The sequence below is a fragment of the Aquarana catesbeiana genome, linkage group LG11, assembly GCF_042186555.1.
Source record: "Aquarana catesbeiana isolate 2022-GZ linkage group LG11, ASM4218655v1, whole genome shotgun sequence".
Taxonomy (NCBI): Eukaryota; Metazoa; Chordata; class Amphibia; order Anura; family Ranidae; genus Aquarana; species Aquarana catesbeiana.
In genome coordinates this window covers 28299115-28401614 of record NC_133334.1, presented here as the reverse complement: position 1 = coordinate 28401614, position 102500 = coordinate 28299115, and the positions used below count along the sequence as shown (strand labels likewise).

Here is a 102500-nt window from a genome sequence, read left to right as displayed (position 1 = left end):
AAATTTATTCCAGCACACGTTAACCATTACAGGAAAAAAAAAGTCAATATTGCAGAATGAAAAAATGTTTCCAACTAACGTCAAGTCTGAAAGAAATCAAAAACATGCTAAATGAATACAGAGCGGTCCGGGCGTCTGGGCGCAGTCATCGGAGGAGGGGCGGCCGGAATCATGAATCAACTAACGCTAAACACACAGAATGCATACGCTGAAAGAATCAGAACTGAATAAATACTATAAAAAAAAAAAACACATTAAAACAAGGTGAATCCTGTTCATGTTAAACTGAAAAAAATGAAAGTTGTAACAGACTCAGTCTGGCCATGATAGACATTTTGTCAGGAGCTGTAAAGGGTCTCCAGTCAAAACAAACGTTTCTGTTTAGTGTGGATTATTAGTGTACAGAATCACCCACCCGTTTCCTATGTCTCTTGGGGCCTCTGATGTGAAGCATCCGGGTCCTCGGGTCTGCACCAACCTACCATGGTCATCCTGGGGGGGGGGGGGGGGGGTGGATTAAAGCTGGCCAAGGATGGATCGAATCTTAGCCGGTTCAGTAGGGACCAGCAGAGATTCAATCCATCTATGGGCAGGCTGGTTGTACTGAAGTCGATCCATCGATTGCCTTTAGCACAACCAGCTTGTCTGATTTTTACATGCAATTTTTATAGCCGCCAGCAGTAATCGTGTTCTGCCAGCAGGGAAATCTCCCTGCCGGCAGAACACAATAGCGCAGTGGGAGGGATTCCCCCCCCCCCCACATCGACACTGTGTTGATAGGTGAATCGAGCGATTTTCTTTCCTGCAACCCATGGTTGCAGGGAAGAAAATCGCATCATCTATAGCTTGCCTAGGACTCAGCGATTATTTTATGCAGTAGAGAATGCAGCCAAGACACTAACAATTTCTCTTAGTGCAACAGCAATGAATGTATCCTTAGGATTGAGGGGGGGGTTGTGTGTTTAGGAACCTTATGTGGAACACACACCTACGAAATACCCTAAACATACAAGTACACTGATTGTGATTAAGCCCCGATTCACAGAGAGTCGCACCCCATTAACTGCAATAGGACCATTGTAGTCGGTACGACTCAAGTCGCTCAGACTTAGAAAAAAGGTGCCTGCACTACTTTTGGTGCGACTTTGGCACGACATGCATTGACTTCTGTTTAAGTCGCCGTATGCAAGCTGAGGTGAAGTTGCGCTGGGATGTCGGATTCAGAGTCAGGCGACTTTGAAGCCGCAGCAGTGTGAACCAGAGCTAAACCGTCCTTGTCCTTTTAAGCCAATGAAGCTGCCACCATCTTTGATCTGCAACTTCCTTGATGCTGCACATGTGATCAGTTAGGACTCCAGCTATTTGTAGGTTTGACAGTCTGGTTGAGAACACAAAAAAAAAAATAAAAATGTGACAGCATTCCCAGCATGCCAGGAACTGTTTTCTGAAACTGTTAAAATCGATAGGTTTAGTTCTGCTTTACACACCAAATCAGACTTTAGAATAGTGCGACTTTACTTGAAATCGCACAATTTCAAAAGCCACGTCAGCGTGACTTGACCGACATCTGTGTGATTTCTACGCAAGTCGCACCTGCAAATCGGTAAAAAAATAGCGCAGTAGCTTCTTTTTCAAATCAGTACGGCACTGCAAAGTCGGAGTCACACCTATTTGAACAGTTCCATTGCGGACAATAGGGTGCGACTTGGACCTGTCAAATTGCATGACAAGTCGCACCAGTGTGACCGGGGGCTTAAAGCCCCTTTCTGGGAATGTCAGACACCGGAGACCCCCCCGGCCATGTGCTCTGGTTGCATCCTCCAGCCCTTACATCACACTATGGTGCCCTGAGGCAACGTAGGGGTCAGTAGACACAACCACGGTATTTCTGGGGGATGCAGGTATCAGACACCCCAGGAAGTGTTAAATACTCAAAAAAGGCCAAACAGAGAGAGAGGACAGAAGAAAAAGACTGCCAGAGAGGCAAGTATAAAATACCTCTTCTATTAGGCCTGTGTCACACGGGCTTCAGCTTGTATAAGTAGTGTGACCAGTAAACGTTGACAAAGCATCTGCAGAGCTTTCAGAAAGCTTTGTTGAAGCTTTTAAAGTACTATTCACCTCCAGTTTGTAAGTGTTGAACGCAGACCCCGACGGGGAGTGCTGATTGCCACTTTGAGCAAGCTGCTAGCAGGCTTCAGCACTTCTTGAAGCTTGTTCGAAGCCTGCTAGCAGCTTGCTTAAAAAGTCGTCCAGCCTGAGCTCATTTGGCTGGGCTTCTCCTGTGGATCACAGGAGTGCACTTGGTTTTGCACTCCCGTGACCCGATTTCAGCAGAGCGCGGACTGAATTCCACTCTCTGCCGACGTCACAGGTATCAGTCCAGGCACCGCGTCACCCCGACGATAAAGTCCGGATCCACCTGGTGCCTGGACCGATACCCGTCCCAGCCTATCAGCGAGCCGCTCAGAGCCTGAGACGGTCCGCTCCGCCCCCTCCACAGCTCAGCCCTCCAATGAGAGCGCTGGAGGGAGATGAGCAGAGAGCTGGGACCAACAGTCTGCAGCTCTCTGCTCACGGAGAGCTCTAAGCCCAGGCTCACACACATGCGATCTCAGACATTGCATGTGAACTGCACCCGCACAGCAGGTGCTGATTCAATGCGACGCCTGTGCAATGCGGTTGTATGGCTAAACTCGCATTAGATTCGCAGAAAAAGAAAAAGTGCAGGGACTTTTTTTTCCCCCCGCACTGAAATCAAATTGCATGTGTTCTCATCTATGAGATACAATTCCTGTGCAAGTCTACACTGATCTGTGAAACAATCTGGGGGTGTCATTAACAATGTATTGACACCCCCAGCGGTTTGCAGAGGGCAGTGTGAATTGCCTGCGGGAGGGTTGCGATGCGGGAACCAGTGCTGTAATCGCGTTGTTACCCGCATCGCACAAGTGTGAGCCTAGGCTGAAAACCGAGTAATCGGCGATGGGGGACTGATGCTGCATCTACCTAGGCAAGTTTAAATATGGAAGAAAAAAAAAAAAGAAACCCATACTTCTCTTTTAAAGTGGCAATCAGCACTCCATTATCATTTGTGTTCAACATTTACAAACTGGAGCTGAACGGTACTTTAAAAGCTTCAACAAAGCTTGCTGGTCACACTGCTCTTATACAGGCTGAAGTCCATGTAAAAACAGGCCTAAACCGGGACCTGCATTGGAAACTTTTTTTAAAACGCAAACAATCGCCCGTCTAAAAAACTGAAAGATAATTTTGATTGGCAGCTGCCCCAGCTTATGTCGAGCTAGTGCGAGAGGTCTGCTGACAACTAAATCTCTGTATTACCCAGCCAATCAAACTGAAAGAAAAAGGAAAAATGATGATGTCAGCTATTCCACAAGACATTAATGACAGATGATTTTTTTTGTACCCCATTATGGTTATTGTACCTTATAGCCGTCTTGATTACCATCGGATGCAAATGAGGACAGGCAGACCCTCCATCACCACCCTAACCAAAAAAAAAAAAAAAAAAAAAAGTACAAAAAAAAAAAAAAAGTACAAAAAAAAAAAAAAAAAGTACAAAAAAAAAAAAAAAAAAGTACAAAAAACATTTGCCTTTTTTGATTACAATTTCTGGTGTAAGGTTTGCTCAAAGCTTCCATAACTTTTCAAATCCATTGGGCAGGGTCGGCCAAAAAGTAACAACCCCCCCCCTCCCCCATTTGGCATGAAAGGTTCACATGTACTGCGCTTTGTGCATGCAACAAGTTCATGTCCGCCCTCCCCCCCAGAGAAAGTCAAATCCCTTCAGTGAAAGTCACATGACATGACCAGAAAAGAAAGGTTGATCAATCACTTCATATAAAAAAAAAAAAAAAAAAAAAAATCTCAGCCATCTAAACTTTCACATCAGCAGAATAATCAATATAGGGGTAACATTTTTTTTTTTTTCTCAGGTCCACCCAGAAAACAGCTGGGAAGGTTGATGTAAACCAAGTCCCCAAGATGGCTAAAGAAAAATAGAAGTGTGCATTGGGACCATGACATGGCAACATCCTCTGACCCACAGCCAGGTTCATTTCAGTATGCCCCAACTTAAAGTGATTGTAAGGGATTCCATTTTAAACACATGGTATATTTACATGCTATGTGTAATCGTTTTGCACAAAGCAGCCCCGATCCTCCTCCTCTGGGGTCCGCTGCTGGCGCTCCTGGCTCACCCCTCGCCGCTTGCTATGGGGGCGGGCTCTGTGTGTCCATAAACAGAACTCGGCTCCACCCCCTCCTCACTGGCTGTAATTGACAGCAGCCGATGGCTACTGCTGTTGTCTCTGAGCCAATGAGGGAGAGAGCCAAGAGAGTCTCTGTTCTTGTGCACAGTGCTGGATTGAGATCAGGCTCTGGTAAGTATAAGGGGTTTTTTTACCTTAATGCATAAAAGGTAAAAAACAAAACCTCAGAACCCCTTTAAAATTTTGTGGGCATGTTAAAAGGGTAAGTGCACTTCATGATTGCTCCCTTCTCCTGACCTAAACTAACCCCCCCCCCATTGACTCTGCTTACCTAGTCCAAATGGCCATGGCCTCCACTGTTTGCTTACATTCAACACTGAAACTTTCCATGTCCCAGCTGCGCCTGCACAATACAGCCCCATAAGACTTCTGTTAGATCATCCTCAGCACCTCTGGAATCCGCAGGAACGAACCGCGCCCCTGGGATCCGCAGGAACGAACCGCGCCCCTGGGATCCTGCAGGAACAAACCGCGCCCCTGGGATCCTGCAGGAACGAACCGCGCCCCTGGGATCCTGCAGGAACGAACCGCGCCCCTGGGATCCTGCAGGAACGAACTGCGCCCCTGGGATCCTGCAGGAACGAACTGCGCCCCTGGGATCCTGCAGGAACGAACTGCGCCCCTGGGATCCTGCAGGAACGAACTGCGCCCCTGGGATCCACGCTTAAGGAAAACAAAAATGTATCCCTCCTCCTTTGTCCTGACTTAAAGGAGAAGTACAGCCAAAGCTTGTTTGGCTGTACTTCTGTGGATCACAGGAGTGAAGTTTGTTCCTGCGATCACAAGAGTGAAGTTCGTTCCTGGGATCGCAGGGACGAACAACACTCCTGTGATCCACAGAAGTACAGCTAAACAAGCTTTGGCTGTACTTCTCCTTTAAGTCAGGACAAAGGAGGAGGAATACATTTTCGTTGTCCTTAAGCGCACTTATCCTTTAAAATCAGCGATGGCAAATTTACAACATCTATGATTGGCTGGAAAATAAAGACTCATTCTCCCAAAAAAGTTTTATATATACTTTTTTTTTTTTTTTCTTCTTTAAACAGCAAACGGCAGTTTGGTATTTGTCCACAACAAAAGATTTCCATCTGTCTTGCATCCGTCAGGCAGATTTACATTTGGTCAAAGAACCAAACGGTCTAAAAGTAAAAACTTAAAATTGGTGGCTATAATTGCAAAATAATAAATAACGAGACAATAAAACATTTGCTTTCACAGCAAAGGAAAACTTGGAAACGTAGCTGTAATTTTATCACCTGCACACATGCCGAAAACAGAGGAAAGTTAATTTGGCAATGACAACCGAACCACAACTGTCAGCTGAGGGTTGAAATATTCAAACCGTGGCGCCAACGTGGCCTGAAAGCAATGTCCTATGTTCACTGTAATTAACGAGGTTACTGTATCTGCACATTCCTTTCACTTAATTCCTAGAGAGAAATGTATTTGCTACAGTTCTGGATTTTAAATTTTCAGGCGGGATATGTGTGTCGTTTTGAGCAGATCCCTACATGAAACATGGAAGCGGCTCAGAATCCGGTGTGTGATGCTGAAAACTACGGTAGGTGTACGAGACTGAAGAACGTCTGGATACAAAACGTACGTACAAAGGTAGAAAGAATGCTTCATGTTAAAAGTCCGTTGCCGGTGGCAATTGTAAGGAGGCATCGAGCAGTCCGTCAGTCAGCTGAGTCTCCATGCCGGTCTCTCCTCTTCTAGTACATTCTTCCTCGACTGCGGTTCCCACGAGTGCCCCCCCAACCTCTTCCTCTGCCGCCGCGGAATCCTCCTCTCTGTTCTGTAAGATCCAAACATTTTTTAATTAAATGTCAGTGGGCAAGACAAGTTATTCCATTACAAGTACAACAGATCGCTACACAGTTCAAATATGTGAACTGCCGAAAATAAATCCTGTTCAGATTTACCCCCCTAGTTACATTTGCACAAGCTGCAGCAATGTAACTATACTATATTACCAAAAGTATTGGGACACCTGCACATATTTTTTATATATACACACACACATTATATATATATATATATATATATATATATATATATATATATATATATATATATATATATATATATATATATATATATATTATATATAGATATATCTATATCTATATATATATATATATATATATATATATATATAGAGAGAGAGAGAGAGAGCTATAGAAAGAGAGATATGTGTGTATATATATATATATTTTTAGAGAGATATCTATAAAGAGAGAGATAGATATATATCTATCTCTCTCTTTATAGATATCTCTCTAAAAATATATATATACATATACACACACACACATATCTCTCTTTCTATAGCTCTCTCTCTCTATATATATATATATATATATATATATATATATATATATCTATATCTTTCTTTATATCTCTCTCTCTCTATATATATATATATATATATATATATATATATATATATATATATATATATATATATATATATATATATATATATATATATATATATATATATATCTCTCTTTCTATATCTCTCTCTATATATCTATTCCCTCTCTCTCTCTATATCTATATCTATATCTATATATATATATATATATCTATACATATATCTATCTATCTATCTCTATACACACACACACATATCTCTAGCTATATCTATATACATAAACTTTTTTTTTTTTTCAAATGATGTCCTTTGATCTGTACAAGCACTTATATTTAACACCTAGGAGATTTTTTTTTCCCATCAAGAGGTGTGGAAACATTGTTACAGCTTACACAGTTTCAGAAATTGGTTGGCATTATATTTGGGGGGTTGGGAGTTACACACAACATCCTAACCTGTACTAATGATATTCACACTTTTAGTCATGTAGGAGTATTATACTACCACTCAGCCTGTTCTTAAAGGCTGTCAGCCCTGATAACTCCTTTGGTCTATATTGCATTTGTAAAAGTACATGTGCCCTATAGGAAAAGAGCACATGATGTGGAGCCGAAACAACCAATCGATTAATCGGTCAATCAATTATGAAAATAGTTCTCAACTATTCTCATAATCGATTAATCGGCCAGCCGATCAGTTGGGCTGCATACAGAATGCATCACACACACACACACACTTTAATAACATCCCAGTCTTAGTCCGTAGGGTTCAATATTGAGTTGGCCCACCCTTTCCAGCTATAACAGCTTCAACTCTTCTGGGAAGGCCGTCCACAAGGTTTAGGAGGGTGTCTATGGGAAGACACTGATGTTGGACTCATACCCAAAAAGACTGAGTGCTGTAATAGAATCAAAAGGTGCTTCACCAAAGTATTAGTGTAAGGGGTGTGCACACTTATGCAACCAGATTATTTTAGGTTTTTTATTTGTACTTCCCTCCACCTTGTTGTGGATTCATGAAGAAATCCATTTTATATTTACTGGCAGAAATATGAGAGTTGTTTAGGCCTCAAAAAGTAGATGAACTGTGATTTTGCAATAATTGAACTGTTCCCCTCTTGGAACCATTTCATGCATAATAGGTGAACTCATACGCTTTACAAAGCTTAATGCATCAACCATCTTTTAAAGTTTTACAAACCTGCATTGAGACGGAACCTCGATGGAACAATAGTGTATCTTGTCACAAAACAAGGAAATATTTACATGGTTTTATTGGATAAACAAAAGCTACACATACAGCCATAGGAAAAAAGGTTATACAGACTTATCACATAGAATACACTTGTGTCCACCAAAACCTATTGTGTTCGAGTGAAGAACTGTTTAAATAGCTAACAACTCATTGTGTAGATTTTAGGAATTGTGGACACAGCTAAACTATCTAAACATCCATTGAAACTAAGTTCAATTCTACACATGGTGGGAAAGATTTGAAGTTTGTGCAAATCAAAAATATTTTAAAAGTACCTATATGGTTATTATAAGTCATTTCAAATTATGTATGATAATGTAGGTCACAGAGATGATTATAATTTTAGTATCTGCGGACCCAACAACTTTGGTATAAAGAAAATATATATGGCAATGTGATTTTATAAGTAGAAGTGTTTTAAGAAACTAATTAGTATTATGAAATACATATAAATGATGATTAAAACTATATAAGACTACTGTATATCTGCTGTATTCATTTTTCACTTCCTCCTCCCTGGCCGCTGTCCATCGCATCATTTCCTGTTTGCAATGCCTTCTGCGAAGGGGCGGCAACTTCCTCTGACACTGCCGTTGCTATGGAAACCTGACCTGAAACCTATTACACAGCCTGTGCTGCACTGAGCATGTGCGAGATCTGCAAGGATGAGATCCAGGAAGAAATACAGTCTGGCTTCAGATGCCCACACTTAAGATGGCCACAGCCTGCTGTAAGTTTATAAAATAACAAACTACTGCTATAAACTAATAAAACAGACCTTAGTTTACAGACTAACTTTACTAGAATACATTAAGCTTGTGTATTATAGGGGTATTTTTATTTAAAAAGTATAATTTCAGCTGGAACACCACTTTAACCAATAGAAAAGAAGCCATACCTTTTGGGCAGAGCTATTATAAATTTTTATGGTCTCATTGTCCGAGATGGTATTTAGAGGCAAGTAAGATGCCATGAAGGGGAGCTCAGGGGACCCACCCTGACACACACTCTGAGGGGGACCACTGGGAAATGGCCATACTTCCAGACAGACTGATGCCCCGTACACACGGTCGGATTTTCCAATGGAAAATGTGTGATAGGACCTTGTTGTCGGAAATTCCGACCGTGTGTGGGCTCCATCACACATTTTCCATAGGAATTTCCGACACACAAAGTTTGAGAGCAGGATATAAAATTTTCCAACAAAATCCGTTGTCGGAAATTCCGATCGTGTGTACACAAATCTGACGCACAAAGTGCCACGCACACCCAGAATAAATTAAGAGAGGAAAGCAATTGGCCACTGCCCCGTTTATAGTCCCAACGTACGTGTTTTACGTCACCGCGTTCAGAACGATCAGATTTTCCGACAACTTTGTGTGACCGTGTGTATGCAAGACAAGTTTGAGCCAACATCCGTCGGAAAAAATCCATGGATTTTGTTGTCGGAATGTCCGATCAATGTCCGACCGTGTGTACAGGGCATGACACTTATGCACCATGCGTGAATACATATTTTGACATTCATGAAGATTCCTGAACCCTGATCCTTGGAACTCGGAGGTCACAAGAAGTAAATCCTCTATAAGAGTATCCACTTTTGAAAGCTATGGCAGCCACCTTAACTCTGGTAACCAGCAATCCAGACTAGTAGCCATCTTGGAATGGGTAATTATGTCATGTTGATTTTATCTTGTATGTTCTCTCAAATATTGATGTATTGAATTATACTATTGATAATCGTTCTCCTGAATCAATAACCGCCTTGTAGATTTTTCCCTAAAGATTCAATTTTTCATTATATTTTTCTTTTTGCATAGTTGCCACTTTTATTGACAAAACAAACGTCTAATTTATTTCACATTGTTAACCACTTACTTACCTGCAGTATAGTAACGGTTGGACGTTTGAAATACAGACGTTCTGTTTCATTGTCATTCTCACAAGGTTATTGATTCTACCGAGAAGTTATCATGGTGGTATTATGTTAAAGGGACGGTACGCTCATTTTGCAAGTGTTTTTATTGATTTTCAAGTAACGCAATCGATATTTTAATTTCATGTAAAGATTTGTTTTTTGTCAACCAATAAATGTAACCATTTCGTATGATCACATGTTTCCGTGAAGAAGTTTCATATGCATAGACTGTGTCATATGGATTTTTCTTAAAAATATCCTCGTTAAAAATGACTCAATAATAACTGTGCGGAAAACCTGTCCTTAAAAAGCACGACAACCTAAACTAATTCAGTTTGTTGTTCAATTGAGTTATACAGTTTATAGGTCACATTAAAAGTTGCAAAAAGTTCTGAAATTCTTTATCCTTGTCTCATTTTTTTTCACATCACAAAAACCTGACATTTTATCAGGGGTGTGTATACTTTTTATAACCATAGTACATGTGTGGTCTTGTGCACCATGTAAAAATGCAGTGTAACACACATTACCGCATGTCAACTCCATGTGGTTAAAGCGGTAGCAAACCGCACTTTTTTATTTTAGACCCAGCAAGACAATGGCATTATGTGCTTGTAGCACGTTATGAAATACGCGCAGAAGTCACAGAACTAAGAACAAAACTGTGGAGGGAGGGCACGGGTATGCCATCCCTCCAGAGCGCATGCGCCGGTGACATCACTGACTGCATGCAGTGTGAATATCTCAAACTTTGTAGGAGACTTTCACTGTACCTACAGGTAAGCCTTATTAAAGGCTTACTTGGAGCTACAAGAAAAAGGGTTGACTTCCACTTTAAGTTGCATAAAGTGTCATTTCAATAAAGTTTTAAAAAAGGATACATAATCACCACCACCCCTTACACAACGCACAGCAGCGGGCGTGCTTTATAACATATTGTGCATCTGTTGGTGTGAGCGGGCCCTAAAGTTCCTCTGCACTCAATGAAAAAAAAAAAAAATTCAGCCTGACATCACTGTCCCGATAAATCTTTTTTTTTTTTTTTTTTTTTTAGCAAAATGCCCGACTAGACCAAAAGGTTTTCCGTTTTTATATATTTCGTTTTATTTTATGGCTGCCACATTTTTCCACTTACAGATCCAACTATAGATTTCCCTGGACTTACCATAAGAGAAATTCCCAAGACTTGCGCTGTATTTCCCGCTGGGTGGGTTGTAGATTTGTCTGGAGTCTCTTTTTGGTCCCATAATAGGCTTTTTTGGCGGTGAGGAGGAGGAAGAAGAGGAGGAGGAGGATGTAGTGCTGTCTTCACTTGTTCTCTTTTGTCTGGAAAAAAAAAAAAAAGATTATTCAAAAAAGTAACATACTGTACACAGGTCAGTCGTCCTCCATTCTGGGCATGCTGCTGCCAGAGGACTGATGTCAATCAGAGGAACAGATTTCACTCTGGCTGTTATGCAATTAAAACCAACAAACGACCACACAAACACTAAGACCCCTTTCACACTGGGGCCGCGTTAGCGCTAAAGCGACTCAGTGTGAAAGGGGTCTTACAATAAGGATACTTGATGAGCAGAAAGCGTTGGACATATGATCAGATTTCAACTATGTGCTGTGTCTATATAGTGCAGGGATGGGACCGGCAGGGTAGTGTCAGAGATGAAGAGGGGGGTGGGGGGGCACAACTGAAATCTTGGAGGGAAAGCCCTCCCAGGCACCTCCCTAGATCCAGCCATGCACCACTTACTTGGCTGGCGCTAGCTAGTGGGAGTCCCTGCATGTGCCGCCGATGCTATTGCAAGCACTACATCCCTAGAGATGTCCCTGCTTGTCTGCATTGGCCACCACCACAGGCGCTTTGCAAAACACATCATCCCTCCAGACGTGCCTTGGCCACATTCATAACTCCAAGTTTACAATTTTGTGGTTTGAGCGCATGCATAGACCTATTGGGCCGCATGCGGCTCGTGAATTGGACACCCTCGCTCTACAGCTTTTGTCGCTTTCAGCACTAGATCTCTCCACTCCAATGTCAGACTCACCCAATATCTGCTCTCTGGACTGGCTTCCAGGACAGGGTCACTGTGCTTTTGTAGGATGGAGGATTATGGAACAAATCCTAAAATTAAAAAAAAAAAAACACATTATTGTAACCTGCTAAACTATAAAGCCAAGGAGGTGAGAAAATGAATAGTATCAAGTTCCCCCTAAATAGTAACAGTACCTTGCCCCCCTCAATCAAAATACAAGGAAAAAAAAAACATTTAAAGTGGATGTAAACTTTCTCCTATACCCAGTGAAGTGCACAGCCTCAGATGATGCACAGAGATGAAACAAATCTCCCTACATAAGTTTTGCATGTATATCTGCTGTCTTCAGCTTTATGTATTCTTTGGAAAGCGCAAATTGTGTTAGATTTTCTCTTCATGTTCAGCATTGGGAATGGATTCTTAGCATACAGCCAAGACAGCTGATTGAAGGAAAGGTGTGCACCACACACACACACACACACACACACACACACACAGACAGACAGACAGAGACTTGCAGAGCTGTGCTGTGACTAGGGATCAACCAATATCGTTTTTTTGGTGCCGATATTTCAGCCACCTCTCAGGCCGATATTCTCTGCCAATATTCTGTACATTAAAAAAAAAAAAAATTATACTGTCCTTTTACTTTTTTTTTTTATCACTGTTATTGCTGTCACAAGGATAGTAAACATCCCTTGTGACAGTAATAGGCAGTGACAGGTACTCTTTATGGAGGGATCGGGGAGTCTACAAGACCCCAAAACCCCTCTCCTCTGCACTTGAAAGTATTCAAAACGTCAAGATCAGTGTTTTTGAATACTTTCTAGTTTTTAAAACTGGCGCCTTTAAGTTGACAGTAACCTGGGAAGTGATATCATGACCTCGCTTGCGGATTACTAGATCTGAGACCCGAACGAAGCATGGGCTTTGTTCGGGCCTTCGGCTGGCCAGCGGACGTTCCGGCTGGTTGCTCGGGCCTCCCCGTGGGACGCGAGAGCCCAGGCAAGCGACAGAAGGAGGGGGAGGAACGTCCACTGCTTGTAATAACAGCAGAGCGGCTCAGCCGCATTGGTTGCTATTAAAATAAAGCCGACCGTCCGCTCTAAAGAACGGTATCGGGGTGATGCCTGCAGCTGCACGCATTCCCCCGGTAAAACCCCTTGAAGCAATAATTGGTATTATCGTGTACGTTTGTGACCAATACTTCCAAAAAAGTGAATACCGGCCGCTGATAAATCGGTCGATCCGTAGCTGTGACAAGTCAAGCTCTATGTTTATTTATAGCAACCTCTATAGAACTTGTCAGAAGATATCAGAGCAAAGAAACTGCAGAAACACACGGGACTCAGGGCTTTGGAGAGAGATAAGAAAACACTACAGATATATGTGCCCAGCTCAAATTTAATAAATCGGGTTTACATCCTCTTTAAGCATGGTCCAACTGGTCTTTTCTCCATATTGTATGGTGGAGTTTGGTGGTAGGGGGCCAGGAGGCTTCTGTAAATGTCACAGCACCTTGCCTAGAACAGTATATGAAAGAATACTACAGTCATCCCCTTTAGATGTGTATGCTCCTCCATGATGACCATTGAGTGCTTCAGATGTAAATCTGTACTAAAGCTCCCCTGTCACAAAGTGCAAGCAGGCAGTCATGCAATGGGGAAGAGTTACTCAAACTGGAGCACTCAATCTGGTGCAGCTGTGCATGGCAGCCAATCAACTTCTAACTTCAGCTTCTTCAATTAAAGTAGTGATTGTAACTACTTTGGGTTCACTCTGGTTCTTCTTTTGTATATTTTGGTGGAACATCTCAGGTTACTTGGTTGGGAGACTCTAGTGACCATTAGTGGAGCACTGGTGGACATACTGGTCCTTCTACAGATGGTATATTAATCTATATAGCCTTCATGACTCTGTGCAAAGGGCCCACATGTTTTGGTAAAATCCTTTTTTATCCAAAAGGTGGAGGTACATCCAGGTGGCGTGAATTTCGGATTGGAAAGATCTGGTTTCTTCACAGACTTGGACTTATTTGGGACCATTTTTTATTTATTACGATACACTTGTTTTGATTAACAACGGTCACTTTAAGCTTGGCAAGATTGTACATATAAAACCGTCACTTACCTTGATTAAAACATTTATATTGTTGGTTATTTTCAAGGCCACCACTTTGATTTTGTTCTGTACAAAAAAATAAAATAGACATATTACTTGGAGCTGGTGATGGATGCTGTATCGCTGCCAGATAAAAAAAAAAAAAAAAAAACACAAAAAACCCCCTGAACTACTAGGTTTTTTAAAAAGGTTAAGAAGACCTTTCACACGGCCAGCGAAGGTGCATCGGCGGTAAAGTGCCGCTAGTATTAGAGGCGCTTTTCGTCCGTTAGCGGGTCGCTTTTAACCCCCGCTAGCAGAAGTCATCCAACGTTAGTCGAGTGGGGGCAATCATTCCATCACTCAGCACAGTGCCTATGTCGAGTGAGGGAATGATGGCCCCCCCCCCCCCCCCCCCCGACGACCAGAGGGGGCACCTCTCCCGCTGCTGATAAAAGTGATCTTGCGGAAAATCCGCCGCAGAGACCACTTTTATCATAAAGTGGACCACCCGCCGTTTAAGAAAATACCAGGGTTATGGCAGCTATCTGCTGCCATAACAACAGTATTCAATGCCAAAGTCCGATGTATAACGACGGAGGGTGGTCCAGAAGCGGTTAATCAACTAATGCACTTGCACTTGAGGAAAGTTGCAGTGTCCCATCCCTGTAGCAGAAATGATCGCTTAAGGAGCATCTCGCCAAAAATGAAATGCAGAGGATGCCTAAAATCTGACTTGTGCCTTAGGGCAGACTTCTGGGAAAGTCACACAAGCGTGAAATAACATTTTTGCAGAAGATCTGTACACCAGCTGTATACAGAAGGTCTCCAGATTACCATATTGCATTGAATTTTGATTACAGAGCAAGTCTTTTAGCCGAAATTTAGTGAGCAGATAAAACTTCATGTATAAAAAGGCAGACAAGGGCTAACATCAAGGTATCTGCAATAGATATTCACCTCTTCTGTTTTTAAAGCCTCCCCGGATTTCCCCTGCAAGGCCAGGCGAAGCTGTCTAATGTACACCTGTAATCCTCGGGCAAAGTACTGTAACCTAGAGAAAGTAAATGAAAACATTTAGTGATACGCCATTATACAGATAGTTCAAGTAAAGTAAACCTGAAGAACAACCCCCTTCCCCATCACAATCATCCAGATCTAAAAATAATCGTAAAAAATGTGGCTTTTTTTGTTTTTTGTGGTCATCATATTCACCTTATTTTGAAGTCTTTAAGCTTCTCAGCATTTACTTTCTCGCCGGTGAGAAAATCTGGATTCTTGCGTCCAAGCTGGTGGAAACTGAACAGTAAACATTCCACGTAGCTGAACTGGAGTTTTGGCTCCTCGTTCGATGAATTCTCCCCGTTTTCTACTTCCTCTGGAGGAAGCGGCATGTATTCCTGGTAATGCAGAGGACAAGAATAAGAAATAGGCAGAGCTTGTAATCTGATGGGTGGTAGAGAATCTCCATAAATACGCCCTTCAAAATTGAAATGTGGCATTACACAACACAGGAGAGCATGTGAGCGCAAAAAAAAAAAAAAAAAAAAAAAAAAAAAAAAAAAGCATATGTAGCACATCTGCAATATATGCCCGTTAAACCATTTTTTTTAAAACTCTTTAACCACTTAAAGCGGATCTTCACCCATCTAACGTTTTTTTTTTTTTTTTTTTTTTTTTAGGAGTTCATTCAGAAACTTTTCTAATCATGATAATTTACTCACATGTTCTGTGAAGTAAGTCCGATTGTGGGCGATTTCGTTTCAAAGAATAACTTTTAAAAATCACAGACGGCGGTTCCCATCTTCGTTGTGGGCATTTGAAACCCACAAGCATGAATTTCCGGGATGCGGTGAATGCTGTCCTCCCAGCATTCACCGCTCGTTCCTGCGCATGCCCAGTGTCATCGCCGTCTGATTCTGGGTTGCCATGACAACGGGCGGCGGCGTCGGAAGTTCCCGCCCCGTTGTGATGGCAACCAAAAAGTCTCACGAGATTTGGCGGAGGTTACTTGCAATGTCTCCTGGGATGAAAGACAATGAGATCCCAGGAGACATTGCGGGGAACGAAGGATATGACGACAATACCCGCAAAAGTCCACGCCCACAGCCGCAGGGACAGAAGAAAGCAAAAACATATAACGTAAGGTAGGTAAAAAAAAAAAAAAAAAAAAAAAAAAAAAAGCTCCATATGGCACTCGGTGCTGCTTTTAGAAGCCACCGAGATGCTGATTAAAAAATGGGTGAAGATCCGCTTTAAAGATCAGCCTTGTTTTGGATTTTAGGTGTTTACATGTTTAAAACAGGTTTTTTTTGCTAGAAAATGACTTAGAACCTCCAAACATTATATATTGTTTTTTTTTCTAACACCCTAGAGAATAAAATGGCGGTCATTGCAATACTTTTTTTCACACGTATTTGCGCAGCAGTCTTACAAGCGCACTTTTTTTTGGGAAAAAAAAAATCACTTTTTTGAATTAAAAAAAAAAAAAAAAAAAAACAGTAAAGTTAGCCCAATGTTTTTTTTTATATTGTGAAAGATAATGTTACGCTGAGTAAACTGATACCCAACATGTCACGCTTCAAAATTGCACCCGCTCGTGGAATGGCGTCAAACTTTTACCCTCAAAAATCTCCATAGGTGACGTTTAAAAAATTCTACAGGTTGCATGTTTTGAGTTACAGAAGAGGGCCAGAAATCTTGCTCTCGCTCTACCGATCGCGGCGATACCTCACATGTGTGGTTTGACCACCGTTTTTATATGCGGGCGCTACTGACGTATGCGGTCGCTTCTGCGCGCGAGCTCGGCGGGACGGGGCGTTTTAAAAAAAAATAAATTTTTTTTTTCTTATTGATTTAATTTTTACACTTTTTAAAAAAAAAATATTTGGGTCACTTTTATTCCTATTACAAGGAATGTAAACATGACAGGACCTCTTAAATATGAGATCTGGGGTAAAAAGTCCTCACATCTCATATTATATATAATATATATATAATGAAAATAAAAAAAAAAAAAAAAAAAAAGGAATTTGAAAAAATGACATTGAAAAAACGTGCCTTTAAGAGGTATTGATGGAAGTGACGTTTTGACGTCGCTTCTGCCCTGCATTGTTATGGAGACGGGTGGGGGCCATCTTCTCCTCACTCGTCTCCATGCCCAGCTAGGGAAAGGACGCGATCGCCTCCGGTGCTGCCAACGGCTCCGGTAAGCGGCGGGAGGGGCCCCCTGTCCCGCCACCGTTAAAAGTGATCTTGCGGCGAATCCACCGCAGAGACCACTTTTATCTTGTAGCCGAAAACGGGGATACCGGGGTTATGGCAGCTAGCTGTTGCCATAACAACAATATCCGTCCCCAAAAAAGGGACGTACATCGGCGTTTTTTACCTTCATGCATTCAAGGATCACCCCGCAGAGGTGATCAAATACCACCAGTAGAAAGCTCTATTTGTGGGAAAAAAAGGACGTCAATTTTGTTTGGGTATATCGTCACACGACCGCGCATTCGTCAGTTAAAAAAGTGGCCCGGTCATGGAGTAAATCCTTCCGGTCTTTAAGTGGTTATAAACCTCAGACACGAAATATAAAACAAAGCATATCCCTCTATAGTGTGTACTTGTCTCAATCCAGAGCACCAAGTGTCATTTCTGTCTGCTGCTTCATTCCTCTGCTATCAGAATGAGTCACTTCTGACAAATGTTCCTGACACCAAGAGAAAAATGGTGACAGGGGAGGGAGCTCCAGCTGATTGACAGCCTCAGCTCTGTTCCTATGTGGAGGGGTGGGCGTCTTCCCTCCAATCAGCTCTCAGCCCTCTCCTCACTGAGCTCTCTGCAGAGTGTAACATCAGCTCACCGCCCTCTTTTTTTTCTGGCAGCTCAGACAAGCTGTATAAGATTTTGGACTTTCAAGAGGAAAGAAGACTGCAGATACAAATTATGTAGGAGGATTTGTTTCACCTCTGTGTATCACCTGAGGCCAGTCACTTCATTGGGTACATGAGAGGGTTTTTGAACACTTTAAGGAAGGAGGTTTAGTTTTAAAACTTTCAGAATTATTAAACCTGCACCAAAGTCCCATCAAATACTTTAGCAGAATACATTTTAAAATCTTAATTCCTATTAATATCAAAAACAATCCGAAAAATGACTTACCAAAAGCTTCTCAAAGAGTTTGTTTAAATTTGATTCAAGTTTGTCCATGTCTCCGCAGAAGGCGCTCATCTCAGCCAGAAGCTTCAATACCTGAAAAAAAAAAAAAGTTAACGAGTTAGAGCCAATTATAATCTAAAAATGATAATATGTTTTATCACTTAAAAGGGGTTGTAAACTTTCGTGTTTTTTCACCTTAATACATCACATGCATTAAGGTGAAAAAAATTCTGACAGTGACCGGCCCCCCAGACCCCCCCCCCCCCCCCCGTTTTACTCACCTGAGCCCTCGGCGGGACGCACTGTCCCTCTCTGCCCGGCTCTTGATTGGATAGATTGATAGCAGCGCAGCCATTGGCTCCCGCTGCTGTCAATCAAATCCAATGACGCAGGGGTCGAGTACGCATAGACGCCGAATGCTGGACTCGGCAAGGTAACCTCCCAGGAGAACACTTCTCCTAGGGGGTTATCTGATGTGGGGAGGAGCCGTGAGAGCCGCGGAGGGACCCCAGAAGTCGAGAATCGGGGCCACTCTGTGTAAAACGAGCTGCACAGTGGGAGGCAAGTATGATTTTTTTTTTTTTTTAAACAAGGGTTTTCAATCACTTTAAATCTGTGTTTTCAAACATTTGGGCCAATCTATAGAATGTGGACAGAACAAATGGGATACAATAGGTGTCAGACACCAGGTTTCAGCAGCAGAGGCAGTGCGGTCAATAGGTGCGGCCTATTACCAAACTACAGGCCATGTCACACCCCCTGCAGCATCTTCTCCTCCCACTGTAGCGGCAACTCTGCTCTGAAATCAGGAGCATTGCAGCAGCGTTGCCACACCATCCCAAGAAGATGCATTAGCTGGACATCTTTGGCGGAATCATCAAGTATTTGTGAGACTTTGCAGGGAAACTAAAAAAACAAAAACTAAGACCTCATGCACACAGGGCGCTTTTCTGCTTTTTTTGCTTCAAATCGCCTCCTCATGTACACATAGTCTTTTAGGAGCTTTAAGTGGCATATGTGTTTTCAAGCTGTAAAAAAAAGAGAAAACCCAGGGCCAGCGCGTTCTGGAGGAGCAGCGTTACAGCTGTAAGAAAGCCTGATATGGCTAAACGAACGCGTGTTAACTACGTATACTACATCAAGCATTTTTAAGCTGTAGTAATTGGATTTGAGAGTGGAAAATAAAAGAGGGTAGAGAAACGCGGCTAAACGCGCATTATCGCCATTGCAAAATGCTTTTAAGAGCGCGATATTACAGCTTCTTTTTCCTGGCGTCAGTATTGGCTTTGCAGCTCTTGTTTTTAATGCCCAGTGTACATGAGGTCTTAAGCGGAGGTAACCCGCACTTGATCACTTGTACCTACAGGCAAGTTTTAAATAAAATTTACCTATAGGTATAATAAAACATGTACCGTTTAGAAGATATTGACAATTTCTTCAGACGGTGACATCACCAGCGCATGCGCACTGTGCTCTGAAGTGAGTGCACACTGAATGTGCCATCAATCCAGAGTGCTGTGTTGCAATCGCGACTCTCATGCACAGAACTGAAGTCATTGCAGCTCAGCCGTTCAAATGGCTGGAGCCTGCGAACCTGGAAGGAAGACCATGTGGAGATGGAAGACCGGTTAGTGGTGACAGCGCACATCTGGAGGGATACCCATTTAGGCGATATTCATTTTGCCTACAGGTAAGCCTTATACCTGTAGGTTTAAAAAAAAAAAATAAATAAATAAAAATCACAAAGCGGACTTTACTACCCCTTTAAGTCTGTCAGAATGTGCCAGTATATCATGGTGGATAAAAATCAATGATTTTTTTTCTTGTTTTTTAAATCAAATAAATAAAAAGTTTTGTTTTGTTTTGTTTTTTTATTTAAAATCGCATTTTTTTGATTTTTTATCAAATAAATTTATTTAAAATGCTTTTGGAGCAAAAATATATCTCTAGATAGTTTTCTATTTAAGATACATTATTAATTTAGTTTATTCCGCATGAAATGGAGCTTAGTTATGTAGCATGAGGCTGTATATTTTGCAATATTTAAAATATAATTTTTTTTTGGTAAACTCATTCAATGAATCCAAGCTCTGCAAGCTGAGATAACGTGCTCTGCATTGATGCATTCACACAATTTCACAGTAACCATGAGATAGAACAACAAAGTAATATTCCTTTATCCCATTGTTTTGCAAATCTACGTACACTACAAACTGTATGATTGAATCAGTTCTGATATCGCTGTTTTACTGACCTGGCAGCTTATTATTCTAATTAGGAAACCTTCATTTTGTTTGCAAATATTAAAGATTCTAACTACCAGCAATAAGTCTTTACATTTAAAGAGCACAAGTCATTTCAGATCCATCATGGCAGCGCCTGTTAGTGGGCGTCCACTCACCTGCTGCCGCCACCTTGTTGTGTCACTGCCACATCACCAGCCGTCCCATTAAAGTGAATGAGACTGTCGGGGAGTCAACAGCGGGTCAGAGGAGGAGCCTCAACGGGACAGAGATGACAGTTGCTCTTTGAAAATGATTTACCGTATTTATCGGCGTATAACACGCACTTTTTTCCCCTTAAAATCAGGGGAAAGTCGCAGGTGCGTGTTATACGCCGATACCCTGCGATCCTGAGCTGTCAAAATTTCAAAATCGCCGACCGCGATTTGAAAATGGCGCCGAAATACACAGAGCCGGTCCTCGGCTCTTTCCGGCGGCTCTCGTTTACTTTCGGCTCCACTCGTAGTCCCGAGCGGAGCTATCCGAACCTACTCGGATAGCTCCGCTCGGGACTACGAGTGGAGCCGAAAGTAAACGAGAGCCGCCGGAAAGAGCCGAGGACCGGCTCTGTGTATTTCGGCGCCGGCGGCGCCATTTTCAAATCGCGGTCGGCGATTTTGAAGCACAGGGAGCAGGGACCGTTGATCGAAGGCTGCACTGGGGCAAGGCTGCACTGGGGCAAGGCTGCACTGGGGCAAGGCTGCACTGGGGCAAGGCTGCACTGGGGCAAGGCTGCACTGGGGCAAGGCTGCACTGGGGCAAGGCTGCACTGGGGGAAGGCTGCACTGGGGGAAGGCTGCACTGGGGGAAGGCTGCACTGGGGGAAGGCTGCACTGGGGGAAGGCTGCACTGGGGGAAGGCTGCACTGGGGAAGGCTGCACTGGGGAAGGCTGCACTGACATGGCTGCACTGACATGGCTGCACTGACATGGCTGCACTGACATGGCTGCACTGACATGGCTGCACTGACAAGGCTGCACTGACAAGGCTGCACTGACAAGGCTGCACTGACAAGGCTGCACTGACAAGGCTGCACTGACAAGGCTGCACTGACAAGGCTGCACTGGGGAAGGCTGCACTGGGGAAGGCTGCACTGACATGGCTGCACTGACATGGCTGCACTGACATGGCTGCACTGGGGCAAGGCTGCACTGAGAAGGCTGCAATGATGGGCATTTAAATGTAAGTTTTTTTCCCTTCAACTTCCCTCCTAAAAGTTTTTTTTTCATTAAAATTCCCTCCTAAATTGGGGTGCGTGTTATACGCCGGTGCGTGTTAAACCTTGATAAATACGGTAATTCAAGTTGACAAATCAAGCCTTTTTACGCGTGATTTAAATCAAATCCACCCTGTAGTATATTGTGCATACTAGCACATTATGCCATTTACTTGCAGGGAGACTTTTATTTATTTTTTTTTTAAGGCTCCCCTACCGCTTTAAGTGCAGATGCACTTACAATTAAAGTTTTACTACAATCTTCCTATACGGCTTACACAGTGTACAGACTCCTCTCCCCTGTACTGAAATTGCTTACCCTGATTTTAATGCGCACCAAGCTTCTCATAGTGAGCATTAAAAGCTGCTCATCAAGATAGAGCGTGCCTCATTTCAGGACCAAAAGACGACTATCATCATCACATCTACCACTTTCTTCCCCAGACTTGCATGTCCCATCACATGTGGGAGACACCAGTTTCCTGTATTTAGGAAGCTATGTACAGCACCCTGTGGATCTCTCTCTGCAACCATGATCTTCCTGCATTGCATGGAGGAGCAAAGCAATCTAGTGAGGACATCACTGGGTCCAAAATAAGGTATGTAATGAAACCAGAAAGGCTGGAAAGGAGCTGACCAGTTTAATGAAAGCGGACAGTTTGGAAAGGAGCCATTTGGTCTTCCCTTCTGTTTTGGAACAATAGAGGTTGTTAGAATAGTAATGAGAGTCAATAAGAGTATGCACACTCACTTCCAATTGGACATCGATGCCCTCTGCTGGGCTGGTCAGGGAACTCAGGATGGGAAGCACTTGCTCACAAAAGTAGGTCATAAATTTAGTGGAGTGGACATTTTTCTACAAAAAAAAAAAAAAAAAGACATTAATATTTAAAGTCATCACAGTGCTTTATTCTGTTCCCTATAGACAAGGAAACTAAATACTTACAGAAAAAAGTGGCACGGCTTGCCGCATACACTGGAGGAGGCGATCCACAGAGTCGGGGTCTGCAGGGTTGAGGGTCTGATAGAGACCCGCTTGCTCAGATACTAAATCCACCAGCTGCTGTCTGCCGCTGACTGTCTGTAATGTCTTCAGAGAGGCCAAGATCTTCATAAACAGGACAAATTCCTCCCCGGTGACATCATCCAGAACCTGTGAAATGCCAAAGGAATATTAAAAAAAAAAAACTGAATAAGCAATAGCTTTTCATTAGAACCCACAAACTCATTTCTATCCACTCAAATCAGACATCTGCATTGTGTTAAGTGTTTAAATCATTCCGTGTGTGTCCATGTAGGGCCCCATTTCATACTGGATTTCCTTCAAAGTCAAGTATAAGCCCTGTCCTTTACTGGCATTAAAGGAAACCGGTCATGAGATGAGAATTGCTTGACTGGCTGTAATGCTGACCCATTGACTTGAAAAGTAAAAGGGTTTTTTTTTTTTGGCCCATTTATACTTACCTAGGTGGATGCAGCATCAGTCCCCCGGCGCCTCTGCACTGAGAGCCGAGCGATCGAACATCACAGATGGCTCGGTTCTCACAGATCCCCAAGCGGAGAGCTGAGCTGAGGAGGGGCGGGGAGCAGACATCTCAGTCTCTCAGCGGCTCGCTGAGAGACTGAGGCGGGTACCAGTCCAGGCACCTGGCGAATCCAGACTTTATTGTCGGAATGACGCGGTGCCTGGACTGATTCCAGTGACGTCAGCAGAGAACGGACTTCAGACCGTTCTCTGCTAAAAACGGGTCACAGGAGTGCAAAATGAATTTCACTCCTGTGACCCTTAGGAGAAATACAGCCAAACGAGCTCAGGCTGGACTTCTCCTTTAACCACAGAAGTCTTTGACCTAGAAGAAGTATGCCAATAAGGACTGTAGAGACTGAAGGGTAGAGACTAACTAAAGGTTATGGGACAGCAGAGCAACACAAGACAGCAAGACTGTCGTAGATCGCCGCATCATTGTGCAGCGATCTTACTCAAAAGTGGGAGCAGGTACCTGGTTTAGGCAGGTATCCACCCCCCCAAAAGTGCCAAAAGCGGAGGGGGGGTGCGAACAAGCGGAGCTTACACTTTTGGGTGGAGCTTCGCTTAAAAAAAAAAAAAAAAAAAAAAAAGAAGAAGATGAAGAAGATGCTCCTGTCCCTTTAAGGCACAAGATACAGAACAGTGCTTTTGCCGTGTCAATTGTCTCTTTCTATGCTGTGCAATACCTGGTTGATCCTGCCTGTTCCAATTTAAACTGACCACGTTTATCACGGCTGCTGATCAGGATAGCGTGGTCAGATTACGTGTCTGTCATCCAGCTCTCTCCATCTCCCCCTGTCATTTTCGTAGTCTGTTACGCCCTGATCTCCTCCCCCCTGCCCTGCCTTCGTAGAGTAATTCCCTGGCAGCTACTCCTCCTCCCCTCCTATGATGCCGATGAGAAGAAACTGAAACCAGTTCTCACAAGGTCAGAGTGACAGAGCAATAACGGTCCCTCCCACTGGAGTCCCTCTGCTCGGGAGTGAGAACAAACTGAACCATGTGACTGCATAGAAGAGCTCCTATCTAAAAGACACTTTTTTTGCAAAAAAAAAAAAAAAAAAAAGACAGCCAACAGGTATACCTGGATAAATGATCCATTTTTTCCACCTGCCCATCGATTGTGTATAGCTTACCTTCTTAGATTCTGAAAAAATGTAGTCTTCCACCTCTTTAGTCATGACATCTTCGGGAACAGTTTTCAGTTTGTTAGAGAGAAACTTGATGGCTCTCTCCCGTACAATGTCTTCACCTTGAAGAATCTGGCTGTATAATCCCCCGAGGGTGCCTGCACAAAACAAGTAGATTTCTTATATCCTATGATCAGCTAATTGATCGTTTATCAACCAGCGGCCGACCGCCCTATAGCAGCTTTACTATCTAAAAAATTTGATAAAAATAAACCCAACAACTTTTGCGGAAACCAATCAGTATACCCCGATTGGGATTTTTTTTTACCAAAAATATGTAGCAGAATACATATTGGCGTGAATTGATGAAGAAATTAGATTTTTTTTTCCTATTTTTTTTAATTGGATCCGATTTATAGCAGAAAGTAAATCTTCAGAGTCGTTGGGCTGCACAGTACTGCATTTTGTGCATTCGCACTCCCTAATGCAGAAGTCGCCTACAGAGAATCTGCTTGTCCAACAGGTTCTATAGAGAAATTCCTAGGTGACCGGGTCCGGAAAGGGAATTTCAGGAGTGCAGGGAGCTGCAAATCAGAAGGAAATCTGAGTGCTGATCAGTCCAAGTGTGGGAGTCTCTAGGGCAGGAGTTTCAAACTGGTGGCCCTACAGCTGTTGCAAAACTACAAGTCCCATCATGCCTCTGCATGTGGGAGTCATGCTTGTAACTGTCAGCCTTGCAATGCCTCATGGGACTTGTAGTTTCACAACAGCAGGAGGGCCACCAGTTTGAGACCCCTGCTCTAGGGCTTCAAAATCTATTATTACTCCATGGGTTTCATCAGTCCATGAGAAATTATATGGAGGTCTTAAAACTCATGTAAGGAATTTAGGTTCTCCCTTTCTGAAGCAGCTCACAAGTCTGACACTAAGGGTACTTTCACACTGATCTGTAGCAAAAATGTGGTAAACACATATGCGTTTTTGCAGGGTTTTTGGGGGTTTTTGGGGGTTTTTTTGCAATCAAATACTTTTTATTGAGTTTTATTTTTTTTCCCTTTTTTCTTACACAAATAGAAGCAAAGCACAGCACAAATACCTGTACATGACAAAATAAATAAAAATACAATTTTAAATAGACAAATAAATTTAACAATAATTGTTTCCGGTACATAGCAGTTATCACTGAGAAATGTTCAACATAACAGAACAATCATTAATTCAAATAAAGTGGACCTTCAGTCATTTTTTTCAACTTTCCGTCTATTAAAGCGGAGTTCCACCCACTTTTGAGAGGTGGTCTTAAATGAAAGACCACCACTCGTTTTTGGCTAGTTAAAAAAAAAAAAATGTACTTTTTATGAAGTACAGCCTGTACATCCGTTCTGCGGCACAGGACGTCATATCCTCTTCTTCTGTGAGCCCTCACCCCGGTGTCTTCTGGGACATGTGTGTGTCCCAGAAGACAGTTGGCCATTCACAAAGCGCCGTGCGACTCGCGCATGCGCAGTAGGAAACGGGCAGTGAAGTCGTAAGGCTCCGTTGCCAGTTTTCTTTAATTAGAATGGCGGCTCCTGCACCCAATCCTATGGACTGATCGGCCTTGGGGGGCCGACATTGTGGGCTCCATGGACAGGCAAGTCCTTGTTAAAAGTCAGCAGCTACAGTGTTTGTAGCTGCGGACTTTAAAAAAAAAAAAAAAAATAATTTGCGGGTGGAACGCTTTAAATCTTCTGTCCTTGTTGTTTTAACTTTGGATAGTAAAACTTTTTTTTCTGCCAGTAAATCCCTTATACAGCCCACATCCTGTTTCTTCTCTGGTCATTAGCCTAGGCTTATGACATCATGCACAGCTCTCTCTCTCCTGAGAGTTTGCCAGGGAGGGTGGGATGACTCATGAGGGCCAATGAGAGCTGCAGAGCTGGAGGTGTGCCTCTGTGTGAATCCAGGAAGTGAACAGGCAGCAGCTTCAGCTGCCCACAGTTAAAATGGCTGCAGCCAGACTCAGTGGAGGGAGATTTCTTCAGCATATTTGGCCAACACACAATCACAGTATATATAAAATAATATGCAAAGTGGTTGGAAGGAAGCTTCAGAATGGCAAAGTTGCTTTTAATACAAATTATGTGAGTAGACCGCAGTTCCTCCAAGTTCCGCACCATAGACCAATCTTAGTGAAGCAACACTAATGACAGTATCAAATAGTGGATACTATATTACGGGGAGGTCAACCGCATTTGTGCTGCGTTTTTCACAGGACAGGCGGCTCATCAAAAAAAAAAAAAAAAAACGCAACCACGGGTGCGTTTTTTGCCACGTTTTCTATGCATTTCAATGGGGAGGTGCGTAATTGTTGTGCTTTTTTTTTTTTTTTTTTTTTAACTGCACCAAAAATGCAACAATTGGGATTTTACTAAACACAACGGATCAGTGTTCCATAGGATTAGTCACAGGTTTTTCTTTCGCATTTGTTCTTAACGCAAAAGCGGAAGAAAAACGGATGAGTGTAAAAGCAGCCTCCCCCGAGAGATGCTCTGAGCAAAAATAAAACAAGTCAAAAGAAAAAAAAAAAATTCTTAGGCTGAGCCATTATTGCCACGAGTGCCTGCAAAACTGGTTCCTCCAGCACAGAACGTATTTCCAGAAAACAGACACTGCACTCTCTTACCTTTGGCATCAATTTTGAATATGCTCAGCAAGGCGTTGTTCACCAAGTTAAATTCTGCAGAGTCATCTAAAAAAAAACGGGAAAGATTATAAATATATAAAACAAACTTAAAATTATATACTCATAAAACGTAACCCTAGGAAAGTCACAAAACCTACAACCTGGGTGAGAATAGCAGCAGGCATTTTACTAATTCTCATTTTACTTACCCAAACTGGTCCAAATGAACTATTTGCTACACTAACAGATGTGCCCACCGGGGGCGCTGAATAAACTGTATGCAGCATCAACTGCATGTACAGCGAGGGTAAGAAAAAAAAAAATAAAAATTGATCCCCTGCTGATTTTGTCCATTTGCCCACTGACAAAGAAATGATCAGTCTAGAATTTTAATGGAAGGGGATATCACCGCTCCAGGTGGATCAAACAAAAAGGTAGAAAACCTCTCCTCCAGTTTAGAAGCCCAGGTGCTGGCAATGCATATAGCAATCAAAATTCGAAGAAGTTCTGGACAGCCGCACTCCAAAGTTTTTGCCTTTTATTCAAAAAAATATCGTCAAAAATACATGCCACAGCAGAACGGACAAAAGAGCTTACGCGTTTCACACTACAAAGAATGCTTAATCATAGCTATGATTAAGCACTCTTTGTAGTGTGAAACGCATAAGCTCCTTTGTCTATTCTGCTGTGGCATGTATTTTTGACGATATTATTTGAATAAAAGGCAAAAACCTTGTTGGAGTGCAGCTGTCCAGAACTTCTTCCGATTTTGATTGCTAGAATTTTAATGGTCGGTTTATTTTAACAGTAAGAGACAGAACAAAAATATCCAGAAAAACGCATTTCAAAAAAGTTATAAATTGATTTGCATTTTAATGAGTGAAAGAAGTATATGATCCCCTTTCTGGCTCCAAGGTGTCTTCTATACAGGTAATGAGTTGAGATTAGGAGCACGCTCAAAGGGAGTGCTCCTAATCTCAGATTGTTACCTATATAAAAGACACCTGTCCACAGAAGCATTCAGATTCCAATCTCTCCACCATGGCCAAAGACCAAAGAGCTGTCCAGGGATGTCAGGGAGAAGATTGTAGACCCAACACAAGGCTGGAATGGGCTACAAGACCATCGCCAAGCAGCTTGGTGAGAGGAAGACAACAGTTGGTGCGATTATTCACAAATGGAAGAAACACAAAATAACTGTCAGTCTCCCTCGGTCTGGGGCTCCATGTAAGGTCTCACCTCGTGGAGGCTCAATGATCATGAGAACGGTGAGGAATCAGCCCAGAACTACACGGGAGATACTTGTCAATGATCTCAAGGCAACTGGGACCATAGTCACCAAGAAAACAATTGGTAACAAACTACGCTGTGAAGGACTGAAATCCTGCAGCGAACGGTAGAAAGCACATGTACAGCCCATCTGAAGTTTGCTAATGAACATCTGAATGATTCAGAGGAGAACTGGGTGAAAGTGTTGTGGTCAGATGAGACCAAAATCAAACTCTTTGGCATCAACTCAACTCGCCGTGTTTGGAGGAGGAGGATTGCTGCCCATGACCACAAGAACACCATCCCCACCATCAAACATGGAGGGAGAAACATTATGCTTTGGGGGTCTTTTTCTGCTAAGGGGACAACTTCACCACATCAAAAGGGACGATGGACGGGGCCATTTACCGTCAAATCTTGGGTGAGAACCTCCTTCCCTCAGCCAGGGCATTGAAAATGGGTCTTGGATGGGTATTCCAGCATGTCAATGACCCAAAACACACGGCCAAGGCAACAAAGGAGTGGCTCAAAAAGAAGCACATTAAGGTCCTGGAGTGGCCTAGTCAGTCTGTAGACCTTAATCCCATAGAAAATATGTGGAGGGAGCTGAAGGTTCGAGTTACCAAACGTCAGCCTCAAAACCTTAATGACTTGGAGAGGATCTCAGGATCCCTCCTGAGATGTGTGCAAACCTGGTGGCCGACTACAAGAAACGTCTGACCTCTGTGATTGCCAACAAGGGTTTCTCCACCAAGTACTAAGTCATGTTTTGTGAAGGGGTCAAATAATTATTTCACTCATTAAAAGGCAAATCAATTAATAACTTTTTTTAAATGCGTTTTTCTGGATATTTTAGTTGTTATTCTCTCACTGTTAAAATAAACCGACCATTAAAATTATAGACTGATCATTTGTCAGTGGGGCAAATGTACAAAATCAGCAGGGGATCAAATACTTTTCCCCTCACAGCGTAGTATACAGCGCTGTGTTCCGGCAGTGGTAATGGGACTTGCCATCTCGCTCCCAGAACAAAACTAAATCGGGCAGAGTACTGCTCAGCCATTCACAGAAAGCCTTGAATACAACACTTCCTCTCATTAGCAGAGGTGGAGAAGCAGGTGGGTCACGTCACAAGTGCCAATCACAGGAAGCCTTGATATTTATTGATGAAATACAAAGCTTCCTGTGAATGGCTGAGCAGTGCTATTTATTGATGCTCAGCCCAACTCGATTTTGTTTCGGCAGCGGGAGGGGAAGTATCTGCTGCCAGAATACAGCGCTGTATACTGTATGCACCTGATGTTATATACAATTTATACAGGACTCCCAGTGGGCACATTTATTAGAGAAAGAAATAATTTGTTTGAACCAGCTTGGCCCAAAACCATTTAAACTCTCAAGGAACATGAAGTTTAAAGTATATGTAAATCCTCACATATACCCAGGGAAGTGACTTGCCTCAAGTGATAGACAAAGATGAAACAAATCCTCCTATATAAGTTGTACCCGTTTATCTGCAGCCCTCTCACCTCTAAAGCCTCCTAAAGCACACATTTTACACAGTATCTCTGAGCTGCAGGGGGTGGGGATCTGATGTCACACACTGCACACCATAGAACAGGGAGTGTAATCTGAGACCTGAGTGGAAGGAATAGACACATCCCACTCTACAGTCTCCTAGGGAAAAATGCACAGCTGACGCTGTTAGTCACCTCTGCTGTTTGCTTGGGGGGGGGGGGACCTCCTGAGATTGCATGATTGTACGCTCCATGAGCAGGGCCCACCTATTCCTTCGGTATTGTATTTGTACTGTCCCCCTTCTACATTGTAAAGCGCTGCGTAAACTGTTGGCACTATATAAATCCTGTATAATAATAGTAATGTGGGCATAGACTGTCAGAAGTGACTCATGCAGATAGAGGAAGGAGAGAGGAGAGAGAATTAACACACAATGCTTTGGACTGAGGCAGGTACACATTATCGAAGAAAATACTTTGTTCATTTTTCTTATAGCCACTGTAAAATTATTGCACAGAGCTAGAAAACCTGATGTTTTCAAAAGAGGGCTACAGAAATAAACTTGCACAAAATCCTAGAAAAGCAGTTGTACGTGTGCACACAGATTTCAAATGGTGAGGCATATCCTAGGTGACAGCCCACAGTGACTGATTTCCGAATTCCACAATACCTGACTGCAGAAGTTGTGCCAGAATATCGGCCACCCGTGGAAGGTTCTCCCCCGTTGCAAACTGTGATAGTTCTTTGATCGCTTGTCTCCGGATCTAATAAAGGAGTAGAAAGTTGAGTCAGTTCAGGATTAGTATTGATTGTCACAATGGCTTTGACTAAGGGGGAGATTTACTAAAACTGGACCACTCTGGTGCAGCTGTGCATGGGAGCCAATCAGTTTCTAACTTCTTCTTGTTCAATTAATAAAACCTGGAAGCCGATTGGTTTCTTTGCAGAGCTGCACCAGATCTTACACTCTCCGGTTTTAGTAAATTCCCCCAAACATCCAGAGAAAAGTGAAAGCTTGTAGCCCCTACAGCAATCAAACCTTTTTAAGATGACCTGATTGCTGTTTTCAACAGGCAAATGGAGCCCGGGACCCTCATCAACACGATGGGGCCTATTTATCTCAGATACCGCCATTCATTGGACCCCACAGTGTGTGCTTCAAAAGAGGTGACATTCATAAAATAAAGGGTATGACATGCAGCCTGTGATGTCCCATCAAGTTCTCTTTGCTAAAAGAGACCTCGTCATCAGGCCATTTGTTTTTCAATAATCATCCCATAAGACTTTGGGTGTAGTAAGGCCAAACAGCTGCTTTTATAAATAGGGCCCAATGAATAAACAACAATCATCAATCTACATGAACCATTCAACGTGTTTAATATACGCTGGGAATTTTGTATTTATAACATTTTTGTTCTCGGGTTAAGATACACATCTTATAAGTCATTGAAAGAGAAGCGCAGGATTGGAGAAAAAAAAAAAAATTATAAAAAAAAAACAATTTATACTCACTCGATGTTGCAGCTGTCCCCTGGCGGCTCGAAGATCGAGAACTGAGTGATCCAATCACTGAGCAGAAAGCAGAGACTGTCAGTCACCTCTCTGCACTCTGCACCTCCAGCACTGGGCTGTGGAGGGGGAGGGAGCAGCTGGCGGCAAGCTGAGGCTGAGCAATCTGCCAATCCAGGTGGATCCCGACATTGTCAGGATCCCTGCAGAGCCTGGACCAGCTCTGCAACATCGGAATCACAAAAGTGCAGAACTGAATGCACTTCTGTGACCCACAGGAGCCGTACGGCCGAACGAGCCATTGGCTCCCACAGGAGCCGTACGGCCGAACGAGCCATTGGCTCCCACAGGAGCCGTACGGCCGAACGAGCCATTGGCTCCCACAGGAGCCATACGGCCGAACGAGCCATTGGCTCCCTCAGGAGCCGTACGGCCGAACGAGCCATTGGCTCCCACAGGAGCCGTACGGCCGAACGAGCCATTGGCTCCCACAGGAGCCGTACGGCCGAACGAGCCATTGGCTCCCACAGGAGCCGTACGGCCGAACGAGCCATTGGCTCCCACAGGAGCCGTACGGCCGAACGAGCCATTGGCTCCCTCAGGAGCCGTACGGCCGAACGAGCCATTGGCTCCCACAGAAGTATGGCCAACTGAACGGCTTTGGAAACCTTGGTTTGACCATTATCTGCCCCCTGACTTTGACGACGCTCTACTGCTTCCTTGAATAACCATATTGTCCACTTTGTTTACCCATAGGAACTAGATCCTCATCTCCTTGCCCCTCCTCCCGGTGAACCCCCCTTTTTGTCCCTCATCTTCTCTTTCTGAGCTGCCTTCCCCCTCTTCCTTCACTCTCCCCCTTCCTCTCTTCAGCTCTTCTCTCCTGGATGTAAACTTCTCAGCTCTTACCGACTCAAATGCTCATCATGTTGAAGTTGGGTATCCCTGTCTAACTACAAACTCCCCGAGTTAAGACTCATGAATGCTTACACATCTATCACACAATTTAACCTGCACCCGGTATGTATGAATGCTTACACATCTATCACACAATTTAACCTGCACCCGGTATGTGGACTTTTAGACATCTGCTTCCTTGTAAACCTCAGGGCGACTATGTTCAGAGCCACCGGTAACCAACCAGGAACAGGAAAAACCAAAACGGTTCCCGGACCCCACCTAGCCATAGTCCGCTGCACATCCTTCAATTCACCCACATTATGCAGTCATATGTTGTTTTACTGGTATTTTCTGTATGTTGCAAAGGGCTGCATCCCTACCTCATCATTAAATTGTTACTCTACTATTACCTCCCCTTATCCAGGGGGAAGATACCATTGGCTTCCACACAAGAAGTATGGCCAAAAGGGCCATCGGCTCCCGCTGCTGTCAATCAAAAGCTATGACACAGAAGTGGGGGGCGGGGCGAAGTACCAGTATGGTACTGTCTGTGTCAAAGGGCGCAGCAGCAGGACTTGGGAGCCAGCTCGCACGGTTTGCATGGTTGGTACAGCGGCTTCGAGCGATCAGTTTTCTTTTGGGGTTGCACGAAAAATAATCTGTAGTGCAGTGATGGCGACCTTCGGGACACCCCAGATGTTTTGAAACTACATTTCCCATGATGCTCAACTACACTGCAGAGTGCATGAGCATCATGGGAAATGTAGTTCCAAAACATCTGGGGTGCCAAGGTTCACCATCACTGGTGTAGTGTGTACCCGGCTGAAGACTAGTCAGGTTTAGATTGGAATTCTACTTTAACAGATAATACTATTGGAAGAGTTTTGTTAACAGAATAAAAGGGAGCGAATGAATGAGTTAAGTTGATTATTGGTATTCACATACACTGTAATGAACATCTTGAGATAAAAGAAGTTTGCATAACGAGATCTACAGCAGTGTAAAGATCAGGCCATGTCCTCCCATCCCCCGAAACCAAATCACACACCGATGGAAAGCAGCACATCCCCCCCCCGTGAACCTGTCTGTGTGGCACAACATCAAATTGCCAGCATTGTTCATACCGACACATCCTCGTCTTCACACAGATCCAGTTGGGCGTTTATGGCGGCGTCGGCCAAATCCGGGAAATTTTTGAAGAATTTGGGAATAAACTGCGCCGCCAATCTCTTCTCCTTCGCTTCGCCTTTTACGCCATCCAGGATCACCTGATAGGCCGCTCTGTGCTGTAATACAAAAACAAGGAAGTGTGAACTGAATGATCTCTGAACGCTATGAGGTCCGTGTGTAGAAAATTAATCGCTGTGCAATTATCTCTGTATTTTTTTTTTTTACAAACATGGCCCGGAATGTGGGTGGTATGTGTGAAAGGAGGGAAGTCCAAGTTTATGGGACAGAAAATCTTCATAGAAGAGCAACAGATCACCTAAGGGCGGGCTGTGCAGATCTTGGGGGACCGCAAAGCGAAGAAGGGGGGGGTGTACTGCGAGGTGAAGAAGGGAGGGGGGGGTGGGATTGGTTCCAATGTGAAAGCGATGGGGGTCTCTGATGTGAAATGGGACTCTTGTATGATTAGGAAGTATTTGAAGTGATTTGGGGGGGGTTTCTCTGAAATTAAGTTAACTCTTAAAGAGGTTGTAAAGGTAGAAAAAAAAAAAATCATGTCTATACTTACCTACTCTGTGTAATGGAATCGCACAAAGTGGTCGGAAACCTCCTCTTTTCGGGCCCCCCGCCAGCGCTCCTAGCCCCTCCTTTCTGGCTAGCGTCCCCCATGGGAAGCAGCTCGTGTGTGCTCACTCCCGAGTCCCTCGGGAACGAGGCAAACACATCCGAGATTCCCAATCTTCATCCAGCAAGTTGAAGAGACCGAACTGCCCACCACCCCGTCACCTGCCCCCCCCCCCCCCCCCCCCCCTCACCTGCACCCCCTGTCACCTTTACCCATACATGTGTTTGTAGGTATATTAAGAAGATGGTAGTGGAGGTCAAACTACCATTGCTGTGGCTCTGAGGAAGGGGGGTTCTCCCTGGTTGTGATGTCATCTGGTTCCTCCAAATATCTGGTCCAGGTTGCAGGCATCTAGAGATACTGCTCACAAACTGCGGAGTATTGATAAGCCTTGATTTAAAGCTCAATTGTGAGTATAATTCTTGTTATATTTTATGAATACATTTTATCTTTGGTAATGCACAAGGTCGGTGCGCCCTCCTGTTCTTTTTGTATGTCCCCGTCACCAGCACGCCGTCACCTGCCCCTCGTCACCAGCGCCTCGTCACCAGCGCCCCCCCCCCGTCACCAGCGCCCCCCCCCCCCCCCCCGTCACCAGCGCCCCCCCCCCCCCCCGTCACCAGCGCCCCCCCCCCGTCACCAGCGCCCCCCCCCCCCCGTCACCAGCGGCCCCCCGTCACCAGCGCCCCCCCCCCCTGTCACCAGCGCCCCCCCCCCGTCACCAGCGCCCCCCCCCATCACCAGCGCCCCCCCCCCCCCCCCCGTCACCAGCACCCCACTAGCTGCACACCAGCTAGACAAATCTACTCCTCAGAACAACGGAACTCTCCAAATTATTTTACTCATCTTTGCAACACTCTGGCCACATTATAGGGGTGTGATAATAATGATGAGGGGGATACAGAATGTGTGATGATGATGATTGGGGGGAGTACAAGATTGTGTGATGATTTGGGGGATGTTTTTGGGAAGAGTGATGATGACAGAGGGGGATACAGAGGTGACGATGGCAGGACTACAAGGGTGTGTAATATTGGGGGGGGGGGGGGGTGAAATAAGACCTAGCGTGATTGTCGGTGATGGCTGCAATATAAGACCTACCCCCCAAATAAGCCCTAAAGTCCTTGTAGGGCTTATTTTCGGGGAAACAGGGTATATGGGGGAGGACTGGGTCAGGTGACGATGAGGGGGTACAGGGGGTGTGTAATGATGATGGGGAAAGGAAAGGGGGTTCAGAATGGGTGTGGAGGTAATGATGGCAGAAGTACAAAGATGAGTGATGAGGGGGGTAGGGGGGGGTGTAATTAGGAGGGATGTTGGGGAGTGTGGGGGATGATGATTGGGGGAGGGTGATAGAGAGGGATGTGGAGGCGATGATGGCAGAAGTACAGGGGTGGGTGTATGATGATCAAGGGGGCACAGGGGGGGGGGGGGGGGGTGGATGTGTGATGATGAAGAGGGTACAGGGGGGTGGGTGTGTGATGATAAAGGGGGTACAGGGGGGTGGTGTGTGATGATGAAGGGGGTACAGGGGGGTGGGTGTGTGATGATAAAGGGGGTACAGGGGGTGGGTGTGTGATGATAAAGGGGGTACAGGTGGGTGGGTGTGTGATGATGAAGGGGGTACAGGTGGGTGGGTGTGTGATGATGAAGGGGGTACAGGTGGGTGGATGTGTGATGATGAAGAGGGTACAGGGGGGTGGGTGTGTGATGATAAAGGGGGTACAGGGGGGTGGGTGTGTGATGATGAAGGGGGTACAGGGGGGTGGGTGTGTGATGATGAAGGGGGTACAGGGGGTGGGTGTGTGATGATGAAGGGGGTACAGGTGGGTGGGGTGTGTGATGATGAAGGGGGTACAGGTGGGTGGGTGTGTGATGATGAAGGGGGTACAGGTGGGTGGGTGTGTGATGATAAAGGGGGTACAGGGGGTGGGTGTGTGATGATGAAGGGGGTACAGGTGGGTGGGTGTGTGATGATGAAGAGGGTACAGGGGGGTGGGTGTGTGATGATGAAGAGGGTACAGGGGGGTGGGTGTGTGATGATGAAGGGGGTACAGGGGGGTGGGTGTGTGATGATGAAGGGGTACAGGGGGGTGGGTGTGTGATGATGAAGGGGGTACAGGGGGGTGGGTGTGTGATGATGAAGGGGGGTACAGGGGGTGGGTGTGTGATGATGAAGGGGGTACAGGGGGGTGGGTGTGTGATGATGAAGGGGGTACAGGGGGGTGGGTGTGTGATGATGAAGGGGGTACAGGGGGGTGGGTGTGTGATGATGAAGGGGGTACAGGGGGGTGGGTGTGTGATGATGAAGGGGGTACAGGGGGGTGGGTGTGTGATGATGAAGGGGGTACAGGGGGGTGGGTGTGTGATGATGAAGGGGGTACAGGGGGGTGGGTGTGTGATGATGAAGGGGGTACAGGGGGGGGTGGGTGTGTGATGATGAAGGGGGTACAGGGGGGTGGGTGTGTGATGATGAAGGGGGTACAGGGGGGTGGGTGTGTGATGATGAAGGGGGTACAGGGGGGTGGGTGTGTGATGATGAAGGGGGTACAGGTGGGTGGGTGTGTGATGATGAAGGGGGTACAGGTGGGTGGGTGTGTGATGATAAAGGGGTACAGGGGGGTGGGTGTGTGATGATGAAGGGGGTACAGGTGGGTGGGTGTGTGATGATGAAGAGGGTACAGGGGGGTGGGTGTGTGATGATGAAGAGGGGTACAGGGGGGTGGGTGTGTGATGATGAAGGGGGTACAGGGGGGTGGGTGTGTGATGATGAAGGGGGTACAGGGGGGTGGGTGTGTGATGATGAAGGGGGTACAGGGGGGTGGGTGTGTGATGATGAAGGGGGTACAGGGGGTGGGTGTGTGATGATGAAGGGGGTACAGGGGGGTGGGTGTGTGATGATGAAGGGGGTACGGGGGGTGGGTGTGTGATGATGAAGGGGTACAGGGGGGTGGGTGTGTGATGATGAAGGGGGTACAGGGGGGTGGGTGTGTGATGATGAAGGGGGTACAGGGGGGTGGGTGTGTGATGATGAAGGGGTACAGGGGGGTGGGTGTGTGATGATGAAGGGGGTACAGGGGGGTGGGTGTGTGATGATGAAGGGGGTACAGGGGGGTGGGTGTGTGATGATGAAGGGGGTACAGGGGGGTGGGTGTGTGATGATGAAGGGGGTACAGGGGGGTGGGTGTGTGATGATGAAGAGGGTACAGGGGGTGGGTGTGTGATGATGAAGGGGGTACAGGGGGGTGGGTGTGTGATGATGAAGGGGAAAGGAAAGTGTTCAGAAGGGGTGATGATGATGATTGGGGGGGATGGGCACAGGATGATGAAGAAAGGGGAGTCACAGGGGTGTGATGATGATTGGGGGGGGGTGATGATTATAATTGGGGGGGATGGCACAGCAGGAGGAGGGGAGGGGGGGAAATGTAGGGGAAGGATGATGATGGGGGAGGGTAATAATAATTAGGGGGATGGGTCACAGGATGATGATAGGGGGGAGGGGGACGATTATACTCGGTGTGTGTACCGTGTTTCTCCTATACATGCCCCCCCGGTAGATGATGATGAGTCCGGTGGTCAGATGCTCCCCTCCCCTCCCTCTCACCTTGCTGATATCGTCCTTGGCGTCGGCAGGATCCCGTAGTTCCGGTAGAGCTCCTCCACGGTCGGCATGGCGATCACACAGCGACAATCCTCCGCTCTCCGAGTGCGCACCTCGACCAACGACTACACAGGCGGGAAGAGCAGAGCGGAGGAGGCGGGACACAGCGACACCAGGCGGCACCTCCTCACACAGCCACCGCAGCCCCGCTCACAGCGACATCTGGCGGCACCTGGTGACACTGCGCGCATCGGAAAATGAAAGGGGGGGGGTGTCTGTTTACCAGCGACACTAGTGGCACTCCGTACAATGAGAAAGAAAGAGAATCACAGGAGTGTCGCAGCGACACCTGGTGGCCATTTGTTGAAGTTACACAAAGCAAATCTTTGCAGCAGTCATTGTGAAGCTTTCTGACATAAATGTTGCTTCAGTCTTAGGCAACCCTGCCAATAATGACTATATTCTAAAGCTCAGGGTGCATGAGTATGAACGGTAAATTGGTATATAAGAATAAATACAAGAAGGAATGTGAAATACTTTTTTTTTTAATCTCAGGGCTGCTTTATACCACAGTATTTTTATATTTTTATTATTATTATTTTTAGTGTAGCACACTGGAGTTTAGGTAGGGTTAATCCTAAATTTACCTGCCAGGCTAATCTTGGCTAATTGTTGAGGATCAATTGATTTCACTCTAAGTCTGTAATTGCTGCACTTCTCTCTTCTGCCGCTAGGTGGCCGGGAAAATTCAGAAATTCAAAAATTCGAAAATCCAAAATTCGAAAATCCAAAAATTCAAAAATCTGAAAAAAAATTAAAGAAAATCAGTTACATTCGAAATAACTAGCTAATAATAACTAACTATTAAATTATGGGTATTGGAATTTCCTTTCAAATTTGGCTGTTTGTGAATGTAACAAATACAAATTTATCTGAAGTTGCGAATTATCCGAAAAAACGAATGCCGCATCTAAACAGATGGAATGGAACAAATTAATAATAAATAATAATAATAAAAAGGTTTTATTATTAATGTTGTTATTTATTATTATTAGATCCTTACATTACATTTTTTTGGATACGGCATTCGTTAATTCAGATAATTCGTAACTTCGGATAAATTCGTACTCGTTACATTTACTAACAGCCAAATTTGAAAACAAATTTCAATACCTATAATTTAATAGTTATTTATTATTAGCTAGTTATTATATCAGATTTTCGAATTTTCTTTCTTTTGAATCTTCAGGTTTTCATTCTTATTTTCGGATTTTCCAATTTCCAAATTTTAGAATTTTCAAATGTCCAAATTCCTAATTTTGAATTTTCAAATTTCAAAACTTCCGAACTTCCGAATTTTCCGAACTTCCGAATTCAAATTTTTCAATTTCTAAAATTTTCCAATTTCCGAAATTCGAATTTCCGACATTTCGAATTTCCAAATTTCTAATTTCAAGTTTCCGAAATGTCTAATTTGGAACTAAACAAATGGCACATGTCTAGTGTGAAGCAATCTGGTCAGCACCATACTCCTTGCAGCTCAGTGATCACCGGGAATGATAGCTGTGAAAACAAAAGGAATACGTGCACACAGGCTCATGATGCAATAATGTCTTTTTATTGGATATAAAAGGATAAAATCGATACACTGACAAGTGAATGTGAATAAACAGCGTCAAACACTTCCTCAATGGAGAGCCTTAAAAAGGGACACATCCGTGCTTCAGAGTAGATGAGAAGACTGCTTGATGGATGGGCTGGCTCCACAGGGCTCATCAAGCAGCTGCCGACAAGCCGCGAGGACGCCGCTCCCTGACTGAAGAGACGGCCGGTCAGGAGAGGGCTGTGGGGCGCCTATAACACTTGTCCCAGGGAGAGCTCTGATGGAGCCAACTGTCAGGTCTGAGCTCAGCCCTTCCTTCTCAGAGCCTGGCTGCTGAGCTGTCGGTTAATTGCCAGCTCCTATCTTTTCCACAGTGACTCACCTGATGATGATATCCTGCTCGTCAGTCCTGCTGGTTACTTAAGCCAGTGTTTCTCAACTCCAGTCCTCAAGGCGCACCAACAGGTCATGTTTTCAGGATTTCCACTAATTTTGCACAGGTGATTTGATCAGTTTCACTGCCTTAGTAAATACCACAGCCCTTTCATTTGAGGGAAATCCTGAAAACATGACCTGTTGGTGCGCCTTGAGGACTGGAGTTGAGAAACACTGACTTAAGCTGTTCAGTTCAGTCCCTCTCTGCCTTCGCCTTGGTCAACACATCCAGAGACTCTCTCCTGTGTACCTGTTGAAGACTCGCTTGGCTGACGTCCCTTCTGGTTCCTGATCCTGCTTGCTGTTCCACTACGCTGATTCCCCCGGTTTCCTGATTTCCTGGCCTGTCCTGAAGTACGCTGATCTCTGGCTCTCTGACGTCCTGGCTTGTCTGACTATCCGTTCTGGTTTACCAAACTCCGGCTATGATTTGACTACGTTGCTCTGTTTACCTTTTATTATTATTATTATTATTATTATTATTATTAAACAAGCGTGATTTTTTTAACTGCACTTCTGTCTCGGTCTGATTCATGGTTTCTGACAGCAACTGACAGAGAGAGGACGCTGTAGTTGTCAGGATAACATGTTTCAGAGGGAATGTCACTGAAGGGATCTGTCTGTACTTGCTTGATGAACCTGTGTCTGTGGAGCCAGCCCATCCATCCATCCATCCAGTGGTCTTCTCATATATTCTGAAGCACGGATGTGTCCCTTTTTAACCACTTGCCGACCAGCCGCTGTCATTATACTGCGGCAGGTCAGCACGATCCTGCGAACCGTCGTAGCCGTACGTCGGTCCCTTTAAGCGGGATGGCAGGCGCACGCGTGCCCGCTGCACAAGGGAGGTTCCGATGCTCGTGACCTGGCAGTCGCGATGACCGGCGGTCGCGATGACCGCCGGCCACGAGCGATCGCGGGCACGAGAGGCGGAACAGGGACATGTGTGTAAACGCACAAATCCCAGTTCTGTGAGCTGAGGAGAGAGAGAGATCGTGAGTTCCTACGAGCTAGGGAATAACGATCTCTCATCTCCTATAGTCAGTCCCTTCCCCCTTACAGTTAGAACACACACCCAGGGAACACAGTTAACCCCATTGATCGCCCCCTAGTGTTAACCCCTTCCCTGCCAGTGACATTTATACAGTAATCAGTGCATTTTTATAGCACTGATCTCTGTATAATTGTCAATCGACCCAAAAACATGTCAAAAGTGTCCGATGTGTCCGCCATAATGTCGCAGTCTCGATAAAAATCGCAGATAGCCGCCATTACTAGTAAAAAAAAAAAATAATAATAAAAATGCCATAAATCTATCACCTATTTTGTAGACGCTATAACTTTTGCGCAAACCAATCAATATACGCTTTTTGCGATTTTTATTACAAAAATATGTAGAAGAATACATATCGGCCTAAACTGAGGAAAAAAATTAGCTTTTTTTTTAAAAAAAAAAAAATTGGAGCTATTTATTACAGCAAAAATTACAAAATATTGTGTTTTTTGTTCAAAATCGGCGCTTTTTTTTTTTATAGCGCAATGGTTTGGGGTGGAGGAACTTGACTGGCCTGCACAGAGTCCTGACCTCAACCCGATAGAACACCTTTGGGATGAATTAGAGCGGAGACTGTGAGCCAGGCCTCCTCATCCAACATCAGTGCCTGACCTCACAAATGCTCTTCTGGAAGAATGGTCAAACATTCCCATAGACACACTCCTAAACCTTGTGGACGGCCTTCCCAGAAGAGTTGAAGCTGTTATAGCTGCAAAGGGTGGGCCAACTCAATATTGAATCCTACAGACTAAGACTGGGATGCCATTAAAGTTCATGTGCGTGTAAAGGCAGGCGTCCCAATACTTTTGGTAATGTAGTGTATGTATTATAATTGCCAATAGGTAGTATCACCATTTCACAACAGGGTATTCCAAAAAAAAAAAGTGGCCGATTTAAACCAAACCGGCATCCCAGATGCATGAGGTCCTTGGCAGGATGCAAGAGAAATTGTTCATCTGTGACATGTACAATGGCGATACGTAACAATTAGTGTCACTATTCCACAGTAAGGTTTTGTCCAATCCCATGTATATATGCTGTGTAATGTAGAATCACATGAAGTACTTATATCCATGCCATGTATAAGAATGTTTTCACCATGTCAGAGAGTGCCGAGTAGTTGCCACATTGTAAGTATGAAAAAGGAAAAATACCCCCTATATGGGATTTTAAAGGCAACAATACCACTAATATAGAATAAAAAAAGCGTTTATTGATACGTATAAAAAATTGGATCAATCACACACGTGATGATCAGTTAAAAACCATAGACACAAAACAGAAAACAAAAAAAAAAAAACACAACATGAATTTATTGCAAGCATACAAATGAGATATATATATATTGTGCTACTCTCTTCTGAGACAATTCTTCAGTACCGACGCGTTTCAGATATTTAATCCCTTCATCAGGAAAATTGGATAAGGAGAACGTGTAATCAAATATTTGTCAGAAAGGTAGAACAAACATAAGGTGCAATGATCGCTGAGCTATCCAAGCAGGAATCACAAGGATCGCTGCGAAGTATGGCGTCATATGGAGGACCTTCCGACACTGTCCCAGAGGCCAGGGGGGGTCAAAATGTCTTATGGGGACCCCCCACACACTGTAGTTCGTCACGAGTCAGAATAATAGGCAGGATACACAAGGATAGGCACATATGACAGGTATGAAGGGTATCAGCAAAAACATATTCTATCTATCTATCTATCTATCTATCTATCTATCTATCTATCTATCTATCTATATATATATATATATATACATATAAAAGCCTTGTTGCAGCCCCTCTTGGTAGGGTTGCACTGTTACTAGTATCGGTACTCCTGCAAATGCTCGATACCTGAAATCGATACTATCAGGCTCGGTTCTTTGAGCTGTCAGCGGGTCTCCCCTGTTGACAGCTAAAGTGTTGAAGAAGTCCGGTAATTGGAGCTGTGAAAAAAAAAAAGCATCTGGCAATGTCTATTAACAACATTGCTCAGCCACTGAAACACTAAAATAAAAAGAAACATTGGGGGTCATTCACTAAAGGAAAATCCACTTTGCACTGAAAGTGCACTTGGAAGTGCAGTCGCTGTAGATCTGAGGGGGACAAGCAAGGAAAATAAAAAACAGCATTTTAGCTTGCACATGATTGGATGATAAAATCAGCAGAGCTTCCCCTCATTTCAGATCTACCCCGTAGCCTTTCGTAAATAACCCCCATTTTTTCTTTTTGTATCTTTCTGTTTCTCCATCTGCAGATCAGAAGGGATGAACAAATGTTCCTCTGTTTAGCCCCCTATTAACCCTCAATTTATTCTACTCAGCCTTAATTAACTCCCTATTCTCCTCCATTTAATTATTATTTTCCTGCTTTTTTTAATTTATTTTTTTTGTTCTCGTCTATTTTATAAACGATAAACAATTAAAACTTTTTTTTGTTTGCTTTGTTAGTGAATATTTTTGCACATATATATTAACATATATTTACACATTTCACATTGAAAAAAGTGCAAAATTAAAAACAAAAATCTAGGGATGTCCCGATACCACTTTTTTAAGACCGAATACAAGTACCGATACTTTTTTTCAAGCACTCACCAATACCGATTACCAATACTTTTTTTTAATGTCACGTGACAGTGTTTTTTTTTTGTTTTTTTTTTTACAATTTTTTTACAATTTTTTTTTTTTTGTTTTTTTACAATGTTTTCTTTTTTTTCTTTTTTTTTTTAGGGAGGGAGGGGGTGGATGGTGTCTGTGTGTTTTTTATTTTAATTTTTATTATTTTTTACAATATTTTTTTATTATTATTTATTGCAATATTTTTTTTTTTTAATCAGCCCTGTTGGGGGGCTTTGTGAGATATCAGGGGGTCTTAATAGACCCCTGAAATCTCCCCCTTGAGACAGAGAAAGAGACTGAGGATAGAGATTCCTTTCTCTGCAGCCTCAGCTGCACTGAGAATGAATGGAGAGAAGACAGAGGCTCCTCTCCATTCATAAACTGAGACATCGTAATCACAGGAGGTTACAATGTTTCAGTTATGTGAATGGACAGAGTCAGCTGACTCTGTCCATACACAAAGGAGGGAGGAGGACATGGAGAGAAACTAGAGGGGGACAGAAGCAGAAAGGAGGGGGACAGCAGCAGAAAGGAGGGGGACACGGAGGAAGAAAGGAGGGGGATAGCAGAACGGAGGGGGACACGGAGGAAGAAAGGAGGGGGACAGCAGCAGAACAGAGGGGGACACGGAGGAAGAAAGGAGGGGGACAGCAGCAGAATGGAGGGGGACACAGAGGAAGAAAGGAGGGGGACAGCAGAACAGAGGGGGACACGGAGGAAGAAAGGAGGGAGACAGCAGAACAGAGGGGGATATGGAGGAAGAAAGGAGGGGGACAGCATCAGAAAGGAGGGGGACACAGAGGAAGAAAGGAGGGGGACAGCAGAACGGAGGGGGACACGGAGGAAGAAAGGAGGGGGACAGCAGCAGAATGGAGGGGGACACGGAGGAAGAAAGGAAGGGGACAGCAGCAGAACGGAGGGGGACACAGAGGAAGAAAGGAGGGGGACAGCAGCAGAATGGAGGGGGACACAGAGGAAGAAAGGAGGGGGACAGCAGAACAGAGAGGGACACGGAGGAAGAAAGGAGGGGGACAGCAGCAGAAAGGAGGGGGACACGGAGGAAGAAAGGAGGGGGGCAGCAGAACAGAGAGGGACACGGAGGAAGAAAGGAGGGGGACAGCAGCAGAAAGGAGGGGGACACGGAGGAAGAAAGGAGGGGGGCAGCAGAACGGCGGGGGACAGCAGCAGAACGGAGGGGGACAGCAGAACGGAGGGGGACACGGAGGAAGAAAGGAGGGGGGCAGCAGAACGGAGGGGGCATGGAGGGGGACTGGAGGAAGAAAGGAGGGGGACAGCAGAACGGAGGGGGACTGGAGGAAGAAAGGAGGGGGACAGCAGAATGGAGGGGGCATGGAGGGGGACTGGCGGAGGATGCGGTGACAGTCAGCGGTGATCGTGTGTGGGGGAGTTACAAGCACCGATCACCGCTGTATAGATTTCACTAAAGCAGCTGAAAGGGGGGGGGGAAGCTTGTAACTCCCCCACACACCGATCACCGCTGACTGTCCAGGTATCGGGTGAAGTATCGGGAGCATTTGCCTGAGTACACGTACTCAGGTAAATGCTTGGTATCGGTGCCAATACCGATACTAGTATTGGTATCAGGATAACCCTACAAAAATCTATTTATTTCATTTGTAAATAACTTTTCAATGCTTTGTACCATTGCTAACAGCTGAAGGGAAAACAAAACAGTTGCGGTATATATCGGTAATTGGTATCGGCGAGTACTAAAAAAAAAAGTATCGGTACTCGTTGTAAAAAAAATGGTATCGGTTCATCCCCCTACTTCTTGGTTCTTAAGAGGTACAACCATAGGAGTAAGTGGCCAATAGCCCTCTTCCTGTGGTCTCAAGTTGGGGTGCTTGTCTTTTTGGGACGCCATCCTCCCTGGCAGCGCTTTCTCCATGCCAGTCAACAGTCGTTACCAGTTCAAATGTAGATATAGGTAACTTTCAAATTAGGCATATATCATGAGCACAGTACTTGACCACGAACAGTCCAAAGATGGTCTCTCCATCCAAAGTAGCACGCGTCTTAACTTGAGTGCATAAAATTGGCAAGATAGGCAACAAGTCTACCAGTTACATCAAAGCCATCATAAAGTCCAATCAACCTCGCCGCATAACGCAAATGAGGCTCATCGTATCCCAGGAATCCTCCTCCCTGTAGTGTCTATCTGCTGCTGTAGAAGGGTATGGGTGGGGGTATCTTTGAACGTACCCTTTGAATGCACCATACATTTTCGGGAACTTGCCAAAAAATGAAGCCAGTCACAAAGTGCTAAACCTTATGCAAAATGCATTTCCATCCAACCATAAACCCCCCCCCCCCCCTCTCCATCAACAATTAGAAAGGGAAACAAACGTAATAAATATATTATTTTATCATAATGGGTCCTTGCAGCTGTCAAGTTTTTGTCTTTCATTTGCCACACCTGTGACTCCTCCTTTATCCAGTTGGAATACCAGTCAGAAGTCAATCAATAGTGGAATCATATATAGTTTCATAATCAGTGGCTATGGAGTTGTAACGTTTGAGAACTGTGTCATATCTCTGATCAGCTGAATCGTTATAATAGATGTTATTTCCAGCTGAATCGTTATAATAGATGTTATTTCCACCTGGATCAGTGTATCCCATGTCACGGTTCCTCTGGTCTCTAGCTCTGATGATATCCAGTGTACAGTGGTGCAGGAATAAATACTCATCCTGAAAAGAGACGGAGAACATGTGGGGTTATTTAATAAAGGAAAAAACAGTTTTCCAAATTCGGTAACACATAGAAGCCAATCACATCTCATTGTTTCAGGATGCTCTAAACCAATTAGCTGTGAAATTGGATGCTTTGGTATGGGATACTGCACTTTGTACATTGTAATTGCTGTATGCACCACCTCAATACAATTTAAAGTATATCTAAAGCAAAAACCTTCTTTTTACAAGTAATGGAGACACAAAGATGGAGCACGGGAAGGTGTAAGTGATAAGAAACATATCAATATTATAATTAAATATAATTTTACTGTAAGTAAAAGCAATATCCACTGTGGAGAGGCGACCAGGGGCGCCATACCCCCTATCCTCGCCACCCCCTATTTGCCATGGATATCCACTGCCGCCGCGGCCGCCCCCTATTCATGTGTCCGGCCCCTTTCGGGTCACCGGGCATATGAATTAGGGCGGCCAGGTTTTCTTTTTTAAGCACCTGATGAGAGCCATAGGCCATAGGCTTTAAAATAGGGTGGACTTGGGACGCAGAGCATTGCGTCTGGAGCCCACCCAGGTGTGTTGCAACAGCGCAAGAAAATTCGCTGTTGCAACACTGATCCTCCTTCGGGCCAATTGGGAAGCGGATATGAAACCTGTTTCCCGACTGGCCAAAACGTCTGGCGATCCTATTAGTGCCAGGAGGAGGAGAGAGGAGACACCGCGGAGGCTGCTTCAGGAGAAGACACTGGGGCAGCTTTCCCCGAGCCCCCCTATGCTCTCACCGCCCGCATCCGAGGTAAGGACAGCGGGTGGTGGTGGGGGATTGTGTTAGTGCCCCACCCCACCAGCTGCCACTGAAGGCGACCCCGGTCACTCTGTGTATTAGCAATTTACGCCTGTTTTTTTTTTGCAGAGGCAGGCATGCTGATTGCACACCTGTGGGCTGGGTTCATATTCTTTCCAGGGTTAGAGCTCAGGGCTCCTAGTTGGAGATGGCTCCACTCGGCAGACAGGAGGCCTGGCCCAGGAGTCAGGAGGACTCCACCCTACAGACAGGAGGTCTGGCCCAGGAGTCAGGGGGACTCCACCCTACAGACAGGAGGTCTGGCCCAGGAGTCAGGAGGACTCCACCCTACAGACAGGAGGTCTGGCCCAGGAGTCAGGAGGACTCCACCCTAGAGACAGGAGGTCTGGCCCAGGAGTCAGGAGGACTCCACCCTACAGACAGGAGGTCTGGCCCAGGAGTCAGGAGGTCTGGCCCAGGAGTCAGGAGGACTCCACCCAACAGACAGGAGGTCTGGCCCAGGAGTTAGGGGGACTCCACCCTACAGACAGGAGGTCTGGCCCAGGAGTCAGGAGGACTCCACCCTACAGACAGGAGGTCTGGCCCAGAAGTCAGGAGGACTCCACCCTACAGATAGGAGGTCTGGCCCAGGAGTCAGGAGGTCTGGCCCAGGAGTCAGGAGGACTCCACTCAACAGACAGGAGGTCTGGCCCAGGAGTCAGGAGAACTCCACCCTACAGACAGGAGGTCTGGCTCAGGAGTCAGGAGGACTCCACTCTACAGACAGGAGGTCTGTGCATGGGAGTCAGGAGGGCTCCCATCTTCTCTTGGAGTCAGAGGCTGCAGGTGGCAGCCTGAGTGTACATGTCTGCAGGAGGCAGATGGAGTCCGCGACAGCACAGCACAAAGCTGAACCCGAGTAAGCTAGGAGAGAGCTTGACCGAAGGGTACTTTTGTGTTGGTCTGAGGAGCAGACCTAAGGCCTAGGCGTGAGGCCTGAAGCAGCCGTGTGGCAAGTGAGTAAGCCAGGAGGCTGAAGTAGCAAGTTACAGTAATGGTGGAACCCCCTGCAAGGGAAATTGCTGTTTTGTGAACTTTCCGTTCCTTTAAATAAAAGTGGGCTGCCATGCCCTTAAAAATACAGTCTGGACTGGCATTACTTCTTGAAATTGCATGCACCATTTGAGTTTATTCACCCTGGACATAGCAGCATCAAAGAGTCTACTCCCAGTCTTGTCCTGAGGTGTCAGTATTAAAGTATGTAATACTAAAGCATAAAAACAGTCCCAAAATGCACCACCGTGACAATAATAAAATATAAACCCGGTGTGATCCAATGCTTGCCACACCCAAATGCACCTCCACCTCCCATTAAGAGGACTCTTACCGGAATCTTTGGACCCTTTATACATAAAGAGTCAAATGGGCATGTATATAAAAATCTGGGGTGCCCCCGATGACGTCAGCTTTAATAAAACGCATAGGGCGGAGCTTACGCACGCGACATCATCACGCTCTCATTTACGAGGACGTTTTTGATCGATTTGATCTTGTATATTTACTTAATTTTAATATAATTAAAGAGTCATACAGTTTTACACTATGTGAATTACTCCAGCTCCAGGGAAAGCAGCACAATGGAGTCCGGTGGGGATCCAGAGCCCTGCACTGGTTAGCAGTCATAGACAAAGCTGTCACGATAAGATCAGCTCCCTCCCACAGGAGTTCTATGTGCAAATTGGGGGTAAATCGGGCAACACGTTTCAGGACAATCCACCTCTTTCTCAAGCCTGATTTTGCAGTGGCAGTTGGAGATCTCTAAGCCTGGTCTTTAAATATATAATGTTAGCCTCCAGGAATTATGATCTGTAGTGGATCGCTTTTCAAAGTGTGTTTAACAGGCAGTGTGGAGACATTATATTGCCTGTTCACTGCTTGTTCTAGCTCCTAAAATTACATGCATGCATTTACTTGAATGGGTTGGGTTCGGTGGCTGTACTGCTGATGGGTGATTTCTGCAAAGCATTGTGGCTGAAGCATGTGCACACCCCAGTTCTTTGCCTTTGCAGTGTAAGAGGGGGCAGTTGGGGCGGGGCAGTAAAAACACAGCTCAACTCTATGTTTTTACTGTCCCCCTAACCTCAAGTGTAAATGAGCCCTAAGGGTTTGATGGTCTTTGTTAATGAATGCTGCATTTGGCATTCAAATACTGAAAAGCATTTGAATGCCAAATGCAGAAGGGGTTGCGTTTGACCCACTTTGCCTATGATGGGAAGGAATCTCAACTGGACCTGCTGCTACCAAAGAAATGCAGCACAAAGCTGGTTTAATAATCCTCCACATATACCGCACACTGCAAACTTCACCAAAAGCCTTCTTTTAGGAAGTATAATATTGAGAGATGGACAATATGCAAAAAACACCACTTACCTTAGTCTGTATCATTGACGGCCGACTCAGCAATAAATCATTAACTATACTGTACACATCTACAGAATTATTCATCTTTAACTGAGTAACAATGCGACTGAGAGCGATGAAAATTCCACATCGGCTGCCTCCAGTTCTATGAAAAGAAATTCAATTGTAAAAATGGATAGTGAACGCCCTTAAAACAGATTCAAAGAGAACCTGTCACCAACCTTAAAAACTGCAGATAAAAGCACAGAAAAATCAGGTCACTTAAATACTCTCTTGCAGTGTTTTTCCTTTACCATAAATGATTTTCTATTCACTTGTAATGTGGCTTCACACAAGCTAGAAAATTAGATTCTCCAAGACAGGCAATTCTCCAGCACAGCTCCTTCCCTCTTTGCATGTCATATTGCACTGCATGTGCTGGCCCAGCTCCTCTGCCCCTCCCATTACCTCCCTACATAACCTTTTTAAATAGCTGCCAGGGGATGGAGTAAAGGAAAATGCTGTAGAGTGTGACTTGAGTGACAGCTCTGGGTCTGTTGGGGCTGCTGACATCACGTTAAAAATGGCGACAACCAGCAGCAGTTTCAGGGCTTTTGGATGTCGATACATGGGAGGCCTAAAAAGGTAAATATGCAAAGACACATTAAATGACCATGTTATATTTCGGGAATATTGTTGTTGAAATGAATGGTTTGGCCATAAGGTCACTATAAAAACCCTGGTTCCCAATTTGTGGACCAGGAAGTGCATGCGGCTCTTTTTCACTTTTTGTGTGGCCCTTGTGGCCCCTGCAGACACTAATTTGTGTTTCCCTATGGCCCTGTTATAGCAGTGATCTCTAATAATACGTCTCTTTAAGCACGATCCTAGTCTTCCCACTAATTCCTACAGCATGTTCACAGTCTGACAGTCTCTAACCATCTATTGTATGGTGCCCACAGTTTCTAACCATCTCTTGTGCCATGTTTGCAGTCTCTGACCATCTCTTGTATCATATCTGTAGTCTCTGACCATCTCTCGTCTCATCATGTCAGCAATCTCTGACATCTCTTGTATCATGTGTGCAGTCTCTGACAATCTCTTGTATCATGTCTGCAGTCCCTGACCATCTCTTGTATCATGTCTGCTTTCTCTGACCATCTCTTGTATCATGTCTGCAGTCCCTGACCATCTCCTGTATCATGTCTGCAGTCTCTGATCATCTTTTGTATCATGTCTGCAGTCCCTGACCATCTCTTGTATCATGTCTGCAGTCTCTGACAATCTCTTGTATCATGTCTGCAGTCCCTGACCATCTCTTGTATCATGTCTGCAGTCTATGGCCATCTCTTGTATCATGTCTGCAGTCTCTGACCATCTCCTGTATCATATCTGCAGTCTCTGACCATCTCTTGTATCATGTCTGCAGTCTCTGACCATCTCTTGTATCATGTCTGCAGTCTCTGACCATCTCTTGTATCATGTCTGCTTTCTCTGACCATCTCTTGTATCATGTCTGCAGTCTCTGACTATATCCTGTTGTATGCTTGCTGCCTCTTAAAACTGAATATTCTCCTAATTTTATGTGCGGCTCTTGGTAGTGTCGGGGACTGCAATAAGGCCCCTCCATATTTTTATTTTAACCTCCTGGCGCTGGCTGCACACAAATATGCGGCCTCTCGGTGGATGGACCTTGACGCTGAGCGGCAACATATTTGCGTGCATTTTTGCAAATACAGCTAAACTGAGAGCGAGCGCCCTGCATGCTCCCGGCACAGTTACTGGTGGTTGATGGAAAGCTCATTGAGCTTTCCAATCATATGACCGCTATCACGGCGGTCACATTATCATAAACCCCGCCTCCCGGCAGTAGTGTATTTAGGTTTTGTGCTGCCCTAGGCCTGACTAAACTTATGCACCCTCTAATTTAAATATGACCCACTCCTTCCTGTCAAGGCCACCCCCTTGCTGTTTAAGACCCGCCCTGAAATTTTTGAGTGGGGATACTAGTTCTGTGGGCCTGGGGGGCAATGGATTCCCTTAATTTGCATAGATTTCCTCTCACTTCCTGTTTGGCTGTGGGGCAGGAAGTGAAGGGAAATCTCTGCAATGGACAGGGATGGTAAAAAATAAACTGGCTATAACCCTCCCTTATTCTATCCAAAAAGGAAAAAAATAAAGTGTTGCCTATAGTTCTACTTTAAGCACAAATTTCTGATACTTTTATGGAGAGGACTAAGAAGATATAACCATGCCATTGGTGCAGCAGAAAACATATAGCACAGTGAGGAGGGTTTGTGGTCCAGAATGATAGGACAGTCAAAATTAGAAGCAGCGCCACCCCCCCACAGTTAGACTAATTTGCCTCTCAGCCCAGTCCACCCCATAAGACTGGTGCTACACTAACAGTGTAGCACTAGCCGGCGGGGACTCTCTCTGTGCTGCCCCCCTGCAAAGTGCTGCCCTAGGCCTGGGCCTTGTCGGCCTAGGTCAGCATACAGCGTTGCCTCCCGGCCTTCTAATCTCCTTAAGGCTTTATGTACACTACAGAAAAAAACGAGAAACACATGTGTGAGAGTACCTGGGGCTGCACAACCCAAAGAAAGGTTCAAAAAAATCGAAAGTTTCCCCGGGGGGTTTTTTAAGCACCAAAACATTTCGTTTATGTACATTACAGCTCCTAAACTTGAGGCAGGCTGGGCAGCAGGCAGAGGATCAACAAAGGTAAGCTGGGCAGTGGGCGCAGCCTCAACAAAGGCAAGCTGGGCAGTGTGCACAGGACCAACAAAGGCAAGCTGGGCAATGGGCACAGGATCAACAAAGGCAAGCTGGGCAGTGGGCACTGGACCATCTGAGGCAGGCTGGGCAGTGGGCACAGGATCAACAAAGGTAAGCTGGGCAGTAGGCACAGGACCATAGGAGACAGGCTGGGCAGCAGGCACAGGATCAACAAAGGTAAGCTGGGCAGTGGGCACAGGATCAACAAAGGTAAGCTGGGCAGTAGGCACAGGACCATAGGAGGCAGGCTGGGCAGCAGGCACAGGATCAATAAGAGTAAGCTGGGCAGTGGGCACAGGATCAACAAAGGTAAGCTGGGTAGTAGGCCCAGGACCATAGGAGGCAGGCTGGACAGCAGGCACAGGATCAACAAAGGTAAGCTGGGCAGTATGCACAGGACCATAGGAGGCAGGCTGGGCAGCAGGCACAGGATCAACAAAGGTAAGCTGGGCAGTGGGCACAGGATCAACAAAGGCAAGCTGGGCAGTGGGCACAGGACCATCTGAGGCAGGCTGGGCAGTGGGCACAGGATCAACAAAGGTAAGCTGGGCAGTAGGCACAGGATCAACAAAGGTAAGCTTGGCAGTAGGCACAGGACCATAGGATGCAGGCTGGGCAGCAGGCACAGGATCAACAAAGGTAAGCTGGGCAGTGGACACAGGATCAACAAAGGTAAGCTGGGCAGTGGGCACAGGATCATCGGAGGTAGTCTGAGCAGCGGGCACAGAATCATCAAAGGCAAGCTGGGCAGTGGGCACAGGATCAACAAAGGCAAGCTGGGCAGTGGGCACAGGATCAACAAGGGCAAGCTGGGCAGTGGGCACAGGATCAACAAAGGCAAGCTGGGCAGTGGGCACAGGATCAACAAAGGTAAGCTGGGCAGTAGGCCCAGGACCATAGGAGGCAGGCTGGGCAGCAGGCACAGGATCAACAAAGGTAAGCTGGGCAGTAGGCACAGGACCATAGGAGGCAGGCTGGGCAGCAGGCACAGGATCAACAAAGGTAAGCTGGGCAGTAGGCACAGGACCATAGGAGGCAGGCTGGGCAGTGGGCACAGGATCAACAAAGGTAAGCTGGGCAGTAGGCACAGGATCAACAAAGGTAAGCTTGGCAGTAGGCACAGGACCATAGGATGCAGGCTGGGCAGCAGGCACAGGATCAACAAAGGTAAGCTGGGCAGTGGACACAGGATCAACAAAGGTAAGCTGGGCAGTGGGCACAGGATCATCGGAGGTAGTCTGAGCAGCGGGCACAGAATCATCAAAGGCAAGCTGGGCAGTGGGCACAGGATCAACAAAGGCAAGCTGGGCAGTGGGCACAGGATCAACAAGGGCAAGCTGGGCAGTGGGCACAGGATCAACAAAGGCAAGCTGGGCAGTGGGCACAGGATCAACAAAGGTAAGCTGGGCAGTAGGCCCAGGACCATAGGAGGCAGGCTGGGCAGCAGGCACAGGATCAACAAAGGTAAGCTGGGCAGTAGGCACAGGACCATAGGAGGCAGGCTGGGCAGCAGGCACAGGATCAACAAAGGTAAGCTGGGCAGTGGGCACAGACGTTTCTTTTTTTTGCAGCTGAAAAATGGCTCACCATGTCATTCTATGGCCTCATGCACACAAGCTTTTAGGAGCTGTAAGTGGCATTGGCATTTTCAAGCTGCAAAAAAAACCCAGGGCCAGCGCGTTCTGAGGATCGGCATTATAGCTGTAAAAATGTCTCATGCTGCTAAAAGCTGCTAAACGCAACTTAATGCTGGATACAGCCGCGTTAAGCCTCGTCAAGCGTTTTTGTTTTTTTCACATGTCAAAATCAATGGTTCCTTATGAGAGACCATTGATTTGAAAAGTTGCACCACAAGTCGCATCATGATGATCCGACTTGTGGTGCGACTTGTGCGCAGGGGATCTTGAAGGAGAACCCTCGCCAAAATTAAAAAAAATAATTTGGTCTGGTATGGATTTTGAGGGGAACCCCCCACGCCAAAAAAAATGGCGTGGGCTCCTCCCCAAAATCCATACCAGACCCTAATCCCAAACTTAGAGCATGCAGCTCAGCAGGTCAGGAAACGGGGGGGGGGGGACAATTGGGCGCCCCCCCTCCTTCCTGGACCATACCAGGCCACACGCCCTCAACATGAGGGATGGGTGCTTTGGGGCAGGGAGGGCTCTGTGTCCTCCACGCCAAAGCACCTTGTCCCCATGTTGATGGGGAAAAGGGCCTCTTCCCCACAACCCTGGCCGGTGGTTGTGGGGGTCTGCGGGCAGGTGGCTTATCGGAATATGGAAGCCCCCTTTAAGAAAAATCAGGGGCACCAGGAGAACCAAAGGAAGAAGACAGTGGAGAGAGAAGACATCAGCGGAGGAGGGAGAAGGACCAGAGAGAAGAGAAGACATCTCCCGAGGAGGGACAAGAATTGGAGAGGAGAAGACATCACCGAAGGAAGGAGAAGACCGGAGGGAGAAAACACGTTGGAGCTGCTTTAATAAAGTACTTTGTCAAAAACCAGTGTACTTTTTTTATTCTTGACACTTTTTTTGGGAATGAATAGGGCTACAATGTACCCCTTACTCACTCACAAAGGGTGGGGGGCCAGGATCTATGGGCCCCCTCCTTAAAGGGGGCTTCCAGATTTCGATAAGCCACCCACCCGCAGACCCCCACAACCACCGGCCAGGGTTGCATGCTGGGCTGTATGCTCAGATAAGGGTCTGGTATTGATTTTGGCGTGGGGGGTTCCCCTCAAAATCCGTACCAGACCAAAGGGTCTGGTATGGCTTTGGAGGACGGGACCCCATGCCAATTTTATTTTGGCGAGGGTTCCCCTTCAAGATTCTCAGCGCACAAGCCTCACCTCAAGTCGGATCATCGTGATCCGACTTGTGGTGCGACTTCTATTCAAATCAATGGGCTCTCATAGGGAACCACTGATTTTGAATAGAGGCAGAGAAACGCTGCTAAAAGCTAGCGCGGCTAAACATGCATTAACGCCAATGCAAAAAGCTACTAAAAGCAAGTTTTTATAGCGTTGGTAGTGGCTTTGCAGCTCATTTTTTCTAACGCCCTGTGTGCATAAGGCCTACTTGTGATCAGGAGCTTTCTGATCATGTGACCGTTGTGACATCCAATCACAGCGGCCATATGACTCGAGTGCCCACCTCGGGGCTTTTAGAACTCTTAAAGGCCTAGGAGGCAGTGGACGGGAAGGGGGTTACATTTTGAATAGTTTTTTTTTTTTGCTGTCTGTGCCCCCATTAAGGAGATCTACTCTTCTCTTTATTTGCCATGTTTACTGTTATCACCGAAAGTGAAAATAAAAGGGAAATCCCAAATTTTGGGTTGTCCCTTGAACAATAATAGAGAGGAATTCCTCCAATGGGGACATTGGTAAAAAACATAGATTCCCTTACTTTGGAGGGATTTCCTCTCACTTCCTGTTTTGGTTATGGAACAGGAAATGTCGCCAATGGGACACATGGCAAAAAAAATGTAGTTCTACTTTAATATTTACACGCTGTTTTAGAATGGAAAAAATACTTTTAAAAAGAAAATACATTGTCTTTTAGATATTTGTACCTGCAGTGCACCAAGGTGGGGTATTTGATAGGATGTTGCTCTCTTTGCTGCACAACGTGAGTCACAAAGTTTATAAGGGGCTCTTGTTCACATAAGTCACTATTCACCGGCCTGGAGTCGTACTGGAACTGCTTCACCTGAAAACTGCCTTTCTTCTTAACCTGTGTTAGAAAAAAAGATTTCTTTGTAAATTTTGTGTTCTGTGTTAACAGGTAATTAGATCCTAATCTCATGTAGTCTAACCCCACTTTGTGCTGATATTTTTCATATTACCATTGTTTAGATATAGCAGCTGCATTTTATAGGCTATTTACGCTTTATTTTCACCTGTAATCCTTATACACCCGTCCGTGACCTAGATGGGGTAAGTGTGGGGCTGGATGACTGACCAACCAGGGGGGTGTTTGTGGGCAACATAACTGACAGCGGGGGGGGGGGGGGGTTGGTGTTGCCGCCGGCTGACTGGGGGGGGGGGGTTGTTGGCTGCCCCCCAAAAGAAAACACCAGCCGCCACTGTGTGTTAGTAAAACCGTACATATCATCCCAACTACTTAGTGTATCTAGGTGGATTATACCATGTTTCTTTTCAGGACGAATTGGGCTTTAATTTTTGGTGATAATGGTAATTTTTTAAGATAATTTTAAATTTTCGATTACCATGACCTACCACATGGGTGCTCAACCTGTGGCCCTCCAGCTGTTGCGTAACTACAACTCACATCGTGCCTCTGCCTTTGGGAGTCACGCTTGTAACTGTCAGCAGCTTGCAATGCCTCATGGGACTTGTAGCTCCGCAACAGCTGGAGGGCCCCGGGTTGGGCACCCATGACCTACCGCTAGGGATGAGCCGGTTCGGTTCATGCCAGAACATGGGAACAGACAAAAAATTAGTGCGAGCACTGTTAAAGTCTATGGGACACAAACCTGAAGATCGAAAGGCTTATATGCAAGTTATTGCCATAAAAAGTGTTTGGGGACCCGGGTCCTGCCCCAGGGGACATGTATCAATGCAAAAAAAAAGTTTTCAAAACGTCCGTTTTTTTCAGGAGCAGTGATTTTAATAATGCTTAAAGTAAAAAAATAAAAATGAAATATTATTATTATATAGGATTTATATAACGCCAACAGTTTAAGCAGCGCTTTACAATACAAAAAGGGAGACAATACAGTTGCAGTATAATACAATAAAATACAAGAGGATTAAGAGGGCCCTGCTCAGATAAGCTTACAATCTAATAGCGTGGGGGGCAGGTGGTACAAAAGGTTGTAACTGTGGGGAATGAGCTGATAAAAGTGATAGGAGATTAGCTGGAGATGCGATAGGCTTTCATGAAGAGATGAGTTTTCAGGGATCGCCTGAAGGTAGCAAGAGTAGGGGATAGCCGGACAGGTTGAGGTAGTGAGTTCCAGAGGATGGGAGAGCCTCTGGTGAAATCCTGAAGACGAGCATGGGAGGAGGAGACAAAGGTGCTTGAGAGTAGGAGGCCTTGAGAAGAGCGGAGAGGACGGTTTGGGTGATATTTGGAGACAAGATTGGTGATGTAGCTCGGGGCGAAGTTGTGAATGGCTTTGTATGTTGTGGTTAGTATTTTAAATTTAATTCAATGGGGGATTGGGAGCCAGTGTAGGGATTGGAGGAGAGGGTTGGTGGACGCTGAATGGTGGGTAAGGTGGATAAGCCTGGCAGCAGCATTCATGATAGACTGAAGAGGAGATAGCCTAAGGAGAGGGGAGTCACGGCAAGAGATAACAAGGGAGTGAATGAGGAGCTTGGTGGTTTCATTTGTTAAAAAGGGGCGAATTTTGGAGATGTTACGGAGGAGAATTCTACAAACTTTTGACAACGATTGGATTTGGGGCTGAAATGACAAATCAGAGTCTAGGATTACACCTAGTACCCTGGCATGAGGGGAGGAACTGTTGGTTGCATTGTTGTATTTGATGGAAAAGTAATAGAGGGGGGCACGGGCAGGGGGGAATATATATAGCTCAGTTTTAGAGAGATTTAGTTTAAGGAAGTGGTGCGACATCCATGCTGATATGTCAGTTAGTAAGTTAGTAATGCGAGAGGAGACTAAAGGAGTGAGGTGGGGAGTAGACAGATAGATTTGGGTGTCATCTGTGTAAAAGTGGTATTGGAAGCCGTGGGCGGTTATCAAGTGACCAAGGGAGGAGGTGTAGATAGAGAAGAGAAGGGGTCCAAGAACAGAGCCTTGGGGGACCCCCACAGAAAGGGGCAATGGAGAGGATGAGACAGAGTTGTAGATAACACTGAAGGAGCGCTGTGATAGGTAGGGAGAGAACCAGAATATTCCTTTAAATATGTCCCCTTAGTCTGCCCGTAAAGTAGCGCCTCTTTCTCATGTTTATTACAGTACTACAGCAAAATGACATTTCTAAAGGAAAAAAAGTAATTTAAAATTGCTCGCGGCTATAATGTATTGTCGGATTCCGGCAATATACATAAAAAAAAATTGAAAAAAACGGCGTTGGTTCCCCCCCAGTCCATTACCAGGTCCTTCGGGTCTATATGGATATTAAGAGAAACTCCACGCCAAAATTTCTAAAAAAAAATGGCGTAGGGGTCCCCCCAAAGTCTATACCAGGCCCTTCAGGTCTGGTATGGATTGTAGGGAAACCCCGTGCCAAAATTTAAAAAGAAAATGGCGTGGGAGTCCCCCCAAAATCCATACCAGACCCTTATCCGAGCATGCCATGTGGCAGGCCAAAGGAAAAGGGGGGGGGCGACGAGAGAGCGCCCCCCCTCCTGAACCGTACCAGGCCACATGCCCTTAACATGGGGAGGGTGGACAATGGCCACTTCCCCACAACCCTTGCCCAGTGGTTGTGGGGGTCTGTGGGCAGGGGGCTTATCAGAATCTGGAAGCCCCCTTTAACAAGGGGGGCCCCCAGATCCCGCCCTCCCCTATTTGAATGGGTAGGGGATACATTGTACCCCTACCCATTCAGCAAAAAAGTGTCAAAAAAGTAAAAATGTCAGCAGACAGTTTTTGACAATTCCTTTATATAAAAAAAAAGTGTCCCGCAATGTAAATCCATCATCAATCATGGCGCAGACAGTCCCAAGAAAAAAATTTAAAAAACGGAAAAACTCCGCCTCCATAGAAGGTGTCCCGCCGACTGCCGTCTTTTCGGTTTGAAAGCTGTTAAATGGTCAAGGGCAGGGCCACCCAGTGACGCAAATGGGTGACCCCGCCCTATCTGACGTCACATGGTATTTGATCACCATTGGTATTTGATCACCAGCGCTTTTTTTATTTTTTGCGTTATAAACTGACTGACAAGAAAAAGAACTATATTTTTTTACTTTCCGCTATAAAACATATCCAATAAAAAAAAAGGAAAAATCGAATTTCTTGATAAATTTAGGCCAATATGTATTCTGCTACATATTTTTGGTAAAAAAAATCCCAATAAGCGTATATTGATTGGTTTGGGCAAAAGTTATAGCATTAAATGGTTAAAGGGTTAAATGTGTGCCTAGCTAGTGTTTTACTGTATAGCCATGGCCAAAAGTTTTGAGAATGACACAAATATAAATTTTCACAAAGTCTGCTGCTTCAATGTTTTTACATCTTTTTGTCAGATGTTACTATGGGATACTGAAGTATAATTACAAGCATTTCATAAGTGTTAAAGGCTTTTATTGACAATTACATGATGTTTATGAAGAGAGTCAATATTTACAGTGTTGACCCTTCTTTTCAAGACCTCTGCAATCCTCCCTGACATGCTGTCAATCAACTTCTGGGCCACATCCTGACTGATGGCAGCTCATTCTTGCATAAGTAATGCTTGGAGTTTGTCAGAATTTGTGGGGTTTTCTTCTCTTGAGGATTGACCACAAATTATCAATGGGATTAAGGTCTGGGGGGTTTTCTGGCCATGGACCCAAAATTTCGATCTTTTGTTCCCCAAGCCACCTAGTTATAACTTTTGCCTTATGGCAAGGTGCTCCACCGTGCTGGAAAAGGCATTGTTCCTCACCAAACTGTTCTTGGATAGTTTGGAGAAGTTGCCCTCGGAGGATGTTTTTGTACCATTCTTTATTCATGGCTGTGTTCTTAGGCAGAATTGTGAGCCACTCCCTTGGCTGAGAAGCAACCCCACACATGAATGGTCTCAGGAGGCTTTACTGTTGGCGTGACACAGGACTGATGGTAACGCTCACCTTTTCTTCTGAGGACAAAGTTCGTCAAACAATCGGAAAGGGGATACATCAGAGAAGATGACTTTCCCCCAGTTCTCAGCAGACCAATCCCTGTACCTTTTTCAGAATATCAGTCTGTTCCTGATGTTTTTCCTGGAGAGAAATGCCTTCTTTACTGCCCTTCCTGACACCAGGCCATCCTCCAAAAGTCTTCTCCTCACTGTGCGTACAGATGGACTCACATCTGCCTGCTGCCATTCCTGAGCAAGCTTTGCACTGGTGGTGCCCCCGATCCCGCAGCTGAATCCACTGTAGGGGACGGTCCTGGCACTTGCTGGACTTTCTTGGGCGCCCTGAAGCCTTCTTCACAAATGCAGTGGAAATGTTTTTTTTTTTTTTTTTTTTATGGGATTAAGTTCATTTTCATGCGAAAGAGAGATTTTGCAATAATTGCAATTCATCTGATCGCTCTTCATAACATTCTGGAGTATATGCAAATTGCCATCATAAAAATGGAGACAGCAGACTTTGTGATAATTCATAGTTTTGTCGTTCTCAAAATTTTTGGCCATGGCTGTACTATGTGTGCTGCTTTCACTCAAGGAAGTTATGGATTTTTACTCCCGGCATTGTGGCGCAAGAAATGCCATAATTCCCCGCTGACGGTACAGAGCTCTGCCTTGTTTACACTGACATGGCCCTGTCCTCTGTGTCTTCCCGACGATCGGCGGGTGCTGGCGGTCATCCATTGGTCAGCACCCGCTATACCTGCTATAATCATGGCACAGCCAGGTCGCCGGCGGCACACGTGTGCCCCCTACCTAGACTTGCTGGATCACATACCTAGTACATGATCTGGCACAGCAGAGCTGCCCTGCTGCTGTACATGTAAGTCAGCAAGCAGATAATATATCTTGTATGTAATACAATGTATTATATAATGTATCTTGTATTTAATACTGTGTATTATATAATGTATCTTGTATGTAATACAATGTATTATATAATGTATCGTGTATGTAATACCGCGTATTATGCAGGGATCTTCAAACTATGGCCCTCCAGCTGTTGCGGAACTACACTTCCCATGAGGCATTATATAACTCTGACATTCACAGACAGCCTAGGCTTGATGGGAATTGTAGTTCCTGAACAACTGGAGGGCCGCAGTTTAGAGACCCTGATATAATGTATCCTGTAAGTAATACTGTGTATTCTATCATGTATCCTGTATGTAATACTGTGTATTATTTAATGTATCCATGTAATAACATGTATTATATAATGTGTCTTGTATGTGATGCAATAGGGTTTATTTACTAAAACTGGAGAGTGCAAATTCTGGTGCAGCTGTACATGGTAGCCAATAAGTTTCTAACTTCAGCTTGTTCAATTAAGCTTTGCCAAAAAAAAAAAAAAAAAATCTGGAAGCTGATTGGTTTCCATGCAGAGCTTGGAAAACTTGGAAGTGAAATGATGCTGCATTTTTTTGGCAGGATCAATAGGTATTTTTTTGTACTTGCTGAAAATGAAAACTAATGCTGCCACCAGGACTTGTAATAATGAAGGTCATTAATAACACCAGGACTGGTAAGCTGCAATATATTACATTTTTTTTGGATATGCCTTAAAGAGGAGTTCCCATTTAAAAAAAAAAAAAATTAAAAGTCAGCAGCTACAAATACTGCAGCTGCTGACTTTTAATTGGACACTTACCTGTCCCAGGGTCCAGCGATGCGGGGGATCAAAGCCCCACTCGTCTCTCCCTCCGTTCGGCGGCGCCGGCATTGCAACTGTGGGCTCCGGGCTGTGGCTTCACAGCCGGACACCCACTGCGCATGCGCGAGCGGCGCCGTGCGCCATGATTGGCCGCTCAGTCATCTGGTGACCTGTAATGGGTCCCAGATGATTGACAGGAGGGAGGGAGCAGAGATGAGCCCTTCCTGTGCCGAGGGGAAGTGATGTCACCAGCCCAGGCACTGAAAGAGGCAGACTACGAGGGACCCCCTAGCAACAGGCATTTAGAGGTGAGTAAAAAAAAAAAAAATTTCCAAATGTTTCTTTTTATTTTTTTTCAGGCACATTCAAGTATTTTTTTTTTTTTTTTTGGGTGGAACACCACTTTTACTCCAAAGTGTTTGTTCCGATAGAAACCACATAAGGAATGTTGGAACTAGCATTTCAGGTCAGGTTTCAAGGCTGCACATGTCCATACTACATACATAGGTGTGTGCAGCCTATTGCATTAGGGTGTGCACCCCAAAACTCAAACACACATGCAAGATCATCCAGTGCCCAGGCCAAAGATGGCGAATCCCCCCCCCCCATTATATGCACGCTTATGAGGAGAAGAAGGAGAGAAAGCACAGCCCACACCTCCTCCCGGCACTCTCTTTGCTGCTTCCAGTGCTGGGCTGACAGAAGTAGTGATGTCGCTGTCACTACTCCTGTCAGCCTTATAGTAGCAGGAACTTGCAGTGCCCCCATCCCTACAATACACGCTGCTCCCAGGGCAGCTGCCCCTTCTGCCCACCCCTTGTCCCCGGCCCTGCACACACCCCTTTCTCTGCAGCCTCAGCTGCTCTGGACAGTGAATGAATGGGAAGTGCTCTGTGCTGAGTGGCTTCCTATTCATTCACAAACTGAAGCATAATAAACACTGTTATTATACTATACTTCAGTTATGAAGGAACACAGTGAGTGAGTGTGTTCACTGTGTTCATTTAGAAAAGGAAGGGGCCAGGAAATTACATATTTTCTAGCACCTTCCCCCACTGTCCATCCTGAAACATGCCCTGCAGCAGCCAGGGGAGAGGAGAGGAGGAAAGCCAGCAGCACTGCGGTGCAGGGGAGTCAACGGGGGGGGGGGGGGGACTCGCGCAGTAGGGGAAAATCGGCATTGCACACAGTGATTAGGGTGTGCCCAGGCACACCTGGCACACCCCTGCGTACACGCCTATGACTACATGGTTTTCTGATGTGTACAGGTCATCCTAAAAAACATGTATTGATGTAAAAACTAAAAAGCATAAAATAACCATTTCCCTTCCAACAGCAGCCACATAACAGGGGTCATCCACTCACATGCGTCAGCTCAAATTTTCTGAAAATACACTCTACGGAGGGCTTTTCTTCAACATGAGTTACTAGCACGTTGCCAAATAGTTTGGATTTTGTCAAAGGCCAATACACTTCACTAGATGCCTAAAATAGAGAACAAAAGTGAATTCACCAAACATATTGAAATATCTACAATATTATATAATGTCTTTTTATATTTATACAGCCTCACAGGGGAAAGGACGCGATAGTCTCCGCTGCGTCCAATGGCTCCGGTAAACGGCGGAGGCGACTGTAGCGCGGCAGGATTGGGGGGGGGCCTCTCCCGCCCGATAAAAGTGATCTCGAGGCAGATCCCACCGTGGAGACCACTTTTATCTGAAAGAGGACCGTTCGCCGTTGAAGAGGATACCGGGGTTATGGCAGCTAGCTGCTGTCATAACAAAGGGTATCCAACGCTAAAGTACCGACGTACAATGACGGCGGGCGGTCCGCAAGTAGTATGTCTGCACCTAAGAAAGGCGAAAGACGCCGCTCAACCAACCCGATCCATGTTAGGTGTGAATGAGGGCCTCAGCAAGCGCTGCTCCACTGACCTCGCCCACTGACGCGTTTCGCCTTGCCCACCAGGGCTTAGTCATAGAGGTTTAACCATTGATGGAAATGTAAAAAGACACGTGAAAACACGAATGTTTGGTGTTTCCTAAGGCATACTGGTGGACAATTCAGAATTTTACTGCTTCTAAAAGGAGGTTTTTAAAATGGGTCAGACCTGTAGTAAGGGACATCCCATACAGTAATTCTACATCCCAGTGAGTGGACTTTACTCCTTCTAAAATTCTTTAGTAAAAGAACTCTTGAGTAAAACTGGATTTAACTCGAATACAGTACCGGTGCATCTTCTTCACAGCTAGAGAACATGACGATGGTGGTTATGTGCTGCTCCCAAATCATTTGCCAGAAGTCGTTGACTGTTCCGTGTAAAGGACTCTGCGCAGCAATGAACTCCTTCTTAAATTTCTGTCCCTGAAACAGAGCAATAGAATACAAATAGCATAAGGAAGACACATATAAAGAGAGGTACTTGCACTGCACACCCCAAATAGTACAAAATGGGAAGGCTGTACTGGGGGGGGGGGGTTGGCAGCGAGTTATGTAATTCAATAAAGTAATATATGTAGAAAAAATAAATACATAAATAAATATTTTATTATACATAAGATAATACCAAGCTATTCCAAATACAAGAAATGCAAACAAAGAATTATACATAACATTACATATCACAATGTCATTTGTATAAAAGCCTGATGCGTTTCGACCCGTTTGATTAGGGTCTTCTTCAGAGGATTAGTTTGCCAATGAAAGGTGTTTTCGGAAAAAGGCCTCCTACATAGAAATCCCTTAAAACTTGTCAAGAATAATCCTGCACGCTCCCCGGCATCCCACCGGATCATTCCCAGCATCCCACCAGGATGGTCAGACGTGCTCTCAGCTCTTGCTAAACCCTTTGGTTCTATTCATTGCATACATACAGAGCCATAAATGAATTCCCTTTTGAGCAATAGCAGTGTGGCTTCCAATGTTTCGATAACGCTTCTACCATATTACTAATAAGGTGCGGTCCACCCAACCTGGCACACCCTGGGGGGCATTTTTACGTGTGACTTCTTGTAAGCCATACCCCTGAGGTGTTATCCTCCTCCTGGTTGCCGTCTGACCGGGGAGTGTGCAGGATTTATTCTTGACAAGTTTTAAGGGATTTCTATGTAGGAGGCCTTTTTCTGAATACACCTTTCATTGGCAAACTAATCCTCTGAAGAAGACCCTAGCTACACGGGTCGAAACGCGTCAGTATTTTATACAACTGACATTCTGATATGTAATGTTATGTATAATTCTTTGTTTGCATTTTTTGTATTTGGAATAGCTTTTATTCTCCTACCAGAGCTCATATTTTAACTACCATGGTATTATCTTATGTATAATAGAATATTTTTTCTACATATATTACTCTATTGAATTACTTACCTTGCTGCCAATCCCCCCCCCCCCCCCCCCCCCGGGGGAGCCTTCCCATTTTATAGAATACAAATATAGCCCAGCTGGCAACATATACAGTATTTGTGGTAAAACATAGGTACCTCTGAACGTCATAATTTTTTTTTTTATCACATTAATATCTAAACGTGAACCTCTAGGAAGTTATAAAAAAACACAAATGGATTCATCTTTGTATCCATTTAGGCATCAGTAAATGTGTTTTACTAAATTCAAGCAGTGTAAGTACCCAACTATGACTTGCAGTCCCTGCACAGCAGAGTTCAGAATGTGAGGGAGAGAAGCAGCACAAGAGCCCCAGGTATTGTAAATGGTTGTGCAGCCTATAAAGTGTCAAAATTCCTTTACAATGATGGTAATCAAAAGTGATCGAACATACCCAAACACATCTATTCAAATTAAGAAAATAAAAATAAATATAGTGAATAAAAATGATATAGCCCACAGCCAAAGAATATACACTATGGTGTCAAAAGTATTGGGACACCTGCCTTTACACGCACATGAACTTTAATGCAAAGGGTGGGGCAACTCAATATTGAACCCCTATGGACTAAAGGCCCGTACACACGATATGAAAATCGGATGGAAAAATTCAACGAGCTTTTTGGATCATCAGTACGGTGTTTTCGACAGCCGATTTCGCGTTTTCGTCAGACAAAAGCTGGATGTGCAGACTATAAAATTTTTGGGGGTTGTGAACCCAACGTCCGTTTTTCATTTCATCAATACGGTTTTCGTATGAAAAATATCGTAAGAGCAAGACTACGCCTGCTCAGAAATGAAAGAATACATACAAAACTATTCAATACATTACGTTAATTCTGACGTTGTATTCTCTCATACGAAAATTTTCGTATTGTGAGTAACCTCTTCACTTTCGACATGAGACTAGCCACAAAAAAACAGACGTTCGGTCATCCAAAAATCTAAGCGTGTATACAAGGCTTTAGACTGGGATGCCATTAAAGTTTATGTGCGTGTAAAGGCAGGTGTCCCAATGCTTTTGGTAATATAGTATATATATATATATATATATATATATATATATATATAGAGAGAGAGAGAGAGAGAGAGAGAGAGATACATATATCTATATATATATATATATATATATATATATATATATACATATACATACATACATATATATATATATATATATATATATATATATATATATATATATATATATATATACACATATATATATGCTCAATATATATATTTATGGTGAGGAATCTCCACATTAAAATGGCAACAGTTTTTGGAATTAAAACAACTGTTACATCAAGTATGCAATAAAAATGCTTTTGTGTAATCAGAATACTCAGCATCTGTGGATCTGTCAAATCTTTTCTGGTCAGCGACGCCCTACGCATTACGTCACATCACATGACTTCATCAGGGGACAATGACGAAGTCACGTGACGTGACATAACCCATAAGGCATCAGGGACCAGAAGTGATGTGACAGACCGACAGAGTATTCTGATTAAACAATGTAATACTTGATGTAAGAGTTAATTTGAAGAGTTAATTTGAATTCAATATATTGTTGCCATTTTAATACTACACTATGGGAGGCAATTTGCTTTGTCCTAAAATGCGGGTGAGCGCACATATCGGCACCTTAAAGGGACCGGCACCCTAGGTTTGAACAAGCCTATTTGGGAGGATTAGGAGAACGCTGTGATTTGAGGATCACCACACCCACCTATCGAGTTTTGATTATAAGGCGTATTTGAATATTTATCAAGGTGAGAGTTCTGTGAGCATGGAGGTGTTTAACCACTTGCCGCCCGCCCACCGTCAAATGACGGCTGGGCGGTGTGTCTCTAGTTCTTGGTTTACGTCATATGACGGCCTCTCAGAACTCTTGCGCGGTTGCAGCTCTTTAACCATGTGATCGGCTGTGTCCAATCACAGCCGGTCACATGTAAACACGGAGATGCCGATAATCGGCGCTCCTCGCCTCACACTGACAGAGTGTGAGGAGAGGAGAGCTGATCAGCGGCATCTCCTCGCATTGGACAGCTAGGTATATATGTAATCAGGGTACTGATCATCATCATTACTTACAGGAATATAGCTAGCGTTGATGTAACCATTGGAAGAATTTCCATCCTCTGACAGTTTGACAAGAGAATTATCATCTGGAATATATATAAAATAATAAGCTTCTAAATTGAATGTACATTTCTTATAGTAAATAACTAACTAGTTTAAAAAAAGTTTTGTTATTGATAAGCAGGGGCGTTGCTAGGTCAACAAAAGATCTGGGGCTAGAGCCCATAGCAGCGTAGTAAAGAAAGTCATACGCTTGGGCGGGCATACACATGTATATACAGTAATATACGTGTGTGTATATATCACCAGAGAGCCCCCCACTTACATCAGGGTCCCCAGAGAGCCCCCCTTAATACATCAGGGTCCCCAGAGAGCCCCCCTTAATACATCAGGGTCCCCAGAGAGCCCCCCTTAATACATCAGGGTCCCCAGAGAGCCCCCCTAACATCAGGGTACCCAGAGAGCCTCTTCCTTAAATAAGGGTCCCCAGAGAGACCCCCAATTACATCAGGGTTCCCAGAGAGCCCCCTTACATTTGGGTCCCCAGAGAGTCTCCCCCTTAAATCAGGGTCACCAGAGAGCCTCCCCCTTAAAATCAGGGTCCACCGAGAGCCCCGCACTTACATCAGGGTCCCCCGAGAGCCTCCCCTCCTCTTGGGAACCCCTGCAGAGACTCGGGGCTATGGGCCCTAAATTCGGGGCTATAGCCCCAAAAGCCACCCCCTAGCGACGCCACTGTTGATATGTATAAAGTACATCTTATTTGCATCTTATTACATAAGATAGGGTTTAAAAGCTAAGTACCACCTGAAAATAAAGGCAATATCATTGGTTTTGGAACATTGGGTACAGGATAGACAAGCAGGCACAGGTTCTGGCTGTGTACTTTTCGACAGCCAATTTGACTTTTTTCGTCAGACAAAAGCTGGATGTGCAAACTATAAATTTTTTGTCGGATGTGAACTCAACGTCTGATTTCCGGATGGTCAGTACAGAAACCGTCACACAAAAGTCGAAAGTACAAACACGCATGCTCGGAACCAAGGAACGACTGGGAAGAGTTCGGTCTTGTAAACTACCGTTCATAATCTAGAATCAACATTTGTGACGCGGCAATCGATGAAATGTCGAAATGCAGCGCACAATTCTCATCTTCCTTAACGGGATAATAATGAAGCTGCTTTGCATGTAGTTATGCCAAACGTATTTTAAAAGGCTTTTGTTTTGTACGATCTGAAAATCGCGAATCAACGCTCACCAAACTTCTACCAACATGAAATTAGCAGAAGGGGCCCAAAGGGTGGCGCTTGAGAAATGAACTTCCTCTTTATACCCTCGTAGTACGTCACTACGTTTCGTGTTTGTCAAACGCCAATTTTAGGATAGTTCGTATGCTAGACAAAATCCTGCACACGCGCTTTTGACAAAAAATCAGACGCTTGGTCGTCCAACAATCAAACCGTGTGTATCAGGCCTAAAGCCTGGTACACACGATCAGATTATTGGACGAATTTTCATCAGTTTTTTGTTGGATGCTAGTCTCAAATTCGAAAGACGACAGAATTCAACGTTAAAAGTAACGTAGTGTGTTGAATTGTTTTGTATGTGTTCTTTCATTTCTGAGCATGCATAGTCTTGCTCTTCAGATTTTTTTTTTGGCAGAAAACCGTACTAACGAAAAGAAAAATCGGACGTTGTGGTCACATCGGACAAAAATTTCGGAGCCTGCACATCCATTTTTTTTCTGCCGGAAATTCGGAATCGGCTGTCAAAAGCAGCATACAGTGGTACCTTATTTAACGAGTAACGCGGTTAACGAGCGTTTTGAAAGACGAGCAACATTTTTTTTTTTTTAATTCTGACTTGGTTTGCGAGTGCGAGCAGAATTCAAGCATATGGGGTGTGCAGTACCACATTTGGCCAGGGGTGCGGGGGGCGCCGGTGCGTAAATATTTGGAATCACTCAAGAAATACTCAGAAATACTCAGCTCCCGAGTGTTTCCGAGCCTTTCCGAAGCTTTCCGAGTTCAGCCGAGCTGTCCCCAAGTATTTCCGAGGCTCTCCGGCACCCCCCCACCTCTGGCCACATGTGGTATTGCATGCAATAGAAGTCAATGCGGAACAAATTATCTTCTTTCCATTGACTTCTATGGGGAAACTCGCTTTGATATGCGAGTGCTTTGGATTACAAGCATTCTCCTGGAACGGATTATGCTCATAATCCAAGGTTCCACTGTACTAACGATCAGAATATCGGCAGATCGTTCATCAGACGAAATTTAACTTCAGGATTTTCTGACTGTGTGTACGGGCCTTTAGTCTCTAAGAGAAAAAGTCCAACAGAAAAGTATTATTATTTTTAAATCCAATCATTGCACTACCCTACCCTGCAACATTAAGATGGGGTATGGACAACGCTATGCAATGATGTAATTTAGGAAGGTGACTATTGGTACGACTTTTTTAATATGGAGCGCCCAACATCTGGACAAAAGGCAGTCAGTTGGTTAAGTATTATGACTTGTACATTTTTACTCACATGGAAAAACAGCGTTTGGATGGTTCTTGGTGGCATTTTTTGGATGTGTAGATATTGATCGGGACTGTAGAGCTCCAACGCACTGCAAAGCCTAAATAAGAAAGAATTACATCATTTTTAGTGAGCCAAGATACAAAATTGTTTTTCCCAATACTCAAGCACTGAGTACCAAAGGCTGTTAAGAAGCTCAGGGACTGGTCATGCCCACGATGAAAACAGACAACCCGAACAAGTACATTGGTACCACCATGTCTATGGAGGCAGAGCCTCCTGGGAGGGGGGCTTAGCATTGGGGCAGTAAAGCTGCCTATCTTTGGTGGCATAAAAAAGGATGGATGCTCCTAATATTGGATAAAGAGAAATTCCAGTAACCCATGAAATTCATGCCTCTGCTAATCATGTCATGGAAACAATGACCTTATTACCAATTACCTTATTTTTTCTTTTTAGCCCACTGCAACCAGATACACCCAGCTTATGCATATGCTGGATGATACTGTAGCTTCTTGTCAAGTGCTTCTTTAAAGTGCAGCCTTCCTGTTTCTCTTTGAGAGGCTTGTATGAGCCTGCACGTTAAGTTTTAGCAATGGAGAAAGTTAAGTGTGCACATTCTCTGGCTCAGGAACTGGTGTTTTCAGCATTATTGCCAAAAAAAAAACTAAAAAAAGGAGGAGGTCAACTGTCCTACAGCTATATCTGAATGAAAAAGAAAAACTGTGGTCGGTTGGGCAGCAGACCCTGTTTTTTTATTCCTAAGCTTAAAGTATATATAATGTTACATTTTTGTGGTGTGGAATCAGTGGTAACAATGCCTCCTAAATTGGTTGTCAGTGGGAAGAATGCTCCTTACACCGGTGTTCAGTGGGAAGAATGTTCCTTACATTGGAGGTCAGTGGGAAGAATGCTCCTTACATGGGAGGTCAGTGGGATAAATGATACTTATATTGGTGGTCAGTGGGAAGAATGCTCCTTACATTGATGGTCAGTGGGAAGAATGCTCCTTACATTGGTGGTCAGTGGGAAGAATGCTCCTTACATTGGTGGTCAGTGGGAAGAGTGCTCCTTACACCGGTGGTCAGTGGGAAGAATGCTCCTTATATTGGAGGTCAGTGGGAAGAATGTCCCTTATATTGGAGGTCAGTGGGAAGAATGCTCCTTATATTGGAGGTCAGTGGGAAGAATGCTCCTTACATTTGTGGTCAGTGGGAAGAATGCTCCTTACATTGGTGGTCAGTGGGAAGAGTGCTCCTTACACCGGTGGTCAGTGGAAAGAATGCTCCTTGCATTGGAGGTCAGTGGGAAGAATGCTTCTTACATTGGTGATCAGTGGGAAGAATGCCCCTTACATTGACGGTCAGTAGGAAGGAAGTTTCTCACATTGATGGTCAGCGAAAAGAATGCCCCCCCTACGGTGGTTATCAGAATGCCACCCTTAAAACAGCTAAAAATTGTTGTCATTTACTGTCAATTGGTGTCATGCTTCTGGCTCTGCTGAGCAGCGTTGGACCCAGAACTGTGAAGGTACCATCAGACAGGAGGTCAACAAACTACATCTCAAAGAACCCACAGCAACCTCTTGAGGAACCCTAGGGTTCCATGGAACTCTGGTTGAGAATGGCTGTCTTAGAGGTTGTAGCACTAAAATCTCTGGCCACAAGTTCCTGGGTTCCAACCTTTGCATTACCCCTTACAAGGGACTTTCAACATCTGTGTTGAATAATTTATTATCTTACATTGAAGAAAGGTAGCAAAGGCATGACGTTTCCCATGTCATAACTAGACAGATCCAATGGCAGAGTAAATAATTCGGTAGGGAAATCTTGTCCGTAAAAAAAGTCCGTAAAAAAAATAGACAGCTAATCTGTCTAAATTAACTGCTTGCCTACCGGGGGAATTTTTAAAATTTTTGAATACATATTAAAATCTGCATATTTTAGATAGAAAATTACTTTAAACCCCCAAACATTATCCTAGCTTTTGATACACTTTACATAGTTTGTTTGTTTGGGCCAAGCTGGTCAAAATGAACTATGTCCCTCAAGAACATGTGAGGCCGCTGGATGTGCTATATAAACTGTATGGAGCTAAGGCTCCATACAGCATACTGCACCATGTTCAGGGTTCAAACCTGAGACTTCCTGTCTCATACCCGGAACACGTTAGAGTCTTTATGATCAGCCATCAGCCATTCAGAGAAACCGATGTATTCAAGCAATATATACAAAACTTCCTTTGATTGGCTGAGTCAGAGAGGTGGGCTCATGATGTCACAACCTCTGAAGGAAGGCTTGTATTAATTTCTAGAATTATTATTATTATACACGATTTATATAGTGCCAACAGAATACATTGATTTCTCTGAATGGCTGATCAACGTTCAGAAAGACTCTAATGCAGCCTTTCGCGACCTTTTTAGCCCAGGGGGACCCTTAAAACTATTTTCAGGTCTCGGGGAACCCCTGATAAAACCCATTCATGGGTCAGTGGGAACAATGCCCTTTACTCTGGTGGTCAGTGTAAGACTAGCCCCCTTACAGAGAGCTATAAAGATCATTGGTGTCATACCACTGGCTCCTCCAAGTGGCATTGGCTTAGAACTATGTAGGCACCATCAAACAGGAGATAAATTAGCCACAGCTCAAGGAACTCCTAGCCACCTCTGGAGGAACCCTAGAGTTCCATGGAACCCTGGTTGAGAATGGCTGCTCTAATGTGTTCCGGGTATAAGACTGGAAGTCTCGGCTCAAACCCGGAACACAGTGCGGTATGCTGTATGTGGCCACAGCTAAATACAGTTTATACAGCACATCCATCGGCCTCACGTTAGTGAGGGACATAGTGGGCAAGGTGGCCTACATGAACTATGTAGAGTGTATCAAAAGCTGGAGTTTAGCTTTAACTGCGGCAGAGAGAAATCCAGCTTTTTGCCATGCCAGACGGGGCTATGCTGTTTGGCAGAGCTGTGTGAATCTCAGGACTTAATGGACAGAAATGTAAATGCTTTAGCATCCAAAACAGCTCCAAAGTATGTATTTAATCTGTGTATTTAGCTGTCTGTCTGGAGTTCAGCTTTAAACTGTAACAGAAGGTTATAATACATACCGAAAACTCTGTGCCGAAGCCTTGGGTGTCCCTTCTTTCTTTCATTTTTATTATTTCTGCAAATTCTTCAGCCTTAGCAGGAGGGTCCCTAGGAAAGGTGAATTTGGAGCTATTATATAAAAAGTTAAAATTCCTACAATTTTATGATTTGATAAATGGACGCACTTACTTGGACTGCCTTTTATCCAGAGACAATTTTCTTCTCCTGCAATTGATATAAACAACACAAACAGTAAGCAATGATATAATATGTGTGTTGGCTATAAATCATATCAAACTGGAAAGTTTAATTTTTTTTATGGGATCAGAATTTAAAGGACAATATGGTAAAGCATTTACATTTATACGGATATTGCTTTCATTAAGCTCTTGCACATTGCTAACATCCCAGAAATGATATATGCATGACATTCTTTAATGGTACTTTTTAGAGTTTCAGGTTGGCTTATATTGTGTGGCCCTTACAGACCTTGGTTTGGTGGTTTTAGAATATAGATTCTGACACTATATTGTCAAAAGTATTGGGACGTCTGCCTTTACAAGCACATGAACTTGTGGGACGCCTGCCTTTACAAGCACATGAACTTTAATGGCATCCCAGTCTTATGCCTCGTAAACACGAGCGGATTTTCTGTCAGAAAAATCTTGGATGTTTTTTCCGATGGAATCCTGCTCAAGCTTGGCTTGCATACACACGGTCACACAAAAGTTCGCTGAATTTTCGATCGTCAAGAATGCGGTGACGTACAACACTACGACGAGCCGAGAAAATGAAGTTCAATGCTTCTGAGCATGCATAGGAATTTTGCGCGTCGGAATTGCTACAGACGATCGCATTTTCGGATAGGAACTTTTTCCGACCGAATAATTGAGAACATGCTCTCAATCTTTTGCTGGCTGGAATTCGGCCAGCAAAAGTCCGATGGAGCATACACACGGTCGCATTTTCCGACCAAAAGCTCTCATCGGTCTTTTGCTGGCCGAATTTCCGATCGTGTGTACGCGCCATAAGTCCGTAGGGTTCAATATTGAGTTGGCCCACCCTTTGCAGCTATAACATCTTCAACTCTTCTGGAAAGGCTGCCCACAAGGTTTTGGAGTGTGTCTATGGGAATGTTTGATCATTCTTCCAGAAGTGCATTTGTGAGGTCAGACACTGATGTTGGATGAGAAGGCCTAGCTTGCAGTCTCCGCTCAAATTCATCCCAAAGGTGTTCTATTCGGTTAAGGTTAGGACTCTGTGCAGGCCTGTCAAGTTCCTCCACCCCAAACTCGCTCATCCATGTCTTTATGGACTTGCTTTGCGCACTGGTGGTCATGTTGGAACAGGAAGGGGCCATCCCCAAACTGTTCCCACAAAGTTGGGAACATGAAATTGTCCAAAATGTCTTGGTATGCCTTACGAATTTCCTTCCCTGGAACTAAGGGGCCAAGCCCAACCCCTAAAAAACAACCCCACTCCATAATCCCCCTCCACCAAATGATTTGGAGCAGTCCACAAAGCAAAGTCCATAAAGACATGGATGAGCGAGTTTGGGGTGGAGGAACTTGACTGGCCTGCACAGAGTGCTGACCTCAACACGAAAGAACACCTATGGGATGAATTATAGCGGAACCTGACCTCACAAATGAGCTTCTGGAAGAATGGTCAAACATTCCCATAGACACACTCCTAAACCTTGTGGACAGCCTTCCCAGAAGAGTTGAAGCTGTTATAGCTGCAAAGGGTGGGCCAACTCAATATCGAACCCTACGGACTAAGACTGGGATGCCATAAAAGTTCATGTGCGTGTAAAGGCAGGCGTCCCAATACTTTTAAGACAGGGTTTCTCAACCTTTTTTGGTCAAGAAACCCTTTAAAATTCTGCACAATTTACCCCATTCTAAAAATGTGAGACCTACGCTAATAGTTTTACATATAGTAACATTATCCACACCCAGCATTAGTGGTGATTTATGCTCACAAAGCAAATGCACCTTTGCACACGGGTACTGAGCAGTGTTGCAGCCTTTCTCTGTTCCCTCAGTTAGGACCCAGAATTGAATCTGTGACCTTGGCTGCATATGGCAATGTTTCTTCTTGCTGAGCCACCTGGGATGCTGGACAGTTCTCTGGATAATCCCTTAAGATTATCTTGTCTTGTTCCTTGTTTCTCGTGAACCTTGAGCTCCCTGCTGCTCCCATAAATTTCATATTTAAGCCATGTCTTTGCACTTCCTGTTTGCCCAATTATTGTGCTCTCTCCAGCCTATATCTTCCTCTCGTCACTCCTGTTGCTGTCTATATGTTTGCTACCACTCATTACTGACCTTTGGCTTGTTCCTTGACTATGCTGTCGTCTGATCCCCTCCAGCTACTGCTCGATGATGACCTTTGGCTTGTTCCTTGACTATGCTTTCGTCTGATCCCCTCCAGCTACTGCTCGATGATGACCTTTGGCTTGTTCCTTGACTATGCTTTCGTCTGATCCCCTCCAGCAACTGCTCGATGATGACCCTTGGCTTGTTCCTTGACTATGCTGTCGTCTGATCCCCTCCAGCTACTGCTCGATGATGACCTTTGGCTTGTTCCTTGACTATGCTTTCGTCTGATCCCTCCAGCTACTGCTTGATGATGACCCTTGGCTTGTTCATCAACTTCTTCTGCTACGCTTCTGCTTGTTCCCTATCTGCCCTATCCTGCTCTCTAATTAAACCACAACAGGACCAACAGCGGTAAATCGCTTGGGCTGATAATTATGTGAACTCGTGAATCTCCCAGCTGCTACAGCCACTGGCCTCCGAGCCTGACTCCAGATCGTGACACCCTCACTCAGCTAACGTAATCCATGTGCTGATGGTGAGGGGCAAACAAGGATGCTGTACAGATGCCCAACGCCCTCATTACTAACCGATAATGTCATTGATTGTTAGGACACCGCCGGCTAGTTTGCAGGGTACTCAAGGTTGCACAATGAATGCCTGTGGCTTTATGTAACAAAAAAGGCAGGATTGATCCATCCGCTGGCTTGTACAGAGTTTTTTGTCAATTTGAAACAATTTTTAGATATTTTGCCAAGGCACTTTTATGTTAAAAAAAATATTTTATTATATTAATAATATATATTAATTAAATATATTTAATTTAATTAAATACATACATAAAATATGAAATTCAGCTTTAAGAGTCTATTCACCCATTCACATTCTGCTTTCATTCATTGCCATCATTATGTTATATAATAAAATATATGTGATTTTAACACTTTGTTATATTATTTCTTATATTATTAATATATATTAATTAAATATATTCACTTTAAATAAATACATACAATAAATATGTCAGCTTTAAGATTCCATTCACATCTTTACATTCTGGTGCCTTTCGTTAACATTATTATGTTATATATTAAAATATATGTGATTTTATCATTTTGTTATATTATATTATTTTATATTTCAATGTTTTTATTGAAAAAGAAGGTAGCAAAGTACAAAATAGCCAGTCACATGGGCAGATTAATGTTAAATTATCAAAGCGGTATATTCCAATACAAAAATAATTAAGATAGAATCATATGACTTATACACCACCTATTATGGTAACATAACATAAAAAAACACAGTAAACATCTAGATATCGGTGGAATTTAACCATAGCCTCTCAATTGTGAGCTGAACAATCCCCGTGGGAGGGAATGGCACAGACCCAGAGTCCTGGGAGGTCCCGGACCTGGTCTTTGAGACAATCCCAGTCATAGAGGATCATAAGTGAGATCATCTGTATTGTATTAGAATTTATGAGATGTGAGAATAAGAAAAAGAAATGAAAAAAAAAGGGAAACAAAACAAAAGGAAGAGAGAAGAGGAGGGAAGAAGGGAAGAAACGAAAGAGGAAAAGTGAAATGAAGAAGGAGAGGGTCATCCTGGAATTCGCTATGGAGTAGAAATATAGTCAATCCATGGGTCCCATATCCCATTACATTTCTTGACTTTACTATTGAGAATGTGAGTGAGTTTATCATTGATCATAATCCAATTAAGTTTGTTCTTAACCTGGTCAAGAGGGATTACTGACTGTTTCCAACGTCTTGCAATTGTAATTCTTGCCGCCAGTAATATATATGTAATCAGTTTTACTGATTGTTTGGGTGTTTCATCGGGCAGTTTATGAAAAAGGGCAGTTTCAGGTGGTCTGCGAATATTTACCCCCGTCACTGAATTGATCAAGTTGAAAATTCGAATCCAGAACCTGGTTACGAGGGTGCATTGCCACCAAGTATGGTACATCGTCCCCAACTGACCACAACGTCGGAAACAGTTTGGTGGAGCGGAAGGATGCATTTTAGCTACTCTGGTGGGTACCAAGTACCAACGTAGAAGCGTTTTGTAGTTAGCCTCTATCAGAGTAGTATTAATTGAGACTTTGGATAGTTGATAAGCAAGATCCTGCCATTCATTGAGGTCAAAAGTTAGATTCAAATCTCTTTGCCATTGTACCATATAAGCAAGTTTTGAATCTGGTTCAGTGAGGGAGGTATATATCGCAGAGATCCGACCCCTTTGAAAGCCTCTGGCTTGGCAAGTTAATTCAAATGTTGTAAGCGTAAGGGGGCCCACTACTTGGTTAAGTTTAGATCTGGCAAACGATGCAATTTGGTTATACCGAAAGATTTCATTAGGGGGCATGAGATACTCATCTTTAAAATATTGTATCGTGTGTAATTGATCCCCGTTCGGAAAGTCTCCAATTCTCAGTAGCCCTTTATTGAGCCACCACTGAAACACTTGTGGGGTCAAACCAGGTGGAAACTCTGGATTGCAGAAGATAGGAGCTAATGGTGTGTGAGGGGATGATAAAGGACTGCGGTTGCGTGTTCTATCCCATATTGCTAGGGACTGTGATAAGGTGGGGCATAGTATAGGTGGGTGTCGACGGTTAGGAAGCCACATTACTGACCCTATAGCCAACGGATGGCAGGCAAGTGCTTCTATAGAAACCCAAAGAGGGACCGAACCTTTAGCTGTGGTGTAGGCTTATTGGGCTATTTGAGCCGATTGATAACATGCCTGTAGTTTAGGGAGACCAAGCCTCCCCATAGGTTTTGGTGTGTAAAGCGTACGCCTTTGTACTTGAGGTCTGGTATTACCCCATATGAACCGCAAATGTCATGTATGTGTGTCTCCCCTTATATTATATTATTTTATTATATTATTATATATATATATTAATCAAATGTATTTAATTTAATTAAATATATGTATTAAGTATGACATTCAGCTTTAAGATTCCATTCATGCCTTCACGATCTAGTGCCTTTCATCGACATCCTTATGTTCAATATTAAAAAATATATGTACCTTTATTATTTTCATATATATATATATATATATATATATATATATATATATATATAATGAATGAATATATAATATATATATATATATATATGAATGAAATATATTTAATTAAATTAAATACAAATATTAAGGCTGAAATTTCAACTTTAAGATTTTATTCATGCCTTCACATTCTGGTGCCTTTCATTGAGATCCTTATGATATACAGTATATTAAGATATATGTAATTTTATTATTTTGCTATATTATTTTGTTATATTATTGTCTTAGATTATTAATATACATTAATGAAATATATTTATTTAAATTAAATACATTTATTAAATCATGCCTTTACATTCCATTCATGCCTTTACATCCTCATGCATTTCATTTACATCATTATTTTATATATTACAATATATATTATTTTAATGTATAATTGTATCTTATTATTAATATATTACTTAAATATTATTAATTAATTATTAATTATTTAATTAAACTAAATACATATATTAAGGATGAATTTCAGGTTTAAGATTCCATTCTTGCCTTCACATTCTGGTGCCTTTCATTGACATCCTTACGATATATATTAAAATATCTGTAATTTTATTATTTTGTTATATTATTTTGTTATATTATTGTCTTAGATTATTAATATATATTACGGTAATTTAAAAAAAATAAATTAAATACATATATTAAATATGAAATTTCAGGTTTAAGATTCCATTCATGCTTTCACATTCTAGTGCCTTTCATTGACATCTTTATGTTATATATTAAAATACAGTATATGTGATTTGATCATTTTTAGAGGAAAAAATCCATAAGCCGCACATGGATGGCAGACCCGTGTGAGGAGTGCATGGTAGCCTCAGCCAGGACTCCAACCAGGCCACGCCCACAACACATTTCACTCCACCCCTTGGAGCTTAGTCATGTTCCCCATGACTAAGCTCCAAAGGGCAGAGCAAAACACGTTGTGGGCGTGGCCTGGTTGGACTCCAGACTGAGGCTACCATGCACTCCTCACACGGGTCTGCCATCCATGTGCGGCTCATGGATTTTTCCCTCTGACACTGCTGCAACTCAGAGCCAGGACGGGCTCCTCTTCCAGCCAACACTCACATCGTTTTAGCGCGGATTCCACCTCCTACCTGAGAGGCACCACAACTTTTTTCATAGGGTCACAGTTATTTTTTTATTTTGTTATATTATTTTATTATATTTATAATATATATTAATTTAATTAAATACATACATTAAATATGACATTTAGCTTTAAAATTCCATGCACGCCTTCAAATTCTGCTGCCTTTCATTGACATTCTTATGTTATATATCAAAATATATGTGATTTTAACATTTTGCTATATTATTTTGATAAATTATTAATATATTAATTAAATCTCATTACTTTATTTAAATACATTCTTTAAATATGAAATTAAATTCCATTCACACCTTCACATTCTGGTGACTTTCATCGACATTGTTATGTTGTATATAAAAATATATATGATTTTATCATTTTGTTATATTATTTTATTAATATATATTAATTAAATGTATTTAATTAAATTAATTATGTGTATAAAATATGACATTCAGCTTTAAAGTGGTTGTAAAGGCAGAAAGTTTCATCTTACTGCATTCTGTAGTGAGATAAAAAGAAAACCCTTCTGTGTGCAGCAGCCCATCTAATACTTACCTGAGCCCCTTCTACATCCAGTGATGCTGCAGGAGACTCTCGGCTGGCCGAGACTCCCCTCCTCATTGCCTGAGACAGCAGCGCGGTGCCATTGGCTCCTGCTGCTGTCAGTCAAAGTCAGTCAGCCAATGAGGAAAGAAAGAGGGTGTATGGGCACTCAACAGGAGGGAGGGGCCAGGAGAGCCAAAGAGGGACCCGAGAAGAGAAGGATCCGGGCTGCTCTGGGCAAATACACTGCAACAGAGCAGATTAGTATAACATGTTTGTTATTTTTACCTAAAAAAAAAAAATGACTTTACAATCACTTTAAGATTTCATTCATGCCTTCACATTCTTGTGCCTTTCATTGACATCATTATGTTATATATTAAAAAATATGTGATTTTTATCATTTTGTTATATTATTTTATTATATTATTGATATATGTTAATTTAATATACTAAATTAAATGAAATGCATACATTAAATATGAAATTCATCTTTTAAATTCCATCCATGCCTGCACATCCCTTATTATATTATTAATATATATATTGATTAATTATAATTCCTTGAAATACATATACTAAAAAACTAAATTATATTATTAATTATTATTAATATATATTAATCAAATGTATTAAATTAAATTACATTACATTACAAACATGTAATAAATATGACTTTCAGCTTTAAGATTCCATTCACATGTTTGTTATTTTTACCTAAAAAAAATGACTTTACAATCACTTTAAGATTTCATTCATGCCTTCACATTCTGGTGCCTTTAATTGACTTCATTATGTTATATATTAAAATATATGTGATTTTATTTTATTTTTATTGTCTTTTCTTATATTATTGATATATGTTAACTTAATATACTAAATTACATTAAATACATACATTAAATATGAAATTCATCTTTTAAATTCCATAAATGCCTGCACATCCTGGTGACTTTCATTGACATAATTATGTTATATAATAAAATATATGTGATTTTATCATTTTGTTATATTATATATACATATTAATTAATATTAATATTATTAAAATTTCCTTTAATAAAATACATATAATAAAAACTATATTATATTACATTTTTATATTATATTGTTGCATTCCAGCAGGCTTATAAATTTTTTGAGACATGGCGCACAGTAGTGCATTGCCATGTTTTACAAAGTGAATGGTATCACATACCATGTTACTGCTGTGCATAGGTGAGAATAGCCCCATTATATTACTTATTTATACTTATTTAGGGGAAAAATATTTGTTTTAGTATTACCTTACAATCTTCCAAATTAAAAATCCCAAAAGGCAGATGACAATAAGACCCCCAACACTTCCAACCACAGCCCCAACAATGACACCTGAAGAAGGAAAAGAAGTTAAACCATATTTTATGTCATATTATGCTTTCCACTTTATTATGTTAAATCTAAAAACATTTTATGTACATCAATGTCATTTTTAAATTTTGTTAAATAAACAAAATCTTTTTTTTTAAAAACTGTCGGGTTAAAGCGTATCTGTGGTCAAAATGTAAAATCATGTACTGTATTCATTTCCATCCGTTTCCATTATTCAATTTCAATGATTTGACTGAATTCGGAAAATTTGTCTAGTTCTCTAGTCTATTTTTTTTTTTTATTCTATTTTTTTCTATTCTATTCTCATTTTTTATTATTTTCTGTTCTTTTCTATTCTATTCTAATCTATTCTATTCCAATTCAAATTTATTATATTTGAAATTTGAATTTCAGAAGATGGTTATAGTCTAATTTGTTCAATTCTATTCTATTGTATTTTTCTATTCTATTATTTTCTTTTCTGTTCTATTCTAATCTATTCAATTCGGATTCAAACTTATTCAATTTGAATTTCAGAAGTCGGTTATATTCTATTTTGTTCTATTAAATTACATTCTCGTATAAGCACTGCGCTATTGAACTAAATATAAATATAAATATAAAAATAAAAAAAAGTGTACAGAAAGAGGCCTACAGTACACTACTCAGTGCCAAATTATCCCAGCCGTCATGTGTCACCTGCTCAATATATACAGGTGGAGCAGTTTAAAACCAATGTATATTAGAAGTAGTACTGATGATATAATCCCAGTATATACTTCTATCAAAGACCAACTAGCAGCCGCTTGAAGTATAATAAAAGAAATTCTCTTAAAATACAGTAATAAAAACTACCAGAAATAACATATATAATAGAAAGACAGTCTAAATAATAAACAGTCCAAATGTTATATCAGCGTTGATGATGAGTGATAAGTGATGATCAGTGTCCAACTCCACAAACATGCGACATGCAGCCATCCCCTGTGATTAAGTCGGAAGTGACAAAACATGTTAGGGACGTGGCTACACAGCAACTGAATCTTCACGCTAAGAGTGTTATCTGTGAGTGTGTCAGGGCTGGGCTCAGCCCTTCCTTCTCTGAGCTGGCCGCTCAGCTGTCAGCTAATTGCCAGCTCCTATCTCTCCACAGTTACTCAGCTGTTGATGATATCCTGCTCGTCAGTCCTGCCTACTTAAGCCGTCCAGCCCAGATGATCTCTGCCTTCGCCTTGGTCAACATCACAGAGACTATCTCCTGCGTTCCTGTTAAAAGACTTGCTTGGCTGACATCCCTTCTGGCTCCAGATCCTGCTTGCCATTTTACTACGCTCATCTCCGGCTCCCTGACGTTTGGCTTGTCTGACTATCCGTTTTGGTTCCTGAACTCTGGCTATGTTTTGACTACATTTGTTCTATTTACTTTTATTATTAAACAGGTGTGATTTAATTGTACTTCTGTCTCGGCCTGATTCCATGGTTTCTGAGGGTGTGCGAGCGAGGAGGGGTTGGAGACGCAACACGCAAGCACCGGGCATGTAAGTAACATATACCAAAGGCGATTTGTTTTTATTTGTAATGTAAGCGCATTACTTTTTAATTAAAACTGTTACCTAAGAGGTTTTTACACTATTGGAGGCTTTGTGTTGATTTTAATCTCTACATGTGGAGAGAGCTGTCATCCATTTGAATCTGAGGAGATGAGAGTGGAGATTGGGTTGATCATCTGCATAAAGCTTAAAGTGATTTAATGTGAGCCTCATTCTATAGGGGTGTGGATTGACGCTTGTGCACTTTGATGAAGGATCTGCGGTGTTCAAAATTTTCCACTTTATGAAGAGTTTCACAATTGATTCATTTTTGATATTTAAATTAATTAAGTTATTTATGAAGACAATTATTTTTGATTTTATTATGGACACTTTTGAATAATTTTTATTGTTCTTTTGTGCTACTGTGATTGTGTAGATTGACACTACATTGTTTTTCACCCTTTGTTTTATTATTTAATTAGATTTTTTTTGTAATATTCGATTCGATTCTATGCTATGCTTTTCTATTTAATCTATTAATTTCTATTCTTGTCCTTTAATTTTTCATTATATTCTATTTTTTTTATTTTCTATTCTATTCTATTCTGTCCTGCCTTACTCTATTCTTTTTTGGTCTATTCTATTCTTTTATTTTCTATTCTATTCTTTTCTATTCCTTTATTTTCTATTATATTCTATTCTTTTATTTTCTATTATATTTTTTTCTATTATTTTCTTTTCTACTCTATTTTATTATATTCTTTTCTTTTCCATTCTGTTCTATTATACTATATTCTTTTCTAGTCTATTCTATTCTTTGATTTTCTATTCTATTCCTTTATTCTCTATTATATTTTATTCTATGATTTAATTTTCTATTCTACTCTGTTTTACTCTATTCTATTCCTTTATTTTGTATTCTATTTTATTCTATTGATGTTTTCTAATTCGATTTTGAATTGGAATTTTTTTTCAAACTCAATTCGAAATTTTGGGCAAATTTAGTTTCGTTATTTCGGATTCCTTTCAAAATTGTTACTATTTTAATTCTGAAATCCGGATATATCTGAACAGCAAAAAGTTTGTCTGAATTTCGATTAGAAAGAAAACTAACCGTACGTGTCTAAAATTCAGGAAGTCGCAGAAAGTGATGCCCAGGAGACAGGCAACGCTCACAACGTGAAAGGAGATTTTTCAAGGAAGATTTTATTGGATTGTCAATCATAACAACTATTGTTTGTATTGTTATTACAACGGTGTTGTTATAAAATGAAAGCATTAGCTGTAACAATAGATTTCCTTTAAATTTTCTAACAAAGGGGCCCCTGCTGTACACCAGAAATTACCTCCCCAGTTTCTCCCCAGAGTTAGGACCAAGACGAGTAACTAGCCATCTTCATTGAAATTATCAAAAGTACATAAAAATTGTGAAGTCCATGTATAGATCCCACACGTGAATAAATGTCCTCAGTGAGTATAGGAAAGGTTCCTCTCCACCCGCATGCAGACACACATTGCACTCACATTGCACTCACCAGGCTTAATTGACCCCCTATTACAGGGAGTCAAATTAGGCATATGGGAAAATCCAAGATGTTGTACATGAGGTCACAGGAATGAATCCAATCCGCTGCTGTCATCCATTCAATGTATATTTACAGTGCCTTGCAAAAGTATTCACCCCCCTTGGCTTTTTACCTATTTTGTTACATTACAGCCTTTAGTTCAATGTTTTTTTTATCTGAATTATATTTGATGGATGAGAAACATAATAGTCTAAGTTGGTAAAGTAAAATTAGAAAAATATATACATAGAACTATTTTTCAGAAATAAAAAAATGATAATTTACATGTTTGTATGTAATCATCCCCTTTGTTATGAAGCCCATAATAAGCTCTGGTGCAACCAATTACCTTCAGAAGTCACATAATTAGTGAAATGATGTCCACCTGTGTGCAATCTAAGTGTCACATGATCTGTCATTACATATACACACCTTTTTGAAAGGCCCCAGAGGGTGCAACACCTAAGCAAGAGGCACCACTAACCAAACACTGCCATGAAGACCAAGGAACTCTCCAAACAAGTAAGGGACAATGTTGTTGAGAAGTACAAGTCAGGGTTAGGTTATAAAAAAATATCCAAATCTTTGATGATCCCTAGGAGCACCATCAAATCTATCATAACCAAATGGAAAGAACATGGCACAACAGCAAACCTGCCCAGAGACGGCCGCACACCAAAACTCACCGACCGGGCAAGGAGGGCATTAATCAGAGAGGCAGCACAGAGACCTAAGGTAACCCTGGAGGAGCTGCAGAGTTCCACAGCAGAGACTGGAGTATCTGTACATAGGACGACAATAAGCCGTACGCTCCATAGAGTTGGGCTTTATGGCAGAGTGGCCAGAAGAAAGACATTAATTTCAGCAAAAAACAAAATGGCACGTTTTGAGTTTCCGAAAAGGCATGTGGGAGACTCCCAAAATGTATGGAGGAAGGTGCTCTGGTCTGATGAGACTACAATTGAACTTTTTGGCCATCAAAGAAAACACTATGTCTGGCGCAAACCCAACACATCACATCACCCAAAGAACACCATCCCCACTGTGAAACATGGTGGTGGCAGCATCATGCTGTGGGGATGTTTTTTCAGCAGTTGGGACTGGGGAACTGGTCAGGGTTGAAGGAAAGATGGGTGGTGCTAAATACAGGGATATACTTGAGCAAAACCTGTACCACTCTGTGTGTGATTTGAGGCTAGGACGGAGGTTCACCTTCCAGCAGGACAATGACCCCAAACACACTGCTAAAGCAACACTTGAGTGCTTTAAGGGGAAACATGTAAATGTTTGAAATGGCCTAGTCAAAGCCCAGACCTCAATCCAATAGAAAATCTGTGGTCAGACTTAAAGATTGCTGTTCACAAGTGCAAACCATCCAACTTGAAGGAGCTGGAGCAGTTTTGCAAGGAGGAATGGGCAAAAATCCCAGTGGTAAGATGCGGCAAGCTCATAGAGACTTATCCAAAGCGACTTGGGGCTGTGATAGCCGCAAAAGGTGGCTCTACAAAGTATTGACTTTATGCAGTTTATGTGCATAATGTGCAATAGTTATGCACATTGACTTTTTCTGTTATTTTGTCCTATTTGTTGTTTGCTTCACAATAAAAAAAAAAACATGTAGCGCCCTGCTTGGTACTGTGTTGCTGTGTTCATTATCATTACTAAATCCTGTGGCAGAGGATCGTCCAACTAATACTAAATCCTGTGGCAGAGGATCGTCCAACTAATACTAAATCCTGTGGCAGAGGATCGTCCAACTAATACTAAATCCTGTGGCAGAGGATTGTTCAACAGTTACTGTGTCTATCAAGTCTGTGGCAGAGACTTTTGTTTGTGCATCATTCCGGCTGCTAGGTCAGTGAGAGAGGCCTATCCAGGTGAGCAGGATCCGTTGACTAAAGGAGTACTTGTCTACGGGATCTAAAAGTTCCTCAGTGATCTGCACAAGGTATCTGAACTTACCCCCTAACCCTCCATCCCTCTACTGCTCAAGTTATTTAATAAAAAGCATTGGAAAAAAAGAACTAAAGAACTTGTGCATATATCGGTGGGCGCACGGTATATGGTATAGTGAACTGTGATTAAGGGGTGACGGCAAAGACCCAAAATAATATTCAGCAGCTCCTCTGGGGGTCAGTGCTACAAACATCTTCAAAGTTGTGGGCATGTTCTGTAAATTAAATGATGCAAATCCTCAAACGATCCATGTTAATGCCAGTTTGTGAGGCAACAAAACACGAAAAATGCCAAGGGGGGTGAATACTTTTGCAAGGCACTGTAGATAGCGTATTCAAAGCTCAGGTTTTGCTATATAAAGAGGGAGAGGAAAGAACACTCTCAAGGGGCAGTAATTCAAATCATTTTTTTTTAAATAAGGTTGTATTGCACTTACAGTCAGGTCCATAAATATTGGGACATCAACACAATTCAAGTGTGCTATTTGCATTTGGAATCTGTTGCTGTCAACTCTCAATATGAGATCCAAAGAGCTGTCACTATCAGTGAAGCAAGCCATCATTAGGCTGAAAAAACAAAACAAACCCATCAGAGAGATAGCAAAAACATTAGGTGTGGCCAAATCAACCGTTTGGAACATCCTTAAACAGAAAGAACACACCGGTGAGCTCAGCAACGCCAAAAGACCCGGAAGACCATGGAAAACAACTGTGATGGATGACCGAAGAATTCTTTCCCTGGTGAAGAAAACACCCTTCACAACAGTTGGCCAGATCAAGAACACTCTCCAGGAGGTAGGTGTATGTGTGTCAAAGTCAACAATCAAGAGAAGATTTCACCAGAGTGAATACAGAGGGTTCCCCACAAGATGTAAACCATTGGTGAGCCTCAAAAACAGCCAGGCCAGATTAGAGTTTGCCAAACAACATCTAAAAAAGCCTTCACAGTTCTGGAACAACATCCTATGGACAGATGAGACCAAGATCAACTTGTACCAGAGTGATGGGAAGAGAAGAGTATGGAGAAGGAAAGGAACTGCTCATGATCCAAAGCATACCACCTCATCAGTGAAGCATGGTGGTGGTAGTGTCATGGCGTGGGCAGGTATGGCTGCCAACAGAACTGGTTCTCTTGTATTTATTGATTATGTGACTGCTGACAAAAGCAGCAGGATGAATTCTGAAGTGTTTCGGGCAATATTATCTGTTCATATTCAGCAAAATGCTTCAGAACTCATTGGACGGCGCTTTACAGTGCAGATGGAAAATGACCCGAAGCATACTGCGAAAGCAACCAAAGACTTTTTTAAGGGAAAAAAGTGGAATGTTATGCAATGGCCAAGTCAATCACCTGACCTGAATCCGATTGAGCATGCATTTCACTTGCTGAAGACAAAACTGAAGGGAAAATGCCCCAAGAACAAGCAGGAACTGAAGACAGTTGCAGTAGAGGCCTGGCAGAGCATCACCAGGGATGAAACCCAGCATCTGGGGATGTCTATGCGTTCCAGACTTCAGCCTGTAATTGACTGCAAAGGATTTGCAACCAAGTATTATAAAGTGAAGGTTTAATGGATGATTGTTAATCTGTCCCATTACTTTTGGTCCCTTAAAAAGTGGGAGGCACATATACAAACTGTTGTAATTCCTACACCGTTCACCTGATTTGGATGTAAATACCCTCAAATTAAAGCTGAAAGTCTGCAGTTAAAGCACATCTTGTTTGTTTCATTTCAAATCCATTGTGGTGGTGTATAGAGCCAAAAAGATTAGAATTGTGTCGATGTCCCAATATTTATGGACCTGACTGTACATCAAAAAAGACAAGGATCAGCATATATTGTAAAGGATTCATTGGTTAGCACTCCACCTGCATTCCAGCTGACCTGAAAAAAAAACGTATCTCAAACACGACACAACGCCGTTTTGTCAGCCTACATCTGACATCTTTATGTATTTTTTATAACTCAAATTAAGATTTATTCATTATGGTGATTTATGATAAGTATATATGATAAGCATTTATGATATAAGAGAGCCGTTTCTTTGTTTCTTTTCACGTTTTTGTTTTTTTAAACGTTACAACACGCAGCTCATAATTGTAGTTTATTCGTTTTTTGGTTATTGATTGGCGTGGGTTTGGAACCTATTGGCTCCTATATTTTCTTTCAGTAACTAGCCATGCATTAAATTTCGATAGTTTTATCAACAATGCAAATAAAAGTAATGTTACTTCTACTCACCTACATGGTCATCGATAGGGGAGGGACTATTGAGTAGTTGTATAGAGACGGTCTTGGGAGTACTTGTGTATTGGAGGGCACCCACGGTAACAATGGTGAAGTTATAGTTCCCAGGTGTCAGGCCACGTATAGTGACATTCGTTGACTCCGATGTATATATTGAAGACCCGGATCTGTACAGACCAATCCTAGTCACAGTAATATTGAAGGACTTTTTTACATTGTTCATATTCGCTGGGCTATCCCAGACGAGGGTGACTGCGTCTGTTCCAATAGACGGGCTTATATTTCCCGGTGGAGTAGGATCTGTAAAAGAGAAAAATAAAAAGGGATCAACTCTGTACACCTAAAAAAGTAAAATTAAACATTTTGTAATTAAAAAAAAACCTGTCATGGAGTATAAGCTGTAAAACCAATTACAGTAAAACCTTGGTTTGAGAGTAACTTGGTTTGAGAGCGTTTTGCAAAACAAGCAACATTTTTAAATAAATTTTGACTTGATATACAAGCGATGTCTTGATATACAAGTAGCGTCATGTCACAGCTGAGTATAAAAGAGAAGAGAGGCTCCTCTAAGTGTAGCAATATGGTTACAATTAAATAAAGGTACAACATTTAGCAACATATTGCTACACTTAGAGGCGCCTCTCTTCTCTTTTATACTCTGGAGCTCCTACTGGATTTTTCTTCTAATCCCCTTGTGGAGGCTTCTATTTGTGGATGGACACTTTATGGTTACACAACCTGGTCACATTGCTATAATCTTTTTATATGGACTATAAACTGAAGGACTTATGAATAAATGGTTGTGGAACGAATCATTGGAGTTTCCATTATTTCTTATGGGGAGATTTGCTTTGATATACAAGTGCTTTGGATTACAAGCATGTTTCCGGAACGAATTATGCTCGCAATCCAAGGTTTTACTGTACATAGCCGTGGTGGAAATGAAACAGTAAGGCTCCACTCACACTTGTACGACTCCAAAGTTGCGCTGACTTTGGAGTGCAACTTTGATGCAAATTTGGATGGGTGCAACTTGGATACGACTTTGGCTATGACCGATAATAATGGAGAATGCTTGTACACAAGCTGCATTGTATAAAATTCAGGTACAACTTTCATGCAAATTCTGAGGGTTAACTTTGAAGTCTATGGCCCTCAAGTTGCATGAAAGTCCAACCAAAGTAGTGCATGAACTACTGCGCACAGAAGGTTTTTTTTATCCTAATGCGAAGAATGCATTATGATAAAAAAAAACCTTCTGCCTTTACAACCCGTGTTACTAAACCCACAACATTAAAATCAGTTTGTATATGCAGTAAAGCATGCTTGTTATATTCTCTGTGGAAGGGGTTAATCCTCTGCATTGTATAAAAAGGCTGTTTGATTCTGTCTTTTCTGATCCTCCCCTTCTTTTACAATCCCTAATCCATCTCCTATTAGAACAGAGCCTTGGGGATACTCTGAACATGCTCAGTTTGGTGTATATTACTAGAGTGTTTTTTTTTTTTTTTGCTTGGGAGAGTGCATGTGATCAGCACAGGGCCAATCAGCTCTGTCCAGACAGATAGTCAGGGGTCCTGCAGCCTCATAGGACAGCCAGAGCAGAATGAAAACTCCTCCTACAAGCTTTAATCAGACACTGATAGAAGTCACAAGACTGCTATATGCTGATGATGAGAAAAGGTATTTAGCAGTTTATATTTACTAAAATAATTACATTTCCATGTTCTGTGTACTGTGGGAGACCAGATATAGTGAATGCAGGCTCCTGGGTTTAGTATCACTTTAAAGAGACATAGGGGTTATTTTACTAAAGGCAAATAGGCTGTTCACTTTGCAAGGGAATTTTCAATTTGCAAGAGAATTTTCTTTAGCTTAATAAATGCTGTAAAAAAAAAAAAAAAATCTGCAAGGAAATTAAAAAAAAACAAAACAAGACTTTTGCATGCACATGATAGAGTGACTGTTCTGTTCCAGGTGCTGCTTTATACATTGAAATACATCCTTAGACCCAGTGGGGCTGGTATATTAAAATTGGCAAGTGCAAAATCTGGTGCAGCTCTGCATAGAAACCAATCAGCTTCCAGGTTTTATTGTCAAAGCTTAATTAAACAAGCTGAAGTTAGAAGCTGATTGGCTCCCATGCAGAGCTACACCAGATTTTGCACTTTCCAGCTTTAGTAAATCAACCCCACTCTGACCAGTCAGTATTGGTCACCTGCTGACTTTGCACCATCCAACTTTTCAATAAGAGTTGAACTCTTCAATTGCACTTCAAAAGGACACAGGAGGTGGAATCCAATGCAATTTTACTTCCATTAATTGCAGTAAAGAGGATGTTTTTCTAGTCTTTTAAAGGGCAAGAAGACAATGACTTTCCTAAGCCTTGCCTCTGTGAATAACTGACACTGACTGAGAGAACATGGAAGAAATAAGGGGAAGGGATGGGTCTAGCCAAGGCTAAACTAACTAGCACTAAACAGGAGGCGAGGGCAGAGGAAGATACCAAAATAACATACCGGTAGTAAACAAGTTGTAGTAGCCCAAAATCACCATTAGATGTCAGCATAATACAAAACAACAATAACCTGATGCAGTTTAATATAAGACATACAAAAATATGTGAAAATGGGGCAAAGCAAAGGCAGCACCACATTCACTAAGCCAAAGGAAAATTTCTTTGCAAAGTGAAAATCCCCTTCCAAAAAGTGAACAGCCTGTTTGCCTTTGGTAAATCAACCCCATTGCTGCTTTGCTTCTATATGAAAAAATGAGTGTCTGCACTTAGGTCAGTGACTTTCCACAATAGGGATAAAACTTTTTTCGCGGAAGGGAGTTTAACAAGACTCCTGGCCACTCATTAAAATTAGAAGAAAAGAGGTTTAACCTTAAACTACGTAGAGGGTTCTTTACTGTAAGAGCAGCAAGGATGTGGAATTCCCTTCCACAGGCGGTGGTCTCAGCGGGGGGCATCGATAGCTTCAAAAAACTATTAGATAAGGACCTGAACGACCGCAACATACAGGAATATACAATGTAATACTAACATATAATCACACACATAGGTTGGACTTGATGTCTTTTTTCGACCTCACCTACTATGTAACTATGTAACTTCACGGCACCCTCCACATGTTTGGGCCTTAGAAAAGAAATAGACTCAACCAAAGCTTCTGGTTGTGGAAGTGACATCACCCGGCTTCACCCGAACATATGACTTCTTCAGGGAAAAAGGGGTGGGGACCAACTGTACTGTCTATGTTAATAAGGCGGGTATTGTGGCTCGGAATCAAGCCCACAGGTGTGCCACCATAGGAAGAGGCTTCCTATGGTGTCACACCTAGAAGAGGAGTAGCCAGAAGCGCCAGTGGGGAATCCCAGAAGAAGGGAACCGGGGCTTCTCTGTTCAAAACTCAGTGCCCACAATATCCCCCAACCTCCCACAGTGCTGCCCAGAGCCCTGCAGTGACCTCACAAATGCGCTTCTGGAAGAATGGTCAAACATTCCCATAGACACACTCCTAAACCTTGTGGACAGCCTTCCCAGAAGAGTTGAAGCTGTTATAGCTGCAAAGGGTGGACCAACCCAATATTGAACCCTACGGACTAAGACTGGGATGCCATTAAAGTTCATGTTCATGTGTAAAAGCGTCCCAATACTTTTGACAATATAATGTACCTACGATAGGCCCCACCTTGCCAGGGTAGAAAGATGAATGAAAACTCCAAAAATTGTCAATGTATGGCTGGCATAATTGCAATAAAACAAGGTATAAACTCACAGGTGGCCACCATCATGATGGCGATTATTCTGGTGAAGTTCCCACTAACCGCCTGTACAGTGACATCGTATCCTGTCCCTGGTGGCAAAGCTGAGAAAGTCGCTGTGGGAGATGTTACTCGTTGAGATACATTTCCAAGAAAAACAACATAGTAGTCAACGTTTCCCAGTGCTGGTGTCCATGCGAAGACAAGCTGGTCAGTACCACTGCTCACCATGGGAAGGGATGTTGATGAAGATCCTAGAGAATACATATCAGTTAATAAATCATGATGGACAATTCAAGTGCATTTAATAAATCAAAGGGGAAACAAAAACACAAACATTAGCAAAGTGAAATCAGATCTCAGATGAGTAAAATTGGATTAGCAAATAGTGAACTTTAGTGTAATTTTCAGTAAAAATTACACTGAAGTTCATTTTAGAAAACGCAGTGGGGGGAGTTTTAGGCTAGGTTCACATCTATGCAGGTTGCGGTTGATACGTTTTTGACACTGCTCCTCCAATGATCTCAACTAGCTTCCTCTACTTTATTAGGGGGGTTTAGGGGCGGTCCCTAGACCTATCTGGGCCTACTACCAAGTACCCTAATGCTGATTAGTGTCACAAATGACACCAGTACAGTGATGAAAGAAGGGGGAAGGGGAAGCATTTCATTCGTCGAGAACCGATCAGCAGGTCCAGGCCAGAAATCATTGGCCTGGGCCTTGAGACTGATCGGTTCTGAAACTAATCCGATCGTTGCGGCAGCCTTTCGCCCACCCCTGCCATTCTGGTGCAGTAAAACTGCGGCGGCTGGTCGGGAACCGGTTAAAACATTTTTTTCTCCAGGCGGAACACCACTTTAAGTTAATAATTTAGTGTCATCATACTTGTTATGTTAGAATGATTCGTTTTTGGATTTTGTTTCGTATGTTTGGATTGGTTTAGTATATTCGTTATTTTCAAATCGATTAGAAATTCGCATTTAGAAATTAGAAAGTTGAAATTTTAATTTCAGAAGGTTGTTATATTCGTTCTATTTTATTTTATCCTTTTCTAATCTATTCTATTTTTTTATATTCTATTCTGTTCTATTCTATTCTTTTATATTATTTTATATTCTATTAGTTTATGTTCTATTCTATTTTATTCTATTCTTTCCTATTCTTTTCAGTTTTATTCTATTATTTTATATTCTATTCTGCTTTATTCTATTCTTTTATTTTCTATTCTATTCTGTTCTATCCTTTTTTTCTTCTGTTTTATTCTATTCTTTTCAATTCTGTAAAGTAGCTTAAGTAGGAATCATCACCTTATTTTACTTTTATACCTTACTGTATTTAATGCAATATTTTTCCATTTCGAATTCAAATTCATTTTTTAATTTGAATTAATTTTCTAATTTGGATAATTAGTTTCATTATAATTTATTTCAGATTTATTTAAATTGGTTTCTATTGTGTTTCAGATATTTGGATGCATCCGAGTCTCCAGAATAAAGAAAATTTGGTCCAAATTTCGATTCGTAACGAAACAAAACTGTCTAACTAGAAGTAGTAGTTGGAGGGTTGGAAGTAGGGGAAGTCGAGGTAAAAAAGGTCGGCAGCAGGAGAAGCAGTGGTCAAAAAACAGAAAGTCAGAGAAGTAGTGGTAGGAGAGTTGGAAGTAGAAGGGGTAATATTAAAAGCACATGGAACAAGCACATGGTAGTATTAAAAGCAATCACACATGTCTGGATTGGACTTTAGTGGCACAATCAGCCATTTCACCACAGCGCCCTCCTATAAATGGGTCTCATTACTGTATGGAATCTACATACTACAGAACACATCACCCCTATGTTACAAACAAGAGGAGAGGAGGGAGGTGCTCTAGAGTTCTACCACACTTTCTGTCCTTGGGTGACAACGCTGCTTCTCCATAGATACAGTACAGCTAGTAAATGTTGTCACTCTAGAACAAGAAGTGTAGGTGTTCCTGGCAGGATCACAAAGTAAAAGTAAAATTCGGGCAATCTGAAATATATTTCATTTTTGTTCTTGGGTTTCAATATGCTTTAATTTTAATGAATATACCATAAAATGAGTTAAAAGGAAAAAAACTGAAGAGGAGACATTATTTCAAGAATAGAGCCTCGAGTACTGATATCCATTGGTACTCACCTGTAAAATTCTTGTACATAGTAGTATTGATAGGAGAACTGGTGGTAGTGGGATAAGTAGTGTTAGGAGTTCTGGTGGTAGTGGGATAAGTAGTGTTAGGAGTTCTGGTGGTAGTGGGATACGTAGTGTTAGGAGTTCTGGTGGTAGTGGGATAAGTAGTGTTAGGAGTTCTGGTGGTAGTGGGATAAGTAGTGCTGGGAATACTGGTGTTAGTGGGATAAGTAGTGGTAGGAGTACTGGAAGTTAGTTGACTAGTACTGGTATGAGAGTTGGAATCTGGAGAAGTATTGGTAGAAAGGTCTTGAGCAGGAGTTGATGTGGTAAAAGAGCTGGAAGCAGAAGTAGTGCTTGGAGGGTTAGACCTAGGGGGAGTCGTGGTAAATAGGTCGGAAGTAGGAGGAGCTGTGGTAAAAAAGTTGGAAGTAGGAGAAGTAGTGGTTGGAAGGTTGGAAGTAGGGGGAGTCGTGGTAAAAAGGTCAAAAGTAGGAAAAGCCGTGGTAAAAAATCTGGAAGTAGGAGAAGTAGTGGTTGGAGGGGCAGAAGTAGGGGGAGTCGTGGTAAAAAGGTCGGAAGTAGGAGGAGCTGTGGTAAAAAAGTTGGAAGTAGGAGAAGTAGTGGTTGGAGGGGCGGAAGTAGGGGGAGTTGTGGGAAAAACTTCTAAAATAGTAGGAGGAGCCATGGTAAAAAATATGGAAGTAGGAGAAGTAGTGGTTGGAGGGGCGGAAGTAGGGGGAGTTGTGGGAAAACCTTCTAAAATAATAGGAGGAGCTGTGGTAAAAAATATGGAAGTAGGAGAAGTAGTGGTTGGAGGGTCAGACGTAGGGGGAGTCGTGGTAAAAGGGTCGAAAGTAGGAGGACCTGTGTTAAAAAATCTGGAAGTAGCAGAAGTAGTGGTTGGAGGGTCAGACGTAGGGGGAGTCGTGGTATAAAGGTCGAAAGTAGGAGGAGCTGTGGTAAAAATGCTGGAAGCAGGAGAAGTAGTGGTTGCAGGGTCAGACGTAGGGGGAGTCATGGTAAAAATGTTGGAGGTAGGAGGTGCTGTGGTAAAAAAGCTTGAAGTAGAAGGGGTAGTATTAAAAGGGTTGGAAACAGGAGGAGTAATGGAAACAGAAGGTTCCGATTGACCTGCAAAAAAAAAAAAAATATGCAAATATTATTTTTTTAATTACATCATTTTATTCAAAACTTGTACAGAAAAAACCTTCTGCTTTAAACACTGACAAAGCCTTGACAAAAAAGGGTGTTTTTCATTCCTACAGAAAAACTTAGATATATACAGTAGATCCCTTCCATAGATACAGTACAGCTGGTAAATGTTGTCACTCTAGAACAAGAAGTGCAGGTGTTCCTGGCAGGATCACAAAGTAAAAGTAAAATTCGGGCAATCTGAAATATATTTAATTTTTGTTCTTGGGTTTCAATATGCTTTAACTTTAATGAATATACCATAAAATGAGTTCAAAGGAAAAAAAGCTGAAGAGGAGACATTATAAATAGATTTCAAGAATAGAGCCTCAAGTACTGATATCCATTGGTACTCACCTGTAAAATTCTTGTACATAGTAGTAGTGATAGGAGAAGGTAGTGGGATGTGTAGTGGTAGGAGTACTGGTGGTAGTGGGATAAGTAGTGGTAGGAGAACTGGTGGTAGTGGTATAAGTAGTGGTAGGAGAACTGGTGGTAGTGGGATAAGTAGTGGTAGGAGTACTGGTGGTAGTGGGATATGTAGTGGTGAGAGAACTGGTGGTAGTGGTATAAGTAGTGGTAGGAGAACTGGTGGTAGTGGGATAAATAGTGGTAGGAGTACTGGAAGTTAGTTGATTTTCCAGATTCCAGATCCAGATTTTTTCCCACGTTAAAAAGTTCTTTTTAATGATTTCACCTCCGACACACAGTCTCTTTCTTGAATGCTTTATTTGAAAAAGATTCTTGCAATAGAGGGATGGAGGGTTTAGGGGGAATTCAGGTACCTTGAAATTGCAGATCAGGAACACTCTCTTTGATCCAGAGGACAACAGCTCCATAACTGGATTTAGCAACCACTGGACAGACCTCTCTCACTGACCTAGCAGCCGATGTGATGCTCGGCCATAGTCTCTGCCACAGACTTTAAGATTCGGTGTTACTGTTACACAATCCTCTGCCACGGGATTGGGTAATTAGCGACTTGTTGCAATATCAAAGGCTTGATCACACAATACCAGTTCCCTTCTTCCGAACTTACGGTACTGTGTGGTGTGCGACCCGGGATGCATCCTCCAACTGAGTCTCCAGGCTCTTCTAGAGGCACCGGCCTTATTGCGCAGGCCTCTCCTGAAAAGTCCTCCCCTGGATTCTCCAGTCGCTTGGCTTCTTCTTCAGGCAAGACAGCACAGGACCATCCCTGGATTGGTAGGCTTCACAAGACTTTTGGGGCCTACCTTCAGTAACAATGCCTCGGGCCGGCCGGCCCCGACTCAATTTGACGGCAGCGATACACCTTAGGCCAGGAGGGCCATCAGGTCAGAAGATCCCCCCCGTGTCACGGGGTCTGTCCCTTAAGTACCCCCTCCCAGAATGCACAGCAGGCACGCCACACCCACTGACTGTTTCCGGGCAAAGAGGCGCTCAAAACACCTAGCTTGTTGTAATTTCCAATCTTAGCCTGATTAATAGGGCGCCAACCCCAGGCCAAAGGGAAAACCACACAACCAGCCAAGCTGAGACAGAGCCAGAAATTACAATAATTGTAATCTAAGCTAATTACAGCTGCAGACAACTAAATTTATACTTCTAGCGTCTGTATTGAAAATACCAGCGCTACATACTCCCCCTACTGCATTAGACGATGTCCTCATCGTCTGAAAAAGAAAAAGGAAAAAACTCTCAATCCTGAGAGCCAAGTACCTGAATTCAAATTTGGATAAGGAAGGGAAGGAGAAGGGTAAAACGATAACAACTATATTTTTAACAATAATACACACAAAAGAAATTACAGTAAACACAGTTCTCCAGATCTGACTCTCTATCTAAACCACCCACTCTCCAGCAGCTTGACAGAAGATCCAGTTGAACCTGAAACAAAACACACATATCAATGTATCACAAAGGAAGCAGAGCTCCATCTCCTAGAAGATGAACCTCTCTTTCCCAGACATTTTCTCTTCTCTTTTTTTCTTCAAAGATCTGACTGTAGTTGAGCAAACTCCTACCACCTAGTGGCCGAAACTATCACAACAAGTCCTTGATGCAAATGTTATAGCAGGTAGAATATCTTGACTCACAGATGACATTTAGCTAACGCTACCTAACTGTAATTCCCACAGTCTTTTAGCATAAAGATCCTTCCTTTTTTTTTTTTTTTTCAAAAAAAACAGCATCAGTGGAGCAGTCACTGTGGCAAATCACCAATAAAAGCGAGGATCGGGCAATGTTAAAGCTTTTCCTTGTGCATCCACGGTGCTGATAAAGTATAAAACATTGTCCTTGCCTGGCCTGCAAATGACCACTTTATCCATGTGAATGTGTCTCCCATAGCTCCAATGCAGAAGACATCCATGAAAACGGTCATCCATGTCTGAAGAACAACCTGGTTTTCTGAAAGGCTTCGGTACTTTTAGATAGTCCCAAACATCTTCTTAGTACCAGCTCTCTCTCTGTTTTCCTCGATCTCCCTCATGATCTCTCTGGAAACATAGGGGAATTCTAATCTAAACTCAGTGGCTACTCGTTTGTTCAGCAACCGTTGCGATCGGACAAGCCTCGGCAGAGATCGAGTGCTTCCCAACCCAGGAGGTACACAGGAAACTGGCGATTTGTGCACCATACTCACGGGCAGTTTCTTTGGCCCAGGCAAACTAATATTTTCAGTGACAGTCTCATTAACAATTGCAGGGGTTTCCACTCTGGGTGATGTACTCCCCGAGTCCATTGTTATCCAATCAGATAAGTTAAAGGCTGAAGCAACATCATCAACATTTGCCCATAGCATCACCTAAGACATGGTTTCAAACAGGTCATCGTCTCAGGAGACTTTCGACAGAGAGTCTATTTTAGAGTCCTGTAACTCCTCTGCGGGCACATATTTGCAAACAGTTACTTTATGTACATTCCCCTGAGATCTCTTACCCGTTCCTGTCGTGGATTCCTCAGGGATAACTTCTTTCTCTGTATCTGGTTCAGGTGGTCTCTGGGGTAGGCCTTGTCCACGGCCACGGGAGGCCTTCACATATCCCACCTTCTTTTGAACAAGTGCAGCAAAGTGGGTAGTTGTGGAGGTGACAGCGGTAGTAGTGTCCACTGTTAGTTCTCGGATATCAGTAACAGCGCCATCCCCCTCAGGAAAGCTTAAGGTAGCAGATTTAGAGAAGATAGGCCCAGCCATAGGAGCAAACGTAGCGGTCTCCTCTATGGCGATGTCCATGGCCCAGTCCATCCGGAAGGCATAGGGCGGTATGGTGGACTGTTCTATGGCAAACATGTACTCCCCGCAATGTAGGCATCGAACAAATGGTCGGGGACTTGCAACCAGTCCTTCACACCTGTTGCATAACATACCCAAGGCCTCGACATCTCCCGTCATGTAGAGTATGAAATGCCCATGCGGCTTCAGGCGAATACCAGTGTCCGTCAGCAACGTTCCAGGCAGCCTAAACTTGCAGTGGTACCCCCAGGGAACATTCTGAGTCCCATAGCAGACTGCATTCCTGGCATTCGGAACATGTCTTGCAACAACCAGATCTTCTCTCTGAAAGTTCAGACACACACATGTGGTGTCTACGCAGCAAGTAAACAGGGGACTCCTCCCACTGATTCTTCTGGTCACGTAGCTCCCGGGCTCTTTTAGCTCCGCCCACAGCTCACGCGTCCAGGTAGTAACCTTGCAATTAACCCCTTTTTAGAACAATGACACAGTCCAGAACCCTCTATTGCATAAGTTCCCAGTGAACAGTTTCCTTTAGCTGCGAGAGGTAACGGTAAATCCCGGACTCGAGCCCCCACATGGTGCACTTACCCCTGAAGGAGCTGCTGGTATTTGATTGGGTCTGTACTCTGATTAATCACACCCCCGGTAACTAAACTCAATCCCCTTGACACAGCTGTAGTATAGTGTTGGTGTGAAACGAGCAACAGAGAGTGACCCCACAGTGTACAATATAGCAATAGTGTACTTTTACTTTTACCTTTGTCTGGTTACCTATTACTCCACCTGTGGTAAAAAAAAACAACACTGCACACCAATTGCGATTAATCATATTGTGTCTTTTACTGAACTGGTATAAAGCAATAATTACAATAACTATACTGTCGCACAAACGTAATGCGGCAGCACAGTGAGTATCCAGCATGCTGTAATCAACACAATAGTGCAAAGGTATCCGTACCACGCAATACAATTACTAGGGAGCTCTCCCTACTTGAGAATACAGTTGCGTTCTTAAATGACTAAATGCGAGGCCTTGCAATAACGGACATAGTCTTTAATCTTCTGTCTTCTGCTAGCTATTGTGTTGAGGTAATTGTAATCCAAAAGGGTTTAACAAGCAAAGAATGATGCAAAGTAAATGTCAAACGGCATAGCAGCTTCTAATCCACAAAGTGTAAAATCTCCATGGTGCAAAGGCTTGAGACCTGTTTGAACTCAGTCTAACGTGATAGAATAAGTTCTGGGGGACTACAGGTCCCAACAAGCTGTGATATGAAACTACATGTGTAAAAAGTGCGTCAAGAATTATGGGCGGCAGCCCTCTCACCAAACCAGGCCTGGAAAAATGGGAACCCTCCACTCCAGTTATCTCAATCCTGCTTTAAGCCAGCTCCGTCACGCTGCTCCTCTCTCGCAAGATGACCCGGACCCTCCGATGGCTCCGTCAAACGTCTCTGGATCCTCCCTGATTCAGTGCCACAACTTACTCGGCACACAGATATCGAACAGAGTCGTCGATTGTTCCGCTCCACAGAACCTAAAGGCCGTGCTCTCCAGAAGGCCTTCCCACAGATCCTTGCAGGCAGGCCACGCATCCCGAAGAGAGCGCAAAATTGGCCGCGTGCGTCCTTTTATAACCTACCCAGCATGCAGTTCAGTACTAAGTGTTCATGGGTAGGTTGATTAGCCTTGTGGGTAGATAAGTCCCTTAGAATGTAATAGGTGCAGGAACTCCTCTTTTCCGAGTCACCATTTTTCCCCGCGCCTACCCACCTCTGAGCACCGTCCCTTGGTTCCATCCCCTACCCACCTCCCAGTACCGTCCCTTTTAGACAATACAGAACCAAGTATCATTTTGTGGTGCTAAGTAATGTGTATGGAATTTGGTAATGATATCAAGAAAAGCAGTATAATAGATCCCCTTCAGCCAGCAACAATAGATCCAACAATGTACCACCCACAACAAAATCCCCCCCCAGCAACAATGGACTCCCGCCAGTATCAACAGATCTCCGCACAGCCAGCATTAATAGACTCTCTGGCAACCATCAACAATAGACCCCTCCCCCCAACAATAGGTCCCCCACCAGCAACAATAGACCTCCTCAGCAACAATAGACCCCCCTGCAAAAATAGATCCCCTCCAGCTAGAATAGATCCCCCAGCAGTAAGCATCATTACCCTGCAGCACACCCCAGCACCCCTTGCCACTTACATACAGTAAGTCTAGGAGGTGCCGGAACTGCGTTCCCGCTGAAAAAAAGCCCTGATAATAATAATAATAATGATAATGAACTGGAGTCCAGCTCTAATACTACTAATACTAATACTACTCGAAGTATATTTATAAATGTAAAGGTTTACAGTTTTCATTGCAGTTGATGTCCATTTGAGTAGGCTCAACTTCATATCCTCCTGCCTATCTAGGAGATAGCACATGAGGTAAGGTCGAATGTCCCTGATGTGGACACACAAGACACTCCAACTTGTTCAAACCCGATCCTCACCCTTCCCCATTCCGATGCCCACAATGAAACATGAAGGGAAATCCCCCCACCAGACAGCAGTAAAATCTAATAGGATTAGGAAGTATCACTCCACCTATAAAAGTCCAGAATTATATTTTATTTAAGATTGCCATACCTTAACCACTTAAGGACCGGGCCTCTTTTTTTTTTTAGATGTGTTGTTTACAAGTTAAAAACATTTTTTTTTTGCTAGAAAATTACTTAGAACCCCCAAACATTATACATTTTTTTTATAACACTCTAGAGAATAAAATGGCGGTCGTTGCAATACTTTCTGTCACACCGTATTTGCGCAGCGGTCTTACAAGCGCTTTTTTTTTTTTAAAAATACACTTTTTTGAATTAAAAAAATAAGACAACCGTAAAGTTAGCCCATTTTTTTTTTATATATTGTGAAAGATAATTTTACGCCTTGTAAATTGATACCCAACATGTCACGCTTCAAAATTGCGCCCGCTCGTGGAATGGCGACAAACTTTTACCCTTAAAAATCTCCATAGGCGACATTTAAAAAATTCTACAGGTTGCATGTTTTGCGTGTCCTCACATGTGTGGTTTGAACAGCGTTTTCATATGGGGGCGCTACTCACGTATGCGTTCGCTTCTGCACGTGAGCTCGGCGGGACGGGGTGTGTTTAAAATTTTTTTTTTCTTATTTATTTTACCTTTTATTTTTATTTTTACACTGTTTTAAAAAAGAAAAAAAAAATGTTGTCACTTTTATTCCTTTTATTCCTTTATTATGTAAACATCCCTTGTAATAGAAAAAAAAGCATGACAGGACCTCTTAAATATCAAAAAGACCGCAGATCTCATATTTAGACTAAAATGCAATAAAAAAAAAAGTCATTTAAAAAAATGAAAAAAAAATGGCGCTTTAAGAGCTATGGGCGGAAGTGACATTTTGACGTTGCTTCCGCCCCGCAGTGTCATGGAGACGGGTGGGGGCCATCTTCCCCTCGCTCGTCTCCATGCACAGCCACGGGAAGGATCCGATTGCCTCCGCCGCTGCCGACGGCTCCGGTAAGCGGGCGGAGGGCGCCAGATTGCGGCGGGAGAGGGTGGGGGCCCTCTCCCGCCGCCGATAAAAGTGATCTTGCGGCGAATCCGCCTCAGAGACCACTTTTATCTTGTACCGGACCGGGGATACCGGGGTTATGGCAGCTAGCTGCTGCCATAACAACGATATCCGTCCTCAAAGTGAGGACGTACATTGGCGTGCGGCGGTCCGGAAGTGGTTTTAACCAAGAAATAAAGGAAGTCCAGAACATTAGTTACTGATAATTGTCAGGGGCTTTAATCTCCTGGTTGCTATCAACTATCAGCACCGTTTGCTTTGCTCTTCTAATATTTCTTGGTCTGGATTTCTGATTTTTGACCCTGTTCAGTCCTGAAGAAGGGGGATTCGTACAACCCTGAAAATGTGTTGGTTCTTCTTTGGCAATCTTAAAAAAAAAATAAAATTCTACGAC

The 102500-nt window shown here is 43.2% G+C and overlaps 2 protein-coding genes, 1 long non-coding RNA gene and 1 other non-coding gene across 4 annotated transcripts; all 4 read right to left on the bottom strand.

The window, feature by feature from the left end:
* Positions 1-5520: 5520 nt before the first annotated feature.
* Positions 5521-37625, bottom strand: API5 (apoptosis inhibitor 5). Its single transcript, XM_073604127.1, is given in 15 exon segments — positions 5521-6093; positions 11013-11173; positions 11890-11966; positions 14008-14064; positions 14938-15031; positions 15193-15377; positions 18133-18222; positions 22379-22483; positions 22574-22780; positions 24292-24443; positions 26951-27016; positions 30408-30501; positions 33271-33432; positions 37543-37571; positions 37574-37625. Coding segments are annotated over 15 exon segments (1599 nt in total). The 5' UTR covers positions 37611-37625; the 3' UTR covers positions 5521-6010.
* On the bottom strand, positions 7158-7282 carry LOC141113116 (small nucleolar RNA U109). The gene has a single exon (XR_012236740.1). It is a non-coding gene; the product is annotated as a small nucleolar RNA U109 (small nucleolar RNA).
* Positions 37626-45643: 8018 nt separating the features above from the next.
* LOC141111679 (receptor-type tyrosine-protein phosphatase eta-like) lies at positions 45644-67934 on the bottom strand. The gene is made up of 7 exons (XM_073603829.1): positions 67928-67934; positions 66861-66934; positions 63609-63743; positions 62742-62861; positions 55487-55647; positions 49169-49304; positions 45644-45954 (listed from the first exon to the last, which is right to left on the bottom strand). Exons 1-7 carry the CDS (start codon positions 67932-67934, stop codon positions 45721-45723), a joined length of 867 nt encoding a protein of 288 aa, XP_073459930.1. The 3' UTR covers positions 45644-45720.
* Positions 67935-69397: 1463 nt separating this feature from the next.
* Positions 69398-81019, bottom strand: LOC141112941 (uncharacterized). The gene is made up of 4 exons (XR_012236663.1): positions 80806-81019; positions 72659-72694; positions 72490-72577; positions 69398-69478 (listed from the first exon to the last, which is right to left on the bottom strand). It is a non-coding gene; the product is annotated as an uncharacterized lncRNA (long non-coding RNA).
* Between the last annotated feature and the right edge of the window lie 21481 nt (positions 81020-102500).

Bases quoted from the DNA above. Each gene is read 5' to 3' on its own strand.
- LOC141111679 (XM_073603829.1), bottom strand. The intron at 63,744-66,860 runs GTAAGTAATGAT...GCTCTGTTTCAG, and splicing joins TCAACGCTAGCTATATTCCT to GGACAGAAATTTAAGAAGGA. The intron at 45,955-49,168 runs GTAAGTGGTGTT...GTCTCTTTTCAG, and splicing joins CGTCAATGATACAGACTAAG to GATGAGTATTTATTCCTGCA.